Source organism: Ananas comosus, linkage group 2, assembly GCF_001540865.1.
Source record: "Ananas comosus cultivar F153 linkage group 2, ASM154086v1, whole genome shotgun sequence".
NCBI lineage: Eukaryota > Viridiplantae > Streptophyta > Magnoliopsida > Poales > Bromeliaceae > Ananas > Ananas comosus.
This window is the reverse complement of record NC_033622.1, coordinates 17,038,103-17,152,258: the sequence shown is the minus strand read 5'-3', so window position 1 is coordinate 17,152,258 and position 114,156 is coordinate 17,038,103. Positions and strand designations below refer to the sequence as shown.

Here is a 114,156-nt window from a genome sequence, read left to right as displayed (position 1 = left end):
CATCTTATCGTCTTATCGATGAAAGAAGATAATAGTAGAAGGAAGAGGAAAAGAAACAGTCACGCCCACTGTAGAGATGTGACTCGATTTTGTTCAAGCAAAAATCGGTTCTGGATGGAGTCCACACTCAACAGTGATTACTTTGATTCAAGCAAAGAAAGAAAAATCCGGTACAAAGATGAAAACATGTGTAGTTGGGCTAGTTTGGACCAATACAACAGGCTGACCTGATTTGATTTAAATAAAGAAAGAGAAAAATTAGATTCAGTTCAAGTAAAAAAAAAGAGAAATATGTGGAAGACTTGAACCGCTTTAAGGGAGCACATACTCAACAATGATTGGTTTGATTCAAATAAAAAAAAAAAAATTCAATTCGAGGTGGAGAACTTGAGCCGATTCGAGATGGAACCCACACTCAACAAATGAAGGAATGTTGTCATGTGACAATTTAAGAAAAATAATATATAGGTGTATATATATATAGCTAGGCTCCTATACTTTCGAAAGTACGAAAACCTTCGTGCTTGTAGGTTGTTTTCGATGATGGAGCATCCAATTTGGCGATTGACTCCGTTAGACATAACCTACACTATTGAAACTATTTAGAAACCAAATTTTATAATTTTTTGACTTCATTTGCCTAGTAAACAAATAGGCTCAAAATGAACAGCTGAAAATAAAAATTTCATAAAAAATAGTGATAAAAGACTCAAATTTTAAATCGAAAGTATCGTTCTTACTCTTGATGTTAAGTAAGATTTTTTATTAAAATTTCATATAATTTGGATTCTTCGTCACTGTTGAACTTTCAAACGTGCTATATCGGCCGTTAAAATAGTCATTTTTGAGACTCTTTAAGCACTTGATAAATGATATCGAAGAATTATGAAAATTTGATTTTTAAATAATTCTAGTAGCGTAGATCATATTTAACGAAGCCGATCGTTAAATTGAATGCTCCATTATCGAAAATAACTTACAAGCATGGACCTCCGTACTTTCAAAAGTATAGAAAATGTACTATATATATATATATATATATATATATATATATATATAGTGCAGAGCTATAATGCCATCGAAAGCATAGAGCATGTGATGCTTCTTATATTTTGACCATTGGATTAAGAATTATACGGTTGAGATGATTGCGATCCTTCCCAAGGTTGAGTAGTATCCCTAGGGTTGAGTGATCCCCACAGGGTAATAGTATTAATACAAAAATTAAAAATGATTAAATAGACCGACCTAATGGACAAAAAATCGGAAATACTAGATCCTCTATATTTCCGATTGCATAGTAGCTCCACTCTCTCTCTCTCTCTCTCTCTCTCTATATATATATATAGACCTAGGCTGAAACACTATCAATAGTACCAAGTTATTAGTGCTATTAAGTTTTCGACCCTTGGATGAAAAAATATAAGACTAGGATGATATGAACCCTCTAGGATTGAGTGAGTTATTGATTTAATAGTATAATCTAACGGGTGAAAATAATGAAAGGGTTAAATCTAACGGCGGAAAACTTGATAGTACCAAATACATGGTGCTATTGATAATATTTGAGCTATTGTCCTATCAAGTCGTTTTGAATGATCGGAACTTCAAATTAATAAGCGGCACTGTTGAAATTGATCTACACAATTAAAAATATTTAGAAACCAAATTTTGTAATATTTAAAAATCATTATCAAGTTCATCTTAAGAGTTATAAAATGAACGGTCATAAATGAATAACCTTCTTAAAATAGAGATTAGACTTTCTCAATTCATAATCAGAGTTATCAAACATTATCTAAATAGTATAAAGAATTTTCTATNTCCCAACTGGACTCTCTCTCTCTCTCTCTCTCTCTCTCTCTCTCTCTCTCTCTCTCTCTATATATATATATATATATATATATATATATATATGTGTGTGTGTGTGTGTGTGTTCCATGGCCATACGTTAATTTTACTTTAACACCACCAAATTAAGTTACAGAGGACCAACCAAAAAAAGGCTCTTGAGAAGAGCTATTCAAGAAGGGCAACAACTTTACACACGAACAGTGAAAACAATGTTTACAAAAAGAAGATCACATGGCAGCAGGTTAGGTAGAGATTACAAATTAGTTTCCCGAAGCCAAGGGGGAAGGTACGCAAACAACATTCTGCAGGAAAACAATGTTTACAAAAAGAAGACCACATGGCAGCAGGTTAAGTAGAGATTACAAATTAGTTTCCCGAAGCCAAAGGGGAAGGTACGCAAACAACTTTCTGCAGGGGGGGCCCAGACGCTGAGGTGAAAGCAGACAACACGGGGCAGCTCCACCGTCTAATAGGACATGTTTGTTTCAACGTAAATAAATTTGGGTGAAAGTAGACTTTAGATTAAAGTAAAATTTAGGTGAAAATTAATTTACTTTTACTATTTATTTCTAACTGTGAAAGTACAGTTCTGTGAGTTCTGTTGTTTATTTGGTAGAAAGTAGATGACGTAAAAAGTATAGCTCTCCATCCCGGTATACTTACCTCCGAAGTGATATTATTGTTTATTTTGTAACTTAGTGAATAATAAATTATAATAAATAAAAACTAATATAATTATATATATATATATATATATATATATAAAAAAAATAAAATTTTAAAAAATTATATTATTTATTTGTATATAAATTATAATAATGCAAACAAATAAAATTCTAAAGTTAAAAAATNCTGTTGTTTGTTTGGTAGGAAGTAGATGACGTAAAAAGTGTAGCTCTCCACCCCCGGTATACTTACCTCCAAAGTGATATTATTGTCTATTTTATAACTTATAGTGAATAATAAATTATAATAAATAAAAATTAATATAATTATATATGTATATAATTATATATATGTATAATTATAAAATAAAATTTTAAAAAATTATATTATTTATTTGTATATAAATTATAATAATGCAAACAAATAAAATTCTAAAGTTAAAAAATTATTAACATTTAACAAATTTATTTTTCATCATTTTCTAAATATATAAATTAGACAAAAAATATATTAAAATTTACCTAACCAAATTTAATCACATTACCTAACCAAATTTAACAAGTTCCTTTGCCTCTTTGCACTTCACCGGAATTGACTTCGCCCCGTGGGAGGGCGAGGTCAATTACCCTATTTTGGATGAACTCGACTTTCGGCCGTAATAAAATTACGGCAAAACAAACAACGAAAGTAATAGTTTATAGCATAAATAACTTCCCCCTCTCCACTTCTCCCTCACTTTCACCCAAACAAACACACCCTAAGCTGTCTTCTTAGCTTTCTGCGACTACAGGGTCAGACCGTTCACGTGGTCAAGCAGCAGCAGCAGCAGCAGGGAATCTTTGGGGAAATTTGTGATTGATTCTCCGCTGTTGCTGCTGCTACCAGGTGCCGAGGGTGAACTGAAAAGCCACAACCTTCACTGCGTGTACCTTTCTAAGATAATCCCCATACTTTTTAGAAATCCCCATACTTTTACCATCTAGGGTCTAATGTACAGATAATAATGCCCAATAATTCCCAAACTTGGAACCTCAACCACTTAGTTCCTAATTTATTATTTTTTTTTGGGGTATGATTTGCAATCACATTTTGACCTGCATTGACCTCAAAAAGCTAAGATGACCATTTTAATAAGGTTACCAAAGGAGAAATTTACTTGGCAAGAGAAAGGTTGGAATGGTCCTTTTTCTGCAAAATGGTCACGTGCAGAACCACATTATGACTAATCGGTGCTAATGAGGTCCGACGGTAACCATGGTCAAGGACACAAATGCAAGACATGGAAAAGTTGGACACTAATAAATGGTTAAAGTGAAAAGCTATAGGACCGATTCATAATATAGCAAGAGCGCAGGGATTATCATCCATTTTACCCTAAAGATTCACCTCTTGATAAGATTAGCTCTTGATCTACCTAACAGGGCCACCTTTTACTTTCTCTCTCCCTACCTCTCTCCTCCGGCTTCTCCCACACATTCTTTTAGCTTGTTCTTCATGGGAGGAACCATCTACAGGAGGGGTGTATCTTCAAGCAACAGCTTTTGTGATATCCTTGCTGGATCTATTGTACTTCATGTGGCTCTTCACAAGCTGGCCAGCGGCCAGGGCCGACAAGAGGGAGAGTTCCCCAGCCAGAACACCACCGGCCACAATGGTGGCTAGAAGCCGCGCATTTGCCCCAGGCGATTCCATGTTGGCGCCCTTCACGCCAAGCAGGTCCAAACAGGCTGACTGAGACGCTAGCTGGGTTCCCCCGCCAACCGTGCCCACCTGTGGTAAATATAAATATAAAAAAAACATAGCATGAATCTTAAATGGATCTGATTAAGTTATTTCAATTTCCTAATCACAGCTATACAAGGAACTAAAAAATTTTCAGTACATGGCAGGAATATGTCCAAAAATAATTAGTAGAGACAACTATTTGGTCTGCAATGGGCCCACTAAGGAAATAATAAGCTCAGACTATTACTACCAACAGGAATATTTGGTACCCAGAAATGGAGTAGCCAACCAAGTTCACGTGTTACCGTATAGATTCTATAGATTGGACCAACCACAATTCAGTAAATTAAATTGTTTAACAGAACACATAAATATTATTACAATCCAGGTAAAGTAAATATAAAAAGGTCTTGGTGGGGAGAGAAGAAAATTTGTGGAAGATGAGGTCATGCACGACAACTGGACAGATAATAAGGGGAGCAATAGATTCTGTATTTTGATTTCTTGCGATAGTACTGTGTATCATCGCTCTATTGTGAATAGAAATCTAGGTAATAGTCTTCTGCAAAAACTTTTGAAGTAAAAATTACATAGGGAAAGCAGAAAGAAACTATTTTTGTGTAGCTTAAAGGGCGGTTTTCAAAGCAGGTACGATACTGATTGCAGTAGAAATGAATATTTGAACTAATTAATAGAATTGCTGAGACCAGGATATAAAGAATTACCTCAATAGAAGGCATGGTGACAGAGATGTGAAGATCCTTGCGCTCGTTCACAGCCTCAACCATGGTGATGCAGTGCGAGCTCTCCACATTTTGTGCAGGGTCTTGACCAGTGGCAATAAATATGGCAGAAACAATGTTGCTTGCATGCGCATTGAACCCACCGAGAGATCCCGCGACGGCGGACCCTGCGAGATTTTTTATCGTGTTGAGCTCCACGAGGGCGGGCACAGTCGTCTTGAGCACTTTCTTCACAACCTCCTCCTTGATGATCGCCTCGCACACCACTGACTTCCCGCGCCCCTCGATCCAGTTTATGGCTGCTGGCTTCTTGTCCGAACAGAAGTTACCTGCTCAATGAAAGCCCAAAAGAAGACTGAGAATTGGACATTCTGGGTCTTGTATAAGCAGTCTGTGTTTTCGCTAGACGACTAGACGAGTTCCTTTTATTGGGTAATTTACATGAGAGTTTATTAGTAAATTCCTTCTTACTTTTTCAACATGTTTCATCGTTGTGGCGTCAAAATCAGAAATCCACCATTGTGAAGTAAAATATTTCCCTAGCTCCCTCTCAGTTTGTACAGAAGGGAAATTTTCCCTTCGTAATTACTAGCATGATTGCAGAGTTTAACAATTAGTGGTACCTTCACTCTTATTTTCTTGAGAACACAGCCTGTAAACTCTTTTCATGCCAATCAAGGCATCATCACATTGCAGCGGACCCACGGCTATTTCTTCGGACAAACTAGACACATTTTTGGTATAATGGAGCAAAGCATACGTCAGCCAGCCGCTCTTATTAACATGGATTGATTTGACTGAAATTAGGCCAGCATATTTGTTTAAAGAACCAGCGAACGTGTTCCGGCCTTACGGTTGGCGTACGCGTCTCTCAATTTTGATAGTAACTAATCTGGGGAGAGGGAAATAACGTCTTTAAATGGGCTGATGATTTAGCTTACATTTAAGCAATATATGGAGAAACTGACCTGAGATGCTGATGGCATCGATGTCGGGGAAATCAGTTTCCAGATAGTCCAGCACATTTTGAACACCCTTTGAGACCATGTTCATTCCCATTGCATCCCCTGTGCTGCAATTAAGTCTCATGTAAAGGTTCCTCCCGGCCATCGCGCATTGGATTCCCTGTAGCCTCGCAAATCTGCTGGACCTGGGATAATTCCAAGAACATTTAGATGAATCTGAATTTCTATGCTGAACGAAGGATTTGAAAGTAAAATTGAACAATAAAAAGAGCACCATGCGACTATGCCAACATAGAAAATGGTAGGTAGAGCGATGGAGTAAAAAATGGAAACATAAAAGCACTTGCAGAAAACAGTATAGTGAAAGCAAGATGGTAGTAACCTGAAGAAACGGATCAGGAAAAGCAAAGTTAAAAGGAAAAAATAAAAAATAAAACGAAGTTTGGGTAGGGAACAAATATAAGATAATATCCCACACGGACCCATCATCAAACACATGGCAAAACGAAGAGCAAGCATTGCTTGGACGCTTCCAAATTGACAACAAAGGCAACAAAAAAAAGGAAAAAACTTGTAGCCGTCACAAGTCACGGCTCCTGTATGCGACAACCGACCAGCACCCATCATATGCCCAAAAAAACAAAAATCGGGAGAAAAAAAGGTAAAAAAACCGAGGAGTATAAGAATAGTTGTTTACCTGTTGAAGACGACGGCGAGAGTGTCGAAATTGGCGGGGTCCTCGACGAAGGCCTTGAGCTGGGCGGCTCTGGCGGCGGAGGGCAAGCGCAGGGCGGGCGCCCGCGTCATCCCGTCCCTGAGCACGGCGCTGGCGGCCCCCCCGGACTCGGCGATGGCCTTGCAGCCGCGGTTGGTGCTGGCCACCAAGCAGCCCTCCGTGGTGGCCATGGGTATGTAGTGATCCCTCCCGTCCAGCACCAGCGGGCCCGCCACCCCAACCGGGAGCTGCACGTAGCCCACCGGCAGCTCGCAGCACTGCCCCAGGATGGACGCGTAGTCGAACCCTTCCAGCGGCAGGCCCTCCAACCGCCTCCCCGTCACCCTCCTCACCGCCTCCCGCCTGATTCCCGCCGCGCGGAAGCAGTCCCCGAGCCTCGCCTCCAGCGCGTACGAAGGGGTCTTCCCCGCCACGACCGAGGCCACGATCTCCTCGTCCTCCTCCGGCATTCTCTCCGGAGCGACGTCGGCGGCGCCGAGGAGGGCGCAGGGCGACGGGGGCGGGGACGGGGCCGCGGCGGCGGCGCCCGTGTTGGAGGAGGCGGCGGCCGTGTTGGCGGCGGACGAGGCGAGGACGAAGTCGTCGTCGTCGTCGTTGGAGGAGACGATGGACTGGACGAAGGCGATGCCGAAGAAGCTGAGGAGGTAGATGAGGGAGGCGACGAGGCCGAAGATGGCGAGGATCTCGGCGAGGCCCACCACGTGGAGCGGCGTGGAGGAGCGGATCTTCTCGCGCCACCGCCGCATCAGGTAGGCGAGCGACGCCGCGAAGAGCGCCGAGAACAGGAGGTTCGTGTGCCGGATGGGGAGCGGCAGCGCGTCCGACGCCTGCACCCCGCCCCCGCGGGAGGTGGTGGGCGTTCCCGGAGCAGCAGCAGCAGGAGGAGGAGGACGGGCGGCGGCCGCGGTGGTCCTCCGGCGAACGTCCATTTTTAGAAAGAGGGGCGCGCTCGCGCTCGCGCTCGTCGTCGGACGAGGAGCGCACTGTACGTCGAACGCGCAGGACCAAACACAAGACGAGGCGGGTCGGGGGTAAGGTTCTTCCGAGCTTTTAATAGCTTCACGATGCGGTAGGGTCACCGCGCGGTAGCGTTTACTTCAGCGTATCGCCGGGTATACACTCCTCCCGATTCGAAAATGAAAATTCATTCAGTTCGGAGCATTAGTATATAAGCAGGATGGCCAATCTTACTGGATAGCTTTTCTATTAATTTGCGTTTGATGTTGCTTAAAACATCATATTTCATCCTTGCGCGCGTGTGTTAGACTGAAATACTATCAATAGCACCAAGCTATAATTCAAATTTTTTTTCATAATAATGCATTTATTCATATATTATCAGAAATTTTAAAACTATGAGATATAAAATTTAATTTGAAGTATATCATATAAAATAGCCCTTGAGTTTAAGGATTTGGCTTGAGTTAGGCTCGACATGAATTTGAACTATACTTCTTCTTCTTCACTTGTTCAGTTGTTCACATATATCTCCATAAATATTATTAATTCTATCCAATATAAAGAATATTGTTATGCTACCGAACACACGCATCCGTACTCGATAAAACTACCAAGTATGACACAGATTCAAGGGTTATGCGCATCGCTAACTTCTGGTTTCATCCTACAATTGAGTCCCGTCACATGGCGCTTTTTATTTCAGAAATAAAAGTTCTTTTCTTTAAAGATCACTCACACGTCCTCCGTCACTTTAGGAGTCACGTCTGTTTTTTAATCCTTTTCTCGAGNGGAAAAAAAAAAAAAAAAAAAAAGGAAAAAAAAGACCCAAAGCTGGCGTTTCCAGAGAAAGGGCCGGTGAGCCTTGTTTATTTATAGGCTTTGAGAAATGCTACCTAGCGCTCTCCTGGAAATCCACGTGTCCACTCTTTGGTCCCTGCTTGGACTAGTTTGTTTTCAAGTTTTCCTCTTTCAAGCGCAGTTAAATATATATTTAGAATTTAATATATTAGCATATAGAATTAATTTTCTGTACTATTTAGTTTTGATTTCTCCAAATGAATTGTTGTTAAATAAGACTGTTTTTTATTGTGATCCAATTATGTATAAATTGTATGGAGCTCAAGTGTGGATCAGATGAGTTATAAAATTGTATAATTATATGGTTATATAATTAATAAAAATATAATACTCTAAATAAATTAAATTTTGAACTTGTGATATTGAATATCAACTATCAAATTCAACAATCAATTTTTTTGCCATATGTATTAAAAGTAAGGCTAAATTACATAAAATTTTTCTGTCAAAATCAAAATTTTCACTTTGTCCTTTTGTAAAATGAAAAATATTCACTTCGCCACATTCCGTTAGTAATCCGTTAGAGTTCCGTTTATAAAATATTATTATATATTTTTTTTATGTCAAAAATGCTTTCAGTCTTCTCTCCGCAAAATGGTGAGGAAAAAAATAGTTATTTAATCATCACAGTTCACACCGTACTCCCTGTGAACTTTTTTTATTTTATAAAAGGCCAAAGTGTAGGTTTTTAAATTACAGGAGGGAAAATAAAAAATCAAATTTTGACAAGAGAGTTTTCTGTAATTTAGCATAAAAATAATTTATTAAAAATATTACACATAACATGAATCTGAATACTAGTTAGATTTTCTTATTCACGATTAGTTTTATTTTTTATTTTGAAAACTCGACTAGATTTGGGGCTCAATCACATATGACCAACATCCAACCTCTCTTTTTGTTTTCTCATTTTTTTTAGCATTAAATGGGAACAGGGTACCATAAATTAACATCCGTTGATCCGTAACATGCGCAAAATGCATTTACGATCTCAGGGAGACCGGGACCGATGTTGATTATTTTTCAATATCTTTTAACGCATCTACTCTTTTGACCGTATTTTAAATATCCTAATATTCTTCTTCTCAACCAATCTGATGACGCGACTAGAATCTAGATTCGTCTCCCATCTGCCGTGATCGAATCAGGCGGAAATGGGTTTTTTCCTTCCACGGACTGGAATATGAACATTGCAATCATGCATCTGGCCCGAGTCCTGACTTCGTCGGCATCTCTAATTTTCCTCTCTCTAATCCCCACCCAATGACTCACCACTCGCATCTCCTGTTTATCAGCATATTCAAATTGGGGATACAGAGGTAGAGCATAGATCTTGGTGGAGCTACTGTTCACATGCAAGATCATCCAGATGAGTCCAAACACCGCATTTTTTATTCTTTTTTTGTTTTTTCCCCCTGTTATTCTGTGACCAAAGTGGCAGAGTGTGATAAACTCAATGATCCGGAAGCACCCAGAAGTTAGTCTCCACTACCAAACACAAAATCAAGAGACTAAAATTAATCTCCTTGTTATATATATTTCCCTCAAATTCAAATGAAACTCGCTATTATTTCAAATGTGTATTTTGGTTATTACCTATTTGTCTACGCCGCTACGCATATTTAAGAGAGATTCGTTTATATATTTATTTGAAGTATTTTATTTTTTAAAAAAATAATTTGTTTGTTTTAAAAGTTGAATGATAAGATAATATGATAAGAAAGTATTGTAGTGAGTAAATCGAGTATACATTTACGAGTCTGGTTAATATTAATACGTAGATGATTTAATATACATCTTGTTCTAAAATAGAGACATCTCGGGCTCAATTGTTGGCCCAACTCAGCTTTGGGGCGTAACTCGGGCCCAAGTCGGCCCAATGCTCTGAAGCCTATTTATACGCTGTGCAACGAACACGTGGAATTCGTGGTAGTGTAGCTGTGTAGGTAGGCTATAAACGAACTGAGCACGAGCGAGCTGGGGCGAGCTAGAGATACGAGCGGACTTGTGTTCGACTCGATTGCCAATGAGCCAAACATGAGCAAGCTAGGACTAGCTCAAGATGGACTCAAAAATAATTCTCGTCATTTGGAATTAAAAAAGAGCTGGGACAATTCAGCTTGTTTTCAGGTTGAAATTAATTTGAGTTGGCTCGAAATTATTTTTAGCCGGTCTGAGTTAAATTATAACAAAATATTAAAATTATCTATAATTGGTATTATTACTAGTTTATTATTATTGATGCTTGGTTATTTTTTAGTGTTACTAATTAATATTATAATTTAAAACTCATGCTAAGGAAAACTATAAATTTTAAAATAACATTCAAATTTGCTATATATCCATCTAAAAGTAATAGTTATATATTACTTATTTATTTTAGAGCTATATTGAGCCAAGAATTAGCAATTTGGTTTCATCTCGTTTTTTTCTTTCGTGTGAAAAAACCAAACTCATCATTGGCTCAACCATTAGACAAGGGAATCGAGTTAGAGTGAATTTCAAGTACAAGTCAACACGCGAACAATGAGCTAAATTGACAACCCTAACTGTAGTGGACAATTCAAACCAAATTTATTTAATTTAAAATTTAAACAAATGAATGTATCCAATTCCAAAGCGAAAATATATGTATAGAGAGAAAGATGAAAGGAGAAGTGAAAGAAATTTTCTTTTTCTTCTTGAATTTTGAATTTTTCATTCATTTTCATATTTAGGTAATATAGCATGTTAATATGTATCAATATATAAAAATAGGGCAGTAGATAAATATGTATATAAATCACCTCAACTGAGGACCATTTAGAATTAAGTACTCTAAACTTTACTTTTTGTATTGACACGAATTATACTGATATATAAAGAAAAAATTAATATTTTTTGCTTGTTTTATGATCTTTTTATATGTATAATGTATAATAACAAAATTATATAGTATGATTGATTTGGTGGCTCTTATAAAAATGACAAGCATATTGGAGCTAAAGGTCATGAAAATGCAATTTGATATGGTAATACATTCAAAATAGTATAGGAATAAGTAAATAAACTAAAATGAGGATTGGATATACAAGAACTTATAAAAATACTCCATGACATCTACTGAAGAAGAGTCTCAAAATTGAAATAAGAAGATAAATAGTAGATACATACAATACAATGAAAAATTTATAATGTATATACTGAATAAAATGATAAAAGTGAGTCGGCACAATATTTAGAGAATAGAGAATTATATTATATAAGGAGCTAGTTAATTTACATGTGAAAAAAATTATTAAAATTTACATATGATAATTATTTTACACGAAACGGTCGGCAATTTTATAGAACTCAATAGCCTCTCAGGTCAAATACATTTTAGAGGTTATGTCAGATTTTCAAGCGATGCAGATTTTGATAGCATAAAAGCTTCCTAACATTCGTAACATATCATTTATTTAAAATTAGTTAAATAAAATTAATTATAAAATTAATTATAAAATTAGATATTATTATATGCAAAAAAAGGTATTTATCAAAATATTGTAACTATAGATTAAGTTAGTTTGCCATCTATAACTCGAAAAATTCTAGAATGCAACGAATATATTGGTGACGTGACGTAACAAATCAATCAAATGTATTATTTTAAAAATATATGTCCCATCATGATTATAAAAAGATATTTTTATTATACTTATATTTGAAAAGAAGAAATGTGATTGGCTTGTTATTGATGACGTGGTGCAAGTGTGACAGTGTAGAATTCCTCCTGTAATTCGGTGCATTTTATCTTGACCAATTTATAAATTAAAAATTATATTTAATTAGTTTATAATATTTATTTATATTTTATTTAAAATTTGTCGGCAATGCATATTGTTGATTGATAGTAATTCCTTGGCAGCGGGGACATAAATTTCCGCGGCGTTGCCCGCGGGTTGGTTGCTAGCGTGATTATCAAAGATGATTATCAAAGTTTATTAATTGGCGAAGATGGCGACAGCCACTGACAAAGAGCGAGCAGAAAACAGAAAGAAGCAAGGCTATATTAGTCAGTCAATAAAGCCCGCCGCAGATATTGTCGTCTAATAATTCCATTGTTATTATTATTATTATTATTATTAGGGGAAATTTTAAATACCTTCTTTGGTTTCGCACTTTTTCACTTTAATATTCTGTAGTTTAAAGTGTATCCTGTGGTTTCGCATTTTCTCACTTTAGTACCCTATAGTTTCAAGTGTATCAAGTTAGTACTATGTTGTTTCATTTTGTATCAAGTTAGTACCTGTGGTTTCAATTTTCTCTTTTTATTATTCATTTCGGAATTCGAAATATATAATTTTTAAAAAATATTAAATTACAGAGTACTAAAGTAAAAAAGCAAGAAACTACAGGGTACTAACTTGATATACTTGAAACCATAAGTAACTAAAATAAAAAAATGCGAAACCACATTAAGATATTTGAAGTTTCTTTTTATTATTATCATCATTAGTTGCGCTATTAATAATAATAATAATAATAATAATAATATTATTATTATTATTTATTTGTTTTTCACGAAATAAAGAGCGTCACGCAAAATGTTAGGGTTTTAACCAAAAGGCGAGGGGACCACGTCTATTCCGAACCCTAATTGCTTCGTTTTCTCAATCCTAGTAGATTCCTAATTCCTCCTCTCAATTCCTACTTCCTCCTCTCTATCGCGTTCGCCGCATCTTCTTCCTCTCTTTCGCTCTCCTCTTCTCTTCTTTGATGAAGGATTTCTCAACAATTAATCGTCCTCGCCCACCATCCATCTAAAATTAGGGTTTCTACGTGGTCCTTCCTAGGGTGATCTCCTTTCTCCTCTGATTGCGCCGTCCGCTGCCCTTTTCCTCCCAATTTAGCCCCGCTTCTTGCAAATTTCTTAGAATTAGGGTTTCGTTAGGGTTCACTCTGGATAGGGTTCGATGGCCTTCCACCATCCAGGGCCGGGGTCGGCGTCCGGTTCGGCGTCGAGCTCGAGCTCCGGTTTCCATATCCTGAACTCCCCCTTCGGCGACACGACGGACACGAAGGTCTTCGTCGGCGGGCTCGCCTGGGAGACGACGAACGAGTCGTTGCGCGCGCACTTTGATCAGTTCGGAGAGATCCTTGAGGCCGTCGTCATAACCGATAGGCAAACTGGCAGGTCCAAGGGTTATGGTTTTGTGAGTTTTCCTTCCTTTGCCCTTTTTGGGTTTCTATGAATTGTTGATAATTTGGATGGAATTGATTGTTCTTTGCCGAGAAATTTTGTTGTCTAATTTGTTCAATTTGGGGGGGTGGGGGGTGGGATTTGATTGGAGTGAATGGGTAGGTTACTTTCCGTGACCCCGAATCTGCAAGAAGAGCTTGTGTAGATGGAAACCCGATGATTGACGGCAGGAGAGCAAATTGTAATTTGGCTTCGCAGGGTCGACCGCGGCCCGTTCTGCATTACAGTACTCTTCTCTCACATTAGCTGGTTACGGCTTTTGCACTTGCTGAAAATTTTATGTGAAGTTGCAACATTTCCTTTGCTTGATCATTTGATCTGCTCCTACATAATGCCCGAATTAGTTCCTTCTAACTTTGAGCTAATAATTTCCATATGAGATTTATCTGTTCTATGTTATCAATTATCACAAATATCGTAGTTTATATTAGTTTATTTATTGAAGAAATTTGTGGTTGACATTGAACTGTATTGTGTGCTTGACATATTGTAAAAAGGTCTCAAATAGAACATTTTAGTTATTACTTAACATTCTGGTGTTATCTAAGGTTACGTGATGGAAGTTGCATTTCTACTATCAGTAGTCATCTTGTGAACAGAGGTTATCAATACTTGTCAGGACATATGATTTGCAGATAAAATAACAAGAAGTTATGAACAAAAAAGCACTAAGTTGGGGGAGAAAAGAGAAGCCCTCAAACAATTGAGATAAGAGACAGTTCTTTCTTTCCATTTTGAGTAGAAAAAATAAATGTAAGCTCCCTCAAGAGTTTTAAGTCTTTGAGAGCCTTAGTGTCTAAATTTATTACCTTGTGTTACCTTCCTTCTTGTAGTTTGGGACTAGCACGATCAACTATCTGCTTGCTGTAATCTTTTACTTTTGCCTTATACTTTCTTAAAGAGCTTGTCCATGTTCAGGCACTGGCATTCTCTTCCACGAGCTTTGCTTTCTTGGTGATTGACTGCATTCTCCATTTTGGATTGCATATACAGTGCTTAATGAACTATCAGAGATATAAGTTCTTAGTCTGCCTCAGATTGTAGTCTATATTCGCATGAATATTGTCACCATTCAAATAAGTTCTTTGCTATTACTACCTCTGGCAGTTTAATTTTTTATGCTGTATGGAGGTTTGAAAAAAAACTGTAAACTATACAACAGTGTCTGTCTATGTGATTTGTTTTCTTATTTCATCTCCTGTATTACGATGAGAGTCAGTCTTAAGGATCAAGTGCGTCCATCGAAATCAATGCGGATCTTATCACCTGTTGTTGGGGTGTAATGCTAGGTTATTGATTTGTTATTTTGACCAAATTTGTTAGGATGCTACAAGCATCGCGAAGAAGAGTTGGAATTCAAAGGACTTTACATATTAGATGCGGAAACTTGCACAAAAAATTGACTCCCTGCAGCCACTTATTAATGCATGATAAGAATGGCCTGCAGAGATTTACTCTCTATTTCAGGAATCATTTCATTTTCTTTGTGGTATGGGGAAGATAAATATTGGTAACAATGGCAGTTTCCTATGGTAGGGAAGGTAAGATTGTAGAATTTCTATTACAACAGGTAACTGCAATAAGACTATGATTATACTTTTCCAGTGCTAGAAAGGAGAATGCAATGAGAAAGGAAAGAAATTGGAGAGGTTATAGAGGGAAGTAGAGGAGGAGAGAGAAGGTAGATGGATGTATCATGGCAAAAAATGTTGCACTTTATTTATTAAAAAGAATCCTCCGGTAGAAAACACCAAAGGCTTGGTGAAATGCTGCAGTTCATGACTTTCTGTTCATTTTGGACTCTTTTATGAACATGAGAAGTTCACTTGGTCTTTGATTACCCTTATTTTTCCTTCTCTTTGCATCCATTCTTCTTTCTTAGGAGTTGGGATTCTAATCCTGTAGAGGGTCTATGACTGAGATCGTTTTACAAAATAGCTTCAGTTTTCTTTAATCTCATCAACATGGTCTCTTTAAGAGGTAAATACAGCTGCCTAAAACCTTCCTTTCAAGTAATTCCTAAACCAGTGTCTAGAATGATAGTCTTCAAGTCATAATCTGAAACAAGGGAATTGATAGTCGGCAGTAACCATCATTTACTTGCTAGTTAAGTTGACACCTGCTGACTCAGTTGTGAACCCAATTAAGATTTTGGGTTAAACCTGATCTAGCACGGAATTTGGTTAACTTGATCACAAGCAGAGACTCAATCATCTTGGCATAAATTTGAACCTAACTATTTAACCTAGCTAAATTCAGATATTAGACAGGCATAGACTTATGTTAAAGGCACTTGAAGTAGTGGGACCACCCTAATACAACATCTATCCTAACCTAATTTTTCGAATTAGATTACAATAGTTGACTTTTCTGTTAACTTGATCCTAAAAAGCCATAATACTAGCTGTCTTCATTGTTGGGCCTTCAGCTTTGACGTTCATGAATTCAGAGACTCAAAATTTCCAAAAATGCTTTCAATCTATTGAATCCTTAGCATGGGTACTATATTGGACACTGTACTTTTCATCTGAACTATACATAATGCTAGTTGCTAACTAAATATATTGCTCACATATGCTTCTCATTTTGATGAGCAATGTAGTTGATACCTTGTGGATTTTGTTACGTGAACACCATTTCTTTCATTCTAATTAAGTTTTCTTTTTGTAGCACGCCCAAGGTCAGCTGGTCCCTACATTGTGCCTTTTCAAAGGGGGCCTCATGTTGGAGATTTCGCTCATCGGCAACAAGTTCCATTCAGCTACCAACAAGTTTTGCAATACCCACAACATGGGTAAGCTGTTTTTAATGTGTAATCTGGTAATATTTTATTACAACGGTAACGACTATAATGAAATAACTGATTTTGCAGGACCCACATCTTATTATTATTATTATTTTAATAGAGTTTATTTTAGGAAAGTGACCTGCTTTTCTAGTTTAGGTACTGTATAAATATTTTTGAGGTGGAAGAACTGACTAATAAGTACTATTAGCACCCCTCCTGCTACAATTTTAGTACGCAGTTTGCCAATTAGAATTTGTCACCGATTAGGACTATTTTTAAGATTCATGATTTTCCTTGATGTCATGAAAAGTTAAAGAAACAAAGTTATCAAACCAATTAAACCAGTCTATCAAAAAATCTGTAGTTATCAAGTAGTTACCTTTTCCTCTTGCTTAGCTTTATTGTTTTCTCATTTTCTTATTTGGGGTTAGCAGTCTTAAAAAAGCCTAAGAAACCATTTTTAAGCAATACAGCCAGTTTAGGCTAAACGAAAGCTCAGCAAGCCCAATTAGCCTTGACATGTCTCAGGTAGGCACCTTACTTACAATTTTGGTCATCGTTGGTAACCAAGCTGAACGGAAGTTGTGCCAGCCTATTGTGCTTGGTCCGAGTGCCCCACTGAGATGAGGTGCCTTGCTCTTAAACAGGATTGAGCTGGCCATATGATCTGATTATTCACTAGAATCCTGATATTTGAAGAAATTCTCGTTTCCATGCATAGTCTTATTTCTTCCTTCAATAGCTACTGGACAGATCTCCTTCTTCCTCTCTCGGCTGACAAACTATTGTCCGTCTCTGCTGTTTAATCATCCCTTTCTTCATCTCCTTCTATAGCCTTTTTTATTGTTCCATTTATGTTTCATATTTTGCATCCAACTGCTGCCCTCCATTTCTGCCAATTTCATCACCTTTGTTGCTACTTCTGTGTAGGACAGCAAAATACTGCTGCATTAATGTGCTCCGAATGAAAGCACGAATTTGCCTTCATTTCTCTGGGTGAACGCGGTAACCTTCTCCCAATTCTGTCCACCAAACTGAAGATTTTAATGGATTTGTACCGTTAACCCTTCTGCACTAGATTAGTTTAACACCTTTTATCTTTCGATGCTTTATGTTGAGATGTACAGAAGCTTATCTCCTTTCTTTTGTTGTGGCATTTGAAAGAATGATTATTGGGAAGTTTTGATACTTATTTTTTAACTGATAATTAGATACAAATTTGTTTGGTGGAAGAATAAGGAATGATTATATGTTGCACTGTTGGTGATGTGATATCTCTGTTTTATTTCGCTGCACGATCCTTTGTTGCTTTGATCTCTCTTCATATAGTTAATGCTACATTTGGGCTACATTCTTATATCTAATTGTATCAAATAGGGGCATTATCATACAAGAATCTAGCTTTGAACTGCATCAGGTGGTAAAGATTTGAAGTAAATTTTTAGTGAGCGTGTAAGCTTTCCTTAGTTTAGTATTAGAGCAGCTCAAATGTAATATACAATTTTTTGAAATAGAGATTTTCTTGATTTATTATTATTTGAAAAGTCATGAATGAGGATCTCCTAGGTTTATGATTTTTCGCCTCCAGGGATTTTAGAGTTTATAGGTCATGACAAAAGATATTGGCTTCTAGCTTATGTAAGCAGTTGTTGATTTTCATAATGATTTTGGGACCACAATCCAACCATGCAGACTAAATGTATATATATTCAGAAAGTGGTAAGAGTGAAAAGGCAATACATAATTGATGCTGAGACGTTTGTTGTGAAGCCAACTTTGGACGTTATGAAATATTTGATATTATCAATGACGATAGACACACAAGTCATTCATTTGGATGTACTTTTCAAATGCGTCTATGCAGGCAGTAGTTCGATAAGGATTTTGCTCATCAAATATCCGGTGTTGATTTTATACAGATGTGCAACATGGTACCTTTTTGTTAGTTCTCCCAGAAGTTTCACANCCCCCCCCCCCCCACACACACACACAACCATTTATCACCATAGAGGCATGTATATGCATACATATAACCTGGTTTATTTTTGTCCACTATATTTATGCTTACAAAGATGGTATAACCATACAATGACCTTGAAATAGTGGTACGCTCTGAAAATCAGTTTGGTGGCAGAGGAGATATTCTTATAGGGAATTTTTATAATGAACTTGACAAGCTAACCCTCTGAATGTGGTGGAGGGCACTTTCAGTTAATGTTTAGTCTGATATGTATGTATTATAACAAATTTTATGCTTTGCTCTCTGTTTCATTTCTAGACAAAACTGTTGTTAGCACTAATATGCCTGTATTTATTTAACATGCCCAGCGCATTTGATTTGAAGGATTTACTGCCTTTCTTTTTTGGCAGTTACACATATGGCCCGGAATACGTTTATCCACAATACACTCCATATATGGCGCAGCAATACTTCCAACTATATGGTGTCCCAGGTGCTGTAAATCCAGCTGTTTACCCATATGGACAGTTTGGCCAGCCAGTTCTCGGGCATGGTTACACGACAGTTCACGGTTACTCACCGCATGGTCAACCTTTTGTTCAATTGAGTGGGCCAAATGTCAATGGATTAACTTCTGCCCCTGGGCCTGCAGTTCAGTCACCCTTTCCAATAGGTAAAATCCCTTGTGCTGCTCCATTAGCTGTTCTTGGTAGTGCATATCGGCAGTGCATATCAAAACAAGAGAGATAGAAGGATGCATAGCATATGGAAAAATTTCATAATGAATGGTGCTGGTTTCTCTTTGCGAGCCTTCTTCTGTGAGCTTGTTTATAGTCTCCATGTATATTGCAGAATGTCAACATTCACATAGTAACAGTCTATTTTTCCCCTTTTTAGTTTAGTTGATACATACCTAAATTAGAATTAATGGACATATGATAGGTCACAAAGGTAGCACAAATAGGGATGGTTGAGTTTTTGTTTTTCAGTACTGGCAATTTGAGGGAGGATCAAACTCTAAATGGAGACTCTTTGAGGGAGCAAATTGGAGTTGCTAATTGTTAAGGACTAGTATGGGGATCATGGAGTGGGATCATACATACGTGCATGCATGAGATGATATGGCAGCGCGTACACTTGTCGAGCTAAAATGGTTGGATAAGATTTATAGTGTTTTTATAGCATGTCCATCTGTGGTAGCTTTGCGGGTGTTTTTTAACAACTGCCCTTTGTTACATAGCTTTTATTTTAATGTTGGGTCTTGCAGGTGTGGCAACACCACTCACACCAGTTCCAGCCCAGCCACGTTTCCTTGTCCCTGCTCACTCACCTCAGATTACACAAGGCAGTGGTTCAGAACAAACAGCAGGTTGAAATGAAAATCTGGATAACATTACTTCAAGGTATATTATTTGTCATACTACCAGTTATCTACATGGGTATAAGGTCTAAACTGACATGTGCATCTTCTATCATCTTACAGGCATCTAGGTTGCAGCAGGACTAAGAAAAGCTGTTGCTGCAAGTCAGCGGCATGCATTCTTGCCTTGCAAGCTATAATCATTGCATTCTAGAGGTTAGTTTCATAGGTATATTGAATTTCACATACACGGGGTTTTCAGATTTTCTTAGTTTTTGAAACATACACTTTGACAGGAACCTGCACTCAAGTAACATCTTTAACTAAAATCAAACGTGATATTATTGGATTCATAGTAGTCCTGTGTTTGGTTTGTTGTTCTTTTGATTATTTAACATATGAATCCGATGCAATACAATCTTGACCAACAGTAATTGTTAGTTCAGAATTGTTTAGTTGACCATGGTTCTCGCTTGTTCTACAGGTAAAGTTTTAGCTCGATTTGCTTCTATATTTTGATTTAAATTATATATATATTTTCCCATATTTTTATTAAATAGGGTGGTATAAAAAATAAATATGTATCAATGTTTTCCCATATTTTTCTGTATTTAATAATAGTATATCATAAAATGATACTTGTAATTTCTTGTTCCTATCCAATGATATGATGTATAGGGTGAATAATAAAAAAAAACTTTGTAACCCTACCCGATGTCTTTATTGCAATTTTATTCGAATATGCTTGTTGGGGGGATAACAGAGTGGTTACATATATGCAGGTTGTCTGTAATCATGGTCGCCAGAAATGCCACAAGGTCATCGAGTCGGGTTGCTCCGAGGGATGGAGGTAAGAGAGAAAAGGACAGAGAGCTCAGTATTGGCTCTTTGTCGGTGCTGCTGTGTCTGTACATTTTCTGCCCTACTGAGTAATTTCTTAATTACCGGTGGAGCATTCATTGTGTGAAGGATGCCGATAGTTGCATCCGATTGTATAATAGGGTGATGGGGTGTCGGAATGGAGTCCGACAACACCGCAGGAAGCATAAGAAGAAGATTAACTATAGAGAATTCAAATAATTGTATCAAATTGCATGAAGCATGAACCATGTTGTATGGAGTCACAAGTCCATTCGGTCATGGTTCCTGGATCGACGGGTGTTTCCATTTCCATTCTAGTTGTAGCATTCGTTGCGTCGATACAGTGTCTAGCTGTGGGGATTCATCACTTGGTTAATAAAGTCGGAAGCGTCCAAAGTAGATTTGAGTCCACTCTGCATGTGTATTTTGACTGCTCGCAATTTCTGTGTGTGTCATTCGGCCTCGCAACTTTTGACTACCTAGTGAAATATATATATATATATATATATATATATATATATATATATATATGCCACTTTTGAGAAGATTGCCCGCATTCACGTGATTGATTGTGCATCTTCACAAGTGAAATTTTGAGTAGAATTCTAGGAAACTCTGATACACTTTTCATCGTCATCATAGAACCTACGTGTATGTCGTGCTTAATCAGCTACTGCGCCCCCACTGGCTCATCTTAAAATTGTAGTGATGTAGTTTCTCTTGTGAATAAGTTATTTCATCATCATCTTCTTTTTATTATTATTATTTTTATAAATGCTTGTGTTCTTGGAGAAATGGATCTGATCCAGCACCACCCGTACCGGAGCAATGAATTCAAGCGACAGGTGATTATTTAGTTATTTATTTTCTTTCCCTGCCTGTGGTAAGTAAGCCCGTTCTTTGCCTCAACTGAACTCAACCAAACTAACATACTGGATCACTACTACAATGTGTCAGCTCAAGGGTCAGTAAATATAATTGGTCAACATGCGACAGACTTGCATCAAGTTAACTTAACACGCACTCGTCCCGACGATATACAGCAGACAACGAATTAGTGAAAACATCAAAGGTTTGAAATAATTATGTTACAGATGTGCAACTATACTCGACCCTACAAACAAGATGAATATAACAATTCCATTATCACGCAGTTGACTATATATAATAGTAGATCATATAGCAGAACCCTGCGGGGGGCGATTTTGGTGAAGGCGTATGAATATTAACGGGTGCCTGCTAGAGATATTTCATTTCTCAAGCTGGCTTATTTGGCAAATGCGGGGCACAAGTCATTGAATCCTTAGATGGAGATCAGCATAATCAGCCCTTTCTTTGTATTTCTCAAAGAGTTGTTCCAAAGCCACGATGAACTGTGCATGGGCTTCATTTATCTGCTCAAGCGAGGAAAAAGAAAGAATAATATATACAAGACAAATTAAAGGGACGTCGGTAGTATTTTCCATATCACAGGAGCTTTTTCACACCTATTATTTCCCTCAAAAGAAGTAGATTCTAATTAACAATTTTACCTCATCAATTGACGGCCGAGGGTTTTTCTTGAGCTTTATGGGTCTTCCCACCACTACATGCATCGGTCGACGAAAAGGTATAGGGGTCCTACATTAGAAAAACACAAAATGATTACAGAACATAAGACTTGCATTAATTACTCGATCAAGGAAGAAACATATACAAGAGCTGCAGAGCAATTTAAGCAGCTCTATTGCATGCCAATAAATGAGGGTTCAGATAGAGAATCTATGAGGTACCCGAATCTTCCCCAGAAGATTATTGGTGTGAATTTGATCGCTCGAGCAATCCTAACAATTAATTTCCCACCGGGCTTCCACCATTTGTAAACATAACTCTGCCCAACAATCAAACGAAGAAACAAGGACACACGTTTGTAGGGATTAACGAGTGTTTCCTGTAGAAGTGGACGCTTCCAAATCTATAAATCTTCACTTCTGTATTGAAAAGCATGCTATAAGTAGTACCTGGCCAAAGCAGAAAACAGGAACTAAAGGGCAGCCCAGCTCCATTGCTATTCGCACGAACCCTTTCCGTTCCTTAAGGAAAGCAACCTATTACATAAAAGAAATTTGACTCGTAAGCAGACTACTACATTGTGCACATCTGGGACCGTTAAATAACAACCAAATTCATTTATTAAAACCTCGTAACAAATTTACAATTTATGCGTAACATTCATTTGGTTTGGAGGAGCACGCTCCATCTGTTGAAAGTTAGGTGGGCGGAAAGCATTTTTTTTCTCATTTAACTTTGATGCCAGACGGAAGAGGCAAAGAATGCCTGCTTAAATTCTGCTCAAATTCTTTATCCTTTATATATATGCTATGTTCAGCGGTCTAAATGATGCTAGCGCACATCAAGTACACAAAGCAAGCAAGCAAGCAGCAAGATAGAGAATCTTCAGCTTCTCATAAAAGGATGATGGGTCAATCCTACCAGAGATCGGTCCGACTAGTTATTGGTCGAAAATAGAATAAATAGAATATCATGTTGCTTTGTTTGCAGGATACGCAGCATGTTATTGGAGGCGATTATCAGTTTCTGGAAAAAACTGAACCTGATAGACTTGCAGGGGAAGCAGTGCTAATATAGAGCTGCTAGACATCAAATTAAGGGACGTGAAAAAAATAATTTTAGACTTGACTGATTACTGCTTGTTCACATATGCAGTACATATAACTCTAGCATCACACAATAACTCTCGATTTATTTCATTCAATGCAGAGAAGACAACAGGTCTACCATCCAGGCTATTGCAGCATCACGATGTGTGTAAATCAACTAAAAAAAAAAACTCGAAGAAATAAAGCAGTTATAATTCGTGCCTAAGATGCTATAGCTAACCTCTGAATCATGATCCATGTGAAGCATTTCCCGCACGCCACCTGGCACTACAATGCAGCTATAACCTGCTTCCAGGTAGGAGTAAAAGTTCCTCCTCGACGCAGGAACCAACCCTAGCCATGTCCAAATCTGCCTCAAGAACGGAGTGTAGAAGACCTAGGAGCGGCAGTTCATAAGGAATAATTTAGTAAGAAGAAAGGGAAAAAAAGAAAGATGGAATCAAACAGCAAAGATCAAACCCCAACAACTGTAATTTTAATTTAAGAAGATTTCACCGATTTATTTAGAACTTAAATTACCATTGGAGAAGTTATATACTGTTCCATTAAGTAATGGAAATTTCTGGTAGGTAAATTATAGGGCATTTCCTTAAAAATTTAGAAATAATGTTATGTTATGGCAGTGAAGTTGTTAAACTAGAAATGCTATAAGGTTAGATGGTAAAATCAACGCCTTCTTCTTCTTCTTCTTTTGAAGTTGGCATGCCCATTTGATATACAGTAAGTAGCACACTACTAGACTCTATATGATACTCGAATTTAACTGAGTCCAAATTCGCTAGAATTAAGCTGAAGATCATTATCAGGAACCTTACAGCACTGCTTGCAAGAACTTTGATCTTAGGCAGAGGCATGAAGCCGGTGAGGTCGGCAAGCGCGACCACGCCGATGGGCAACACAGAGTGCGGCTCGTAAGCAATCACTGCAAAAGGAGGAATATTCCCCTCTTTAACAACTAAATAAACAAATATGATATGATATGATGTGCCCTTCTCACAACAGGTTTTCACATTCTACGAGTACTCGTGATATCATAAACAGCACGAGAAGATCAAAGCACCGAGTAATTAAGTAGGAGCTCACCATAAGCCTGGTCCGGATCAAAAGCTTTCACGTCCTCCACATGAAGGGTGATCGGGAAATACCCACAGGCATATTTGCATATGAACCTATATTTAACCAAAATCAAAGAAAAGTAGAAAACTCACTCAAAAGTCAAAATACTCTTCAAATCTGAAAAAATAAAAAATAAAAAATAAAAATAAAAGTTAAGTTGAAGAAAAAGGAAAAAGAAGAGAAAAGAAAAGAGCGGGAAGTGGGATTATGTGAGTTGAGTGGCACCTGGATAGCTTACGCCCCAGTTTGTTCTTGTCGTTGAGAGGAATCACCATAAAGAAGATGAGCAACGCGAACACCCTGTGCAATTGTGCATCGCGGAGAGAGAGAGAGAGAGAGAGAGGGAGAGAGAGAGAGAGGAAGCAAACAGGATTACTACTTCCTTCCGCGCAAAAGATCGAGAGGCCAAATGTTTTTTCTTTTCTTTTTTTTTTTTAGAAAAAAAGAAAGAAAAAGAAGGGAGAGGTGGGGAAGGAAGGGTACGGACGCGGCGGCGAGGCGGGCGGGGAGGAGGAGGAGCGAGTCGGAGTCGTCGAGCTCGTCGAAGTGGTCCCGCAGCCGCGAGTAGTAGTCGAGCATCGCCGCCGAGCCACAGCGCCAGGGCGACGGTGGTGCGCACCACCGAGTATTCCGTCCCCCGGAACACCGCCGCTTCCCCCTCAGCTTCAGCGCCGGGCCCCATGTCTCTGCTGACGCTGGCCTCGTCCTCGTCCATTGCCTGCTGGCCTTCTTCTACAAGGGACTCGATGATGATCGATCGACGACGGGAGCAGATACCGCAGATTTCTTTTTTTCCTTAAAAAAAAAGAAAAAAAGAAAAAAGGAAGAGCAGACTTTTTGCGCCTCTGCGCCTTTTCACAAGCAAACACACGGAGAGAAAGACGTAGAGAGTAGGACACGGAGAGAAAGACGTAGAGAGTAGGGGAAAAAAAAAAAAAATATTAAATAGACGGAGAGAACTAGAACAGTAGAACTAGGGAGGGAGGGAGGGAGGGATATCCCATTCGCCCCTTGTGTGGAATGTATCGCCGGATCCTGTTGCACGTGGCACGAGCCGACGTCGGTTGGATGCTGGAACCCGCCATCCAGGAGAGTCCAGAAGTCTGATCGGGAACGCCCGATATCGGACGGTGGAGATTGCAACAGGTCGGTGGTAGGATCCGATCCATCGTAGTTACTATCACTAGGACTTTGGAGGGAGACGTGCATCCGACATGGGCCCAGAGTCTCGTGGGCCCCACAGGCGCGGCATATCACGGTTGCGGGGACCACAAAACGGTGGAAAAGAAAGAAAATGTTGGCCCAAGGTGGGCCCGAGAAATACTTGGCAAAGCTCGTATTTAAAATAAATAAATAAAGTATCATTTGATTTCCTTATATTGTATTTATACTATTATTATTATTAAATTCTCGAACTAATGCAATGCTTTTTTTTAAATTAATTGTACAGCGATAGCAGAGAGACCTCTCGTCAATTCGGTGATTTGATGAATGGAGGAGGAGGAGGAGAGGGCTTGGGGTGTCGTCTCCGTAATGAAGCAAGTCCAACTCGTCAGCGTCACGCTCCTCCCACCGGCTTTTCCGCCTCGATCCAACCAGCTCACCTCCACGCACCAAGGTCTTGGCGCACGGCCTGCTGTCACGTGGACTGCTACTTGTCAGGAAGCAAACCAATAAGTGCTGCAGTGGAGAAATTAATTGTCGCTCGCACCTCAAGCTGACAAGGACAAAATTTTTATTAGAGAGAGATAAAAAGAAATTTGAGAAAGGCATTCGTCGGATCGGTCACGTGGAACCGATCCGCATAGTCCCTAAACTAATTAATTTTGAGATTATGCCTATAAAATTTTTGTCCAGCCGACGACCCCAATTCAAAAATTTATGGTCTCAAAAAATATTATATCACATAAACTGTTTATAGATCAAATAAAAAAAAAAAAAAATCACATTGTATATTTTCTAAGCTCTAACTATAAACAAAGTCTACTAGATAGCAATCACATTACATCATTTATATTTAATCAATTATCATTTATATTTAATCAATTATATTATTTTTAAAATAATAAATTATTTTTTAAAATCATGATGAATTGAATTGAATGGCCCTTATAATTGATAAATTGAAAGCACCACATCACCAATGTAACCAATGTAACTTTCACATTTTTTTACTTTTTTTTCTAGCTACTACATACCTCTTAAAAATGTTAATACGTAACTCGGACTAAAAAAATTAATCTGAACCCAAATGCCGCCGAAATGGATTTACTCAATACTTAATATATATAATAATAATTTAATTATAGATATAAAACAAAAACCGACAGATTCAGATTACGTTAGTTTTTTTAATTTTTTAATTTTTTTTTGGCCCGAACTAGAAATCAAAAACTGTATAAAAGTAAACGTTCCTCCCAAGGCACGGCCTTAATGGAGAGAAGATCATACCACAGTGGTGATTCAGAGGAAAGTCTTTACTACCAGACTGGTTCCTAAGTTTCACGAGGGAGACACCAACAAATAATCTGAACACATGGACAGTAACAACCTGCTCGCCTAGGTAGTAGGTACTGAATAATCGAAAATAGCAGCAGCTCCCCGGCTCCGTCCCAGGTACGCTACGAAGGTCGAAGGGTGGTAAATTGGCAACTCAAAACATCCTTCAATCATTACTAAACAAACTTAAAAATCTACAACCTGCAGCATAGGCTAAAAACTACAAAAAAAAAAAGTAAAGTCAAATAATTAGTTGCACAAATAGAATAGAAGACGTCCGTAGCATCTCACAAACAGGAAGAATTATTCGTTCTCGGAGGCAAGTTCTACCCCTCCTTGCCCTTATCTCCTTGTGGGCCTACCAAGTCATTATTCAACTTCAGAATACAGGTAATGAACTCTTCAAGTCACAAAAATGGATGATCCTCCAACACAGGTGGACGGATAAATAAAAGAGTAAACCAGTGTCAATGTTTCTTATTCGTTGCCAAAGCAGCGAGCAAGCAAATGGAAAGAGGGGCTGATTCAAATTGACTCCCGCTTCAGCATGACCAACTACCAATCTCATATGCGTGATTCGGCTCCGAAGGATGGAGAAGACATAATGTTTAACATATCCGTCACAGAAGCCATTGCACTCAATGCTGCTTTCAGAACATCCTGTGAACACCCAGGCTTCACAATGCTTTTCACCTGCAAAAAAAGAAAGGGGGAAAAAAAGAAGAAGAGAACAAGCGAATCATAAGCATCAAGCTACTGGCGGAGGCAACAACTAGGTAAGTAACATCAAGTGTATAATATAGCATTTTGCTGTTCCTTATTCCAGCAGAATTGATTGTGTTCGGTGCACAAGCAATAGGTTCCAGATTAGAAAGGCAAAGTGGCCTAGCAACAAAATATTTTCCTCGGTAAGATTTCAGCACTATGTTCATTTAAAAGAAATTAGGAGTGTCTAATACTCCTAGCTATATACGCATCCAGAAAGAACAATAAAATAAAATTAAAAAATACTGACGACCATGGTAGTAAATTACAACCAGAGGCTCGATAAGAAAAACAAAAACTACCTACCTGGGTGGGCATACAAAATGGAGGAGGTTGAATAGCAAGGCCAGTGATAATATGGAGTATCTACTGATTTTCTGAACAGCATGCTTATTTATTGAATGACTACATTACAATGGAAGGAGTAAGTGAAGGTCCAAAGCGTATCAGTTAGGAAAAGTTGACGTAGTATTAGATAGGGCTTTCTTTATAAATAGATAAAACCATAAAAAACAACCGAAAGGGGACGGGAAGAAGCTTAAGATTTGAAAGCAGCCATCGCACAAAACAGGGAAGAATATAGCAACTTGCTATGGTAACAAAACAGCCCTTCTAGATAATTCCAGCACGTGAATCCACAAATGAAGCCAAATATCAGAAGAAATAAAAACTGATTAAACCAATCCAGTTTAAATGATCTACAGTTTGACACGGATAAAAGATAAACACATCATAGAGTGATGAAAAAGTGGGGACCTTGTTCAGGTATTCCTCCAGTAACTTAATCCTGCCCATGTAATCTCGATCTTCAACACATAGCGTAGTAGCCTTTAAATCGCCACCTGGTCCATCAAATTGAAGGGGTCCAGGGTTTCTGTATATATCATCCATCAAAAACCTGGAAGCACTGTGCCTCAACAACCTAGAAAACCCAGATTAAGAATTAGTTCCAGAAAGAGCATAAAGCTAATCTTCCTTGCAACTAATATGGAAAAAGAGGAACAAAACTAAGAAGCAAGAAAAGAAGGGCAGGTAAAGACAAAACTTATTAACAAGGTTGATGCTGCAGAGAGAACCGAGATTTCCTCCAGCAGCTTACAATTTCAAAATCTTGGAGTCCACCAGCAATTCCAACTAGCTATGCTAGAGAACTTCTAAAAGTAGAGAAGGGGATTGTACATTATACATCTGGTGTCTATAACATAGATTCCCCTTTAAAATCTAGATTTTTATATCTACGAGTCAAAAGTGCAGACTCTAACCTAGTCTCCAACTTCTAGAGTCAATTGTCTTAGGGAAAAATAAAGAGGGAAGGGCATTTCTGTCAGTATAAGGGTATATAAGTAGGAAATTGAGTTTTTGACAGGCAAATATTGAAAGTCATAGATGCCAAAAATGTAAATAAAAAATTTTGCAGAGGAATATAGATAACTATGTCTTCAATAAAACATCCCAGAAGATCACGGAGATGATGTATTACTCATATGCTTTTCCTTTCAGGTCTACGGCAGCAGGATGAACGGCTGGTTTCCCAATCTGTGTGGTTGAAGGACTACGTGACCACCGCTTCACAGTCATCATTGCCTGCCAACAACTAGAACAATTACATGGAACCTATGTTGCCAGTATCCTGTACATTTCACATATTAATTGCTTGAAATTTCATAGAGGAAGGTTTAGCATTAATGACTTCAAAGTACAATAAAAACAAAGAGAGAACGCACGGTGAAAGGAGCAGCACCGCAACGCCACTTAGCTACAGGGTTTTTCAAATTTGTGATGGTACCCATGTAACCGTTCAGACCAGCTGCTAAAATGTGATAGCCTACATGTCCAAGGACCTGAAAATACAGTTTAAGAATTCTTAATACAGAGCACAAGGAGAGCACAAAAGAAAATGGAGAAAGAAATTGTTGCAGAAACTTACATAGGCATAGTCACAATCAAACTTTGATGGTAAGGATCCCCTGGCTTGATACCCAAAGAAGTGGCAGATAGCATTGAATTTCTTTCCTTTGTATGTTCCTTCCTTCTGTATTTATTTAACATTTGTGAAACATTCTGTTGTTTAACACTTTAACAAACAGTTGAAAATGCAAGTAAGTATAAAGGGTCTTATAACATCCAATCAAAGTTTGTTAAATACTAAATTATTCACAAAATCTTCACAGAAAGCTTACCAAACGTCTGTTAATTTCTGTCTCCACCAACTGAGCAAGTAGCTTCTCAGTTTCAATCTGAATAAAGACACATAAACCAAAAGAGTCGGAGAAAATGAAACCACAAAACATTCCCATTAATAAGCAACGGTTAAAGCAGAATTACCTGAGACAGCTGAGCAGAGTCATCAGAATCTGGGTGTAGAAGGAGCTGCATTGAGAAACACAAAAAGGCATGTTAATAACAACAGAGCCGCATGTACCATTTGTAAGTGTCAATTATAATCTTTTAATTCCAAATAAAATTCTACAAATACACTGTAAGAAAAAACAAATTAGCAGAAAAATAACCTGCTTCCTAATGAATGGTGGCAGAAATTCGAATAGTGCTGATGCCCAAGGTGAAAGATGAGAAGAAATGTTATCCACGGAGACACCCTTGCCATGGAGACCATGTATTTCCTACATCAGTTGTTAGACGATCGACTGAGATAACTTGAAGATTGTCAATGAGAAAAAAGGGTGAAAAAGAATACAGACAATAAAACAGCTTCTAAGGCTGATATAAATGACATCATAAACTTCCAGAAGAAATATATGATCTGTACCTGGAGCAGAGCATACAGTTCAGGAATACTTTCCACAAGTCCCTCAGGTATAAGGATGACCCCATGATACTTATCTGCACCATAAACAAATGACAAATAACAAAATGAAAAAAATAAAGGTCTCAAAAAAACCTTCTGAAAACTCTTAACCTTTTTCCCCCCTAGCTTGAACCGCATCGCAGATCTGTTTTGTTAGGTCAAAAAGAGTAAGCTTTGATGCGGCAACCTCCTCACCTAGGATAACCTGAAAAAGGATCGGATAACTAAGGATCAACACATGAAACAGAACTTACTTAAAGCACACAACTTATCCTAGATACAGAAAATAGTGCAACAAAATGTGAAGCCTCACCATGTTTGGGTGGGACTGCAAACAGCATTCCAAAGCCACATGAGATGCCTTACGGCCCATCAGGCGAATAAAGTAATAATACTGCAACCAAAATGTAAAACAGTATATTAGCTGTCATAGGGAAAGTTAATCTAGGAACTTATAAATGCTACTCATGTGCTACTTGGGCTTGACAATGGACAGGACTGGGCTACTTAACAACAGATATAGGGCCCATTCATGGTGCCTGTTCAATGCCCAGAAATTCAAGTGGTGAATGTTGATAGGTGGCATGTTTCAGGCCCAAAATCCAGCCTTAATGTACCACAAAATCCCACAAGGCCCCAGTCAGAGTTGCGTCAGAAACCACATTCTCTCAAGCTTGGGAACATTAACATAGAGCCAGAATCTAACACTGTCAATGTGAGATCCACTAAGCTCACTAGTCGCAGCAGAGCCTAAAGCAAATTAGGTCAGGTGATGGCAACCATGAGAAATCCATTTTATGCTAGGGTGGATAACCGGGCAGGCAGGGAGCCCACAGGACCCAGAGGGCCGGGACGGCCCAACTTAAAGAGTAGGATAACCGCAGACTGGCCAGGTTGAGCAAGGTTTGGGCTCAAGCCTGGAATCCTCCAACTAACCCATCTATATGCAACTGAAATGCTGGCATGAGTTTTTTTTCTGCGGATTACTGATGTCAAGACTCTGGTAACAGATTACTCATGTCAAGAGGAAATATCATAGTGTCAGGAAATGCTAGAATTTTGAAACCAGAAATCAAGAAATGCCACAGCTTGGTCAACAATTAAGGAGCCCTAGCTACATAAATAATGGGTCACCTTCTCTGCCGAAAGAGCGTCTGTGCAGACATTACTAATCAGCTGCGAGTTGACCTGCAATAAGAAGGCACAAAAATAAGCTCCACTGAAACTGATTCTGTTTGTCAGAAAAGAGAAAATTAAGACTTACCCTACAGCCAGTTAAGTTTTTCAAAATCTAAGCCCATTTCTGTTTTTTAGAGGTCTCTACAACTAATAAAGAACAAAATTAGATCTACCTTATAATAACTGCACTCTATGAACCGAACCAATAAGCAATATAAATATAAATCAGGTAAATAAATTTTCTGCTTTTTTTGTTCTCTAAAAAAGATATAATCACAAGGATCTGAAGAACCATGCAATTTTACTACATTGCCTAACAGGAACATACCTTACATATAGTATCAAAACCCACATTTGTCTCAACAAACTGATTCTTGAGATCTCCATTTAAAGTAACAGGAACACCAACAACCTGTAGTCATAATTTTTGCTTCCGTCTGTTAACTTATAACAATACATAAATTAACATGAAATAAATGTAATGAATCAAGGCCTCCATTTTGACTGACAGTACTGGCGAACTTAAGATACTATTGAAATTCACACAAGATAAGATCCAGAAAATAAACAAGTTTTCAGTGCGTGCTCAACCTAAATAAGTCATTTTTGAATTCTTATAAATAGCAAGGGAAAATTGCAAGTACCTTTGTGTGACATGTTGACTCAGCAAAAGTCTCTGCAAGCTGGGCAGCATCCGTATTGGATGTAACTCCTTAACATTTATCAGAGAAATTCTAAATAAGTAAACATAAAATGATCACAACAGTTATCAAACAATCAGCACAGTAGAAGATACCTCCAATAATAACAAGACCATCTAACTTCATCGTCTGGCAAGTAACCATTGCAGCATTAACTTGCTCAGTTGTTCTGATTTGATCCTTTGTTCGGCCAAGCAAATCATAACCACCTTTTTACAGGGAAAGAAAAAAAAGTACATTTTTTATAATTAGAACTTAGAAGCATAATAAATATGTCGATATGAAATGAAGTATGAATATATTTCAATTTCCTCGAACCTTGATTTTTATATGTGGAAAGAACAGCATCTGTGATTTCCAAAGTTTTTTGCGCAAAAAGACCTTCAGTCCCACCTGTACAAGAATCAGTAGTAAAGGAACAAATAAAGGACTATCAACAAGAATGATTTTGCACAATAAAAAAGAACAAAACTATGCAGATGGAGTCGCAAGGCCCCAAAAAAAAAGAAAAATAAAAAGAAAGAAAACAAAAATGTAGAATTCTCATTAGAAAAAAGGAGGACTACAATATATTTGAAAAAGAAACCCGACTAAACATGAAATTACGACCTAAAAAGATAAGTAGGAAGACAATATGGATAGTGTCACAAGGGAACTAATGTTAATCCACATAACAGATAGAAACAGTAAAGTAACTATTCTGCGAATATACTCTCCTATTTAAGGATAATTATACATGACAAGGAGAATACAAACTCACACAACAAAAGAGATTGAGAACTCTGAATAAAATTTGTCAGACATTTCCTACATTGCCGGTCAGAACATATAAAAAAATCTTACCCAGAAATCCAAGCAATGTGCTGTTTGGGTTGTGCAACTTAAGAGCATCATGAAGACCCCAAATTACGTTGTGACCTCCTGGGGACTGTCGCCCACAAAATACCACACCAACTCTGCAGCAAAGATGGTTTGAGATAATCATATGCTATTATGAAGGCTTTTAATGAAATAATACAATAACATTATCTACCGTTAACCGTTATAATCGGAAGTTGAAAGTCTCTATAGTAACTAGTAACTAAATAACCAGCAAGCAGTTAGCACATTGTACATGTAATACGGTATAATATTACAATTAAAGAACCGCTCTATATGCAGATAGCAACCTCCTGCACTTTTCAGACAGTGAATGATTACAAAATTAAATAGCTAGTCATGTTAGGTTATTATGGTCTATGTACGCTCCCAAACCTCAACAAGCTATACGAAAAGTACTTTTGACCCACTGCGACAGGGAATAAGCAGGATCTACTTGAAGGAGAGATCCATGTGGAAATAGACATTACTAAAACACTGTCACTAGATTGCATCTAAAACATTGAAGAACTTGTCCGCATGGTGAAATATGTACTTCTCCATGCAGATTTCACAGCAAAAAAAGAAAAGAAACGAATTGGGTCCTAATTTTAATAGTGCTCACATGCTTATGAGAACAACACATGTACTAATTTCTTTAATGAGCAGGCACAACGATCGAATTTCCACTAAAGAGGAATACAAGGAGAAGTCTATCTAAACTTCTCTGCAAACGATGTTTCATGGTCTCTTGAAATATAATAATCTACTTCTGCAATTTATTACAATAATACAATTCCTAATTCTCGAAATGTGGATAAAATACTCTTGAAAATCTTCAAATAAGATAGAGAGAAAGAACCAACGACAAAAACCTGATAGGCGGGTGTTCCGTTATAATCTGTGCATCAGGCACATTAGATGCTGCCCTCAGAAAATGAGCCAAGGGTTGCCCGTACGTGTGCGGAAATGCTTGGCTGATCACATGTGCACCAGCAGGATCTGCAGCAGTTGTTGCATCACCAAACTCAACCCGCACGGTTGTACCCTAACAAAGACGACAAGAAGAGATAACCCATATGTGAGGAATTAATTGCAATGCAGATGAAAAGGAATATATAGGAAAGTAACAGCACAACAAAACTTTAATCAACCTAAGATCGTGTTATAGTTTTGGGCTTAGTTAATGCTCCATTTCTTGACTTTACAAGAAATAGTAGTAAGGAGAAGAACAGACATTATCGATGTAATTGGCGTTGTCGAACTCTCATAAGAAATCCCCGTTCTCATGGCCATCACACACATGGTCAAAGCTTTGGCAGTTATTGGCCAGTTTCAAGATTAATGTCATCGTCAAAGCAGAAACAAAAAGAGAAAACGAGAAAATCGAAGTATACCAAAAGAAGAATTCAACTCTAATTAGAAATTTTCAAAAAAGAAACAGGTTTTCCTCCCTCTTATTACGTCAATCACCAATCCACATGAAATATTTTCTCGCCGCACGTAAAGAAACAGAACATAGAGATACCAACGTAACTGTAAAGTTCCCTCCTTTGGAACAGATTCAAATCCCGAGCCAACCCAGATCAAGAAAGACAACAGCTTTCCTCTTAATTGGAATCAGCCTATAACCAAAAACTGCGACCACTCACAAAACCATTTCGATCTGAGCCCAACAAAGAAGAACCAAAACTCGCGATCTCACTATCCGATCGAGAAATGAAAGGTAGCAAGAGAAAGAAAGATCTCACATGGAGTGAGGAAGGAGGTGATGGTGAATCGATCTAGAACGCATAAAACCCTACGAGCGGGAACGGGAGAAGGGACCTGGAGACACGGAGGGAGCTCGGGTTGGTAGAGCGCTCGCTTCTTCTGGAGAGCGGAGAGCTCGCGGGGAACGCCGTAATCCGAATCCATCGCTCGCCCCTTATCTCCGCTTCTCTCGAGTGTTGTCGCTTCTCTCGAGTGTCAGTGTAGTTCGCGACATCCACGCATTTATGTGGGGGACGATGATGCTTACTAATACTACCTCTTCGCCCCAATCTCGCTGGGAAATTTCAGGAAAAGTCCCTTACATTTTTATGAAATTTTATGGGAGCCCCCATAACGAAGCGAAGAATATGCGGAATCATGCTTCCGCTAATAAACCGTAGAGTGATAAATGCAGGATGATGATTTTGGTAACAGCCGCATTTGTTGCGCGGGAATGCACCTCACAAATTCTCTCCTGTAGAATATTAATTTCTCAGTAAATTTATATTAAAAAATATATTAAATTACATGCCTAAGTTAATTAAATGTCAATAAATCACATTCTGAGGGGGGCAGCACTCCTGCGTATAGCTTTTTAATCACGTATAGTGCTTTGAAGAATATAGTTTGGAGCCTGTTTTTGGGATTGTATAAGAATATGGGTGCAAAGTGTCATAAGGTCCGAATAATTTCGTAAAAAAAAAAAAAAAAATTCCAGGCCACGAATACAGGATAAGATATGCGGTTTTAAAATTTTTGCCGTATAGAATAGGACTTAAAATATAAGGTTTTAAAATTCAGGATAAGATATGCCGTTTTAAAATTCCAGGCCACGAATACAGGATAAGATATGCGGTTTTAAAATTTTAGAATTTAAATTGAAAAATATAAATAATTATGAATTTTAAAATATAAAATATTAATATTTTAAATATATTTAAATTTTAAATTTCAAAGTTTAAATATAAATTTTAAATTTTAATTTTAAAATAATTATGAAATTTAAAATAAAAATTTAAAATTTGAATATTAAAAGTTAAAATTTAAATTTTGAATATTTAAAAATTAAATTTTAAATATTTGAAATTTATAATTTGAAGATTAAAAATTATAATCTAAAATTTAAAATTAAAAATTTAAAATTTTAAATTTTAAAATCTAAACTGTCAAATTTTAAATTTTATCTTAAATTTGAAATTTGAAATTTTAAAATCTAAAATTTGAGATTTAAAATTTAAAATTAAAATTTAAAATTTAAAGTTTGAAATCTATTTTTCAAAATTTAAAATTTAAAAGCTAAAATTTAAAAATTCAAAAATTAAAATTTAAAATTAAATTTTAATTTAAATATTGAATTTAAAATTAAAATAAAATTTTGAAGTTTAAGACCAAAATTAGAATCAGATTTTAAGAAATAACTTTTTTCTGTTTCTAATTCTGAGACTTTTAAAATTAATTTTCTGATTCTAAAAAGAAAAATCAGATTTGCAACGTGAGGTTATCAAACGTTCTATTGAGCCAAAATCGATTCCTTAGTGGGAATAAGTTTTAGAATAAACTTCAAATACTCCCCTTATGGTTTAGTACCCTGTATGTATCAAGTTCTCAGTGAACTTTGCTACATTTTAAACCAAAGTTCTCAGTGAAATGTGGAATTGTCCATCCCAAGTTCTCAGTGAAAAACCAAAGTTCACACAAGATAAAAATATGGTCCGTACCTTGTAACTGTAAATAACTGGATTAACCGATTCGTTCCAACCCAATCAATATGAAACGAGGTCGACTGGGAAGCACGAACTCCATACACAGTTGAAATGCCGTTTAGCTTCTCCTTAATACATGCATCACAAAAGTACCAAGCAGAACAAACGAGCACCAAAAGCACACAGTCACTTCAATCAACTAATTTTGCATCATCTCACGACAAAGAGGAATTCTACACTGCTACGCTTGCACCACGTCATCAATAACAAGCCAATCATATTTCTTTTTTTCAAACAAAAGTACAATAAAAATATTTTTTTACAATCATGATGGAACATTTATCCCTAAAAGGATATATTTGATTGGTTTGTTACGCCACGTCACCAATATACCACATCCGTCAATAATATAACCATCATGCACATATAAGAAGCTACTGCCTTAGACAATAAACATGAGGAAAACCATGACGCTTTACTGAAATATTCTACCAAAAAAGCCTAAAATTCAATGCATCGCAGTGGCTAGCTAAATGCGCAAAGCTTCTTAGTCTAGTTTTTAGTTTTTACCAAACAAGCAGGGTTTCAGAACTGACAGAAGCAGAACTTAATCAATCACCAAACAACCTGTCTGCTCTATCAGCACAATAAGCTTGATCAGAAGATTTAAGAGTTTTCAAGAACAAGAGCAACGAAAGGATTGAATCCCGCGAGATTGAAGAAACAACACCAAAGCTGGAGTGAAAACACAATACCTACTATCTAAATTAATCATGTCAGTAGAAATTTTTTGAACACCATGCAATCACCTGCGCATGAAGACTAATTTGTTCGGAATCACAGAAACAGTTTTTGCTATCAAAACAGAGTCCAATAGACAACAGAAAGTTCAAGGCGGTCATCCAACACAGCTGAAAAGAGAGAGCATCTTTAAAGCTCCAATGAGTAGCCCAAAATGTACGGAATCTGAAAGTGTTCTCAAAGGATACAAACAAAAGAAAAGCGGACATAGCTCCTCACAAATGTCATCTAGGAAACTCGAAACACTGAAGGAGGAGATCATATGTAATAAACCAGCCTGAAGAATCACCTATTATTCACGCATTCCTCTGCTCTCTTTCCCGATTCCACTGCTCTATCTTAGCCCTCCGCTCCTCACTACTCTCTCTCACCGGGCTCCCTCGTCTGGGGCTCCCATGCCTCCGCCTCTCGGCGTCTCTATCATGTCTTCCATGCCTATCACTGCTCCTCCTTCCACTTCCTCTATAATCCCCATGATCACGATTGTCCCCATAATCACGACTGCGCTCCCTCCTGTAATACGGGCTAGGGCTCCTGCTCCTGCTTCTGCTCCCCCTCGACCTCCTGTACCTTCCGAACAGCTTCCTCCTCAACTCCCTACCAATTTGCTTAACGTGCATAAAATTGCAGTAACCCCCACGGTTGCAGTTATTCTCCTCATATTGCCTACATGTGGCCTCACGGAAGTCAGTAACGGGAGAAAAGTCGACAATTATGGGTCGGCCTGAATAGAACCGGCCTTGAAGGGCCCTCATGGCAGCAGCAGCCTGATCCTCCTCTCTAAATTGAACGTATACATTGCCGATCATGTGATCGGCCAGGTTGTCGCACACATTGAGGCTTTCGATCTCGCCGAACTTGCTGAGCTCTTCAAAGATGTCCTCATAGAAGTCTTCAAAGTGTTCCTGGATCTTCCTCGGGTCGATGGGCTGGCCCTGGGCGTCGACGCCGGGAGTGATCATGTCGGGCCGCTGGTACATGTTGGAGAGGAGGAGGGTGGGGGAGATGGTGGGCCGGTTGTGGAGGCGGGAGCATCGGTCCCCGTGGCGGCACGCGCCGATCTTGAAGTAGAACGGGCAGTTGACCCGATCCTTCTCCGTGCCAAAGATCGAAGCCAAGTGTTCCGCCATCAAAACAAGGTAATATAGCTGAAACTGAAGCCTTCTAGGAAACCTAGAGGTTTGAGAAGAAAATTTTCTTTAGAGCTTCCTCCTCTTTCGAAATTCTGGTTATACCAATAGAGCCAAAAGGAAGGAGGAAGTGCACGAGCCCCACGTAAAAGTTCCGCAAATGTTTTCTCCATATGATATGTGCTGATTAGTTTCGTTCGAATATTGTAATTATCAATCTAAGCATGGATTACACTATCATGCGCATAAACTGCACCAACAGTTCAATTAATTCTTCTATCTCTCAGCATGTAAGTAAACTGCTGTAAGTTGCATATATATAACCATAACATTATTACACTTAAAATGCATGCATCTCATATATAGAAGAACAACAGCTCCGCCAGGGATTCGTAAGTAGAGTAACGCTATGCTCGGTCAAACAAACTCAAGGGCACGCAATCAATTCTAGAAAATACAACCAACTCGACTTCGAAGTTCGAACCCGCAATTTTTTTTTAAAAAAACAGAGAGATGTAACTCTCGCTAATGCAAACTCTAATGTTCAATCGGTATAAAAATGAGGAGGAAAAGAAACAAAGAGAGAAAAATATGGGGAGTATAATAGGCTTTTCGACAACAAAGAGACACTCTCACCTGAATCGAAGCACCTGGCGATTCACCAGCAAGGGACTTCGCTAAGCACCCTAGAAGAGAAGGAAGAGATAAGAGAAGAGAGATAGAGGGAGAGGCAAATGAGACTGGGGTTGAGTCTCGGGACGGAAGGGAAGGGAGAGGAGAGGCAAGGGACTTCTCGCCGTGTTGGAGGATCTGGAACCTTCGGAAGGAGGGAAAGGGCGAAGTCCGTAGCGTAGATTGTAGACGTACGTATACCTACATCCGAGGGATTGAGACCCGAACCCGCTCGCTAGAACCTTCGAAGGTTATATATCCATTCCTCAGCGACATGCCTCATTTGTTTCACGTCTCTGACCCTTCTGCCTTCAACTTCTACGGGGTAGTTAAAATCAAGGGGGAATAAAATAAATACCATAAATAAATGTTCGCTCAACTCATCAATGGTGGGATCAGAGAAGGCACAACACAAATCTCGAAACATATAAACGGGCATTTAATAATGTAAAAAAATTGGTACCTTTTACTACTGTTAACTTCAAGTTAAACAATTCGCACTAGTGTTATCTTTAAATTTCCACCTTTCAATGCAATTTTTTAGCAAGATTCGAGCCCGATACAAAGTTGGAATTTAGGAGACGAAAAGAACCGGCGTAACTGATGCCTAAAGAGCGTGATAATAGAAAAGTACAATCCACGTACTTAGAACATATATATATAGCATGCATAATATCCCGTCGACACCGTCGACACGGATAATCATCTCCCAATTCTATGGTGTTCTCTTTCAAAATTAGCATGCAAATCAATAATAATAATTGATAATTAAAGCGCAATACTAATTGAGATATAGAGCTAAAAAAGGAAAATACCAATTAAACACTGCTATGGTAAATTGATAATTAAAAAAATTATTGATATTTCACTAAAGTCTAGCCAGTTCACTCACTTCACTTCAATCCATGCATGGGCTTCTACACAAACAGAACAGGAAACAACACTAGAAAACTATGCTTTTTCTATTTAACTTGTGACCACCTTCCGTTCGATCCGCTCGACTAGGTATCACAATCAGCAACTGTTTTTGTGAAATCACCATATGCGGCCCCTACAAGGGGAGGCATAGAAACCGCTTCCAAGAAAGAAAGGAAGAGGCTACAACTGAGGAAATATGAGAGAGCAGTACGCCACATACAAGCCCAAGAGCTAACATCAGAGAATTATGCACTCTAACCATTACATCCAATCCGGCAGATACAGCATTTTGCATGGTGTTTTGTGCTTTAGGCAAGCCACTTATTTATACAGTCACTAGTAACTTGAAAGGACGTTCCCCAAGTTTCAGAAACCAGTCACTCACACTAGGATATATCACAAGCTACCCTCATTCTTCTAGTCACTGATAGAGTGAAAAGACAACAAATATACAGATATTAGAACAAGCAGATAACTGAGAAAGGATTATATAATGGCCTCTCTGCTTTGAAACCTTTGACCATAAACAAGTCTCATCCCAGCTATCGCTTCTAACTGCTATAGCAATTAACATATCAAGCATGAGCTCGGCCAGTAAGTCAAGTCACCGAAAGCTCCATTTTGCTTTCTTATTTTGGGTTCTGCCATCTACTCCACACGGTATCCCTACTCCAGTTACACGAAATTACTAAAGGCCTGCAACAATAACAATAACACAAATAAAAGTATCTTTCAAAAAAAGAAGTGCAGCGACAGGAAATATTTAGAGGTTACAAAAACCAAGAGGCATATACCAGGTGGTCGCGGTGGATCATTAACAGAGCTTTAAGTCATATTTTGAAATTTATGTAACTACGGTCAGAGTAATCTGAGAATGAGTGAGTGCACAGCTATGTGTCTGAGCGCTCAAATGGTGCACGTACAAATAGCTGGCCATGTAGTGTTACAACAGCTGAAGTCTGATGTGGGTCGATCCTTGAAGGTAAGGTTATCACCTAAAAAACAGCACCCGATTCCGTAAAAGAAAATGATCAGGAAAGTAAAAATTTTCATGATGAAATTATGATCACCTTCTTGAAAGCGGTGACCCCCCACGGATTATCAGGCTGTTCAGGATTGCCGGATATAACCAACCGACCAGCAGGATCTGACTGGACATGCACCTGTATTTCATTCATGCGGAAGTCCAATATTTAATAGTACAAAGGTTAGAAATACCTCATGAAGCGACATCCGCATGTTTTAACCCGATAAATACTGTAGTGAAAATTATTTTTTATCTTCATGTGCTGCCTAGAAATGCCACTTAACAATGACAGACCATGTAACACGTGTAACTCGGTGCACTAAAGTTTCCACATCCTCACCTCTTCTCGCAAAAGCCCAGGAATTAAAGCATAGATTTCATAACAATCATTCTGCAGAAAAGCATATAAAAAATGTTATAATGACAAAGAGATTCTATGAGATAACAGCAACCCTAAAGCCTTTCAGCTAGCTTTTGAAATTTATTCAAACTTACTGTCTTCCGCACATTAATCTTCACCCAGTCAGCAGCAGCTCCAACATCAACAACCATTGAATCCGATCTGCCAACAGAACAAAGCACCTTAACATGCAGCATTTCTCATATTCAATAGCAATATCGCTAACTAAATAGTGAATAATATATGCAAGTTCGATTAACAAGGGAACACATCTGTAGGCGATTTTGGTAATTTATTCAGCATGAATGATCTCATAATTTGCATTGAGTGATCAGATCTACAAGAGATCAAAAATCTTATTACAGACAACATCTTCTGAAGAAAGGCACGACTAGTGATTTAACAGAGGCTAACATAACACAAACTTTCTAGTTTCTACCTGTCTGGTGGAATGAAGTTGAAACAGATATTTGGATGCAACAAAAGATGCTATTTCCTCTTCTTGTATTAGTACTATTTACTTTGTTGGTTGGATCCACAATCTTGATAAGTCTAAGAGGGTTCGAGAAGGTTAAACTCTAGATGCATGTATATGCACAAAGTTGCATGCGAAAAGTCAAGAAAATATGGTTAATTTACAGTTTTCCGCGAATAAATGCTTAAAACTATCTGAAATTAAAGCTCATAATTTGAAATAATAGACATGCATATATTCGAAAACAATAGCAGGAATAAAAATGAAAGACTAGCTACCTGGAGCATGTTCAACATTTCTCAAAATCCCTAAGCAATCAAGAACTCATAACCTACTCTTAACATGAAGAAGCTCCTTAGTCAGAATAAAGGTCTTCAGTACTAAAGGGTAGAGCAACTTAACTGTGACCTAATGACGTTGGTATGGTTGACCTTGGCTGTCCGCTCGGCGCTAGTTGCCTTTTTCTTCTTGTGTGCACCTATATGCATTTTAAATCATACACTAAGTATCACCGAAGATGTTTGAAATAGTAGAAGATCCATAAGCAGCCATACCAATCTTCTTGCCAGATCTATCACGCTTTGGAAGAGGCAGTGAGCTTTTATCCTGCAAAAAATGATCTTATTGCCTTATCCTTGTTATACCCACATCCAAACAAAGACAGATACAAAGAAACAAGAACAAACTATAACACCAAACAAAAACAGGAAAGATACCTTAATAAAGTTCAATTAATTCACACAAACCTTTATAATTGGCTCTCCAACCTCACCATTACTGAGTAAGCGCTGAGAGTGCCAACCCTGCATAGCACGTGCTGCAGCATCCCTTCTGGCTCTACCTGAGCCTGATGATTGATTGCCACCAACCTGGAGTATAGGATACAACAGAAAAAGGCCAAGACATAATGATTGTGATAGCACGATCAGAAAATAAAAGAATTTTGAAACACAGTTACAGTTGAATTTTGGGGTAGTAAGTAACATACAGCAGACAATCATGATTTCGAGTAGTAATGGAGAAAATGAATTCACTAGCCCGATAAGATATCATGATTAACTGAATGCTACATGCAATTGTTGTCGTCATAATGAATTGAATATCACATGGTTCTTTCTCCATTATAATGTCTTGATTTACTTACTTGGCATTTAGGGATGCAGGGAACCAAGCACTATCCTCAAAATGGAAAAAAGGCATCTCATTGTTTGCATTTGAGAACTATCTAAAACTTTAAATATTGTGTTTCTTCTTCAAACCTCTATTTCTGTGTTCAATCAGATCTCGTGTTCAATCAGATCTTGAATTCTCCATCTAAATCATGTCAGTAGCAAATATCATAAACAAAATCAGATCTTGAATTCACCTGATGATCAACAACCATTGGCTCTGGAACGGAGGAGACTGGTACTTGCAGCTGCCCTGTCCGAATCTTATGTTTTTCATATTCAAAGAGTGCCTGAATTGGTGAACACAAGCAAAAAGTCGTAAAAGGAGGGAAATGAACCCCTGAAAACTAGTTTTCTACATGATTCATTGATTCTGGCTGCTGGAATTTTGAGAATAATAGTTTAACAACTTAAATGTATAAGAAATGAATGTATGTACGAAAAGTGTGTGTCTGTGGATCGAAGAGGAGGGGAAGGGGGGTTACGAGAAGTTTGTAAGCTCTAGTTAGGGAACTTCATGTGTGTATAACAGTATCCATAGTAAATATGCTTCAATCTTATACCAGAAACACTTTCTGTGCACCAAGTGAGGCACAGGTCGACAATCATACAAAAAGAGATTTTGGGGTTGCTGCAAATCAACTATATAGCTGATAAATTTCTCAAGGAACTGTAAAACCCACCATTGCTACCTTGACTCTTTGAACTTGTGACAAAGAAGAAAATTAATCTAGTGAACAACATTTCATCTAGATAATGTTTATTTGGTAATATAGATAATAAAACTACCAAAAGCAATAACGCTTGAGGTTGATATGGTCGTCATAAGTGGTAAAGCGAGAGAAGAGACATCTAATCAGCTTTAAATTAAGACAGGAAATTTCTACGTTAGTTCTTAGTCCTGAAGAAATTTTGATTATGGCAAATGAGCTTAATAAAGATCAATAATACTCTGTGCTTTGTCTGTCTCAGCAATGCAAAAGAAAAAGGTTAGGCGTGGCCCACATGCACAACTGGCCCAACTGAATCTGACAATATGCAGGAATCATTAAGTTGTTATATGCATGAAAAGAAGGGAGTAATGAATTAAGAATGGCATTACATAAGTAACTCATAAATATTTTCAGCAAAAATAGAAAATTACCTTCTCATAAAATATTCGAAATGTCCAAGATACTGTAGTGCATGTCCTGCAAAGAACAACCAGCCCATCAAGATTAATCAGTCAAAAAAAGGAAAGAGCGGAAAATCTTGCAATATGGAGTCAATTAATAACAGGGAATTAAGGGAACACATAAGATGACAAGTAAACGTTCAGACAAAAGCACATCTATCCATGAAATTAGAAACATAACTGCAAAAGGAAAAGAGATATACCCTTAAAACTTTTATAAATAGGTGACAAAAGAGCTCTTAATGGGATGTAGCAAATACAAAAAAAGTATGCTACCAATGCTTAACTAGCCAATCACAGATTTAATCACGTATTACGCTATTAGAAGTTCACTAAGATGGGCTATAATTGACAAAAAGGAAGTGTTATGAAATGTCGCTAACGTACAAATTCAAATTAAAGAGAAAGCCAACGGTCATCAAAGCTATGAACAGCACACCCTTATGCCAATTGGCTATCGGCACATTTCGTGCTGAGTTGGAATAGCTGGCCAGGGCATCATAGCCAAAAGCGCATCTTATGCCTTGCATAACTTTTTTCTTCTTTTGTTTCACTTTTATTCGAGAAAGAGTTACTGGTGGGAGTCTTAATTTTGTAAGGTCAAGAGATGGAAACATCAAGACGATGTCTAAAACAATTGGCTATAGCTCAATCAACCCCCTTAGTATGCACTACTACGTGTATGTTCGTTCAAATCCTTTATCAACCGCCATTGTTGCAATAAACACTCTCCTGCTAGCCAGAGGGACCGCCTGTTGTTATAGTAACTGCTCAACAGAAATGTGCAGGCATCATAGGAGAAAGCCTTATACAAAGTATTCATGTCCCAGTGAATAGTGAATAATGTTAAAATTGGAAAGAAATCGAATGAAATGATGAAAACACAGTTGTGATACCAAACCTGCAAGATATAACAAAATATTATATTCCTAACCACTAAGATATTTACTGGCAAATATTATTTTAATGTCGAGGTATTCTATGGTTTCAACTGAGGATATGGCTATTGTTTTAGTCAATTCATCTAGAAAATCGAAAAGATTGTGGCTCTTGATTTCAGCTACTAAGATATTTAAGAGTTAATAATGAAACCTGCAAAACAACACATTTCAGCAATGCTAGGGTATTAGAAGTTTTTATTTAATTGCCATGGCTTTCTGACATGTCAATAAGGAATTACAAACGGGGGTAAGGATGCTGGAGTTTAATCGATTAATTGCATGATTTCAAGTTTCATAGGACTACATATAAGCAGACGGAAGTTACGAACTGACTTTACATTTTATCTATATAATAATAAATTTTTTACGACAGTTGCTTTTTATAACCTCATCCCAGCAGGGGCAACATCATGATGGGAACGATTAAGAAGGGGGAATTATTCATAATTGCAAGTTTTAGGCCGCTCACCACATTTCAAGGTCTCTCTCCCTTTTATTTAGCACTCTAGTCAACAATTGGGGTCATAATATAGAGCTGTACATATAAAATCTAGTTGAGCTATGAAGCCAGGTTTCCTTCCCACCCTTCCAAAAATGGGATAATCAATTTTTTTTTTTAAACCAAATTTGGTTTTTGTCACAGAAGAAGGAACAAACTGATAAAAGATACAATCATATGGAATAAATGTTTCAAAGTTATATTACATAAAGTTTGCTAGCATTCAAATAAGCAGCATGGTAAAGAAAAGTGCAAAAGTGTTGAAACTGGTTTTGCGGAAAAGAAAGCTATGAATTAATAAAGCCATGCTTGTATTGCACTCTTATATCCCCATTGTCACCTAGGGAAGACAGTCCATACCATCACATAGATGCTATTTAAACCAAAACAATGCCACTCAATAACATTCCAATATGACTCATAAGAATTAGTACATAAAGAGTGCCGTTATATAGTGGCACTGATATATTTTCTTTCCTAACCCATCCAGACAAAGACAAGCGGTCTTAACAATGATTAAATAGTTTAGCACTTTAGTCTATTGCTTTTGCAAAAGCACAGGAACTTGCAACTCAAACTTTCACTTCTCAAACTATTCGTCTGCAAAGATGTACAATTTTCCTTTACTAAATTTTATAGTGAACAGTCAGCCCTCCGTAGAAAGTGGCCTGTGAGCTTTGACTGCAAACACACCATAATATTATGGCCTTTAGGTATTACAAAAAATTAGGAGGCACTGAAAAGTAATCCTCAAACCTTCTGCAAAAGTTTTCTGCTGATCTATTTTGAAAGAGGGCGCGACATTGAAAAACTCACTTTGGGGGCCTGAATGCTTCTCCAACCTGGCGCCAAAGCTTGCACGATGTTACCTGGATAATAAGGGGAAAGGGAGGTCCACTGCTTTTACACTTAGAAAGAATAGGTACCTCAAGAAAGCATAGAACCAACGAGACCTATACTTGTATAGGCTCGCATTTTAGTGCATCCATGTATTGGATTGTTTCCAAAGTGAAACAAGTAAAAACTTGCGAATTTTGAAATATCCAAACTTCATAGTCCAAAAAGGTCTACAATATTCTCAAATGACCAGCAGTTAGGTCGGTCAAACCACCATATTGCCATAAACAATACGCAGGCATATATGCAGGAGGCCAGGAGTTTTTGGTAGTTATAAATAACAAATATAAAATGTAATATAGCACTTGGAAAGTATGTCTCAGTGCGAATTTGACTATAAAAGAACAACTTGGCCATGTTCTGTAGTCCTGTTTACTTTGTGGATAAATCAGATAACGAGAGGGACATTGACTCGTTTACTTTGTGGATAAATCAGATAACGAGAGGGACATTGACTCGTTGACACTGCATCAAAGTCTACAGCTGCAGGGGGTCCACATAATTTTTCTTCATGGTTGCAAAGGAACTAGATAAAACAAGAAGTAGCATATAAANAAAAAATAAAAAATAATCGAAGTAGAAACATACCTGATCATAGCCACCCAATCTAGTTACTTGCCTCCACAACCTGATTCACAAGATTGCTTGTAATTACTGGAGAAACAGCAAAACTATCAAAAGAGGGAGGGGGGCGGGGGGAGACAGGAACTTACTTGAGGCAATTCAACCCTTCACCGTAGAACTTTGGTGGCTTAAATTCTAGATTATGCTCAATGTGGAACTTCTCCAACTCCTTCATAAACTCTGCTTGTTCTTCCTCCGACCCAGAACCCTCACCCTCCAAGAATGGATCAAAAGCTACAGACTGGTTCGAACCCTCTGCATTAGCAGCGTTTTCATCTCCTTCCCCTTTGACTTCCTGTTTCAACAGCAAGCAGTTATCTTCTTTATCTGCCACTGCACGGACTGCTTCTTTATCTTCAGATTGTGCATTAACAAGATCGTTTCCCTTGTCAGTCCTGGCATCGGAAGGATCATTCTGATCCCGGGATTCTCTTTGTCCAGCAGAATCCGGCTTTTGAAAAGCTTCCGGAAAAGCGTAGGTTGACAAGCTAGGGTTTTCCTCAACCAAGGGGTTTTCAATCAAAGCCGAGAGGTCCTCGTCCTCTTCAACCTCCTCTTCTATTTGGTCGCCCTCGGAATGCTCCAGCATTTCTCGACCCGGATGGCCTCCGTCCTTCGCCTCACTCATCTTGCTCGATGGACCCTTCCGAGCAATCGAATTGCAACCAAGAGCCTATCTCTGCACGCAAGAACAACCAAGAAGCTCGTCAACTAAAATTCGTACCGCTATCTTTCCGGCGATTTGGGAACCGAACAAGCCCTTGAAGAGGAGCGATTCAAGAAACAAACCTTCCGCACTAGCACTCGGCGAACCAAAAGATATCAAGAATCCAAATCCTTGGTTCGAGCACTACCTAATAGCTTCGGAAACCCTAGTTTTTGGAACAGAAAAGAGGAGAACGAACGTAGCTTTCTCAAGGAAGCGAGCACCGGAGAGGCATCGATGTCTAGGCTTTGATCCAAAGAGGTGGAACTCGGCCGTGCGTCAACCTCCTGTTTAGGGTTTTTACTTCAGAAAGAGGGAGGAGGAGAAGAAGACGACGGAGGAGCGGAGCGGAGCGGAGGGGAGCGAAGGGGACAGCAAAAGAGAGAGAGAGAGAGAGAGAGAGAGAGATAGAGAGAGAGAGAGAAGGGCGCCTCCGAAAAAAGACGGAAACTCTTAATTGTAAGGTTATATAGAACCACTGTTGAGAGGGTGACGAGTGGAGCGCAAATGGGGCCCACGTGTCGGGGTTGGAACCGTGATACGCAGGCGTTACACGCAGAGCACCGACTCGAACATAGGGAGAAGCCTTAAATTCGAACCCCGGTAACTATTTTTGCAGAGGCCCAACTCGAGCAGATACTGGGCCTTGGAATCCATGCTCCACTGAGCCCACGTCCAATCTTCGTGCTCACATCTTGGCCTAGTAGATATTGGTCGGCCGTCACTCTATTGATTCGATTTAGAATGTCTCGGAAATGTGTAAGTCCCCAGCCCGGCCAATCAAATTATGCTCCATCATATTTTAAAAAAAAAATATACTTGTTATATTTTTAAAAAAATATATATACTTTTTATATTTTTTTTATAAAAAATAATTTAATTGACTTAGATTACATGGTGCAACTGGCACATAAAATACCACTTTATTTTTTTTTTCTAAATCTGTAAAATTATTTTTATAAAAATAATATTTTTTATATCGAAAATAATTTTTTAATTTAGTTTATGCCAAACCAAACGCCTTTTTGTGGAAAATAAGTTACAGGTGATAACTTTTCCAAATAAAATTGTTGCCGGTTTCCTACACAAAAAACAAAAAACAACTTGCTCTGTAGGCTAAAGTCAGGATATCCACCCGATTCCTGAAGCGCTTACGATATTATTATTATTATTATTTTTCTGGAGACATAGGTAGTATGCTATCCGCTTTATTTATTACATTTAGAAATAAATTTAGCTGAAAATATAAATTAATTAGGATTCGAATTTGATCTCGAATACCAACCATCAGCTCTTTGCCACTTGGTTGCTTATTAAGGTATTGTTCAGCAGATTTGGATAATACTCCCGCCACTCCAGATAATCCAGGAAACGTAGTCAACACGATTTAAGAAGATCAAAATTCGAAAGCGATGGCAAGTACGATTGGACTTGGTGAGGGATTAATTCCACATGGAATAAAACTGTTGGGTACACCAATTTGTACACAAATCGCATCATCTCCGCCAAGTTCGACATGGGCAGGCATGTGCCCTCTCCGGCCTATTTTAAATAGCGAAGCGTTTGGCACGTGCGACGCAAGCAGGGGACGTCTGTTAAGTACTATTCTTTATTTTGAGTGTGATATATTTAGTCTAGGAACATCCATTTAAATATATTTTATATACATTCAAAATTATTTATGTTCATGCAAAGTGAAAATGACAATATTATTTTTTTATGATAAAAGATCCACTCTGTTTTACACTGCAGAACCAAATTTCTGTCGCATACTTGTAATACAATTTTAATTTTTTATATGTCAAAAGTGAAAAGACCTAAATAGGTTTCATTTAGTCGTACTACAAAATAATATTATTAAAAATATTATATTAAAATCTTAAAATAACCAATGTCTAATAAAATTGGGGATAACTAACTTGAGTTTTGCTATGTAATATTTATTTGATACTGATAAATTAGTTTAGAAGTAAAGATAATATATTTTCAAGCAATACGAGGAAGGGTTCAGTTTATAGTCTTTATATATATATATATATATATATATATATATTACACAAATTTTAAAATACCACGATTTATTAAAAATATAAAATAGCTAAAATTTGAGCCTGGGAGTTTAAATATGAACTATTAAATTTTCTCGCCTGGAGTAGTAGGTGAGTGCCCTCATTTTTGAGCATGGCTTTGGTTTGGCTAATTTCGGTCGAAGCAAAGAGCCATTCATTGGATGCGGCAACATTACTGGGAGGGCCCCACTTTTTCTACACGGATTAACTTAATTCTATAAATTATTCTAACAATCATAATTATATAATTTTTTTCGTTAAATATTTAGGTCAATTTTTTGCTCTGTATCTTTGTGAAAGCCTCGAATCGCATGCAAACATAACAATTTCTTTTTAATAAAAAAAAAAGAAGGTGATGAGTCGTGAGTCTCGTGACCCGATGAGAGATCCCGGATTCACAAATTTAAATAAAAAAATATATATGTGGATACATATAAAATAAGGACACAGTCAATGCCTCGCGAGATGTAACAGGCCCGGGTGGTGGGGCCAACGTAAGTCGCATGGCCCGCGGCCCGTCCCCATTATAAGTTTTTCGGCCCCACTAGATAGCAGTCAAAAATGTAGGCTGAAACAGTCCTTTATTTTAATTTTTTTAAAAAATTTATTTAATTTAATTTACTATTTATTAATTAAGTAGGTATTAGTTGATATATTTTATTTGCTGAAAAGTTATTAAAATTATTGAACTCGCTTAAATCATCAAAGTTTTGTATTTTTGACAAAAAGGAGTAATATTATTAGTACATTTATTTAAAAATAACTCGCGTCTCGTCCAAGCTATTTCTAAAAAGATACTAAAGTATTTTAAAATATTTTAAACCTTAAATTACGGAACCAATAATAAAAATAAAAATAATAATAATAACAACGATAACAACAACAGCAACCCCGTAGAGACTCGAAAATGTTTCCAGCGCAAGAGCGGTGATATAAACATACACGCTGTTGAGGAGAGAACCACCCCACACTACAAAACCAAAAAAAAAGAAAGAAAAAAACTCTCTCCTTTCTCTCCGGTGGTGGTATTGTAAGGGAAAAGTGGTATTTGCTCATCTTCTTTTTCTTCTCCATAACCGTGCATTTTTTAATTGTATAATTTTTTTGGTTGGATTAGATATCGCATTCTAAAGCCCATTTCGGTGTTGTTGTTGCTTCTTTTTTTCTTTTCTTTTTTTTTATAATCCCCTAAATGTAGTTTGATAGTTTAACTTTCATCTGACTCATACAAGAAACAAAGAAAAATAAAAAAAAAAACCCACTCACTTTCTTTTCATTATTATTCGGATCATATATTTTGATTCGGCGAAGAAGAGTACACTAGATATGTAATTTTTTTTGGGTGAGTTTTTGCACCAAATCCATTTTTTCATTTCAGGGATCTAGTGAACTGTTTTACACGAAATCAACCTCTTTAACTTTGTGTGGCAAATTGTTAAGAGGAAAAAAGTTATTATATTTCTTTAGGAAGAAGTATACTTAAGTTTGGTGGGTCAATGCGCAGGTACGTAAAATTGGTGGCTTTTTATGAGAACAAATCCCAATTGTATTGTTATTTTTGTACATAAAAAAAGATGCTTCCTTTTTGTGCACGAGATGCTTCTTTATTTTATTGAGGTTGGAATGGTAGGTGGGCCGCATACAGTTCACCTTGCGCTCTGTTTTTCTAGGTCAACAGTCTCAATCAGTGGCCCGAGCACAATCTTTGTGCTTTGCATGTGGAGAAAAGCCCATTTGTTTTTTGTGAATTGTAGATAATTTCCTATTTCTCCTGCAGTTCAGTACAATCTCACCTTCGCTGGAACTTTTTATACTCTTGTGCTCGAGTTAACATTCTTGTGTTAATTACTCCTCGAATCATAGTTTTATTTTTTATTATTTTTTTAATGTCATGTTTCTATTTCCTTATACATTTACTAAGAAACATAAGTTGATCTATAGGTAGGTATCTGATGGTGATAGCGAAAGATAAAGCTGATTCATTTAGGAATCAGTTCTATCACGGGCAATTCATTATGTAATCTTTTCATTTTTGTATCGTCTGCACTATGTTGCATGTTGTGATAAACTTACTGTTGTTTTGTTTATCTGCAGTACTGTGCATTGAAGGACTGATATATCAGAATCGATTGCACTGTAAGGGCGGGAGGGCTTCGTAATAAAAATACAGAAAATGGGCCTCTTAGACCTCTTCGTCACTGCGACAATGCCGGTTCTGAATGTTCTTTTGGTGACTGGTGTCGGATCATTCCTTGCAACAGGTTATATTGGTATTCTTGTCAAAGATGCAAGGAAGCATCTGAATAATGTGAGCGTCCAATATTTTAATAGATTCGACAGCAACTGAAATTGCATTGTGTCTAATGCAAACTGTTTTCTAAGAACAAATTGGCCTCGATTGTGTAACTAATACCATTTCGCCCCTAGTTGCGGTGATCCATTCATTTTAATCTGAAATCCTTCAGCGCCACCTGTTGAAACACACAAGTTTTTATTTTCATCTCCTTTTTTTATTTTTTCATTGTATTGGAGAATTTCGCATAAATGTGTTTCATTTCCCATTGGTTTAGTTGGCATCATATTCTTCCAGTCTGATATACTCCACTTGTTCCCTTACAGATTGTGTTCTATGTATTCAATCCGGCACTTGTAGCAACGAACTTATCTCAAACAATCACCATGGACAGCATGATTTTGTTGTGAGTTTCAAACTAGACTTTTCCAAATTTATAAGGTTAATTTTCATCTGGTGTGTGTGATTGATGCTGCTTATATATGTGCCTGCAACTTACAGTAAATATGCTTTGTATTTATCTACATATAGTTCATTTTTTGGATTACTTATCGACTTATGATTTGTATGGCTGTGTCCTGTCGTTAAATGCCTTTTTCCCCCCTCAACACATAGACATTGGTCCGGAAATTTGTAGATGAGGATACATAATTTATTTATTTATTTTTTAAAAAATATTGTCTGTTAAATGGAAATACTTGTAATTATGTTTTTGACTGTTAGACACCGTGATTCTCTACACAATAATTTCTACTTTAGATATTGAGAGAAACATGAAAAAAGATAGTAACTTCTGTTCCAACTTTCCAAATTGCAGGTGGTTTATGCCAATAAATATCCTTCTGACCTTCATTTTCGGTTTACTATTTGGATGGGTTGTGATACAGATAACCAGACCTCCTACACGATTGAGAGCCCTAATTTTGGGCTGTTGTGCAGCAGGTAAATCACAAAGCTACAATCCACTTATCTTGATAATGTTGCCATATCTTCATAAGGGACCTTTAATCTTGTGAGCAATTTATTCGTCAATTTTCATGATTATTAATAGATTAAAGTGTGATAAGTTATAAACTTTCCTCAACAGGTAATTTAGGCAATATGCTTCTTATCATCATCCCTGCTATTTGTAAAGAAAAAGGCAGCCCGTTTGGAGAACCTGCTGCTTGTCATACTTATGGACTAGCATATACTTCTTTATCTATGGCTGTGAGTCTTTTGTGTCCGAATATCTTCCATTAGTTGGCAAAGTTTTACCAAGTATTTCATACACGTGGACAGTATATTATTACACTTTGCCTTGTGATGGATTCCTTGCAAATCCCATTTACGTAGGGAAGAGGATAGAATCTAATTATTAACCAGTTTTGTTTCCTATCATATTACTGCAGATTGGTGCAATCTTTTTGTGGTCGGTTGTTTATAACATAATGCGCTTATCGTCAAATACCGCCGGAGGGATGATAAATACCAATGGCCACACTCAAACAGTACAGTATCCTGAAGAAACCGATAAGTTGATCTCAAGCACCTGTACAGCTGAAACAATTCCAACCAATAAATGCTTGGTGACTGGTGAATATGCTGACGATTGTACCCTCCCTATCTATGATGGCAGTGAATCTTCCACTAGAGCAAAGGTTACTTTATGTTGCACTATATTTTCCCCTTTTCCTGTCATTATCCCATCAGGTTTATATTTTACTTTAATTGCCAAATTGAATGGTAGAACACCATAAAATCAGTTATAGTTCTTTAAGTTATATCAGTTAGAGCATTTGCTTGAGATTATATATAGCCTTTTTATCTGTGCCATTACAGTAGTTTTACAGAGGTTGTTTTCTTCTCCGAATTTGATTACATCTGATGTTTGTTGCAGGTTCCTATTTCAGTAAAAGCAAGAAAATTTGTGTTAAGAGTTTCTGAAGTAATTGACATGAAGAAATTGTTTGCACCTTCGACTATTGGCGTGGTAAGCTATTCTTTTTTTTTAGTGCCACCACAGACATGCATGCTAGTGTTATTGATGTAATTAACATTTAAATATAGCCGACGAGTTTCGTTTTTTAAACCTGTTGATACTCATGATGTAGTTCTTTCTCAGTACATGATTCATCTCAATACAAAGCTTAGAAACCTTTGGATGAGTTTTATGAGATCCATTATATGTAATCTGTGAAAAGTTTATGATTAAATTTCTTTCTTCACTGTGTAGATTGTTGGGTTCATTATAGGAGTAATACCTCAACTTAGAAAAGCAATGATCGGAGAAAGTGCTCCTCTTCGTGTTATCCAGGAATCAGCGGCTGTATTGGGGTAATGCCTTTACTTTGATTGAATCACCGTGTGCTATTTAGTAGCTTTCATGTTTAAAAAAAAAGGACCCACGAAATGTACTCTTGAAAGTAGAAAATACTGGTGTTTTTAGTTTTGTTTTTTATTGCCTTAAAGATATTGTTTCTCTACTCGTAGTCACTCCATTTAGGTTCTTTTTCGTATTTACTTTCATTCTTTTGGCATTGTGGGATTAACAACTTCTCTTTATTCTCCTTTTTAGTGATGGGGCAATTCCGACTGTCACTCTAATAATGGGAGGGAACCTCATAAATGGTAGCAATTCTATCTCTTCTCGTAAATCTAAATGAGCACTTATTCATGTTGCTCAAGAGCAAGCATGTGACTGTTTAAATTTTATGCATGCCGGCATATTCCAGGTTTGCGAGGATCAAGAGTGAATCCCTCGATCATCATCGGAATTATAGTTGTTCGTTATATTTTGTTGCCCCTAGTGGGCATAGTCATCGTTAAAGGGGCGGTTCGACTTGGTCTGGTGCATGCAGATCCTTTATACCAGTTCATTCTTCTGCTCCAATATGCTGTTCCACCCGCAATGAATATAGGTAACAGAAAGAAAAAAAGGAAAAAAAAAAAGAGACAATGATATGGCTTCAACAAACATTTGCCAAAATTCCGCATTAATCTTACTACTTGGACCTTGGTCTTTTTGTTTTTCGCTTCGTAGTCGTACCTAAGTTGAGAAATATCAACTCTCTTATTGATGAAATTGTAAATTGGCAGGCACCATAACACAATTGTTCGGGGCTGGGGAGAGCGAATGCTCAGTTATCCTTCTTTGGGCATATTCTCTGGCTTCAGTTTCACTCACGATATGGTCAACATTTTTCATGTGGTCGGTGTCATCATAGTTATTGAGGATTCAAGTTGGGGGTCTGCATAATGCCCATTTGTACCGGCAACTCTTTGTTGTAGATTTGCATGTCGATCAGCGACGGCATGGGGGGCACACTATCAATCTTGTGTAAAAAGGCCAGAAGAAACAAAACCCAACGGAGTAACTTTATTCTTTGGAGACTACTGCATATTTGAGCTGCACTCTGTACGAATACTGCCTTTAAAAGAATATCTGTATAAGCACTGAATGTTCACTTCTATCGGCAATTTTTGGAAGTAAATCAATTTTGAAAAAAAAGAAAAGAAAAAGGATGTGATGTCTCTATGGCCGGAAACTTCACGGTTTAGCAGATGAATTATTGAGCGTAGAAGATTGTATCACCGAGACACTCTGTTTTTTTAAAGAGTTATGTGCTTTGTTTATTTGTTTTAAAAAAAGTAAACTTGGCTAGCAACATGAAAGTATGAAACTACTAGACTTCCACTTTTAGGACCTTAAGTACCGTCCATTAATTCTTCGCCACTTCGATGGTCCAAATATTACTCCTATGGGGAAAATATAAGAGAGATTTGCTAATCTATAACATAACATACATGAATTCACAGTTTCGAAACAGGTGGCGAGCATGGAGGCGCGGGCAGGGGCGAGCGCGGGGCGCGGGCAGGCGGGCGCGCGTGGCGGAGCGCCGCGTGGCGCGGGCACGCGGGGNATTGATAGAGTTTAAATTAATTTTATATTTTATAAAATTTAATTGCGAGAATTGTCAAAATATCGTTGACTTGCTTAAATCTAACATATAAAGAGTTGGATAAAAAAAATTGAAAGATTGGATTTACACTTTCATCCTTAAAATAAAAATATAGGACGAATAACACTTTAATCCCCACATTTTAATGTATTATGATTTAAATAATGAGGTATGTGATATTTTTATTCTCAAATTTTAATTAGTTGTTTATTTTTCGGTTGTTTATATTATATAATTTTTTAACTCTTTGTTTTGTTATTTTTAAATTTATTTATTTAATTATTTTTTTCTATGAAATCGTTCCGCCGCAACGCGCGGATACTTAACTAGTTCACCATTAAAAAAGAGTTCACGAGTTGTGCGCGCATGAGAAAGAGAGAGAGCACCACAAACAAAAAAGGATCAAAATGGGTACAAATGATGCACAACTCAGATTGCTACATTCGTTAGACGAGCAGAGCAAAGGTATCGGAACCAAACAAAGCTGGACATCATAAACAACGACAGTTCTCTCCGAATTTTATTTGCATGACTAAAAACAATACAAAAAAGGAAAAACCCTTAACAATTGAAAAACATAAAATCCAAAAAGATCAAAAAATATTTAATGAGTGACAGTTGCAACGGATTTGCGTTGTGGGTCCGGTTCCTTGTTCAGTGCGTCCCAGTCAATCTCCTTCAAAATTCGGAGTCTCTCATCCAAAGGCACAAAACCTGATTGTGGATTAACTGCTCCGCAGAGACCGGCTTTATATATCAGAACAATACTGCCCCCAATATCTGGGCCATGAAGCTTCCCCGTCAGTAATACTCGAAGAGGCATAAATAGAGATTTTCCCTGATAAGTAACCAAGAAAAAAAAGGTTAGAAAGTTAGGTGTTTAGCATTAAAAATCCAAGTTAATCATAACTGTGACTATAGTTTTCTTATTTGGTTGTCTTTTAAGCATAGGATGCATCAGGATTACAAATAAGTATTCATATTATTATTACTATGCACACGCATGCATGTGGGCATCTAGGTGCATGTATGTATACATAAAGCTAAAGATTAGCCAGACAGCTATGTCAGAGTATGCACGAGAAAGATTTATGTAGCCTAAAATCATTCCTCCAATTACATTTACATAATGGAAAAGAGGAGGAAAAGAGGAGGAAGGAACCGCAATTTATTTATTGTAAAAACAGAATATACTAAACTTAGTAACAATTTAAAACTATTTCTTTAACAAACTAGAAGAGAGTATTTTGCCATGCTTCTAAAAATTACCTTCCGATTGAGTAACTTGCCAAAGCTCTTCACCCATTTTTTCCAACCAACATGCCCTTCCTCCAGTGCTTCACGAAGCTCCCCACTATCGTAAGCAGAAATCAAACTTGCCGCTACCTCGGAAAGCTTATCTTGTACAATGGGTTTGCCTTCTTCACTGAAGATTGTACAATTTATCAAACCTGAGTACTAAATCAAACTTAATTTACCTAAAGAAAACCTCAGCAAAATAAAAAATCGATCATTTGAGACGGTATAGCTATGAGGCCAGTCTCATTTTAACCAAAACTGGTGTGTTTGTGAATCAAGTAAAAACAAGCTTGCGTCGAGATGAAACAAAGGCAACATTTCAAGCTGTATATAAAGTATATGCTCAGAAAAATAAGAGAACTACATTCTATATGCATCAAAGTTCTACACACCTGCTTAAAGTAGAGAGGACTGGATAAGATAGCAAATTAGATAAGGCTGTGTCAGCATCTGTTATCAGGTCGATTCCGTCCTTCAACAGTTCGGTTGCATCCTGCACTTATTGTGTTGCAAGAGTTAGAATTCCGTCCTAGGATTTTCAATTTCAGATTAAATTTTATTGGAAAAGTCTGCAGTAAGTTGAGGAAATACTAGTTACGCGTACATATAATATGGGAGTCATTAAATGTATGATCTTGCAGTGGCATAGCACCATTTCGTTGTGGCTAACCAAGAGATAGAAAATTATATGTTTGTGGGGTATATATATTTGTGTTTGTTACTACCATCAGTGCAATTCTTTTTTCTACAAGGCATACATTTAGCCTACTGTCTTAGTCCACCTCAAAATATGGGATCTGCATACTATAGTAAAATTGAACATTTGAGGTGAGGTTGTTTCCACTATTTCTCTCTTTGATCAACGTGTGCTCAAAATGTAAGCCCGGGACATCTAAAATCTCACTTATCATTACCTAGGTTATAGGACATGATAATTCCTCTACTAATAGTTAAATGACTTGCACTGTTACATGCAAATCTGTGCTATGCAAATAAATAAATATTGTGCAAGTACAAGGAGGAGGTAAGAGATAAACATAACTTAACAAGCGTCAAGTAATAAATTAAATAATGGACGCACTATGAAGAGTCAAAACAAATAAGAAAAATTCCAAGCCTGCTATGTATATGTGAAAAACCTTGACAAAACTGCCTTCCGCTTCGAGGAGAATGCCAGTGCGCTTCCACTGATCTCCGAAAATCTTGATCAATTCATCTAAAGCAAGGGATCTTAAATGTTGCCCGTTCATCCATCTAATCATAAAAAAGTAATATGTCACAGAACCAGCAAATAAATACTTCATAACTTAAAGATCAATGCATAGAAAGTTCAAACCAGTCTATTCCCATTCTTTTTCCCAAGCATTCACCTTAGCTTTGTTGAATCAAAGATTGCCCCACTTTTATTGACGCGTTCTATCGAGAATTTTTCAACTGTAAATAGAAAGAGCACAGCTCTCAGTAAATATTGATATACAATGAAAAGAAAACCTCATATTCTAGCTTTTACAGCAATAGGAAAACTAACCAAGCTGATCAATGGTGAAGAATTCATTTTCTGTACCGTCCCCCCAACCCAAAAGAGCTAAATAGTTTACCATTGCTTGAGGCAGGTATCCCATCTCTCTGAACTGCCAGAGAAAAAGGAATGCATGCGTACAAGTATCAGATACAGGATTTTACGGTTTTTTCTGTAATTAGATATAGGATTTTGTAAGTGTTTCCAGAGAATATCATCATTAACTACCTGCCCTACTGAAGTTGCACCATGGCGTTTCGACAGTTTACTTCTATCTGGTGCAAGAATTAGGGAAACGTGCGCAAAAGAAGGCATTGGAAATCCAAGTGCCTACAGGAAAATATTAACGATGATGCCAATTTACCCATCTTTACAAGAAAGCCAGCATAAATATTTACAAAGGGAGAAACAAAAGAGACAAATAAAAAGAAAAAAAAAGAACTGACATTGTAAATAAGTGCTTGTCGCAAAGTGTTTGGCAAATGCTCCTCTGCTCTGTACAAGAAAGGGATATAATGAAGACCCACATCAGATATTCTACGCGAAAACCCAAAATAGTTTGACCAAGCAGATACTTCAGTTATGTGAGTATACTACCTAATAACATGGGATATACGCATTGTAGCATCATCAACAGTGACACAGAAATTGTATACAGGTTGACCATTGCTTCTCATAATGACAAAATCACCGAGTGTGTCTAAGCTCCAACTGACCTTCACAGAACTATCAGACCAATAAGTAAATTTATATGAATACAACTATAAATATGAGCCATAAGCTTTTAAGTTGAATAAGTAATAAAGGATATTACTTCTCCCCGAATAAGGTCACTGATTTTCAGCGTCCCTTCTTTGGGCACGCGAAAGCGGTAAGTATATGGTGTTCCTTTCACCAACTCCTCCTCTGTTTCTTTTTCTGAAGCAGTTGCCCACTTTCCTGTATATACTGGAGGCAGCTGCAGCCGCTTTGCAGTTTCCTTCATTTGTTCAAGTTCCTGGAGAAAAATAATAGTTTATAACTAATAAGTCAAAACTATAAAACCTTGAAGAAAGACAAAATTTCGCCTTTGGGCTCACTAACAATCTTTGGTATTTCATAGAGCATGTGGAAGGCCCTTTAATCCAAAAAGACTTAAATGTTTTAATTAATTAGATGCTTCTACAAATGATTTAGGTACATCCATCTTTAAGGAAAAAAAAAAATAACAAAAGAAGCAACTCCATACGAATGAAATTTATTCATCAAGCAATGCACAGAGAATTGTATAAAAATTATAATCTACAATCTTCGTAGGCCACTTAAAGGACAAGTTTATATTGCATAATGGTTGCATTTACCCAATCAATTTACCATACGGAGTTTTGTGTGTCCAGCTAATTTCTATGATGCTATACCGAGCAAAAATGTCAACTTCGGAATCACATACCAAATTACCTCATTAGAGCAAAAACAACGGTAAACAGCACCAGAATCCAACAGCTTAGCAGCATATTGTTTGTAAAGGGAATTCCGTTCTGATTGCCGATAAGGACCATAATCTCCACCAACACCTGGACCTGAAAATTCATCACATGATACTTTTCATCTTCGAATGCATGCAAGTAACACAACACAAGTTTGCTTTCCAATTTCTAGTTAATAACAAAAAAACACCTTTAATTGTAAAGGAAACAACAGTTCAATCTTATCTTTAAAGGGTTAGGCAATGAGGCAACAAATCACCTTCATCCCAGTCAAGACCGAGCCAAGAGAGATCATTCAACATTGCTTCCTCCGACTTCTTAGTTGACCTCTCCAGATCGGTGTCTTCAATTCGAAGTATAAATCTTCCGCCCTTGGACCTATAAGTAAATATTTTCATGTAGTAAAAATCTACACAGTACGCACACGAAAAAAAAAAGAAAGCTAATTTGACCGAAATTAGAAATGAAAAACAGGTCCTTTCCATGAGGCAAGAAAAAATTGCAATTTGCAAGAGGAATGTGGACTACAAAGCTAAACAGATAAAGGAATTTGAAGAGAGACAGCTATACTAGATGCAAGCTAGTTACATACAGGAAATCATCTTGCCATCTCCAATTTTAGCAATCAACCTTTGCTTTTCACTTGTAATATACACCAAAAAAAAAAAAGGCACATGCTGATGCCCCCTCCTATCTTTGGAATATAAAAATTATTACACAGGACGATTCGTTCGTAGGGAGTAGTGAATCCACGTAGAGTGAAGAGCCAAAGACGAACCTAGCGAAGAGGTAGTTGAAGAGCGCCGTCCTAGCACCGCCGACGTGGAGGTTCCCCGTGGGCGACGGGGCGAAGCGGACGCGGACCTCGCCCTGCGCCGCCGCGGCGGCGGCGGAAGAGGCCGAGACTGCGAGGCTCCGCCGCCGATGGGCGAGGTAGGGCTTCGAAGCGAGTGGCGATCGGAGAAGAAGAGGTGCGAAATCGGGAGAAACCCTAATTCGGAGCCATGGCGATCCCACGAGACCCGCCATTTTGACCACGGAAGAAGAGAAGCAGCAGCAGTAGCTCGTCTCACACCTCACCTGCGCTCTCTTCTTACACAATTGAGAGTATGCGATGGAGATAAGGGTGGCAATTCAACCAAGGGTTTCGGCCTCAGCTCGTGTTAAGCTCGGTTCTAAGCTCGATTAAACCTGGCACCAAATTAAATAAAAGGGTTAATTAAATACCGGTGCCGCAAATATAGTAAATTATAAATATATTTATTTAAAGTTCAACTTTGGATTTCGGTCTCAGCTCGTGTTAAGCTCTGCTACGAGCTCGGTTAAACCTGGCTCCAAATTAAATAAAAACATACTTGAATATAGTAAATTAGAAATATAGTAAATTATAAGTACCCGCAAATATAGTAAATTATAATTGACCCTAAATAAAAACACACTTGAATATAAATTTTACTATAAATTAACCATGTTGTCACGGATGTGATAATTTTTTAGTCCCGCCAACTTTTTGGCCGAATTTTGCTAAGTGGGCAGCCAAAGAGATACTAAACTAGTAGACTTTTTATGGAAGATGAAAGGTTATATAGCTGCGGGATTTAATAGCTCCAAAACCGCCGGCAAAAATTGAAGGATCATTAGCAACCCTCGGGATCACCTTGCATTTATTAGGCATTCATGAGGGCTCATTACTATATAATAGTGAGTGAGTTAATGTGTACTTAATGGTGATTTAGCATAGACTAAATTCAATATATTTTAAGCCTATAAATTGTGAGGATGATTATGGCCAAACTTAACAAGAAGAGTTGTGTAAGAGACGTTGTGTATTGTAATTATGTTTTTCTAAATAGTTGCGTTCTTAATTTTTTTTTTTTTTTTGCAACCTTTGCTTCTCTCTCTTCTATCTTTTTTTGCATATTTACTCATAGGATGCAGAGATCTAGACTAATAATAGGGAGTTAAACTTGCTCATTATTAAAAAATAAGGCGGACGTTGCACGAACTTTGTGAGCAAAAACGATAAGGCCGTGATAATGTGGTCCTCAAATTATAAAATATGTGGTATTTTAATAATCAAAATTTAGTTTATTATTTTCTTAGTTTAAATTTTTATATTTTTTGTAATTAAGTTATAAAATTTAATTTAGTTGACAGTATTATTGATAATGCAATAATAATTAAAATGTTATTTTCTTTTCACAGATACGTCAATATTTCATCGATAAAATTAGTTATAAAAATTTAAAATTTTGAGCCATAAATTATAACAAACTAAAAATTGACTATCAAAATATCATGTGCCGCATAGTTTAAAGGCCAAATGTGCATTTCACCATAAATTTTAGCTCAAAATTAGTTTCAAATTAAGCTTGAGCATAATTTTCTTGATAAGCCTCGGTTCGAGTAGACTCGAGATTATGTTTATATATATTACATGCCTAACTTGTAAATATAAATATAGTCAAGGGATCACAACAAAAAATTCTTAGCTTTCAAATGATTGAAGAATTTAATTGTACTATATACTCTACGGACTAAAAATATAAAAAGAGTATTATTGGCCATTGGCTCCAAGGAACAGAGATTGTAAAAAAAAAATCCTTATGCTATGGAATCATTTTGTTTAGGGTAAAAACGTGGAGGAAACTACATAGAGTAAAATATTCAGTTGAATGGTTTATAAAGTTTCATATTCTAGCTTTTATTAGCATGTATTGAAAAAGATACTTTTCAGACGTAGAGAAAGTATGCAAGATGTATTATACAACTGCGAACAGATCAACCATCAGTTGCCTCTTTTTATTCTTCTTTGTTTTTTTCTTTTTTGAGATACTGTACTACCTAGGGCTGTTTTATGAGTTTTTTTTCTTCTAAAAATAATTTTTTACTGAATCAACAGCGGAATATAGACATTTTGATCACGATATATGTAGAGTTATATAGGCGCTCAACAGAAACTCCAGTTGCATGACTCCATTACTACAGTTTAATAATACCAGTACATTATCAAACACAAAGGAGAAGAGATGGACTATATATATATATATATATATATATATATATATATATATATATACATACGTTAAGACTGCATTACTAAATTTCCGTATAGGTATGTATATGCCCCTGGATGGATTTCTAAACGCTAACTTTCCTGCTGGCTTACGCTTTCGGTTCGTCCAGCAGCTTACTGCTGCTGCTGCTCAACGGCAAAGTGCCGCTGCTATTCACATCCGCAGAAGCTCCCCTGCTGATGAGCGTAGCGTCGTCAATGACGCCCTTCGCCGCGCTCTTCACGTACACGCCGATGGCATTGAGGTGGAAAGAATCGTCGCGGCCATGGAAGCCGGCGATGCCAGTGCTGCATCGGAAGTCGAAGGGCTCGCCGATCTCCCTGCCGTACGGACCGTAGGTAGCTCCGTCGGCGGTGCCAAACTTAAGCGACCTTATAACCTTGCAGAAGTTATAGGGTTCCTCCTCCTCATCAGGGAATAACAAATCGGGATCCCAGCACCATGAGCTATAATGCCCACTCACCCAGGTGAGAGGACTACTCAAGGAAATCTGAAAAAAAAACATTCAACATTCGTACCCTGTAAATGAAGTTCTGAAACTCAGGGTACAATAGTTACCATATATCGCCATTCGAATTAATAGAAATTAAAAATTTACCGTTATCTAGCAAATTCGACGGTCGGATCCTTCTGCGTCTTTCGCCCCTGGATCAAAATGTCTAGACTCTAGATCCGCCGGTTGATCAAGTAAAAACTGATTTTCAAAACTCATAAAAACTTGTTTTTTTAAGAGCTTCATCATGTCGTTAATCTGAACGCATAATTATTAAGAACAACATAGAAATTTACTCTTACTACTCCTCCTCCTCTACTTTATTTTTATTTTTCCTCTAATGCCTTTTGGTTATTCGATAGAGCATATTTCTAACCCATTAGCTAACTGTTTAAAAGTGGGAAGAGATAAATTCCACGACTAGGCAGAAAATTCATAGTGGTGGTTCCGACACTAATATATTACTCAAAAGATTAGTAAGATAATAGAAAAGATAATAGACGCGGACGCGGACGCGGACGCGGACGCGCAGGCGCAAAGAGAAGAGGAGAAAAGGAGAAAAGAAAAGAAAAGATTGAAAAAAACAAAAAGAGAAGAGATCTAAGTTGCTTGCTTACGAAGTCGAAGTTGCCGTCGGTGCCGCCGTGACGGCGAGAGCAGAGAAGGGTGCCTTGGCGCTCGTAGGTGGTTTGAATGGAGTAGACGATCGGTCCGTGGCATATGCAAATCTCCCTCACCTCACCCCCGGCGCCGTCGTCCCACTGATTCCCGTCGTCATTCGATCCCTTCCCATCTAGCCTGAAGTAGATACCTCCGTCCCTGCACGACAATGCCGTCGCCATCTCTCTAGATCTTTACGATCCTGCGTGCCCTTTCGAACCCCCAGTCGAGTGGCAATTAAGGAGAACGGAGCGGCCCTTTCATTTTCTCCGTGTGCGTGCTTTGGGGGGGGAAAAGCGCATTCCGCTCTCCAAGGAGAACAATTATTGCTCGCGCGTACGTGGTCCCCATTTGTCACTCAACAGTCAACACTCAAACTTCACAACTAAGCAAAGTCGAGCGACCCTATAATTTAAATTTTATTATGAATTATCGTTATATAGTGTTGTGTTTGGTTTCACATAAAATTATAAAAAAAATAATTAGGTGAAAAAAATATTTTATTTTATTTATGTTTGATTTGTAGAAAAAATAATAATAATTTTTCACGACGATTGTTTGATTAAAAAAAAAAAAATTATAATAAAAATTATTATATACTATTTTATATTATTAATATATAATTATTATATATTATATATATTAGTATTATAGTTTATATTTATAAATAAAATAATTAAAAATATACTATGCAATAATTAAATATATAATATAATATATAATTGTATATATTTAATATATAAAATAATTAATAGATATAAATATTATATAATAAATATATTTTATAAATATATATATATTTTTATATTATATAATATATATATATATATAGAGTGAGGCTACTATTTATCGGAAGCATGGAGCCTTCCGTGTTCCAGCTCGTTTTCGATATTGCGACTTTCGAATTCGTCATCGGCTTCGTTAAACTTGATCTAGAGTATTTGAAATACTAAAAATAAATTTATAATTTTACGATATCATTTGCCTAGTGATCGAATGGGCTTAAAATCAATATAATTTCAATGGCCGTAGTGGGCCTTTGCAAGTTAACGGTGTAGAATATCCAAATCACGTAAAATTTTGTAGAAAATTCTTTATACTATATAAAACAAGATCAATATCTTTGATTTAATTTTAATATTCATATTATTACATTTTGTAAGATTTTTATTTTCAGCCGTTGATTTGAGCCCCTTCGTTCACTAGGCAAATGATATCATAAAATCATAAAATTTATTTTTCTAGTCTACTTCAAATATTCTAGATCAAGTTTAACGGGCGATCGACGATTCGAAAAGTCGCAACATCGAAAACGAGCTGGAAGCACGGAAGACTCCGTACTTTCGATAGCATAGTAACCCACTCTATATATATATATATATATATATATATTATATATATATATATATATATGAGTAGGGCTAGAATACTTGTAAAAGTATCATGGGGGTGATACTTGTGTGTTTTTAGCCCTTGGATGGAGAGATGTGAGGTTGAGATGATAGTGGTAGGTGGTGGTAGGTGGAATAGTGTTTGATCCAAGGCCTATTAGTAATCAAAAAGTAGATCCAATGGCTAAAAACACACAAGTATCACTTGGGTGATACTTGTAAAAGTATTCTAGCCATACTATATATATATATATATATATATATATATAAATAAAGATGGGGGAGGGAGGTCACCCCACCCAGTAGACCTCTTTCTCGTGGTCCACGAGGTAGAGTGCGCCTGGTGGACTGCGCACCTGTGAATCCCGCCTTTTTTAAGCCGCGAAAAATTGTTAAACCTTCGTTTTCCTCGTAGTCGTAAAAAAAAATTTTCAAAATAAAATTTTTACGGACAAACAAACGCTCAAAATTGTAATTTTTCATTGAAGTTTTTTTTCCCGGGCCATTTTATAGGTAACCAAACAGGCCCTTAACAATAACATTTTAATTCCTCCGGGCTGCAGCGCTGATGTAAGTATGTAACTAAATTTCCAGGGGACAAATGTAAAGAGGTTTTACGCTCCATTCTTAGCCGTCCACGTTTTCAAGGCGTAGATCCCGTCCGTTCAAAAGCTGGTCGATCGCACAATGGAGGAGAGCCCAAGCGACCAGGTGAGAACAAGAAAGAAACGAACCTGTTTTACACCTCCCCTCCAATCTCCATCGCCTGCTGCTTTCGTATTCCCTTCTTCGTCGACTCCCACTCCCCACAATTCTTTTATTTCAATTTGGGCATTGGGGGTTGGGGATTTCAACGTCTCCCGCCAATGATCGAAGCTATTCTTGGATCTAATCTACATTTCTTGAAGCGAGAGATTGTTGATTGCTTGGGCATTGTTTCTTGATGCAGTCTCGCGGGCTTTGATTCTTCAATGTAGCACGAAAAGCATGGTGACTCTCTCTCTCTCTCTCTCTCTCTCTCTCTCTCTCTCTCTCTTCTTGCTGCTGTTAATTTCTCGCAAGATTAGGTGCAATCGGTGGAATCTCTTCCATGTTGTTAACTTCTCACAGATTAGGTGGAGTTGGTGTTAAACTTGGTGAATCAGTTTGCATTGTTATTCGTCTGATGATTCTATGCGTTCCTCTTGATTGAGTGCTTGGCATTATGTTTGTTCTGCTTATTTCTCCAGATGATCTTTTTTTTTTTTTATTCTAATGAAATTCACATTGATGATGTGTTAGATTTACATTATTTGATTTAGTGCCATAACTACATATTGTATTGGTCAATTTAATAGCCGTTCAGTAAAAGAATAGGCAGCGACATATGGCGTTGCTCTCTTGCGGTGGCTATCATACGTAAACCAGCGCGAGCTGTGTTCATCTTCAATAAATCTGTCTGCTATACACTGTTTGAGTCTAATCAAGCCGCTGTTTGTACTACGCGAAAGCAAGTTTTAGCTTTTCTTTTAAGTCATTGCAAAGTGCAGTAGTAGTACTCCAATAGAGCAGAATGATATTTTTCTCTCTGTTCAAATTCTTGCTTCCTTTACTTCTGGAGATTGCAAGCGCAGCACTAATTCTTGAACAAAGAAGAACTAATCAGATTTTGTGCTTGCGAATAGTTCTCTATCTAGCTCATTTTCCATCATTATTCAATTAATATTCTATAAATTATAGCCTGTTTGCCCTTGCATGTAAATATCTCCCTCTCTTATCTACTGCGTGATATAAACATGTTGATAATTTTTTGGGTACTTTTGTCTTCATGTCTACATAGCTTATAATGGATTTTCTGTATTATCTGTTGTCGTTACATAAGACGGTACATTATCCATTTCAAAATTATATTATCGGGGCATTCAAGCCACCATGTAACATCTCAATCACATTTTCTGATGGTAAAATTTGAAAGCAGGTAAATTTCTACTAGCGTTCTATGGAAAGATTGTCATATGCTTAATGTTCAAGCTCTCAAATTTTTTAATCTTCTTTAATCTGATATAGATTGCATATTCTCTTGTGAGCAGAAACAGTTGATTGGTACGCGACCACCTAAGCTGATGTTTCAGAATATTATGTGCTTGCACGTGGTGACAGACTGCTATTGTATACAAGAAAAACACAATTTTTTGTTTTCTCGCCCAATAAGTTCTCTTTTCTTCATTCAAGCAACTTCTGCACGCTCTGTCAGGCTAGATATGGACTGTAGCCCTATTAGCTGATGCGTGAAGTCTTATATTGTTAATGTTATATGTAGCATAGTTTCCGATATGATGTTGTTTAGTACACGACTTTTTATACAATAGGCAAAAGCCATTTTGGTATTAAAAGGAAATTAAAAAATACTTTTATCCTGGGGGTAGCTGCTCCATAATGGTGCAGTGGTAATATCTCTGCATTTGGTAGTGTATTATCTCATGGAAAAACAAGGTGGTCACAATTAGAAATTTACTTGTGGTTTACAGTCTGATCCAATATCCTGCATTCCTGCAATCAATTTTAGCTAATTCTCTTACAAACAAGAAAACTGATGTCAGTCCATGATGAATCAAGTACTTGTGTGAACCCATTTCTTTGTACCAAAGCTAATTATTGGGAGTGTTCCCAGTTTGGACTCTGTGTGGCTGTTGGAATTTGCAGCTAGAGCAGCTTTGCAAATACCTATGTAAATCGGCACAATTTCTTGTTAACTAAGACATGTAGATGTATATATTCACATGAGTGATGGTAAATTTTTAATCCTTATTTTTAGAGTGGAGACCTATCAAGCAGATCAAAGCACTTTGTGCTACTTGGTTTTGGCTTATATTTTAACATGGTCTTTTTCGTTGGCTTTTAACTATTTAAACAAAAATATTTTCCTGTAACATGGTCAATGAGCATATAATCTTCAATATCCTGTTCCTGAATTAATTAATCCATTTGATCTTGTAGGTACATTTTAAAGGTGATATTCAGTCGAAACTATGCCGGCCACATTGTGGAATATCAGGATTTCTGCATAAGTCTTGATTTACCTTGACTAATTCATCCAATCATCTGCTCATTTTCCTTTGTTTGTTTTCATTGATCGAATGCTGTCCCTTGCTGACTTGGAAGGTTACTGCATTCAACAAGAGTCTTTAGACTTTTGGGGCCTGTTTGTTTGGGGAGGGGGGAGTGATTTTCGACGAAAACTGATTGCTTCTGTTGTTTGGTTCATCGTAATATTACCACGGTCGAAAGTCCAGTTCATCCAAAACACCAAAATTGATTTCGCTCTTCCATGAGACGAAGTCAATTCCGGTGGACTGAAGGAAAGGATAATGGGAACTTAATTATGGTGATGTTTAGGGTTACTCTCTCATGGGGTGATATTTTGAGTAATGCTAGTTGTATTTCATCCAAATATATTTAATTATAGAAGTAATTAATTTTTTATTTAGATTGCATGTATTAAATATGACGAAGTTTGGTTAGTTAAGTTTCGATATATCTTTTATTTAATTTGCACACTTAAAAAGCGATGAAAATTAATATGTTAAATGTTAATAATTCTTTAACTTTAGAATTTTATTTGTTGCATTATTATAATTTATATACAAAAAATTAATATAATTATTTTAAATTTCATTTTATAATTGTATAGAAATATAATTACATTATTTTTTTATTTATTGTAATTTATTATTTATTAAGTTAGAAAAGAGACAAAAGTATCATGTAGGAGGTAACTTTACCAGGGTGAGGGGAATGAATAATTTTCGATGAAACAAAGAGAGGAAGTGGAGAACTGCACTTTTTACGTTATTCATTTTCTGCCAAACAAACAATAGAATTTCACTTCCACAATTAGAAACAAACAGCGGAGGTGAAGTAATTGTCACCTGAACTCTAGTTCAAACTAAGGTCTACTTTAACTTGAAGTCTACTTACATTGAAACAAATAGGCCCTTGGTGAAAGATTTAAGTTGGAACTAATCTACTTTCCGTCTATTGCAAGTTGAGACATTTGACCTAGAATCCTCTTCCTTCCATAGTTGCTTCTTAACACATTCATTCTGCTTACCTACATCATTATATCAATATCGATGCTCTTGGTTAGTTTCATTTTTTCTAATTCGAAGCTAATTAATAGCTGAACAACATCACAGCTCTTAAGCATTCCATGGTGATAGTGACTTCCTTTTCTGTTGAATTTCTGACCGGGGCTGTTGATCAGCTATCTGATCTGGGATGGAATTGAATCATCTTGAGGTTTCTTTAAGAAACTTATTGTGATTTCTCAGTAAAATTATGTATTGTATATTACGGAATTGCATCACAGTTCATCTAGGATTGCATTGAAGTGGTCTAAGAGCAAATTCCTTCTTGGGAAATTGCTTGTGTAATTGGAAAATTGTTTTTGTACAGAAGTAGACAATATATTGTGGGAGTTGTGTTAACTCTTTTGTAACTGTTTTGTCAACTATGTTGAACTTCAAAGTTTTTATTTGGCATCCTCGTGTTCTCTTATGGTTTGATTAGAGCAGGACTTCACATAATCAATGTCTCCTGTATGTCGTGCATTTACACTAAAACAGCATAATATAAATGATCGATGTACTCTACTTGATTTCTTTGCTAATGGCCGTGAGTAATGGTATAGCTTGTTTCATGGAGCGTACGCGTGATCATTTAGTTCTTCTGTTGAGTAAAAAACATGGAGCTCGAGATCAGACGTCGGGAATCTGCTTGGGTTGGGGCCTAATACTTAAGTTGAGACTGAAACACTAGCCAAGTTTGAACAGGTGGATGGTGCTCCTGTCAAAGTTATCTCATTTTGGACTTGTGCTTTAAATTATTCTGCATTCATGCCCATCTGGTCTTTAAACTGTGGTGGAAGTTTGCCTTCTTTTACGTCCCCCGAAGTTGCCATTAATTTTTCTATTCCGATTTATGTCACTTTGCTGCAGCATTCTAAGGACCTGAGAGTGATTACTTTATTGACCTAAGCTCCTGCAACGTTTTGACGAAGCTTCTTAAGCGCAAGGTCTAAGCTAGTTTGAGGCTTGTGTACGTAGAAAGCTAGTAGAGAATTTATGGAAACAGTTACATTTGATAATTTAAAGCTGTTCTATAAAGCATTATATCGCCCTCCATCTGAGCTAATCCGCAGGCGAGTCAATTCCCATACGATTGTTCTTGAGCTAGCCCATACGAGTTGATTCAAGCGGCAAAAAATTACACTGTGCCGACCTATACAAACTTCCTGAACTTCGGGTTTTGCCCGTAAATGGCACTGGGGATTTGTCAAGCTTGTCGGCTTTCTCACTCATCACCCTGCAGGCTGCAGCGCACCAGAAAGGAAGGGATGCCGTGCATTCCGTACATACATTGGCCAAGAGAGAGGTGCATATATATATATATATTTGTTTGCGTCTCTCTCTCCCCGCTACATTGAACGTCTTCAGCTTTTCTCAAGTTCTGTTTCCGGATCTTTTAATTTGCTGCTGCAAGGAAGATTACAAAGTATTGTACTTATTTTTTTTTAAAAAAAGTTGTTTTCATTCCGTTGAAAGCCTTCTCGTTGACTCCTCCGGGAAGTGTAATAATTTATATAAAAACCTCACAAAACTAGCTTGCTGATTGTTGAAGTCTCTCAATCACGTGAATATATAAATGTAAAAGATTGACGGTAACTGTTTGGTCACGTAGATATATTTTGTCGGGTATTAATGCGCAGTTAGGGCGGGCGTGTTCTTTCTTCTCTTCTCTTCGACTGGGGGACTTTCTGGGAAGGAAAAGAAAATTCTCAAGAAGTCAAGCCTTGTAAGGGCTCAAGAAGGGTTTTCATGATAACAAAAGATTCGGGAACCCAAAAGAAGTTATCAGAGTAGTCTTCTTGGCCTCGAAAGCGAAACTTTGGCTGGTTAAATTTCCCGCCCCTCCCCCCGCCGCCCCCCCTCACTCAAATTTTTTTTTTTTTAAAAAAAATTCCTGTTTTTGCTTTTGTTGAATTTTTTTAGAAAAAAAAAATTATCCGCTTTATTTATTATTTTAAAAATAAACTTAGATAAAAGTGTGAAGTAACTATATTTCAAAATTGAGATCTCAAATGTCAATTATTAATTTTTTATCATTTGTATTAAAGGGATGGCGGGTGTTGAAAAATTTATTTTATTTTTTCTGAAATTATTTTATTAATAAAACTGGTAGTATTTATTTATTTATTTTATTTTATTTTTTTTGCGCTTGAGGAACTGATGCAAAGCACCTACAGCTAAAGGCTAAAGCCAAACAGACCTTTTATTTTGAACAGGGGAACTCAAAAGAAAGAAAGAAAGAAAAAAAGAAAGAGAAAAAGCAAAGGATGATAATGTCGTTTGTAGGACCAACCGGAGTAGCTCATGAGATGATGAAAGACGAGAGGGGGGTGGGGTGTCACATGGGCACTTGTCTTCTCCCATTGGACGTCAAATCCCATGCTTTTCCCACCCATTTCTTTAACGAGCGAAAATTGAAAATGATTTACACGTAAGCAAACACCCCAACCCCCCAACTGGCCAAACATCGCGTCCATCATATCTAACCGGGAATATGTTTGTCTAATTTAATTAGAACGGTTTATTTCCCGGTTAAATTATCAAAAGCAAATGCTTTGTGGCCATGCAATATATATATATATATGATAATGATGATATTTGTATTAAAAAATTGTTGGTATATTACCTAACTAATATATATATATATAATAATAAAAATTTTAAAATGCCTGTATATATATATAATTATATTAATTTTAATTTCTGCCAACTTATTTTATTTATTTTAAAATGTTACTTTGATGTAAAAATTAAATACAATATTAATTCGGATCTTAGCTAGTCTCATTCATCAATTTATTTCGGTAAAACTTTCAATCTAAAAAAACTATAAAATATCTCAAATTTTAAAACTTTGTAAAAGTAAGAAAGAAATATTAAACTGAATTAAAAAAGGGTAACTGAGCTGTAGGCTGAAAAATATAGGAAAGTATTTTCTCTATAATTTATTTATTTATTTATTTTAATTTGATTTTTTTTTAAAAAAAAATTAATTTGGATAGGTGAGGGGTATATATCCGGGTATGGTATCTTTTTGTTCGTGGTTTGGTACCTAACCGAGAGGGGGCGAGCACCTACGCGTGACTTTTTCCCAGGATAAGCCTTTGATTTTCCCCCGCCCTTTACTTCTTTTTCCTCCAATCTATTGATTTCCGAGGCTTTTGCTAAAGACTTGTTTAACTCTCGTCCTTTTCTCAGCTGCCCAAAAGATTCCACTCCATCATCTGAATTATTATTATTATTATTATTATTATTATTAGATCGAGCGAGTGGGGTTTTTCTCTCTCTCTCGGGAATGCATGTGTGGCACTATTCGTGCCAATATATATATATATATGTATACATACATAAAATAAAATAAAAGAACTATTAAATAGTATACTTTATACCGGTATAAATATACTTATTTATGGGATAAGCTTGGTGCTCCTAGTATAAACATACTTATTTATAGGATAAGCTTGGTGGTCGCTAGTATAATAATGTCACGCCTAAAAAGTCAGACTCTCGCAATAATATATTACGGCATGTAGTATTCAATATTGTCAGGTATCCATCGCGAAATAAATTACATGGAATGCATTTTTGTCGACAAACTAGTCGCCGTGGAATCATTCACAGAGAGCAAAACTTATTTGTTATTATTAATCCTCTTGCGCATCAATGTGCATTTATGATTACCAAATTGCTTAATTTGGGGAGAACATTTGCTACGTTCATACGCGTATTATTATTCAACAAAGCGAGGAGATGTTAGGTTGGACTACCAACTTGGCCTGATAAGTTTGAAACAACAGTCAAAGCCTTTAGCTTTGTATTAAAGTTTTAAAGCTTAACAGGTGGCATAGATAAGGATGATGCCACCACACTCGCTCTACAAACTTAAATTATTACATTAATTTTCGTGGGGATCTCATATGACTTGCTTAATCTTTCTTTCTCATCTTTTTCATGGATCCCGGCCGGAATCCAATACGAGAAGTCAACCGGGTCGGATGTGATAACATTAATTTCCTGATTTAAATCTGATATATGTTTCATTTATTTGAGAAATCCGGTTTCATAACTTAAAGTTGGGTAGATTTTTTATTTTTTTTAAAAAATAACATACTATCCGCTTTATTCATTAGAGTGATAAATTAAATTACAAGAGTGAGACAGTATGAATCTCAAGAGTACAAAAAAAAAGGGCAGAATTCGAACTATATTGTTAAAATAATAGTCACCATTCAAACAACTAAAAATCGAAACATAATTATAGATTTAAAAATAAAAAATTGTGATTATATATATATATATATATATTTCTGCTGTAGAGATAATGATTAGAAATTTTGAAGGAAAACCTGCTTGATCGAGATACACATGATTTTAAGTAGAGCTTTATGGTTGCATTTGTTACAAGCATCGTGATTTTTTTTTTTTGTTTTGCTTTTCCTTTTCCGTAAAGAAGTAACATCCAAGAAGTGAGCTAGTGACTCTGGTCCCTCACATAGACAATTTGGTCCCTCAGACAGAGGAAAATTACTCAGACCGGACGATGGCAACTGGTAATTAAACAGTATCTGAGGGTCTTAATGTAATTCATTACAATATATGATGGCTCTTTTCATTTTCTATTATTATGATGGGTGTGAAAGCAAATTTGGTCTGCTTTAGCTGCCTTTTTACTCGCCCAATTTTTAATAAAAGCCCCTCCTTATAATATAAAAAATAGAAAAAAGAAAGGAGTGTAAAGAAAATCTATAAAAAGTTGAGGAGAAATATATTTTGGGGGTTGGGATTTGCCCTAATTTCTCCGCTTGTGTGTGGTATTTGGAGACTCTTTGGGTAGCTCTCCGACAAATGGTGGTAGGGTTTCTTTTTTTTCTTACCAAAAGCTTCTGTTTTTTTCCTTCTTTTTTCTCGATTTTTCCGTTTTTCTCAGCCTTTTCTCCTAAATTTCTGTGATTTTCGGAAAATTTATGGTAAAAATTGAAAAAAAAAGGAATTTTTGAGAGACGAAGATCTCTAATTTCTTTGATTTTTGTGCTTAGTCTTAATTAGGGTTTATATTTTTTCTTGTTAATTTTGTTCTCGGGTTAGGATTTTTTTTTCTTTTTTTTCTTTTTTTTTTTTTTTGTCCTTCCCTAAATTACAACTACAATATATTATTGGTAAAAACATAAATAACTTATCTAAAGTATAAACTATTTTGATTCTATTATCTAACATCTTAAAATTTTGATTTTATTATTCAATATTTTAGTTTTTTTGATTTAAGTAATTTAATGATTCTTTTAGTTAAAAACTTAAGTTAATTACTTTAACAAATTTAATCATAGCNTTTTTTTTTTTTTTTTTTTTTTTGGTCCCCCTTCATGCTCCTCGTTACTGTGGGTACTGTAAAATTGCTGGTTGTGATGCTGTAGCCGCTTGCGTTGTTCTTTGTTGTAATTTCCGTAAAAAAGGAAGCGATTGGAAATCGCGGGTGTTAGGGTTTCCTGGAGTGGGAATTGCTGGGTAATGGTGTGCAGAGTCTAGTGTGTGAGCTCATGGAGGTGAGATCGGAGCAAGGGATGATGTCGGGTCGGGAACCCTTCAACATGACCATGCAGAAAAGCCCCATCCAATCGCAGCCGTCGATGCAGAGCATGCGGCTCGCCTACGCCCCCGATGGGACGGCCATCTACAAGCCGATCACAACGGCCTCCTCCCCGTCGCCTCCGCTGTACGGCCCCGCCGGCGACGGGACCTCGCCGACGCTCTCGTCGCACGGGCTCACTATCAACATGGGAGGAGGAGGAGGAGGAGGAGGAGAGCCGGTGAAGCGGAAGCGCGGGAGGCCGAGGAAGTACGGGCCCGACGGCGCCATGGCTCTCGCTCTCGCCCCCGCTCCCGTAACATCCGCCGCGGCGGCTCATCCGCCGGGCGGCGGTGGCATGTTCTCTCCGTCCTCCGGTGGGGCGGCGGCGGCCTCGCAGGGCTTGATGAAGAAGGTGAGGGGGAGGCCTCCAGGTTCGGGCAGGAAGCGCCAGATGGCAGCTTTGGGTAATCCCCCTCCACCTCCTCCTCCTGCTCATCATCATCATCTATTTATGATTGCTGCCTTTTAAATGCCATGGCTAATGAGTTGGATGGTTCTTTTTGATGCAGTTGTTTATGTGTTTTTACTACAGTAGGTTGATTATTTGAAAAGAGAAAAAAGAAAAAAGAAAAAAGAGGAGGTTTTGATAATGTAAGAGAGAGTTTACTGTTGTCAGAGTGCGGGGTTAAAAGCAAGTTGTTTGTTTGGATGAGCTGGAACCTCGAGTATTCTTGGTAGATCCAGCATGGAGGGATGAACTGCTAGGAAATTACCCTTATGCCCTCGGTTTCTTGTTATAACTAGCGAATGCTGGGCGTTTTCCAGGATTGGTTACCTGAATTAAATGACAGATCCAATGAATTGTTTGTCGAAGTTTTCCCGAAAGTGTTTGTTACTGTTTTGTTGTTGAACGCATGAATCTGCAGTGCAAGTTTAAAGCTTTCTTCTTAATTGGCAATGACGTGTTAATTGCATGTTCGAACAGATAATATATTGATCTGTTTTATCGGATCAATACAAAAAGCTTAGGCTTTTTGTGTGGTTTCTTTCTTCCTTCTGAAAGTAAACTAGTAGTGTTGGATTTACCAACTCGCAGGTAATAGTTGCCTTCATTTCTTAGTTATAGAATATAGTAAAATAACTATATTGGTAGGTCCTCTCTCTCTCTCTCTCTCTCTCTCTCTCTCTCTCTCTGCCCAGTTTACAACCTTATAGGTAAGTCCTGATTTTGAGATGTCGTAAAGTTTGGCTTTAATTTGCTCTCCCTGCCTTGTAATTTCCTGAGTTTTGATAATTGCATGCTATTTCCTCGAATTACATAATTAGTGGCAGAGTTTCCTGAAGAAATAATGAATCTATTTATGGCTTTATAGTTTTCATCTTTTGCTGTAAAACATTTTGCAGGATCAGCTGGGATTGGATTTACACCCCATGTTATTACGGTGAAGGCTGGAGAGGTATGCCAATCATATGTGTAGTGTTTTAGACTATTTTTTATGTTGGGAAATCTGCTGCGACACGCAAGTACTGAAGGCTTCTGTATGTGTCTAGCTTTGTATGTAGCTTCTATTTTTTTTTCTTCCTTCATGTTTGTTTAAGTAGAAGGGGAAAGAAAAACATGCTAGTGTCCTAGTGACTTTTAACTTGCCCTGGAGTGCAGCTACCTTTTCCTCAATTTTAAATTGGGGCTACGTTTTTGCTTCTATAAGCCAAGCTAATGCTATCCCCAGTTGATACTATTTATTTTGGAAATAAATCTATATCTTGTATATCAGTTTCAACTTCTCTCTTCTAGATCATGTACTTGCAAAAAAAATAATGTGCTAATAAAATGCTCGGACTCATCTTTTCAGGATGTATCGGCAAAGATTATGTCATTTTCTCAGCATGGACCACGTGCAGTTTGTATTCTCTCAGCAAATGGTGCTATATCAAATGTTACACTTCGGCAAGCTGCAACTTCTGGTGGGACTGTAACCTATGAGGTTTGTGCTTTGAACTGATGCTGATGAAATCACATTCATTTATTAAATTCTCCATTATTGTAAAATTATAGCTTCTGTTTTGAACTTTTGCTTTTTAGTTGATGGCAAGAATTTTCCTTTGCTTGAAAGCTATTGCCTATTTTGTTGAATTTCATAGTATTTTATGATGGAAATGTGTTTTTTTTCTTTTGTCTGCGTTTACTACTGTTTAGGATTTCGGGCTTAAGGGGGGATGCGGTGTTATAGACTTATTGTCCGCGTTTACTATTGTTATAGTTTCTTCAATATTTCATGTGCAGGGCCGGTTTGAGATCTTGTCGTTGTCGGGCTCATTTCTTCTATCGGAAAGTGGTGGTCAGCGTAGTCGAACAGGCGGGCTGAGTGTTTCACTGGCGGGACCGGATGGCCGTGTCCTAGGGGGCGGAGTTGCAGGTCTTTTGACTGCGGCATCACCTGTCCAGGTCTGTTTCTTCTGTATTTTGGAGCTAATTCATACTGGACTTTTGCATGTTCTTTGCATGTTCTTTTATTCAACCCTAGATTCGTTTTTTTATCTAGTTCCTTATTTTCTAGTTGAAATTTGTTAGATGTTAATTTTGATTATATTTCTATCAGGGAAGTTTTAGCTGCCTTTTTCCCTCAGAAATCCTTTTTTTCATGTCTTTGTATTTATTTATACTTTTGTGAAAGATCTGGGAAACGGTGTTGCTTCTTGTTAGTTACTACTTACCCTGATGAAACGCAGCATTTTATGGAATACACATTATAACCTGCAATTTGTCTTCGTAGAACTTGGCACAATTTATAATCTTCATGGTTCGACTTGGATGGCTATAATTTTTCAGGTCGTAGTAGGGAGCTTCATAGCTGATGGAAAGAAAGAGCCAAAGCAGCAGAGTAATCCTTCAGAACCGGCGTCTGCCCCTGGGAAGTTTGCCAGCCCCTACGGCGGTGTTGGGCCCGCAGGGGGCGGTAGCCCGCCCTCGAGAGGCACACTGAGTGAATCCTCAGGCGGTGGCCCGGGAAGCCCGCTCAATCAAAGCACCGGCACAATGAATAATAGCAGCCAGCACGGATTATCCAGCATGCCATGGAAATAATTAACTTATCCCTCCTCACCTCATATAGATCGTCGGCATCTCCGGCGCACCGAGAAGCCGCCTTTCCTTCTTTCTCTGTAAACTTTAGCTGTTGTTTTAGCTGGGGAATAGTCAGCGACTTCCCTTATCTTTGTAGCCGCTTTTTTCGCTCTAGTGTTTAAGGAGATGAAAACTTTAGCTCGTATGTTTCTAGCCATGGTGTATTTCTTCTTTGCTCATTAAGGTAGGATGATGGTTATTGCTCGTCTGAAGCAGTTGTATTGAAACGTTCCAAGTAACATTATGTCTCTGTTCCGTGTAGTTACTTGTATCTATCTGAAATTCCTAGGAAGAGCACATATGGTGATTTTATTACTATTATTTTTGCTCCTCTAATACTCTATTTTTGGAAAGTATTGGAGACTCGGATGCCCAGAAATGGCGGTGGAACTGCAGAGAAGCGACTGTTTCCGCCAACATTACGAAAAAGAATAATGAGTGATTTTATTTTTTTGATCGCCTAAAGTATTAGAGCGGATGTACACTGACAGAACATAAAATCTCTATAAAATTCAACAACTCTTTCTTCGCTTACCATGCAAACCTGTACTCTGCAAGGCTCTTACAGGAGGACATGATTTGGAAACAATAGAAACAAACCAAAGAAGATTGGAACCACCATCGGCTGAAAATGTTTGATAATCTCATTAACAGGGCGAAAGCAATTGATTTGCTAGTTTAACATCCTATTTTGATCTTCCGAGGATTTTCTTGTGCTTGCCATCCTGATTATAACCCTGGGCTATACATTCCAGGGTCGCAGGGATGTCAATGGTTGGCTGGAAACAGGAACTGCAACTATCTCTAGCATCAACAGGCTCCCCATATTCTCATTTAAGGGGGGAACAATAATAGGAGAGCTCATCAACAAGGGAACTTATTATTTTCCAAAGAAGATTCGATTGACAACATCAACTGGTAAGGCATAGGCAGGATCAATAGGCTTCAGTCCAGGATATTCCAGCAGAGAAAGCCCTGTTTTTAACAATTCATATTATTAGGCCTTAGGCATGAACCAAAAATAATCTAAAAGAACGGAAAAATCGTCGTGACATGGTGCAAGTCTTGAGTACATAAAGTTTAAAAAGACTGAGGAAATTTAGTACCTGCCACCCCAAAGTAGGTATGGAAAACATCTACTGCATTATCTGGCCTATCTGAAATACCTCCATTTTCCCTATCCTGTATTACGCGAAAAATGTTGGAAAAAGAATCCGGAAGGTTCAGTTCAGATGTAATTAGCAGCTGCTAAAATGGGTGTAATAAGAGGAATTAACAACCTGGCAGTTTAAAATGAATGCAGCCAGCTTCTCCCTATCGATCCAGTGCACTCTGTCGATCATTGTCAAGCTTGATAGGACCCACCAAGAATAACAAACCTAAGAAGATAGAAATTGTCTTAGTTGATAGAATGGAGAAAGCAACTTCAAGATCTACCTACGAATTTAAGGGTTCAAAGAGGGTCCCACATCAGCAAGCTTCTCGGGCCGGCCATTTAGTCCACCATCTTTACACTGGCGCTCGCACAGCCACCAGCCGAGGAGGTCTCTATCAACATGATGCAGAGAACCAGTGATTGCAAGAGCACCAACACAGCAGAAGACTGCCATTTAAATGTTGAACCAATTTATTTAGAAAATTGACAAGTACTGGAGAACAGAAAAAGAATACATGAAGAAAATGATAATTTCTAACAACGGTTCTAGTCTAGTTCCTCAAGTTTGATCCAGATTTCAGTCACCTGCTCACAGTATTATTCTTTAACAATTCAATCCATAGGTTCATTGAGCATAGTGATCCGCTAGCGTGCCGTCTATGGAAAACACCATGTCGAGATCATCAATAAATTGAGACCTCAAGAGAACAGCCATATTATTCAAACTCTAGCGATAAATGCTTATATGGCTAGTATTTTTTTTCAGACTGTAGAGACAAGGTCTTAACTGTTACCAAGGTCAAAATTCATTAACAAATTTGCAAAAAGGGGAGCCATAACTGAAATTGGGTCTGAAATATAGGGGACTACATATTTAACTAACATTTGAATAATTATTGTCATTTCTGTTGGTTCTCCGAATAATCGAACTATCCCACTGATTACATATACCATGAACTGCTAGTACTAGTGTGCATAGTTAACTAAAGAACGGAAACATGCTACGTGTTATCTTAATTAGGTGACAACAAGGTTGAACATACTCTGCCCAGAATGAGACTCCCCTCCAGGTATAGATCCAAATCCACCATCCAAGTTTTTGCAGCTCACAATATAATCTACAGCCTTTTCCGCATTAATTTTATCCAGACGATGCAGTAACGAGAGACAGCATATTGCACAGTATGAGAACCTATGGACAAGGAGTGCTGCATTAAGTGCTTCTGAATAAGCTGTGAAACTGTGGAAAAACAAAAAGGGAAATCTGATAGCAAAAGCACTTTACCTAGTGTCAACTTCACCCCAGATATCGCCAGAAAAAGACCCATCTTCATTCTGTAGCCCGGCAACGTCTGAAGTGTTTTAAGTGAAACAACAGAGAGAAAAAGTTGAATCCTTTATTGACCAACATTGAAAAAAGCGGAAAATAGATGAAACTTCTGTTACAACTCGATGAAAGCCAGTTCAACAATAACAGACAAGAATGTAAAAATGACGAGCTGTGGCAGTAACATATTCGGTGAGCTTAGATCCAACCACAGTTAAAGAATCATCCAACCAAAGTGAAAAAAATTGTGTTTACATACATAAATTTCAAATCAGAAATACCTATGTTGGTGGATGTGCATGAATTCGAGAAAGAATCGTTAGTGATTAGCTTTTCTCCATCACTTACATTGATCAACAAGTTTAGATTCCAACATGTAAACTATATAACATCAACACAGAACCCTATTTTTTAACATAGTCAGTGCCGAAAGTAACTCCAGACGAAAGTCAAAAGCCTAATAAAAACTTGGATCAATATACTGATGGCATTCTCACGGTTCAGTCACTGTTTAGGGTTTATCGATGTCATATATGCCAAGCAATATTGAAATATTGATTAATCCAAAATTACACACAAAACTTAACCGCTGCAGATCATCAAAAATTCACTAAAGACATTAAAAAAGCTTCCTCAGATTCCAAGACATATAATCCACAAACAAGGATACAATCCGAGACCTTGTCGATATCCAAAATATCGAGGCGGTCGAAGAGAAGTAAGATCTGGACAGCACTGAGAGTGTAGTGCAGGTGCGCATCATGCCCAACATTCCCACCGAACCCACCTGTAAATTAAATACACACACACACAAAAAGCACAAACACGCCCCATGTAATGATTCTCTTCCCAATTAGAACAAAACAACCTAAAAATTGCTCTTTTGGGGCCAAAATCTGATTTTTTTTTTTTTTTTTTCGTTTTCTGTTTTCTCTGAGATGGGACTGATTTGGGGATTTACCGCAATCCTGATCCTGGCAACTCATCACCCACGACACCACCTCGTCCGAATCGACTGCCTCGATCTTGCGGAGCAGGTCGAGAGTGGTGAGCCCCCAATACGCGCCGTTGATTCGGAGATGCTCCATCAGCAAGGACTCGAAATCGTCCTTGCGCTGAGAGAAAATTCACAATTTTTTTTTTTTCTTCCTCTACCAACGATTTCAGATAGAAAGAAGAGATGCGAAGGGAAAAATAATAATAATAATAATAATAATTAACCTTCTCGACGGAGAGGATGTATTGGACGTGCTTCTCAGCCTCTAATTCCCCCATGTCGAACCCTGATGCTCCACACGAGAGCGTCCCTCGTTTCCTCCCTTCCTCCTCCTCTGCTGCTTCTTCCAAGTTCCAACACGGAGAGGTCGAAGCGGGCGAGGAACGAGCGAACACGGGGTGAGTTCATGCGACGAAAAATCGGGCCGGGGCAGGCCGGGCTGGGCCGGGCCTGGTTCAGAATTATACTCTCAATGACTCCGAGCCCGGTCTAAAATGTCTGGGCCTGCCCAGATGGGCTGAAGAATAGGCCCAGCCCAGTCCAATAGTTTGCGATTGAAGATATGCACAATACAAATATACAATGCCTAATGTATTTTTATGTTTTCAGCTAATCTGTTATGTAAATATCTGGCGCATGTTATGATAATGTTATTTTATATTTTAGGAGACGCACAAATTCTTGATGTCTTTGTGGTACCTAGAGCACTTTTACAAAATCATTCTACGAACGAAAGCGTCGGTGGCGGGGACTAGTATGTGGAGTTGAGCTAGAATAATTTTACTAGAAAGAAAATATATCAACAATATTTATAGTTATTTTCTTCTCTAGCTAGCAGACCAAAGCACTTGTAATTTTTTATTACAGTGAAATCTTTGGTCCCTCTTCAAAGACCCAGAATATAGGCTTCAGAGCCGAGCCATTTTTTTTTATTTTACAAGTCCACATATAAGGCGAGGAATAATAATTAAATGTGCTTATTGTTTTCTTCTCTTTTCTTTTTCTCTCAAATTTCTTCTTCCCGTTTTCATGGTCAACATGTTTTATATGTTGACGAATTTTGCGTAACACAACAAACACCGAGAAACTAATAAAATGTTGTTGATTCATCATCCTCTCTTTCCCCTCTAAAATCCTAACCTTTTCCGGAGAAGAAAATACAATACAGTCCGTATATTACATCTTCTGCACATCTGAACACAACAAATCAAAATAGTTTTGGCTTGAAAAGAACATTTTACTTTCAACTTTTGACACTATAATCACAAACATATGCAAGGTTACTCCGCAAAACACCATAAAAAGAAGAAGGCGACACAAACAACCAAACAAATGGTAGGTATTATTTGACATGCGACTATTTTGGGTTTCTCAAAAGAAGTTGAAGTTGTTGAACATTAGGGTTCCAGTTGCATAGGCACTGAGTATCTCATTTTGTGGAGACCAACACTCTGCTCTCAATCCCACTCTTCTCAGGGCCTTGAGTATCTTGTTCCTGTTTGCATATCCTGTGACTGTTACCTTCTGAATGCTTGCTTCTACTTCAACCTTCTCTATCCCTGTGAATAGTAATAACCTCACAAATAATGTTACAAAGTTTTTTTTTTTTTTTTTTTTTTGAGTGTATTACAAAGTATTTCTTTAATGTGGAAGAGATCAAAAGAAGGAATTAAATAGTGGTAGGAGTAAGCAACAAGTTATAGTACTATTCCAGGGTGTGCTTGGGAGGTCACTTTTACCTTTTACTTTAGATAGGCATTTCCTCACTCTCTTCTCATGCAGTGCAACCATGTCCACCTTCAGCTCAATAGTCTGCAGCTCATAGTTATTATTGGCATTACAAGAAACTTAATTAGCTTAAAAATTACATTTTTTTACCAAACATTTTTTTTTTTTTTTCAAAAACAAAGAATCATCGGTGCACACAGACAAATTGGTGGGCCAAAGAACTAGGTAACAGGGTGGCATGAATTGACATTCCAACACCAGTAGTTTTATTGAACCCTATTGTGAATTCTCAAATGGCTTGATGACTTTGAATAAGTTCACACCTTAGATCAAATTGGTAGCAACGTATTTGAGTGATTTATCTTGTTCATCACCTTACTAGTCAAGAGTAGGGGCCCTGCTTTGTCTAAAATATTCTGTCGATACATCATTAAGGGAACATGAATATAAATAAATGAGTGCATAATATTGTAATACCAATCATTCGGAGTATCTCCTAGTTGTAGGCAAATGAGTCTACTATTCTATGCCAAAGGCAAGTTTCTAAAAGAGAGGACATTGTCGAAGTACAACACTACGAGGTGGAACAATGGAGACCAGGAATCAAGAGGATCATAAGATTTGCAATTCATATAGAAGCTTTGAGATAGTAACAAGCGGAAGAAGGATAAAGAATGTAGGCTCTTCTATTCATAATCTCATTCTACACAACTTGCAAAAGTCAAGAATCCATCAAGTAGCTAGCTTTTTGGATAAAATCGATTCAATGTGTAGCCAAGAACAAAAGTATAGGAGACGGGTTCGGACAAAATCTATGTTATAAAGGAAACCATAAGGGATTTGAAGAGTTAAGGGCATACCTCCATGTAGAAACTCAAGAATGAGAAAATTAGCGCTCGGAGTCGACGAAGGAAGAAGAGAAGAACAAAGAGGCATGAAAGCTTGTGCCAAATATATGAACGATACTCAGCAAGCAAAGAGAGAAAGCATAAATAGTACATCTGGGCTAGCCTACATAACTACGTACCACCAGGAGGTGGTCATGAGAAAAAGAGAAGGGTAGGATGAGGGGGACAAAGTGGGTCCATAGATTCCACAGATCACTTGAGGAATGATCTTCTTTCACTTTGCTTTTTACAAAGGAAAGAGCAGAGTAGGTATAAACAAGCAAACGGTTCGATCGAGGTCTGGGTCGGAGTGAAGATGGTTTTGAGCCCAACTCTCAAGGCTTAGCTTTGAGGAAACTAAAGAGAGAGAGAGAGAGAGAGATAGATATAGATGCTTGGCCAGTTTGCAAAGGAGTCCGCTTGCTTTACGATTTCGCGGCTTTAGATCGAATATCGTTTTATAGATTCAAATGCGACCCCCGGATGACAAGAGTGCCGCAGGTACTCGAGGGAAGATTTCACTCCAAATTAAATGGCGCAAATCAAAAACTGGATCAAGTAGCAAATACTGAAGAATAGACAATTCTTTGTTAAGAGGAATGGGGAGTTGACGGTCCAAGATGGCTTTTGGGATCTTTGGAGGTGGGAGAAGAAGACAAAAGTACAGTTAGGAATGTCTGGAGATTGCAAGCATAATGGTAAAACAAAAGGAGAAAAGAAAAAAGGGACAAAGAGAGAGAGAGAGAGAGAGAGAAATTAAAGGGAAAAGGAGCAAATCCATGTGGAACATACTAGACCCTGATGCAAGTTTGGTATTCTAGTTTGGCATTCTTTGCCTGCATGAGTATTCTCACATACCTTTGTAAAGTATGGGAGTTTCGAGGTTAAGTCATTCGTATATTCGCACTGCCGTATGACATGAATGTGCCCAGGCCAGCAGGTATTTCCCTTGTTTCTGTACATGTCAACAAGTGACAACAACTCAAATGGCAACCTGCGTTAAAGTAATTTCCTTTTTAACTGTGGGTCAATATAGGGACTCTTTCAATGCAAAAATATAGCTGCTTGAGCCTTGTGTGAGCATCACTCCTTTGAATAAGTATTATCTCTCACATACAAGGGTAAATTGCACTTTTGGTCCTCAAACTCCCGGCTCGTGATACTTTGGTCATCAAGATTTAATTTGTTGCAGTTTCCAGCTCAATATTTTTAAATTATTACAGTTAAATCCTACTGTCCAATTTAGTCGATTGAATACTAATATTTTACTAATATTATAGTAATGTAGCATCTTAATAAATTATAATAGTTCAAAAAGCTTGATCTAAAATTACTATAAATTAAAGTTTGAGAACCAAAATTTCACGAAACCCAAAGTTTTAGGGCCAAAAGTGCAATTTAGCTCGGAGAGAATGTGTTGTCGCGAAAATCACAAGAATCTTACAAAGGCTAAAATTAAACAACCCCTACATTATAATCACAGAAAAGAGGGAAAAAAAAAAGAGAAGAAGACCCCACACGCGCATTGCACTTCAAACATTACAATAGGGCAGCTTAGGGTACATAATGTCTATTAAAATCAGGATAACACATAATAAAATTTCGCATCCTTTTGTACTAATATCCTAGTCCGTCAGTCCAATATCCAAGTTTGGTATGATCTTAAGACTCAGCTATAAAATTGACCTTAAAAAATTTATGTTAGACTTTCATGGATCAAGAAGTCAAAAGTTAAATGAATGGATATCCACATCGAGAGGCTCGCTGCCTTAATTTCCTATGATAATCATGTGGGGAGAAGGAAAAAGCAACATTATAATGATATACAATGAAGATTCTAAAGAACCTGTTCACTGCCTTAAAATTACACTCTTCATTAAACTCAAAAAATTTCTCCAATCAAAACCTGATGCGAGCAAAACCTTCCCTACCGATAGCTACTCAAATAAAGTTGAAAACTCAGCAAAAATATCAACGGCCAAAAAAAAAAAAGAAGAAAAGATATCCAAGTAACAGAATCCTAATCTTTATTGAACTCGACAATCAACTCAAGCTAACAATATCTGTACTTGGGAACAGATCTTTCAAGGGAACTAAAGAGATAAAATTCGAAGCATTGTTGCCATCTCCCCTGTTGCTACTGTTTTTCTTGTAGCAGGCTTCACTGCCATTGTTGCTAGTAGTAGTGCTCATAGCGCTCACGCTGTCATCACTGCTGCTGCTGTGATAACATACCATCTTAGTAAAGTTATCCAAAGTGCCTTCACGATAGACAAATATGCCATCTTCCTCAATCCCACAGTCTCTCATGGGTCGATAGGCTTTATCGAAAGCTAGATCATTTGCCCTAGAAAGCGGCATGGCCCTGAACAACAGAATTTCCCCAAAAAATCGGTCAGATAATTTATATAAAGGATCTATCTCAGACTGTCATCTGAACTGTCTTTGCAAAAGAATACTCTGTCATTTAACAGAAATTTTCACAGAGGTCAAGAAGGTTTCTTTAGACTAGTTCTTATCAGGCCATTAAACCACTGCTTGTTAAGAAGGAAGAGGAAAATGATTAAATACAGGAAAAGAGTCAAGGAAGCAGTGCTCCAAGCATCCCTCTCATATTACTACAGTGAAAAAATAAGAGGAAATCAGGATATGTAAGTTCATGCCACAAGAACAACTAAAAACGATAATATATGGACTGTAGCAATGAGGCCATTCAGTTCATTTTTGAAAGGAAAACAATAAAGTATTAGTTTTCTTAAATAAACAGGAGACTATTATAACTATTATAACAGCTGTACAAGCAGTGACTGATATAACAGTCATAATGACGAACAAATGTAACATCAGACTAGTATGTTTCTGATCAAGTACGAAGAATGCTTTTCAGCACATTTGTAAGCAAAGGATGGAGGTGAATAAGAATAAAGAAGAACAGTTCAGGTAAGAACTAGCACCAACACATACATATGCAAAGGACATGGAGGCAAATAAGAATAAAGAAGAACTGTTGAGGTGAGAACTAGCGCTGACACAAACTCAAGGTTAGGAAGAAAACACACAAATAAGGGCCAAGAGGAACAACGAACTATCCTAATCAAGTTTAAATTTCTTTAACGTGGCAGAGATCCAAATATTTGAGACTACTAAGTAGCCTATGTATGTGTTTTCTGGGTTCTGTTTCTAGGTAGAAAGAGGTGGCAGGAAAAATATCATACGAGAGTTCAATGTTATTGATGTGACAAACCTAGAAGAGAGCACTGAAAGTACTTACAAAATGCATGAATTCAACAGATAAGGCAGGTCACTTAGTTCTCTAAGCTCTCTCAAAGTTCAGGTCACCCAATCATTTAAACGATATTGGCATTTTTGGTATCACATCCTCTTTCCTCCTTTATTTGAATCCAGAATCAGATAATATGAAATTGATCATGCCTGATTCATAGTTTCTACGACTTAATTTGGGTAGTATATATGAATAAACCCAATACTTTCACAATACTACGGAGAAATTTCTGGTTAAGCAATTTAATGCTGAAATCTAACATATGACTCGATTTCTGTTTGCCACTAAAAATACCGAATGTCTATAAAGCCACGTGCAGTTAACGAGCCAGTAAGCCACTTCTTGAAAACTAACCATTTCAGCTTAGTTTCAAATGAAAAAGGGGAAGTCACTTAAACAAAAGAAAAAAAAAAGAGGAGTCAAGTGTTGAGCCCACAATGTAATATGGATATCGAATTTTAGGATAGCAAATGAGTGCCGGGGATGCAATTGCATACTGCAAGAATGTCCAGAGACTCAGTGAGAATTTTAAGGAGTATGTCACAATATCATGAATGTACACTTTTGTACCACCTTTTCCATTAATGTATTTCTCTTGGAACATAACATAAAGATTGTTTGGCATTCTTTTCCTTGTTTTGGATATGTTGAAAAAGTCAAAAACAAAACAAAAAGGTAGATATGTTCTTAATGTCTAAAAGTTATCCTTAGTTGGTGGGAAAACACCCTTCCCTTTGTAGAGGAGGTCACGCATTCGATAACCACCATAGCCTGGCACTGCATTGTTAGACCCTTGTAGTTATTATTAAAATCCCTTAGTGCGCCTCACAAAATAACATACAATGAATGATTCTTAAAGGTGAACCCCGAAGTGCCGGTAAACAATGAGATAAAGTTAGAAGTGGACGGGAACTTCTTCAGTTGGAATAAGACAGAGTTGAAACAATCTAATGCCGGAGAAATCCTTACAAAAGAAGTTGTTGCTTGGACCTGGTCTAGTAGATAGCTTCTTCATGGCGACGAAGAAAAATATAAAATTTATCCTTAAATATACTACTCTGGTAGACCTGGTCTATTTTCAGAACCATAACTTCATTGGTTGAAAAACCAAAAAATTAGAATCAAAATTGATAATATCGGAGGAAGTCCCATCCGAGTGCCATGTTGAGGTGTATATAAGCTCGTCAAATTAGTATACACGAAAAGATAAAATCATCAAACAAGAACAGGAATTCGAGAAAAAAAATTTAGGGTTGCTCGTAGTTCCTGATCCAACCACCGAAACTAAGAAATTGAAAGGTTTTTATGACTAGTAGATACTTCACATCATTAACACATTAATTCAGGAATCTAGTTAAGAGGAAGATATGGTAAAGGCCAAAAATCCCAGACCCCACACTTAGGAGGTCGATGGCGAATGCGCGGCGGGGTTTGGAACAACCTGGCTTGAACTGTGGGGACTACTTGTACAGAAGAAGCCAATGGCATTTCCGTGAATCACCAGATAACGAGGAACAATGATGATACAGAGGGTGGGTGAGGGTGGAGAGAGCGGGGGAGAGAGAGGGTACCTGACGTGGAAGAGGTTGGGGACTAGGTGAGGGCCGAGATAGAACTCGAGGGCGACGAAGAAGGCCTTGTACGTCATCAGGTGGAGCCCGTCGACCCTCGGATACGGCAAGCGCGGACGCGGCGGCGCCCAGCCCCCGCCCCGCGCCGCCGCGCGGAAAGCGTACTCCCTCCACGCCACCGCCGACGACGGCTGAGCAGGGGGCTGCGGCGGCGGCGGCGCGACGGGGAGGGGGACGAAGCCGACGGAGGACATGATGGGCTCGAGCTCGTCGTGGGTGAGGATGGGGCGGAAGGTGCGGGTGTGCCACAGCGTCAGCTTCTTCGCCATCTCCTCCATCGCCACCCTCATCTCCGCCGCCCTCCGCCCCTTCCCTCCGCCTCCGCCGCCGCCCCCGGCCGCCGTCGACATCGCCATCTCCAAACCCTCCCCGTCGTCCTCCTCCCACTGGTCCCGACCGAGTTCTTCTCCGGGGTCTTGGGATTTGGGGAGGGGTTTTGGGGTTTGAGAGGTTAAACTTAACGGAGAAAGAAAAAAAGGAAGAGAGAGAGAGAGAGAGAGAGAGAGAGAGAGAGGGATTGGGATTCGAAAGGGGGGAAATCTTTAAGATGGAGAGGTGTGCTGGGATTCAGCGGATTCGCCGGGAGATGGCGTGCTTTAATATTAATTTTTAATTTTTTTATGCGGTTATAACGACTCAAATAGGAAGGAAAGGAGAGACCCGAGAGAGAGAGAGAGAGAGTCAGAGAGAGAGGAGGCTAGAGAAGATTCCGACTGTGAACGGTGACATGTGGTGGTTTAAGTAGAGCCCTGAAAGAGAACAACACCTCCTAGTTTGAAATCGAATCGACACGAAAAGAGCCCTTCGGAAACGCGTTTATTCGAATTCGAGGCGAAGTGAAACGGGCATTTTCACTTGGGCCTCTTATTTGGGGCTCTTTAGCAATTAGGGCCCCATAAACAGCAGGGAGTACAAATAAATTAAAACTACTTGGGCTTTGGTGTTCTACGCTGTAGTACACCCATCAAGCATTAAAAACATGCCCTCAACAGTCTCTCGGGTGAGCATTGTGTACCGTCCTACTGATTTCTTATCTTCTGACTTCAATCCACAGATCACAATCTTTTTAGGCCGTAGATTGAGATTGGCGAATTTATGCTTTATATATATAATATATATATATATATATATATAGAGAGAGAGAGAGAGAGAGAGAGAGAGAGATCCAAAGGCTGAGAGGTCAATCATATTTCTTGTACATACTACCCCAGATTACCCTGATGCCACAGGATAAAAGAAAATAAATTTTATTCATAGTTTTACAGTACAGCATAACTCGAATGATCATAACAATAACTCGGATGAAAGATAAAAAGCAGGATAATAGAATTTCAGTCATCAGCAAGAACAGTAAAGCCTCTATGCTTTCTTTCATCTAAAGATATCCAAAGGCTGAGAGGTCAATCATATTTCTCCTTCTTCATGAAGGGGGAAAAAAAAAAAAGAAGGAAAGAAAAGAATCTGTCAGAATCTGAGGTGATCAGCTCCATCCTATCAATTATCGAGACATTTATTGATCACGATTTACCCTTATTCCTCATCTTTGAATCAACTGCATGCCATAGTTTCTCAACTATGTGCTGAAAATTCCAGCCAGCACAGTAGAAGTCTGGAAGGGCTAATTCAACTTTGAAGAAATATTGAGAGCCTGGGGAATTGAAGTCATAACCTACCTTCCTTTTCTGTTGTTTCTTTGCTCACTTCAAAGTTCATTTGTGAGATTTCATAGATTTCATGCCTGTTTTTACCATAGCAAACAACTTAAAATCATACCGCATATGCTCTTCTCAATGCACTTTTCACCATGGCTAATCCAAATGATGTCGTCATCAAACTCGTCATTCAAGCAAAACTACCAGTAGTCTCCACATGAACAAAATCCATCCTTAAAATAGTGGAATCGAACAGGGTCCCTAATTACAATAAGCTTCTCCTCAGCTTTGGAAATGAGCTTTGCAAAAGTGTGGCAATCCCCGCAGATCCTTAAATTCTTCATTATCCTAATGGGCTTTCCCTCGGTTGAGTTCAACATCCCAAATGCAACTGCAAGCTTCTCGCTGTGATACCTCAATGATTCTTCTTTTTGCTCTCTTCCTAGATCCTGCAATACAAACTCTATATCTGGTACGTAACCTATATTACTTATCCGACTAATCAATCGACTCAACTCTTTAACTATTCTATCTGACTGTGGGTGCGATAAGTCCCCTACAATGAACACATGGATCTCTTTACCTAGTTCGATCCAACTCCTTCCAGGCTCTTTTGTTACTCCTTTATCTTTCATGGCTTCTCTCACCAATTCAACATCTCCCCATCGGCGAGAATTCGCATAAATATTTGATAATAGGATATAAGTCCCTTCATCTTCAGGTTCTAATTTATGGATCTCCTTTGCTACATATGTTGCTAGATTTATATTTCTATGAACTCTACAAGCTCCGAGGACTGTTCTCCATATTACCAGATCGGGCTCAAACTTCAGTTCTTGAATAAACTTAACAGCTTCTTTGAGTTTTCCTGCTCTACAAAGGAGATCGACCATGCAACCATAATGCTCTCTTCCAGGCACAACACCAAAAAGCTTCTCCATTGAATTAAAGCAGTACCACCCATCTTCAACTAGACCTGCATGGCTACAAGCAAATAGAACTCCCAGTATTGTGATATGATTCGGTTTCACGCCCAACAATTTCATCGATTCAAAGAGTTTTAATGCTTCAATGCTTCTCCCATTTTGAGCCAATCCTGAAATCATTGTACTCCATGAGATCACATCCCGTTCTAACATTCTATCGAACAAGCCGCGTGCATCCTCTAAGCTTCCACACTTACAGTACATATCAAGAAGGGCATTGTTTAGAATCAAGTCACTTTCATACTTTAATACATGAACATGCACCTGCCTCCCCATTTCCAACAAAACCATCCCAGTACATGCCCTGAGAACGCTGGTTAAAGTGCCCTGATTTGCCAAAAACCCGGCTTTCTTCATCTCCGCGAAGAGTTCTAAAGCTTTAAAGCCTTCTCCACTCTGCGCGAAGCAGCCGATGATAGAATTCCACACCACCAAGTCGTGTGTGACCATCTCACCAAAAACCCGATAACCATATTCCAAATCACCGAGCTTTGAGTAGATATCGATGAGGGAGCTACGCACAAACACGTCAGAGTCCAACCCGTGCTTAATAATGCAGGAGTGGATGGACCATAGAGTGCTCGGCGTGTTGCAGGTCCTAAGAACGGAAGAAAAGGTGTACATATTGGGGCTTATCCCATCCCTCTGCATCCGAATAAAGAGCCTCAAAGCTTCCTCCTTTTCTTTGAGATTGGCAAGAGCCGAGATCATGGTCGTCCAGGAGACAACGTTTCTCTGGGGCATTTGGTCGAACAGGTCACGGGCATCCTCCAATAGCCCGAACTTGACGTACATTGAGATGAGGGAGTTGGAAAGGAAGAGCTGTGGGCGGTGATTGGCGTGGGAGGAGAAGAGGTGGCGGTGGAGGAGGCGAGCGTGGTCGGGTGAGCCATGGCGGAGGCAGAGCTTGATGAGATCCGAGTAGGAGAGGGGGTCGGCGCGGAGGCCGAGGGAGTCGAGGATGGGTAGGGCGGCGACGGCGTCGGCGAGGGGACCGCGGAGGCAGAGGCGGGAGAAGGACTCAAGGAAGGGGTGACTTGGGATTAGGGCTAGGGTTTCTGGGTCAAGGGAGGAAGAGGACGTGTAGCAGAGAGGAGGGAGACGACGAGGAAGAAGAACAAGAAGAGGCTTGAGAGTGATGGATTTGGAGAGAGTTCTCATAAAATCGACTGATGAAATAGGGAAACAATGCTGAATGATTACGACAAAAATAGAGCACTTAAAAAACAAGGAAAAACTTTCTAGACCACTCACGTGATTTTACACTATAGTATGTTATAATTTAAAATATATCAATTAGTACCACATAGTTTATTTTTATTTTTTATTATTATTTCTACTAATTTTTTTTTGTTAAATCAATGACAAAATTAAAACAAAAAGATACTAAAGTAAGTATTCGATAAATATAAATAAGATATCTGAAATTTTTTGTATATTATTTAACGAAATATTAACGAATAAACTGACGAAAAAAAAATAAATCATAGGACACTAACTTGATATACTTTAAATCACATAATTCTAAAGTAAGAAAGTAAAAAATCATAAAGAGTGGTATTTGAAGTTAACCCAAAAACCGGATAGGCAGGGAAGAGATGACATTGCATTGTTTACTCGGAGGCGAGGAGATTAGCCCAATAACAAATTTATTAAGGCTTTGTTTATGCACTATTATAATCTATTTGTATAAAAATTTTTTAGTGTGTTTGTAAGAAAGAATTTTAATTTTAATTTTTTTAAAAATTTTAATACTCATAATTTGATAGAATAATATATTTTATTGATTGAGCAATTTATTTTATTCTAAAAAATAATTTGAATACTGAATGTAATATTCAATTTTAGACATTTCATCACACTTTTATCTAACAAATATATAAATTTTTTAATTAAATAAAAAATATGTCGAAAAAAATATTTATACTTTCGAATAGGATCTAAAAGCTATTGGACCTAATTTTTTGAATAAGTTTAAGTCACGAAATATATGATTACTATCATTGATGTGGCATGAGAACTATTTTTTGTGTACCATATGTGCAAGGATGTATCTAATTTGCAATAAACATACGGTCTTTTGTAGCTGAGTTCCTTGTATGCTTAAGGAGTAGCAAAAATAGGAGAGGTTCACCAAAACTGTTTTCGTGGCTTCTAAAATATTTTTTTACAACAAAAAATTTAAATAAATTTTGCTTTTTTGCTGCATTTTTTTAAAAAAAAATTATTCTGACATCAGCTTTGGACTTAAAAGAAGAAAAAAATGACGACCATAAATCTGCAGCTTTTGGAGGTTTTTAAAGGTAAAACAGAGGAAAAATATTATTTCCAGCTGATAAAATTATTGCAATTTAATCTATAGTCAGAGAGTTCAATAAATGTCAACCGAAAAAAAAAAAAAAAGAAGAAGTTATCGATACGTTTTCAAACGAGTGTGCTCTAACTTAAGCTGGAGCCCAATGTCGGTTGGAGCAACTCAGAACCGCAATGATAAATAGGCTTATTAATAACGGGCCATGCAATGCCTATCTGGTGAGACCCGAATAAGGAAAAGCTCTCTCCGTTTGGTACTAAGCTGGTGGGACCCTTTTGTCGATTGGACCAAAATGTTTTTTAGCTCAATGATAAGACAAAGAATGTCACAATCTATTCTATTGCAATGCTCAATCTCTCTCTCTTTTTACCCTTTTTGTTTTTTTTTTTCTTCTAGCTAGCGCTCTGTTTGCAGGAAGGAAGGATCTTCGAATCTTCGAATTCAGCTTAATACTTCTTTGGAATTAGTGGTTTCTATTTGTTGCAAGAGATGGAGTGTATGTGAGAATACTACACCAACGCGAGCCCGTAAATTTCATTTGCGAAAATTTTAAATTTTTCGGTTTCTGGTTTTAGTTTCCAGTTTTTTCAAACTTAATCGAAATGGCTGAGTTGATTCGTTCACAACTTAAGACTCCTCTTCATTTCACCGAACCGGTTTCATCCCTGATTTTTGGGAAAACAATCTAAACGGCCTAATAATAATAATTTAAATAAATTTCAACAAAACAGCCTCTGATAAATTTGCGTCTTTTGATGGTGATCGTATGATCTAAATCAAAACTAGATCAAATTTTGATTAGACGCAGCATATCATCTATGTTAGACGACCCCCATCCACTCTCTCCTCCGACCTCTCCTCCCCAAAAGGCCAAATCCAAACAGCTTCTCTGTAGAAACTTACCCCGTCCTTCCCTAATCCCCTCTATCTCTTCTTCTTCCACACGATTCCTCCAAACCCTAGAATCCCTCTACGGCGGCGGCGGCGGCGAACCCCGGCGATCTCCGCGGGAAAGCGGTGGAAAACTAAGGAATAGCGATCGAGGAGGAGGAGGAGGAGGAGGAGGAGGAGCATCGCTAGGGTTTCGCGGGGTGGAGGGGCCCCGTTAGGGCATCATAACATGTCGCTGCGGATAAAGGCGGTGGTGGATAGGTTCGTGAAGGAGTTGAAGGAGGCCTTGGACGCGGACATACAGGACCGCATCATGAAGGAGCGGGAGATGCAGAGCTACATCGAGGAGCGCGAGCGCGAGGTCGCCGAGCGCGAGGCCGCTTGGAAAGCCGAGCTCTCCCGCCGCGAGGTACCGTCACAAATTATTATTATTTTTATTATTTTTATTTAAAAAAAAGAGAGTAAAAAGAAACTCCTTTACTCATCAACCAAACCACAGAGTTCTTGCTGAATCTACGTGTGTGTGGTTGTTGAACCTTGTTGCTCTTGTTGGCATTACGCAGAGTTCTATTCACAATATGTGAGGCGATTGATTGTATTGTTTTAGGTCTTGATTTTAGTTTCTGAAAGGAAGATGCACTGATTAAGTTCCCCTCTCGCCAGAGAGCTCTCAGATTATTGTCCGTTATTTATTTATTGAAGGAGAAAGAAGTGCTCTTTTCTTCTTCTTTATTGTCAGTGTGAATCGCCTATAATGTGTTTTTTTTTTTTGAAAAAAATAAAATAAAATCGGCATGCTCACCTTTTGAATCTTATGAAGTTGCTTTCAGAGTTCCAAAGTCCTTTTCTTCATTGCACTGAGCAAGGAATATGACCTGGGTAATTGGATTTGAGGTGAACCAAGTGAAAAAAGGGAATAATCAGAAAGGATATCGGCGAATTTCGCCCTGCATGCTCAATGTAGTTAATGACTGCAGGTCTGCTTGCGTGCTGTTAGCGAAAGTTCCCTGCTTCCTTACTAGCAGAGTTAGGTGCTCACCAGCTGCTTGAATTAAAAGAAACATGAAAATTGTTCGAAATGGGAATTTCAGCCGGGGTTCCTTTTGGATAGTTTTGTCAATTGTTTACATACGGCATGCTGCCCATATAGTTTTAATTGTCATTTTTTGGGCCCTTGTAAGGGTCTTAACATCATAATATCATATTGGTTTGAGATTTATTTTCAAGCTAAAGACCCTTCTAGGCTAGGTAATCTGCGCTGAGTTTGCTGTTCTAGGCTAAGTAGAGAGTACATGTAAGAAGTTTTTATTTCTAGTTTTTTACTTAACCTTCTCGTCTTCCTCTAGTTCTGGAATTCAATTTAACTTAAAAAGAAGAAATTATGCACCGGTGGCAAATTTCCATGGCAACATGTGTTTTTATATATTTTTGAATGTCCACTGTATTTATATCTTTGTAATATACGGCCAACACATCTTTCTCAATATCTTAACAAGTTTTCAAGCTTAGGTAGGATCGTTTAGGTCTCAGACAGGAATTTTGTTGTCCATTATATTGGAAGTCTATTGCTGCGTTGAAAAGATCGTATCGATTGTGAAAACTGGGTTTACCCTTACAATTGTAAGACTAGTGCTGTGGCAAGGACGCACAACTCATTATTTGAAGCAATTCTTCTTGGGTTTGTTGTTAAGAATTATGTAAGGACATAAACAGCAGAATATACGATAGCTAATGTCGAAGTGTGAAAGCATAAAACAATACACTTACCGACTTCTTCCTTCTCTTAACTTTTTTTTTTTTTTTTCTGCAGGCTGAAATTGCTCGACAAGAGGTGAGGCTGAAGATGGAGAGGGAGAATTTAGAGAAAGAGAAGAGCGTACTCATGGGAACTGCATCGAATCAGGACAACCAGGACGGAGCTCTTGAGATCACCGTCAGCGGGGAGAAATACCGTTGCCTCCGCTTCTCTAAGGCGAAGAAATGATATGAGATGTTAACTGATTTCAGCGGCACCGAAATGAGAGGTAAGGGCTACAATTTGTAGAATCTATATTTACAAAAGCTTTATTGGTTTCTCACTCAAATTGTATTAGAATGTTGGCAATCGTTTGTACAGGAAAAAATAGCAGTGCATCAAAATGGAACGTCCTGATATTTGTTTGATCCGAGCTTCGATATTTCTGAGTAAATTACTGCTATTTCGATCTTTCTCCTACAAGAAAACATAGTCATAATAACAATTTAAAGACCATCCCACCTTTCATTTGATCTCATTCTTTCAACTCTAACCATCAAATAACTTTTCTTGAGGACAAAAAAGTAAATAAGGTATAAGTTTTTAACTCAACAGTCGGTAAAGATTAAAAGAAAAGATGGGTTGAAGGGGGGGGTGTGATATGCGCTCCATGGCTTACGGCGTGTCTGTTTAGTGTTTACAATTAAGTGGGAGGCGCAAGTCGTGAGTGCAAGCAGGTGAAAACCTGGCCACTGGTATTCGGAATCATGTATTCTTATGTGGGAACCACATATGGAATCCCGAGCATATATTTTTATATATTTTCCGTATGATATATATCCCATTTATTATAGAATAATTTTTTTTTCTAATCACATATACGTGATTAGTAAAGTTTATTTTATTTTGGATGGATGTAGTGCACATAATAAATTTTTTTTGGAGGTGTATAAATTGTGTTTTCTTGTTATCCCTCAGGATGTCCCTGCTTAATGTACGGAAAATACATCAGTTATAATGGGATATATAGTAAAAAATACAGTGAACTCAAGAGTACAGTGAACCTAATGGTACCTTTTTCGACATCACCCTCCGAGCATGCAGTTAAAAATATAGCAGTTATAATTATATGAATCTTATTTGGTTGGATATAGTAAAAAATGTTGTAAGTATAAATAATTTATTTAGTTGCAGTAGCTGAAAAATAATTTTTAAAATTTTATCATTATATATATATATATATATATATATATATATATATATATAATATTTTATATATATATATATATATATATAGAGCTAGGCTGGTATACTATCGTAGCACCGAGGCCTCCGTGCTATCAAGTTGTTTTCAATGTGCCGATTCCAAATCGACGATCGGCTCCGTTAGACTTGATTACACTATTGAAAGTATTTGGAAATTAAATTCATAATTTTCGGTATCATTTACCTATCAAACGAGTAGTCTAAAAATGAACGGCTGAAAATAAAACTCATAAAAAACGATGATAGAAGACTTAATTTAAGATCAGAGGTACTGAACTTACTCTAAATAGTAAAAATAATTTTCATAAAATTTTCATCTGATTTGGATTGTTTTACACCGTTAAACTTACAAATGCATCACATCTACCATTAAAATTATCAATTTTGAGCTTTTGATCAATAGCCAAATGATGTCGAAAAATTATGAAATTTAGTTTTCAAATATTTTTAATAGTATAGATCAAGTCTAACGGAGCCGATCGTCGATTTGGAAACCGCATCATTGAAAACAACTCGGTAGCACGAGGCCTCCGTGCTACCGATAGTATACCAGCCTTTAATATATATATATATATATATATATATATATATATATGATGGTGAGATTATTTTCAAAGTGAAGAAAAAATTTATTTAAAAAATATTGAGGAGATAAGCATATTTTTTATTTAAAGTTACTTTCTCTAACTGCTGTAGTTGGAACTACGATCAATTTGGATATAGTTCGAATTACTTTAATTGGGCCTCTTTCTACATTTTTTATTTTAATAGTTTGAATTAAATACATTAAATTAAATATTAAATTTGTATTTATATATAATTATAACTGCAGTATAATTATAACTACGTGCAATCAAACGGTCTAAAAAAGATTATCAAACACGTCATTATGTGGTGGCCAGTGTTCAGGCAAAAAGAACCGTTCTATAATGCTAGCAACTGTTTAAGCAATGGAGAAGGCCAGAGACTAGCAACTGTTACCTGTTTGTTCTATCACTCGAGACTCGAGAGTCAAGTCGAGGCTCTCTCTATTAACTAATAAGATTTTATTTATCAACTTCAATTTAAAAATCCTATATAATGCTTTCCATTATTATATAGGAAAAGGGTGGTGGCCGGTATGCTTTTCATTATACAGGAAAAGGGCGACGGCCGGTATTTAGTCGTTTTATGAGAAAAGAATTAAGGACTAAATCATTTATTAGGCAAAAAGTTCATAGACTAAAGTATTTCATAGTACATGAACTACTCATACAATTTACCCCAAAAGGAATGTCTCTATGTCTCTATAGGCTAGGCCTAATATATATATATATATATATATAGGAGTTGTTATTATCAAATTTTTAAATTTTGGATCAACTTTTAGTCATTTTTAGCTCTTGAATTAATATTACTTTTCTATAAAAATCATTAAATTCTAAATGAACCACTAAACTTTAATAGAAATTACTATCATTTCAATCATACAATTCTTAATGCAAAAACTAAAAAGTTAAAAGTTCAATTCTTTTATATTTTCGAAAGTATAATAATTCTATATTATATATATATATACACACACACATGAATAAATCAATAATTTGTCCTAAACTCTATTTTAATATTATCCAGAACATTTCACCTTATTTTTTTAACATAAACTGAGAAATAAATAACTTAAAGTTGCTTGGTCAATTCTCCTCAACTCGTTTTCCTGTTGGCTAAAGTCGCATGCGGCCTTTTTCTTAATTAATAATTTTCACTAAAAAATTGTGGGAATTAGAAAAAGGAACCAGGAGGTCACAATTTGCACCTTTTAAAAATTGTATAACCCTAACATAATGCTCTAATTATATTGATTGACTGGAGGAGACAAAAGAAAAATAACACCCATGCGGTCATGCTATTGATTATTATTGGCGACAAAATTATATACTGCAAGTTTTCTTTTTAGTTTATTTTTGCCGTATTATTTCTAGATAATTGATTAAAGTGGTTTCAATATAAAAAATAGAAAAGAAAAAATTATTTTGGCGATGAAATGTGGCTTGTGCGACAATGTGGTTGGCATAGATAGGCACGTGAAAGGCTTGGGCTTAGACTTAGCCCCATATTAATTAGGCTTCTTCTCTTACACTAGTGTAGTGTAGGGAATAGAGAGAGAGAGAGAGAGAGAGAGAGAGAGAGAGAGAGAGAGAGAACCTTAAAAAGCAGGGGATAAGATTGAAAGTGAATAATAAATGATGGCCCCTGGAAGCCACTGTGGCATGTTGCTGGATCCATGACACCGGAGGGTCCACCTACAACTGATTTGCGTTTGCCTCCCATGTTGCCCCTCTCTCTCTCTCTCTCTCTCTCTCTCTCTCTCTCTCTCTCTCTCTCCTTCTTAGTTGCTTGAGAACACTCCTCAATTGGCCTCTTCGTTTGGGATTTTCGCAATTCGTGGGAGATTGATGCGAAAAGTTGGATCTTTTTGTCCAATTATGTGCGTGTTGTTTTGATGGTAAATTTGGGACCTTGTGGATTTCGCTCCCTCTCTTCGCTTTTTGCTTCTTATTTCTTCTCCCTTTTTGTAGAAAAAAGCGAGAATTTTAGGTAGAATTCATGGATTTCCCCTGAGACGCTTCTGGGTTTGTCGCATTCGTATTCCTAACCGTTGTGTTCGCTTCTTTGTTAAAAAATTTTGGCTCAAAGATTCGAGATTTTTTTTTTCTTTTTTCTATGGAGGAGACGATGCGTTGTGTTCCCATCCTCCTTTCCTCCTCCTCCTCCTTATCCGAAGATCCTTCGAGAAAAGCAGCGTTGCAGCTCGTGACATTTAGTTGGGAAGCTGTTTTCTGATGTGGGTTTCTCTTCTCCAGAATCCGTGAGCTTCGAGCTTTTCCTTTTCCTCGTCCCTTTTTCTTCTTCTCTACTTGTGCTCCATTATTTCCCGATTGCGAGAAATGGGTCCTCTTCTCCGCTCCGTCGACGCCGTGGTGGAGGAGATCATGCGGCTCCACCGCTCCCTCCCGCCGCGGCCCACCATCGAAGAGATCGAAGCCGCCGCTTCGTTGGTGCGCCATGTGGACAAGGAGGAGGCGGCCCGGGTTGAATCGCTTTCGAGACAGAGCAAAGGCCCCGGGATCCCCGACGAGCTCTTCTTTGTGCTCTTGGAGATGCAGAAGAATCTCGTCTACTTCAACAGCAGAGAGCAGAAGAGGGAGGCGCTTAAATTGCTCGATCTCGAGAACATCCACGTCCTGTTCGACGAAATGATTCAGAGAGCATCCAATTGTCTTCCTTCCAGTTCTAGTAATGTGGCCGTCACGGCGGCGGCGGCTGGAGTGAAGAGTGATGTGGGTTCTTCCAGTACTGTTTCGCCTGTTTTTCATACTGAGAAAGAGGTCGCGAGGAGCTCCGATCGTGTTGCGAGGGATGATAGCTATGTGAAGAAGGCGAAGTCCGTAATGTGTGCAGATGGCATCGCTAGCGAGTCCCATGCTTCGCATGGGATCTCGTCGATGAATTCTACAATCCGAACAGATGCTACTTCTGGTGAGTCTGTAGCAAATTATTCACCCATCAGCTCTAAATTAGCTTCTTTGATGAATAAGTTGTATTTTGCGTTAGTTAGAATTCTTAATCTACCAGCTTATGCAATTTATGAACTGAATGTAACTTGTTATGTAGGAGAAGATCGCGAGAAGCTGAGCCTTATCAAGCTAGCTAGCTTGATCGAGGTCTCTGCGAAGAAAGGCACGAGGGATCTCAACCTTCAGAACAAGCTGATGGACCAAATCGACTGGTTGCCCGACTCACTAGGGAAGCTTTCTAATCTTATCTCTCTTGATCTATCGGAAAATAGGATTGTTGTTCTACCAACCACTATCGGTTCTCTTTCCTCTTTAACCAAACTGGACCTTCACTCGAATCGGATTGTTCAACTCCCTGATACTATAGGAGATCTTCATAACTTGCTTTATTTGGATCTGAGGGGGAATCAGTTATCTTTATTGCCTTCCACATTTGGAAAATTAGTCCAGCTCGAAGAAGTTGACCTGAGCTCAAACCAGCTCCTCTCACTTCCTGATTCTATTGGGAATCTTATTCGATTGAAGAAGCTAAACATTGAAACAAATGATATTGAGGAACTCCCGCATACTATTGGCCATTGTGCTTCTCTAGTTGAGCTTCGAGCCGATTATAATCGCTTGAAAGCCCTTCCAGAAGCTATTGGAAAGCTCGAATCTCTCGAGATTTTATCTGTTCGATACAACAATATCAAAGGGCTTCCAACAACGATGGCTTCTCTGCCAAAATTAAAGGAGATTGATGTGAGCTTTAATGAACTTGAATCGGTGCCTGAGAGCTTATGCCTCGTCACCACACTAGTCAAGCTAAATTTGGGGAATAATTTCGCCGATTTGCAATCTCTTCCGCGCTCGATAGGCAATCTCGAGATGCTAGAAGAGTTGGATATAAGCAACAATCAGATTAGGGTTCTTCCAGACTCTTTTCGAATGTTATTGAGGCTCCGCATTCTTCGTGCAGAAGAGAACCCTTTGGAGGTACCACCAAGACATATAGCTGAAATGGGTGCTCAGGTAATTTGATTTGTTCTTTCTTGGGGAAGTTTTTTGTGTTTTATCTATTATCTAACTCGATAATTAATGTAATGTGCCTGTTCTGCAGGCTGTTGTTCAGTACATGACTGAACTCGTTGCTAAGAGAGATACCAAGTTACAGCCAATAAAGTCTAAGAAGAGTTGGGCTCAGTTTTGCTTTTTCTCAAGGCCTAACAAGAGAAAGCATGACCGATTGGATAACATAACCTGATTTATGCTTGCAAAATTCATCAGGTAAACTTTTTATCTGTAGTTTCAAACTTCTCACCTGTGTTGTTAATTGAGATACTTGCATATTCTATATTCCCACACAATCGTCTATCTGCAAAGATATCCCTGCAAAATCTGGATTTTCCTAATTTCCCTTTGAAGGAACCCTGTTTTGCAGGATACCCATCCTTAAAAGTCCTCCTTTTTAGTTGAAAACCTCCTTATCCCTGTGAAGAATGCTAGAGGAGGACAAAGCTTTGCAGATTTTACAGAGGCGTATGTTTAAATAGATGATTTTGCCAGTGTATGTATGCAAAATCCTGCTATTAGTTTTGGCATTAGTGATCTTTTTCTTTCTGTGAGCTTCGCTTCTGTTCACAGTGTTAGGTTCAAACTAAATTGCAGGTGACGTTGATCGACGGCATGATCAAGAAGCATAACTACTATTGAGACTAATGTAAAGCTGATCACCAGCGTGGTGATTCTAATTTTTCCTTGATGTTGTGTGTAAACTAATCCAAATCTCCGCTCCAGGCTACCGAGGCCTGTTTGTTCATTGCATCTCTGGTATATTTGAACTTGTTTGAGGTGTACCATTAACTTCTCCGGCAATTAACAACCGAAAAATTGGAAACCATTTATTTCATTCATTGCACCGTCTTTCAGTTGATTTTCTTTGTAACATAATAATTTTAGCAATTCCAGGAACTATTATTATGGTCATTACCATGCACTTTTGTCAGTGAATGTAGTTAATGTGATTTTTCTATTTACGTTTTAAATTGTAGTCGAAGAGCTGTGGGACTTTAATTTGAAGAATGGTATGTAGATGGTCCTCGAGGGCTACATTTTGTTCCATTTATTGGATTCCCTGGAATTAGCCACTTTCCCATCAATAATTATGATGAATGATTATCAACTTTGAGTCACATCGATGTCTGCTAATGACAATCATGCTCAAACTGAGCCAAAAGTTTCCCTCTATTTTTGAGTAAAACAATGCATGCATTGCAGCAAATTGGTGTTCTTAAATCGCGAACGATTATTGTCTGAATCTGAGATCAGGCTATATTTCTGCGGTTCTATCTATGATGTTCAAATGTATTAGGCGTTCATTTGTGGTGTGCATTATCAATTACTATAAATATTTCGAGTAAATAATATAGGCTTATTGGAACAGGTTAATAGGATCTAAATACGTTACGCAGTCAAGGTGTTGTAATGTGGAAAATCAGATAAACATTGACTCCGGGGAAATGTGAACTGGGCCTTTCCAGGTGATCCAGAGCAGTACAGTGGAATGGCTATTCTGACCCATGGGCTGTTCGCGAAGAACGAGGCCCAATCAGTGGCTTACAAAGATGGTGCTTGAAATTCGTAATATTGTTTGCATGACTTAACAAATCATACATAGGAATAACTTTTTTGCAAAATCCATGCTATACTCGCAACAATTTGTACGCATATAATAAAAATGGAGCGCCTTATTTTAGCACAGGTCTGGTTCCACGATCGATAGATTTTTACTGGTCTCCAGTAATCACCAAGAATTGTTCTTGTCCACCATTTTCACAGTTGTTTAATTTACAACATCTTTGAAAAATCAAGGGCTGATGATGGTTCTAAACCATGAGGTAGATGGATACGTCTTTCATTTATTGGAGGCAGTGTCGGCAAGAGGAAGCAATGACCGAGAATCGAAAGAGATGCATGCTATATCACCTGTAGAGAGTGCGACCGCTCAACCTACTAGTGAATTTGGACCCCCACGTTCGGAATCGGGACACTCTTTTAATTTGCCCCTCCTTTCATTCTCATCATAAACCAACGAATGTTATCAATCTTAGTATTAACTTTCATTATTAATAACTATTTGGCAAATATAATATATTTTGGAAGCAGTAAAATGCTCTTGTTCTGACTTTGCCTTGCCGTTCAAATACGATGATACTTAATCAGCATATATATGACACCTCTTTACTAGCTAGGATAAATTAAAGCATTTCATAAAGAGCAAAAAAAAAAAAAAAAAAAAAATCCAGAATACTCATGGGCTCTATCGACCCCATGCAGGAATAAAACCAGCCTGTCCAAAGCTGTGAAGCAAATTATCCTCTCCTATCTCACTCTCTCCCCTTAGCCTCCTCCTCCTCTCTCGTCTTACTCATCAGGTCTCTCTCTCTCTCTCTCTCTCAGACGACGTCGGCTTGCGGCGATCGACAATGTTCGAGAACATGCCGAAAACCAGGTTCTTCCCTGCCATGACATCCAAAGACGACCTTCCTATATCTCAGAAACATCAAAGGGATACCGTCAATAACAACAATGACGACGACGCCAGCGACAAGAAAAATGACAACCACCTCATCGGCCTGCGAAAGAGGCTGTCCTCTTTCTCCGTCAAGATCCGGCCGACATCGTCCGCCTCGGCCGAATGGGCCTTTCGGAGGACCAAGTCGATGACCTCCATCACAGAGCTCGCCGGCGGGCCGCTGCGGCGGTGGTGGGACTGGGGGCTGGGCTGGATCCTCTCGCGGAGGCAAGCCTTCGCCCGCGACATTGAGATGAACGAGGAGGAGACCGCGATTCTCAGCTGCCACAGCCGGGGAAGCTGGCGCCACCTCTTCTACAAGGTGCGCGCAGAGATTCGGAAGCTCATCGGCTCGAACACGTTGCCCACCACTCACAATTTTAGGTACGATTCCTTCAGTTACGCGCAGAATTTCGACGACGGGAATCGAGAATAATCGGCAACAATATTGAGAATATATATACATATATTGCTGGAAATTGAAGAACATTATATACATATATATAGCTGCAAGAGTTAGTTATATATATATATATATATATATATATATATTTTGAATACGTTCTTTCATTCAATAAGCTTCTTCCGATGCATGGCTTCTACTGTAATGCAAATGGTGTGAAAAAGATATGGAATTACGCTGCCTCAATTCCCAGGGTACGTAAAAGAGTACTCAAATTAATTAAACTGGACCTGATCTATTACGTACTTTCCAGGACCAGCATGCAACATAATTATTCGATCTCTGCAGCTGGTAATCATCTAAATATTTTCTCATTTATTTTGTATTCATTTCGAGCTTATAATTGATTAAGCGATCCAAGCGATGTAATTGTTTCTATGGTAAATAATTTGCTACTCTAGTTTGTATACCCTCTAGCTAGCTAGTAGTACCCTTTTTATTGTTTTGCACTCTCCGTCCGTTCTCAAGAAACTTAATTGTATACGTGCAAAGAACTTTTCTTTTATTTGAGTTGGTGAGCAAATAACATCTTGCAGATGTGATAATTCATATATATTAATTATAGTTCGAATTTCTATATGCTTCAATTATGATGTTATTTAAAGAAAGGTATGTATCAATTGCATGCCCTACTTAGCAATTAGGGTGTCAAATCCATCACATGGTTAGTGGGCACCATATATATAACGAGGTTAGAGGTAAGCATGTGGCTTGTAGCGTAGATGTGGTCCTCTTATATTGTCGTCGAGTTCACTAATAAAATACCGCATTACTTGATAAGTATTTGGGAAACTTGAAAAAACAAAAAAAAGTATATATATATATATATATTAATAAAGAGTTTAGTTGATGCATCCTTGTTAAATGTGTTGCCATTTACCTTTCTGCGTTGCTTACATTCGATAATCTTTTGTTGTTGATTTCGCACCAAAGTGAATTGAACTGTAATTCACCTATATAATACGTACAGATGATCATGACCCACCTAAATATTTCCACAAATTAAATAGAGAGGCAAAAGAAACAGAGATCAACTAAAAGTATCAAAAAAAAAGAAATTCAAACTCCTGACTTTATAGTCAGAATCAGAATATCTAACTACTAAGACTATTAATAGTTACCGACCGTCCCTAGAGTAAGTGGCAAAGGGTTTGGTGGTTGGTATTCGAGATCTAAATTCGAATCCTAGTTAATTCACATTTCCAACTAAATTTATTTCTAAATGAAATAAACGAAGCGGGTAGCGTGCTACCTATATATCTCTCAAAAAAAAAAGAAAAAGAAAAAAAAGACTATTAATAGTTTGGTTATCCAAGTTGAAGTTAAATTATATAGGACACACAAGTAGAAAGTAAATTTGAGCACAATTATCCAACTAAAATAATTAAATGACGACAGTAACTGATTAATCATACCAATTGTGTCCAACAATCTACCGGATTGCGAGCAAAAGATAAATAATTAAAAGAAGAAATTTTCAAAGCGAAAAAAGAAAAAAATAGCAACGCCTCTATTAAGTCCGTACATTCTGCCGAATCTAATGGAAAAGCATGTTTCAATATTAGCCTGGTGAAATGATAACTTTTTCGTCAAATTTAATATAATCTTTTAGTAGCTGGAATGGTAGTTGGAACTTCCGGTTCCTGTGCCGTCTTAACACTTTCGTTCATATGTATAAAGTAGGTTAAGTATTATGAACCACAAGAGACGATGTTTTATGGGAATTTGGTTTAGAATTAAACTAAGAGGCTAAGAATTTGGGTCTAACATTGTGCTGCCTATAAGATTAATCTGGCAGCCAAGCTACCAAGAATTGACGAAATATTCCCATCCCCTCTCTTTTCAGGGCCGGGTCGCATCTTCCTGAAACGTCCTCGTCCTTCGCCTCTTGCAGGTCGAGAGTTTTGGTATACCATTATTCTATCCAAAATCTGTCTGACGGTCAGGTTCGTTCGATCTATATACGTGCAAAAGCACTCATCGGAATTAGCTCGAATATCACACAGGGAGGCACTAATGTGGTTCAATTTTTTGTAACTAGAGGGTTCAATTTTTGATGTGGGTTTACTCAGTTCCAACAGTTATAATTTATACTTTATATATAATTGTTATTACATTCAATGAAACGTACAGACAATTCTCTATGCATTCCTTTCCACAAAAAAAAAAAAAAAAAAAAAAAGAAAAGGAAGAGGAACTCTTTCTAAGAAAAATGATAGTGTGGTTGTATGAGATAATATACAATGTCTGAATAGTTCGCACCTCGACAATCACAGAGGTTATGAACTTTCATAGAAGAATCTTGTTAATCTTTTGCAAAAGTTATTTCTAAATTATAAAAAGATCGTATGTTACACTTGTCTAAAATTGGACAAAGAACAAAACAATGCTCTGTGCCTACAATAACATTTCTCGAACCAATTTAAACAATTAGGAGACACCAAACGCAAAACATTTCAAAAAAAAAAAAAAAAANGTCGCATCTTCCTGAAACGTCCTCGTCCTTCGCCTCTTGCAGGTCGAGAGTTTTGGTATACCATTATTCTATCCAAAATCTGTCTGACGGTCAGGTTCGTTCGATCTATATACGTGCAAAAGCACTCATCGGAATTAGCTCGAATATCACACAGGGAGGCACTAATGTGGTTCAATTTTTTGTAACTAGAGGGTTCAATTTTTGATGTGGGTTTACTCAGTTCCAACAGTTATAATTTATACTTTATATATAATTGTTATTACATTCAATGAAACGTACAGACAATTCTCTATGCATTCCTTTCCACAAAAAAAAAAAAAAAAAAAAAAAAAAACTTGTTGGAAACACCTTGCTCAAAGTTATTCCTAGCTATATAGAGATCTTCGTATTAATGCTCTAAATTTTGAACAGTACTTTGATTTTTGTGAGGACCCGAATTGGGGAGTCGGTGATCGCCAAAGTTTACCGGATGAATCCTGATCCGCAACAACGAGAGAAGCGAGGCCACAGACAAAACAAAACAGACTCCTGGTGTGGGGCTGAGGAACTCGGTTTTTCAGGCAAGCGAGAGAAATTGAGAGGCCAACACCACTACGGCCCAGCGGCCCAAGTGTGGAAAGGACTCTGTCTTTGCTGTACATTATTAATCGATATGAGGAGACGATCGATTTTATTCGATTTCTCTCTCTCTTTTAGTTGGACCTCAATCCTCAATGAAGCAAACAATCGTGAGTTTCCCAATGATCCCATTCTGATCAGAGAAGAAAGGGAAAACAGTAAATAATTCTTTTTTATTTGAAGTGTGTGTGTGTGTGTGTGTGTGTGTGTGTGTTGGGGTGGGGGTTTTACTTGGAGGTGAAGCCAAAGAAGGAAGAGACAGACGCTAGGATGTGTACGATCCAATAAATGATGGCAAATAACAAATTTACTCAAACGCGATGTATCTTACTCTCTTCTTCTTCCTGCACATGCACGAGAGAGAGAGAGAGAGAGAGAGAGAGAGTGTGAGACTCTGAGTCTCTGACATGCATAAAGGATACAGATGCAGCCCAAAACCCCATGCATTTCTCACTCACTCTCTCTCTCTCTCTCTCTCTCTCTGTCTCTCTCTCTCTCTTTATATATATATATGTCCTGCTAAGTTAATAAGGAGCCCCATCAAATCGCGCAGCCCTACACTGTTCAAAACGTACGTTTGAATGAGAGTATACGACACCAGCTACATGCAGCATCTATTCTTCTTTTCTACTGCACTCATTCTCCTTTTTAAAATAATAATAATAATAGAAAGTATTTCTCCTCATATATTATACTGCCAATGAAACCAATCATATTATATATATATATAATTGAGTAGAATATTTTTAAAAGCACTAATTTCTTGATGCTTCTAAATTTTTAGTCCTTGAATCTACTTTCCAATTACTAATACCCATTGGATCAAATACTATTCCACCTACCATCACCTATCACCATCTATCACAATCATCTCAACCCTACATCTCTCAATCCAATGATTAAAAACTCAAAAGCACCACACCACCCTTTTAGTATTTTTGAGAGTATTCTAGCTCAACTATATATATATATATATATAGAGAGAGAGAGAGAGAGAGAGAGAGAGAGAGAGAGAGTCCGGCTTGGATACTATCGATAGGACCAAGAATTTGGTGCTATCGAGTTTTCCACCGTTAAATTTAACACTTTGATTATTTTTATCCGTTAGATTATATTATTCAACCAACCACTCACTCTATGGGGCCCACATCATCCTAGCCATACATTTCTCAATCCAAAGGTTAAAAAATTAATAGCACTAATAGCTTGGTGCTATTGATAGTATTCCAGTCTTGTTNCTAGCCATACATTTCTCAATCCAAAGGTTAAAAAATTAATAGCACTAATAGCTTGGTGCTATTGATAGTATTTCAGCCTTGTTTTATATATATATATATATATATATATATAGACCTGGGATGAAGAGGGGGGAAAGAAACATTCGATAGTAAGGTGTGATATTTGGTTGAACAATCATGTTGGTTGGAATCCGAGTCGATAGACTGGGTTTGGTATTAGGGGATTGATTTGTGTTCTAATTGTCCGAATCAGGTCAAAGCTAATTCCGTCTTCAAAGGGAAGTCCGCTCTGGTCTGGGCCGTCATCAAACTCAACCAAAAACTAACATCATTCAGACCCTATTTTGATCCAACGTACTCACTCCAGCCCTATTGTGGAATAACATATTATACTCCAGCCCTATTGTAGAATAACATATTATAGAAGATATGTGTGTGTAGAACTAGGCTGGAATACTATCAATAGCATCAAATTATTTGTGCTATTAATTTTTTATCCCTTGGATTAAGAAATGTGCGGTTAGAATGATGCGGACCCTCTAAGGTTGAGTGGGTGGTTGGTTAAATAATATAATCTAACGGATAAAAATAATCAAAGGAATTAATCTAACGGCAGAAAACTTGATAGCACCAAGTGCTTGGTGCTATCAATAGCATAGCAGCCGGACTATATATATATATATATATATATATATATATATGAACATTAATTGTTGGTTCTGCTTTAGTACAATTATTTATTACTCATTTCTTGCATTTAGGTCCGATGTAACTTGCTCTATTTTAAATTGTAGAGATAGAAAGAAGGGTTCTTAATTTTGATTATCTATAATTTGGACTTAATCTGACGAAATTCTAGTTATTATACGACCTGTTTAGACCGAACATTTCGCATTTTGCAAAGCCGCAATGAAAATAAGGACAGAAAAGAAAAGAAAAGAAAAGAAAAGAAGGGATGGCCTTGGAAGCCAATTAATAAATGGACCGTTGAAGAATTTATGGCGGGAAAGGAGTTAGTTGGATTCGGGGAGCGGGGGAGAGGGGCGGCCGTGGCTTAGATATTTGCCCTCCTAAAACTCACTCTTAAGAAACCAAAAAATTTTAGATTACACCAATTATATTGATGACATGATATTTCGATTTAATTAGATAATTTGTTTTGAATTTATCTATTTCTTCATAAATATAAAAAATATTTTTATTATATATTTTTAAAAAAATACAATTATTTTATTTTTAATAATAGGGTGAAAGTGTACAATACAGATTTTTTTTTTTTTTTTTCAACTCTTGGAGCCTGTAAGAAGTAGAGAACGACACGTCATGTCTGGTGGGGCCCACGTAAAAGCAGCACTCTTCTCCTCCAATCCTCGACCGGAGCTCGGCCACGTCAGCACGTAGGGGTCTGACACGTGCGCACGAGCCGCGTCTCGTCACCTCGAAGGGAGTGGACACGTACCCTGCTCCCCACCGCCCTCCCCTCCGTAGTAAGCTCGCACGTGGGTGGGTGCTGAGATCTCTCTCTGGAGAGAGAGAGAGAGAGAGAGAGAGAGATAGTCCTTATTAAATAATATATGTTATTTTTTGGAAAAACATGGCATTTATTTCCATCTTCTATTCTCTTTGCCCTTATGCTCCTCCTGTGCTTCTGCCTAAGTAAATAATCTTTTCATAATATAGAATATATCTACAGTCCGATTATTATACTCTTAACAGTATTAAATTTTTAATTTTATCAATTTTTTATTGTTAGATTCATTCTTTGATTGTCTTCATCCATTGTATTATACTATTCAACCAATTATCAACTCAACTTTAAAAAAATACTATCATCCTTAACCGCACATTCTTTCATCAAATGTCTGAAAACTCAATTTTTGGTACTATCGATAGTATAGTAACATAATTTTATATACCTATCAAGGTTTTCGAAATAATATTGATAGGCTAGAATTGTATAGATAATATATAGTTTAAGAGTTTGATGTTTATTGGGCTTTATCATTATTTTGTAGAATCAAAATGGGAAAAATTAAAATAAAACCATTTTATGCTCTCCCAGAAAAAAAAAAAAAGTTGGTGTATTTGGCAGCACCAGCGTACTTCTAGACTAGGCCTTCCTGTTGCTGAGCTAAAGCCTATTAAAGGTGAGATTTTTCCTACGAATCTGAAGCTACGGTCCCTACTACGTTCCTTGCTCACACTAGCGATATATAATTAAGTATGTTTTAAGCGCATGCTAATTAAAATTATTTTCTCGTAGTTATCTTCGCAAATTACATCATTTTCCCGTACGGATTTATCGTGTACGAATTAGAGCGGGAGCAGTAGAAGATAGAAGATCATGGAGGAGATGCGTGGACCCCAAAGGTCTAATCATGTGTATGATTCATTGAACTGCACAAAACGCATTTTCGTTTTCTTCTTTTCCTTTTTCTAAATATTTCGAAATTAGAGGTAGCGCTGCGCCTTTAATGAGCTCTCTGACGTTGCTTCCTCTGCTCTCCTCTCGCTCTAGATCTCAAAGTGTAGCTAGGTTAATTTCCACGATGTTGTTAGTAATTATTGTATATATTAAAAAATTTACTTAAATATTAACGTTTTAAGTCTTAATTTGATAATTTTATGGCTAAAAATTTTTATTTTATATTGTGAAATATTTAAAAATTTTAAAACACTTTTAAAATTTTTTCATCTAATGGTACAGAATTATTGTGTCAACTGTCTTCTCTGGTGACAATTGTCAGTTATCATCATAATTATATAACAAAAAAAAATAATTTAAAGTTTTTAAATCTTTCTATATATAAAATTAATATTTTTTAGCCATCATTACAGTTCTATTGCGTGTGAGTAAAATTTATTTGAGAAATTTTATAATAACATAGAACTACTCAAAGAGCATTACACAAGGGCCAAAACATTAAAAGCTGAAAAATATTAATTTTATATATAGAAAGATTTAAATCCCCCTCCAAATTTGGGAAGGGGTATTATGGTAAATTTAGGAGGGGGTTTGGAGATGATGATGATAATAATTATATAATAATGGCATTTGCTGNAAAAAGCTGGAGGGCAAATCTAGGATGAGTGAAATCCCCCTCCAAATTTGGGAAGGGGTATTATGGTAAATTTAGGAGGGGGTTTGGAGATGATGATGATAATAATTATATAATAATGGCATTTGCTGTCGGAGGGAGGACTGCGGGAGCTGCTGGAATT

At 37.6% G+C, this 114,156-nt stretch overlaps 17 protein-coding genes across 37 annotated transcripts; 6 read left to right on the top strand and 11 right to left on the bottom strand.

The window, feature by feature from the left end:
* Positions 3,547 to 7,618, bottom strand: LOC109723508 (3-hydroxy-3-methylglutaryl-coenzyme A reductase 3-like). Its single transcript, XM_020251899.1, has 4 exons — positions 6,651 to 7,618; positions 5,957 to 6,138; positions 4,971 to 5,317; positions 3,547 to 4,290 (listed from the first exon to the last, which is right to left on the bottom strand). The coding sequence occupies exons 1-4, from the start codon at positions 7,616 to 7,618 to the stop codon at positions 4,048 to 4,050; spliced, it is 1,740 nt and encodes a 579-aa protein (XP_020107488.1). The 3' UTR covers positions 3,547 to 4,047.
* LOC109723516 (RNA-binding protein 24-B-like) lies at positions 13,116 to 21,111 on the top strand. The gene is made up of 7 exons (XM_020251913.1): positions 13,116 to 13,684; positions 13,834 to 13,957; positions 16,402 to 16,525; positions 18,890 to 19,152; positions 19,747 to 19,882; positions 19,963 to 20,055; positions 20,622 to 21,111. The coding sequence occupies exons 1-5, from the start codon at positions 13,445 to 13,447 to the stop codon at positions 19,851 to 19,853; spliced, it is 858 nt and encodes a 285-aa protein (XP_020107502.1). The 5' UTR covers positions 13,116 to 13,444; the 3' UTR covers positions 19,854 to 19,882; positions 19,963 to 20,055; positions 20,622 to 21,111.
* Positions 21,652 to 25,346, bottom strand: LOC109723519 (diacylglycerol O-acyltransferase 2-like). 2 transcript variants are annotated; one of them, XM_020251935.1, is made up of 10 exons: positions 25,037 to 25,346; positions 24,964 to 24,999; positions 24,702 to 24,776; positions 24,444 to 24,529; positions 24,176 to 24,282; positions 23,581 to 23,736; positions 22,701 to 22,787; positions 22,473 to 22,570; positions 22,233 to 22,320; positions 21,652 to 22,094 (listed from the first exon to the last, which is right to left on the bottom strand). In XM_020251935.1, the coding sequence occupies exons 1-10, from the start codon at positions 25,189 to 25,191 to the stop codon at positions 21,993 to 21,995; spliced, it is 990 nt and encodes a 329-aa protein (XP_020107524.1). In that variant the 5' UTR covers positions 25,192 to 25,346; the 3' UTR covers positions 21,652 to 21,992. The 2 variants fall into 2 exon arrangements, with proteins under 2 accessions (XP_020107524.1, XP_020107514.1); XM_020251925.1 differs by having other exon boundaries at positions 24,964 to 25,207.
* On the bottom strand, positions 27,202 to 35,247 carry LOC109723498 (pyrophosphate--fructose 6-phosphate 1-phosphotransferase subunit alpha-like). Its single transcript, XM_020251888.1, has 19 exons — positions 35,112 to 35,247; positions 34,160 to 34,332; positions 33,270 to 33,382; positions 32,745 to 32,819; positions 32,522 to 32,635; positions 32,370 to 32,437; positions 32,054 to 32,137; positions 31,681 to 31,734; positions 30,860 to 30,940; positions 30,658 to 30,751; positions 30,508 to 30,581; positions 30,251 to 30,361; positions 30,066 to 30,110; positions 29,921 to 29,977; positions 29,668 to 29,772; positions 29,465 to 29,581; positions 29,221 to 29,324; positions 28,497 to 28,662; positions 27,202 to 27,668 (listed from the first exon to the last, which is right to left on the bottom strand). The coding sequence occupies exons 1-19, from the start codon at positions 35,199 to 35,201 to the stop codon at positions 27,540 to 27,542; spliced, it is 1,854 nt and encodes a 617-aa protein (XP_020107477.1). The 5' UTR covers positions 35,202 to 35,247; the 3' UTR covers positions 27,202 to 27,539.
* LOC109723489 (splicing factor U2af small subunit B-like) lies at positions 37,526 to 39,637 on the bottom strand. 2 transcript variants are annotated; one of them, XM_020251879.1, is made up of 3 exons: positions 39,488 to 39,637; positions 39,307 to 39,356; positions 37,526 to 38,713 (listed from the first exon to the last, which is right to left on the bottom strand). In XM_020251879.1, the coding sequence occupies exon 3, from the start codon at positions 38,668 to 38,670 to the stop codon at positions 37,837 to 37,839; it is 834 nt and encodes a 277-aa protein (XP_020107468.1). In that variant the 5' UTR covers positions 38,671 to 38,713; positions 39,307 to 39,356; positions 39,488 to 39,637; the 3' UTR covers positions 37,526 to 37,836. The 2 variants fall into 2 exon arrangements, with proteins under 2 accessions (XP_020107468.1, XP_020107462.1); XM_020251873.1 differs by having other exon boundaries at positions 39,307 to 39,596.
* Positions 40,493 to 48,557, bottom strand: LOC109725903 (AT-rich interactive domain-containing protein 3-like). Of its 2 annotated transcripts, none has more exons than XM_020255303.1 (14): positions 48,256 to 48,557; positions 47,556 to 48,145; positions 47,431 to 47,470; positions 46,762 to 46,814; positions 44,476 to 44,521; positions 43,529 to 43,621; positions 42,909 to 43,031; positions 42,717 to 42,768; positions 42,565 to 42,640; positions 41,783 to 41,849; positions 41,628 to 41,678; positions 41,331 to 41,423; positions 41,055 to 41,255; positions 40,493 to 40,956 (listed from the first exon to the last, which is right to left on the bottom strand). In XM_020255303.1, the coding sequence occupies exons 2-13, from the start codon at positions 48,092 to 48,094 to the stop codon at positions 41,151 to 41,153; spliced, it is 1,338 nt and encodes a 445-aa protein (XP_020110892.1). In that variant the 5' UTR covers positions 48,095 to 48,145; positions 48,256 to 48,557; the 3' UTR covers positions 40,493 to 40,956; positions 41,055 to 41,150. The 2 variants fall into 2 exon arrangements, with proteins under 2 accessions (XP_020110892.1, XP_020110900.1); XM_020255311.1 differs by having other exon boundaries at positions 48,377 to 48,557.
* Positions 51,146 to 56,035, top strand: LOC109724569 (protein PIN-LIKES 1). Of its 5 annotated transcripts, none has more exons than XM_020253430.1 (11): positions 51,146 to 51,285; positions 52,336 to 52,549; positions 52,861 to 52,940; positions 53,352 to 53,476; positions 53,622 to 53,743; positions 53,926 to 54,174; positions 54,414 to 54,506; positions 54,750 to 54,850; positions 55,092 to 55,144; positions 55,249 to 55,434; positions 55,613 to 56,035. In XM_020253430.1, the coding sequence occupies exons 2-11, from the start codon at positions 52,415 to 52,417 to the stop codon at positions 55,738 to 55,740; spliced, it is 1,272 nt and encodes a 423-aa protein (XP_020109019.1). In that variant the 5' UTR covers positions 51,146 to 51,285; positions 52,336 to 52,414; the 3' UTR covers positions 55,741 to 56,035. The 5 variants fall into 5 exon arrangements, with proteins under 5 accessions (XP_020109019.1, XP_020109052.1, XP_020109036.1 ...); XM_020253447.1 differs by lacking the exon at positions 51,146 to 51,285 and adding an exon at positions 52,018 to 52,067; XM_020253438.1 differs by lacking the exon at positions 51,146 to 51,285 and adding an exon at positions 52,081 to 52,182.
* Positions 56,942 to 61,934, bottom strand: LOC109706634 (glutamate--tRNA ligase, chloroplastic/mitochondrial-like). The gene is made up of 13 exons (XM_020227574.1): positions 61,538 to 61,934; positions 61,019 to 61,137; positions 60,731 to 60,852; positions 60,108 to 60,290; positions 59,891 to 60,009; positions 59,740 to 59,788; positions 59,522 to 59,623; positions 59,303 to 59,405; positions 59,145 to 59,208; positions 58,914 to 59,028; positions 58,167 to 58,267; positions 57,745 to 57,901; positions 56,942 to 57,313 (listed from the first exon to the last, which is right to left on the bottom strand). The coding sequence occupies exons 1-13, from the start codon at positions 61,786 to 61,788 to the stop codon at positions 57,080 to 57,082; spliced, it is 1,719 nt and encodes a 572-aa protein (XP_020083163.1). The 5' UTR covers positions 61,789 to 61,934; the 3' UTR covers positions 56,942 to 57,079.
* On the bottom strand, positions 63,707 to 65,313 carry LOC109723875 (agglutinin-like). The gene is made up of 2 exons (XM_020252371.1): positions 64,947 to 65,313; positions 63,707 to 64,326 (listed from the first exon to the last, which is right to left on the bottom strand). Exons 1-2 carry the CDS (start codon positions 65,169 to 65,171, stop codon positions 63,925 to 63,927), a joined length of 627 nt encoding a protein of 208 aa, XP_020107960.1. The 5' UTR covers positions 65,172 to 65,313; the 3' UTR covers positions 63,707 to 63,924.
* LOC109723860 (AT-hook motif nuclear-localized protein 10-like) lies at positions 75,943 to 79,494 on the top strand. The gene is made up of 5 exons (XM_020252351.1): positions 75,943 to 76,516; positions 77,457 to 77,509; positions 77,906 to 78,037; positions 78,337 to 78,498; positions 78,883 to 79,494. The coding sequence occupies exons 1-5, from the start codon at positions 76,021 to 76,023 to the stop codon at positions 79,135 to 79,137; spliced, it is 1,098 nt and encodes a 365-aa protein (XP_020107940.1). The 5' UTR covers positions 75,943 to 76,020; the 3' UTR covers positions 79,138 to 79,494.
* Positions 79,662 to 83,042, bottom strand: LOC109723870 (geranylgeranyl transferase type-2 subunit beta 1). Its single transcript, XM_020252363.1, has 9 exons — positions 82,881 to 83,042; positions 82,621 to 82,774; positions 82,330 to 82,446; positions 81,618 to 81,684; positions 81,376 to 81,524; positions 80,646 to 80,779; positions 80,457 to 80,555; positions 80,283 to 80,358; positions 79,662 to 80,151 (listed from the first exon to the last, which is right to left on the bottom strand). Exons 1-9 carry the CDS (start codon positions 82,932 to 82,934, stop codon positions 80,057 to 80,059), a joined length of 945 nt encoding a protein of 314 aa, XP_020107952.1. The 5' UTR covers positions 82,935 to 83,042; the 3' UTR covers positions 79,662 to 80,056.
* Positions 83,706 to 86,395, bottom strand: LOC109723308 (heavy metal-associated isoprenylated plant protein 45-like). 2 transcript variants are annotated; one of them, XM_020251649.1, is made up of 3 exons: positions 86,130 to 86,395; positions 84,396 to 84,468; positions 83,706 to 84,215 (listed from the first exon to the last, which is right to left on the bottom strand). In XM_020251649.1, the coding sequence occupies exons 1-3, from the start codon at positions 86,232 to 86,234 to the stop codon at positions 84,028 to 84,030; spliced, it is 366 nt and encodes a 121-aa protein (XP_020107238.1). In that variant the 5' UTR covers positions 86,235 to 86,395; the 3' UTR covers positions 83,706 to 84,027. The 2 variants fall into 2 exon arrangements, with proteins under 2 accessions (XP_020107238.1, XP_020107229.1); XM_020251640.1 differs by lacking the exon at positions 86,130 to 86,395 and adding an exon at positions 85,245 to 86,030 and having other exon boundaries at positions 83,713 to 84,215.
* On the bottom strand, positions 87,024 to 90,983 carry LOC109723300. The gene is made up of 2 exons (XM_020251628.1): positions 90,126 to 90,983; positions 87,024 to 87,636 (listed from the first exon to the last, which is right to left on the bottom strand). Exons 1-2 carry the CDS (start codon positions 90,539 to 90,541, stop codon positions 87,315 to 87,317), a joined length of 738 nt encoding a protein of 245 aa, XP_020107217.1. The 5' UTR covers positions 90,542 to 90,983; the 3' UTR covers positions 87,024 to 87,314.
* Positions 91,417 to 94,028, bottom strand: LOC109723147 (pentatricopeptide repeat-containing protein At2g03880, mitochondrial). The gene has a single exon (XM_020251390.1). It carries the CDS (start codon positions 93,982 to 93,984, stop codon positions 92,038 to 92,040), a length of 1,947 nt encoding a protein of 648 aa, XP_020106979.1. The 5' UTR covers positions 93,985 to 94,028; the 3' UTR covers positions 91,417 to 92,037.
* LOC109723266 lies at positions 95,521 to 98,217 on the top strand. 2 transcript variants are annotated; one of them, XM_020251597.1, is made up of 3 exons: positions 95,521 to 96,437; positions 97,839 to 98,052; positions 98,122 to 98,217. In XM_020251597.1, the coding sequence occupies exons 1-2, from the start codon at positions 96,258 to 96,260 to the stop codon at positions 98,010 to 98,012; spliced, it is 354 nt and encodes a 117-aa protein (XP_020107186.1). In that variant the 5' UTR covers positions 95,521 to 96,257; the 3' UTR covers positions 98,013 to 98,052; positions 98,122 to 98,217. The 2 variants fall into 2 exon arrangements, with proteins under 2 accessions (XP_020107186.1, XP_020107178.1); XM_020251589.1 differs by having other exon boundaries at positions 95,522 to 96,437; positions 97,839 to 98,053; positions 98,147 to 98,196.
* LOC109726649 lies at positions 101,343 to 109,872 on the top strand. 8 transcript variants are annotated; one of them, XM_020256439.1, is made up of 5 exons: positions 101,356 to 101,371; positions 106,001 to 106,523; positions 108,449 to 108,454; positions 109,079 to 109,172; positions 109,490 to 109,658. In XM_020256439.1, exons 2-5 carry the CDS (start codon positions 106,051 to 106,053, stop codon positions 109,556 to 109,558), a joined length of 642 nt encoding a protein of 213 aa, XP_020112028.1. In that variant the 5' UTR covers positions 101,356 to 101,371; positions 106,001 to 106,050; the 3' UTR covers positions 109,559 to 109,658. The 8 variants fall into 8 exon arrangements, with proteins under 8 accessions (XP_020111990.1, XP_020112000.1, XP_020111981.1 ...); XM_020256431.1 differs by having other exon boundaries at positions 108,449 to 108,509; positions 109,134 to 109,172; XM_020256449.1 differs by lacking the exon at positions 109,079 to 109,172 and having other exon boundaries at positions 108,449 to 108,509.
* On the top strand, positions 101,359 to 104,621 carry LOC109726633 (plant intracellular Ras-group-related LRR protein 4-like). 5 transcript variants are annotated; one of them, XR_002220580.1, is made up of 5 exons: positions 101,359 to 102,548; positions 102,684 to 103,597; positions 103,686 to 103,852; positions 103,991 to 104,132; positions 104,234 to 104,621. XR_002220580.1 is itself a non-coding variant. In XM_020256385.1 (4 exons), the coding sequence occupies exons 1-3, from the start codon at positions 101,957 to 101,959 to the stop codon at positions 103,827 to 103,829; spliced, it is 1,644 nt and encodes a 547-aa protein (XP_020111974.1). In that variant the 5' UTR covers positions 101,359 to 101,956; the 3' UTR covers positions 103,830 to 103,852; positions 103,991 to 104,621. The 5 variants fall into 5 exon arrangements, 4 of the variants coding, with proteins under 4 accessions (XP_020111974.1, XP_020111955.1, XP_020111964.1 ...); XM_020256385.1 differs by having other exon boundaries at positions 102,690 to 103,597; positions 103,991 to 104,621; XM_020256366.1 differs by lacking the exon at positions 103,991 to 104,132.

Excerpts from the sequence above, each read along its gene's own strand:
- LOC109723498 (XM_020251888.1), bottom strand. The coding sequence starts at position 35,201 with ATGGATTCGGATTACGGCGTTCCCCGCGAGCTCTCCGCTCTCCAGAAG. Across the intron at positions 32,636-32,744 it reads TTCCACATATAAAAATCAAG|GTGGTTATGATTTGCTTGGC; the intron begins GTTCGAGGAAAT and ends CCCTGTAAAAAG. Across the intron at positions 32,138-32,369 it reads AGTCAACATGTCACACAAAG|GTTGTTGGTGTTCCTGTTAC; the intron begins GTACTTGCAATT and ends TTATGACTACAG.
- LOC109723266 (XM_020251597.1), top strand. The coding sequence starts at position 96,258 with ATGTCGCTGCGGATAAAGGCGGTGGTGGATAGGTTCGTGAAGGAGTTG. Across the intron at positions 96,438-97,838 it reads CCGAGCTCTCCCGCCGCGAG|GCTGAAATTGCTCGACAAGA; the intron begins GTACCGTCACAA and ends TTTTTTCTGCAG.
- LOC109723308 (XM_020251640.1), bottom strand. The coding sequence starts at position 85,385 with ATGTACTATTTATGCTTTCTCTCTTTGCTTGCTGAGTATCGTTCATAT. Across the intron at positions 84,469-85,244 it reads TCTTGAGTTTCTACATGGAG|ACTATTGAGCTGAAGGTGGA; the intron begins GTATGCCCTTAA and ends TATGAGCTGCAG. Across the intron at positions 84,216-84,395 it reads ATGCCTATCTAAAGTAAAAG|GGATAGAGAAGGTTGAAGTA; the intron begins GTAAAAGTGACC and ends TACTATTCACAG.
- LOC109726633 (XM_020256366.1), top strand. The coding sequence starts at position 101,957 with ATGGGTCCTCTTCTCCGCTCCGTCGACGCCGTGGTGGAGGAGATCATG. Across the intron at positions 102,549-102,683 it reads CCGAACAGATGCTACTTCTG|GAGAAGATCGCGAGAAGCTG; the intron begins GTGAGTCTGTAG and ends CTTGTTATGTAG. Across the intron at positions 103,598-103,685 it reads TAGCTGAAATGGGTGCTCAG|GCTGTTGTTCAGTACATGAC; the intron begins GTAATTTGATTT and ends CCTGTTCTGCAG.
- LOC109723519 (XM_020251935.1), bottom strand. The coding sequence starts at position 25,191 with ATGGACGAGGACGAGGCCAGCGTCAGCAGAGACATGGGGCCCGGCGCT. Across the intron at positions 23,737-24,175 it reads AAGTTCTTGCAAGCAGTGCT|GTCTTCTACACTCCGTTCTT; the intron begins GTAAGGTTCCTG and ends TGCCGCTCCTAG. Across the intron at positions 22,321-22,472 it reads ATCTTCTGGGGAAGATTCGG|GACCCCTATACCTTTTCGTC; the intron begins GTACCTCATAGA and ends TTTCTAATGTAG.
- LOC109723516 (XM_020251913.1), top strand. The coding sequence starts at position 13,445 with ATGGCCTTCCACCATCCAGGGCCGGGGTCGGCGTCCGGTTCGGCGTCG. Across the intron at positions 16,526-18,889 it reads TTGCAATACCCACAACATGG|TTACACATATGGCCCGGAAT; the intron begins GTAAGCTGTTTT and ends CTTTTTTGGCAG. Across the intron at positions 19,153-19,746 it reads TCAGTCACCCTTTCCAATAG|GTGTGGCAACACCACTCACA; the intron begins GTAAAATCCCTT and ends TGGGTCTTGCAG.
- LOC109723300 (XM_020251628.1), bottom strand. The coding sequence starts at position 90,541 with ATGGCGATGTCGACGGCGGCCGGGGGCGGCGGCGGAGGCGGAGGGAAG. Across the intron at positions 87,637-90,125 it reads CCCAACCTCTTCCACGTCAG|GGCCATGCCGCTTTCTAGGG; the intron begins GTACCCTCTCTC and ends TCTGTTGTTCAG.
- LOC109723147 (XM_020251390.1), bottom strand. The coding sequence starts at position 93,984 with ATGAGAACTCTCTCCAAATCCATCACTCTCAAGCCTCTTCTTGTTCTT.
- LOC109723860 (XM_020252351.1), top strand. The coding sequence starts at position 76,021 with ATGGAGGTGAGATCGGAGCAAGGGATGATGTCGGGTCGGGAACCCTTC. Across the intron at positions 77,510-77,905 it reads TTACGGTGAAGGCTGGAGAG|GATGTATCGGCAAAGATTAT; the intron begins GTATGCCAATCA and ends TCATCTTTTCAG. Across the intron at positions 78,499-78,882 it reads CTGCGGCATCACCTGTCCAG|GTCGTAGTAGGGAGCTTCAT; the intron begins GTCTGTTTCTTC and ends ATAATTTTTCAG.
- LOC109723489 (XM_020251879.1), bottom strand. The coding sequence starts at position 38,670 with ATGGCGGAACACTTGGCTTCGATCTTTGGCACGGAGAAGGATCGGGTC.
- LOC109726649 (XM_020256401.1), top strand. The coding sequence starts at position 106,051 with ATGTTCGAGAACATGCCGAAAACCAGGTTCTTCCCTGCCATGACATCC. Across the intron at positions 106,524-109,489 it reads CCCACCACTCACAATTTTAG|TACTTTGATTTTTGTGAGGA; the intron begins GTACGATTCCTT and ends AATTTTGAACAG.
- LOC109723508 (XM_020251899.1), bottom strand. The coding sequence starts at position 7,618 with ATGGACGTTCGCCGGAGGACCACCGCGGCCGCCGCCCGTCCTCCTCCT. Across the intron at positions 6,139-6,650 it reads CTCGCCGTCGTCTTCAACAG|GTCCAGCAGATTTGCGAGGC; the intron begins GTAAACAACTAT and ends GAATTATCCCAG. Across the intron at positions 4,291-4,970 it reads TCACCATGCCTTCTATTGAG|GTGGGCACGGTTGGCGGGGG; the intron begins GTAATTCTTTAT and ends TATTTACCACAG.
- LOC109725903 (XM_020255303.1), bottom strand. The coding sequence starts at position 48,094 with ATGAGTGAGGCGAAGGACGGAGGCCATCCGGGTCGAGAAATGCTGGAG. Across the intron at positions 43,032-43,528 it reads CAATGGTTGTTGATCATCAG|GTTGGTGGCAATCAATCATC; the intron begins GTGAATTCAAGA and ends CCTATACTCCAG. Across the intron at positions 41,256-41,330 it reads GGGTCACCGCTTTCAAGAAG|GTGATAACCTTACCTTCAAG; the intron begins GTGATCATAATT and ends GCTGTTTTTTAG.
- LOC109723875 (XM_020252371.1), bottom strand. The coding sequence starts at position 65,171 with ATGGCGACGGCATTGTCGTGCAGGGACGGAGGTATCTACTTCAGGCTA. Across the intron at positions 64,327-64,946 it reads CCGACGGCAACTTCGACTTC|ATTTCCTTGAGTAGTCCTCT; the intron begins GTAAGCAAGCAA and ends TTTTTTTTTCAG.
- LOC109724569 (XM_020253430.1), top strand. The coding sequence starts at position 52,415 with ATGGGCCTCTTAGACCTCTTCGTCACTGCGACAATGCCGGTTCTGAAT. Across the intron at positions 52,550-52,860 it reads CAAGGAAGCATCTGAATAAT|ATTGTGTTCTATGTATTCAA; the intron begins GTGAGCGTCCAA and ends GTTCCCTTACAG. Across the intron at positions 55,145-55,248 it reads GGGAGGGAACCTCATAAATG|GTTTGCGAGGATCAAGAGTG; the intron begins GTAGCAATTCTA and ends GGCATATTCCAG.
- LOC109706634 (XM_020227574.1), bottom strand. The coding sequence starts at position 61,788 with ATGGCGGGTCTCGTGGGATCGCCATGGCTCCGAATTAGGGTTTCTCCC. Across the intron at positions 59,789-59,890 it reads CGTATATCCCATGTTATTAG|AGCAGAGGAGCATTTGCCAA; the intron begins GTAGTATACTCA and ends TTTCTTGTACAG. Across the intron at positions 57,314-57,744 it reads GCAAGTTACTCAATCGGAAG|GGAAAATCTCTATTTATGCC; the intron begins GTAATTTTTAGA and ends GTTACTTATCAG.
- LOC109723870 (XM_020252363.1), bottom strand. The coding sequence starts at position 82,934 with ATGGGGGAATTAGAGGCTGAGAAGCACGTCCAATACATCCTCTCCGTC. Across the intron at positions 80,556-80,645 it reads GGCCCGAGAAGCTTGCTGAT|GTTTGTTATTCTTGGTGGGT; the intron begins GTGGGACCCTCT and ends CTATCTTCTTAG. Across the intron at positions 80,359-80,456 it reads CATTCATTTTAAACTGCCAG|GATAGGGAAAATGGAGGTAT; the intron begins GTTGTTAATTCC and ends CGCGTAATACAG.